The sequence below is a fragment of the Carcharodon carcharias genome, chromosome 20 (genome assembly GCF_017639515.1).
Source record: "Carcharodon carcharias isolate sCarCar2 chromosome 20, sCarCar2.pri, whole genome shotgun sequence".
In the NCBI taxonomy this organism is placed as follows: Eukaryota; Metazoa; Chordata; class Chondrichthyes; order Lamniformes; family Lamnidae; genus Carcharodon; species Carcharodon carcharias.
In genome coordinates, this window is record NC_054486.1 from 37,731,657 (window position 1) to 37,857,481 (window position 125,825).

The following is a 125,825-nucleotide window of genomic DNA, read 5'->3' on the forward strand; positions in this document are numbered from 1 at the left end:
TATCTAATTCCTTCTTGAAAACATGCAATGTTTTGGCCTCAACTACTTTATGTTAGCAAATTCCACAGGCTCACCACTCTCTGGGTGAAGAAATTTCTCCTCATCTCAGTCCTAAACGGTCTACCCCATAGCCTCAGGCTGTGACCCCTCGTTCTGGACTCCTCCTTCATCAGGAACATCTTTCCTGCATCTACCCAGTCTAGTCCTGTTAGAATTTTATAGGTTTCTATGAGATCCCCCCTCATTCTTCTGAACTCCAGTGAATATAATCCTAACCAACTCAATCTCTCATATGTCAGTCCCACCATCCCAGGAATCAGTCTGGTAAACCTTTGCTGCACTCTCTCTCTCGCAAGAACATCCTTCCTCAGATAAGGAGACCAAAACTGCACACAATATTCCAGGTGTGGTCTCACCAAGGCCCTGTATAACTGCAGCAAGACATCCCTGCTCCTGTACTCAAATCCTCTCGCTATGAAGGCCAACATACCATTTGCCTTCTTTACCGCCTGCTGCACCTGCATGCTTATCTTCAGCAGCTGGTGTACGAGGACACCCAGTCCTCATTGCAAATTCCCCTCTCTCAATTTATAGCCATTCAGATAATAATCTGTTTTTGCTACCAAAGTGGATAACCTCACATTTATCCACATTATACTGCATCTGCCGTGCCTTTTCCCACTCACTCAGCTTGTCCAAATCACACTGAAGCATCTCTGCATCCTCCTCACAGCTCACCCTCCCACCCAGCTTTGTGTCATCTGCAAATTTGGAGATATTACATTTGGTTCCCTCATCTAAATCATTAATATATATTGTGAATACCTGGGGTCCCAGCACCGATCCCTGCGGTACCCCACTAGTCACTGCCTGCAATTCAGAAAAAGACCCATTTATTCCTACTCTTTGTTTCCTGTCTGCCATCCAGTTTTCTATCTATCTCAATACACTACCCCCAATCCCATGTGCTTTAATTTTACACACTAATCTCTAGTGAGAGACTTTGTCGAAAGCCTTCTGAAAGTCCAAATAAACCACATCCACTGGCTTCCCCTCATCAACTCTACTAGCGACATCCTCAAAAAATTCCAGTACATTTGTCAAGCATGATTTCCCTTTCGTAAATCCATGCTGACTCTGTCCGATTCTGCCACTGTTTTTCAAGCGCTCAGCTTTTATAATGGACTCTAGAATTTTCCACACTACCAGGCTGACTGGTCTATAATTCCCCGTTTTCTCTCTACCTCCCTTCTTAAATAGCAGGGTTACATTAGCTACCCTCCAATCTGTAGAAACTGTTCCAGGGTCCATAGAATCTCGGAAGATGACCACCAATGCATCCACTATTTCTAGGGCCACTTCCTTAAATACTCTGGGATGTAGCTTATCAGGTCCTGGGGGTTTATTGGCCTTCAATCCCAGCAATTTCTCCAACATCTTTTCCCTACTAATGCCGATTTCTTTCTGCATATGTAAACCCTGTGTTCCCCAACATTTCTGGTATGTTCAGTGTAATTCTTAGCACACTCAGGATTATTTAGCAAATGTTATCCAATCGCAGGATCACATCTAATGTTGGACAGTGTGTTTTGAGTTTTACAAGCATGGGCTGGTTGGGTACAGTCTGTACCCTGCCCGTTGCAAACTGTGGCTGGAACATACTGTTTGATATGATCCATCATGGCCTACATACATAGCATCATACTGGCACTGAAATTCATATGCCACATTACTCATTTGTGTGATAGGCGGAGTGTCTTTTTGGCTTGATGGCAGCATCCTGTTAGTGGTGAATACATATGCAGACATAGTAAACCATGAGGACGAACCCTGTCACATATATCACGGGGTAGCTCATCGCTCTTACACAAGTCCAGCAAGTGTTTTTTTAGCTTACATCTGAGCAAGGCTGTCTGGTCATGTTGAGCAGCAGATCCAATGGATACAAATTTGGACCTGTCATTTGGAATGGCATGCCCAATGGGCTGCCCAAGACACAAAAGTGATGTCCCGCTATGCGCCATCTTATCTATGGTTCTGCACAACATGAATTGGCCAAATGTTTGGACAAATTGGCACAATCTGTTTTGACCAAGTTTTCCACATATATGGTGAAGGACTCCTTCACATTGGCGAAGGCCATACAGGACTTGCATATTGATAGCAATGCTGTGTCCATGTGCTCATTTGACATTGCGAGCCTATTCACCAATGTTCCACTTAAGGAAGCCATAGATAATGGAACTGCAGAATTATAGCATGGCAATCTAGACCTGCCACCATTTCGTGAATCAGTATCTATTGAGCTTGTGAACTCAGCAACTCACGCAATTCAGTTCAGCTTTAATGACACCATGTATGCCCAAATAGATGGTGTTGCCATGAGATTCCCTCTAGGCCCAGCTCTAGCAAACATCTTTGATGGGTTCCATGAGAAACGTGTCTTCAATGGAATGACACTGAACCCCCTACCTCTCACATATTTCCAATATTTGAATGATATGTTTGCTATACTTAAATCCACAACTGCATGCAACAGTTATAAAAACAAAAAACTGTAGATGCTGGAAACCCAAAACAAAAACAGAATTACCTGGAAAAACTCAGCTGGTCTGGCAGCATCGGCGGAGAAGAAAAGAGTTGACGTTTCGAGACCTCATGCCCTTCAACAGAACTGAGTGAATATTAGAAGAGGACATCATGGGGCTAGATACAGAGAATAGTCCCCTCTGCAGAGTGCCTTGAATCACATGCAGGAATGGAAAAGTATGTGAAAGATACAGATTAAAGTTCCCTTTACTCAGGGCGGTACCAGTTGAGGTACAGCACAGATTAAATACAGAGAAAATCTTCCAACACACTGTTCCATCAAATACTGTCAGGACAGCTATAGCAGGAGCTTGATAGAGAGTAAAGCTCTCCTGAATTGTCCAATCAAACACTCCCAAGGCAGATACTGCACAGGTTATTCACAGAGTAACGCTCAATCTATACTATTCCATCAAACACTCTCAGAGCAAGTACACTGCAGGTGAGATACAGGGACAGCACAGAGTGAAAAAGAGAGCGTTTATTCTGTCTACACTTCCCATGAAATACTCCCAGGGCAGGTACAGTTTGGTGTTAGATAACAAGTAAAGCTCACTGGAAGATGTCCCAAACCCTCCAGGGGTGGTACAGCACAGGTTATACAGACAATCTCTCTGTACACTGTACTGCATGAGGTTACATAAGTAATAAAGCTTCCTCTACAATGCTCCTTCAAATAATCCCAGGGCAGGTTAGATCAGAGGAAGGCTCCCTCTATATGATCCCATCAAACAATCCCAAATGGGTACAGCATAGGATTGGATACAAAGTAGCTCCTTCAAGTCTATTCCATCCAACAATCCCAGGATAGGTACAGCACAGGAGAGATAGGAAAAAAATCTCCTTTACACTGTAACATAAAACAAGCCCAGCACCGATACAACAAGGATTAGATACAGAGTAAATCTCGACATAGTCACATCGACCGTACCCACAGCATGGGGGTTAGACACAGTAAATCTCCTTTTTCACTGTCCCATCAAGCACATCCAGGGCAGTGCAGCAGTTTAAATGCAAAGAAAATCTTCCAACACACTATCCAATCAAACACTCGCAAGGCAGATACAGCGCTCTCTTCAAACGCTCTCAGAGCAGGTACAATATAAAGCTTTCACTACACATTCCCCATGCAGGTAGAGAATCGGGTTAGATATAGAGTAAATTGTCTTATGCGTTGTCCCTTCAAACAATCCTATGGAAAAACTACATACCATATCCATTAACCACTACACCACTGTATCCATTAACCACACAGTACCCAATAACCACCATACTATTAAAAACATCACTGTACCACCCTTTAATCAATACACCACCAAACCCATTAACTAGTACAGTACCCAATAACCACCATATCACATACCTATTAAAAACTAAATCACCATACCAACCATTAATTACTACACCCAATAACCAATACAGCTCAGTACAGATTAAGCAGAGTGAATGGATTGAAGAAAAGTCAAGCATTATTGGGGAGACACAGTAAAATCAATTCTCTGTGTTATGTTGTTAGCAGGGGTGCCGGCCACGGATCAAATGGCTATTTTCCCTGTGCTGTGAACTGTCAAACGAAAAACCTGCCCCTTCACTTCCTCTCTCCTCACCGTCCAAGGACCCAACAAAAGATGCAACACCTGCCCCTTCACTTCCTCTCTCCTCACCGTCCAAGGACCCAACAAAAGATGCAACACCTGCCCCTTCACTTCCTCTCTCCTCACCGTCCAAGGACCCAACAAAAGATGCAACACCTGCCCCTTCACTTCCTCTCTCCTCACCGTCCAAGGACCCAACAAAAGATGCAACACCTGCCCCTTCACTTCCTCTCTCCTCACCGTCCAAGGACCCAACAAAAGATGCAACACCTGCCCCTTCACTTCCTCTCTCCTCACCGTCCAAGGACCCAACAAAAGATGCAACACCTGCCCCTTCACTTCCTCTCTCCTCACCGTCCAAGGACCCAACAAAAGATGCAACACCTGCCCCTTCACTTCCTCTCTCCTCACCGTCCAAGGACCCAAACACTCTTTTCAAGTGAAGCAGCATTTCACTTGCATTTCCCCCAACTTAGTCTACTGCATTCGTTGCTCCCAATGTGGTCTCCTCTACATTGGAGAGACCAAACGTAAACTGGGCGACCGCTTTGCAGAACACCTGCGGTCTGTCCGCAAGAATGACCCAAACCTCCCTGTCGCTTGCCATTTTAACACTCCACCCTGCTCTCTTGCCCACATATCTGTCCTTGGCTTGCTGCATTGTTCCAGTGAAGCCCAACGCAAACTGGAGGAACAACACCTCATCTTCCGACTAGGGACTTTACAGCCTTCCGGACTGAATATTGAATTCAACAACTTTAGGTCGTGAGCTCCCTCCCCCATCCCCACCCCCTTTCTGTTTCCCCCTTCCTTTTTTTTCCAATAAATTATGAAGATTTTCCTTTTCCCACCTATTTCCATTATAAAAAAAACCCCACTAGAGCTATACCTTGAGTGCCCTACCATCCATTCTTAATTAGCACATTCGTTTAGATAATATCACCAACTTTAACACCTGTGTTCTATTGTACTATTGTCGTTGACATCTTTTGATGATCTGCTTCTATCACTGCTTGTTTGTCCCTACAACCACACCACCCCCCTCCACCTCTCTGTCTCTCCGCCCCCCACACACACACCTTAAACCAGCTTATATTCCGTTCTGTCGAAGGGTCATGAGGACTCGAAACGTCAACTCTTTTCTTCTCCGCCGATGCTGCCAGACCTGCTGAGTTTTTCCAGGTAATTCTGTTTTTGTTTTATATTTCAGCTCTTTCCTGGACTCGAACTCAAGTTCTGTCGAAGGGTCATGAGGACTCGAAACGTCAACTCTTTTTTTCTCCGCCGATGCTGCCAGACCTGCTGAGTTTTTCCAGGTAATTCTATTTTTGTAACGAAAAACCACGTCGTGCGCCGCAGGTCACATGGTCAGTCGCCTGGATGCTTGTGAGGGAAGTGACGTCGGGGGAGTGTGGATCATATCCTGTGGGAGGGGAGACGACCGTATGCGAGGTAGGGTCGGACTCTGGATCGAGTGCGAGTGGGTGCTGGTCTTGATACAGCATGGGGGTCGGTCAACTCCGGGTGAGTCCGCTTCGCCATCTCCTTCCTTCGGGGAGGGTGCACTTTCCCATTCCCGGGGTGGCTGGGGCCGGGGGTGGGGGGGAAGCTTTGTGTAAAGAGCTTCCGGACATCACCCTTAAAGGCCTGTCTTTAATGTGAATATTGTAATAATAACAACATAGAAGTCAACCATATGACATCTTAAGTCTGCTCCACCATTCAATGTTACCATGACTGATCTACCTATCCTTTCGTGACCATACCTCATATTCCCTGAGAGACCAAAAATCTGTCTTAGCCTTTATTATATTGGAGTATCCACAACCTCAAGGGTAGAGAATTCCAAAACAAAAACAGGAATACCTGGAAAAACTCAGCAGGTCTAGCAGCATCGGCAGAGAAGAGCAAAGTTGATGTTTCGAGTCCTCATGACCCTTCAACAGAACTGAATTCCAAAGATTTGCAACACATTGAAGAATTTTCTCGTCATCACAGTCTTAAATGTTTGACCCCTTATCCTGAGACTCTGTCCTTGTGTTCTGGATTCCCCAGCATAGGGAAAAAGCCTCTGTGTCTACCCTGTCAAACCTCTTCAGAATCTTCTTTGTTTTAATAAGATCACCTCTCATTCTTCTAAATTCCAAAGAGTTCTAGACCCAATTTTCTCAGCCGCTTGTAAGACAACCCTCTCATCCGAGGAACCCAGCGAACCTTTGCTATACCACCTACAAGGCAAGTATATTCTTCCTTTAGATTGGAAACAAAATTTGTGCTGTACTCCAGGTATGCTCTCACCAAAGCCCTATACAGTTGTAGCAAGACTTACTTATTGTATGCCAATGTCCTTGCAATAAAGCTGAACATGTCATTTGCTGCCTTAAATGCTTCCTGTACCTGCATGCAAACTTTATGTTCCTTCTGTGTTATGTTGTTCAATAATGGAATTGATCACTCCTTCCAAAGAAAAGGTTGCAAGTTTGTCACGCGCTACTTGAACTTAGTAAATCAGTATGAGCTCTCCAGCCTATCCCATATTTACTAATTGGGTATTGAATTATAGATTGTAAAGATTTGGCCACAACAAATTAGACAAGCTGCTGAAGAACAATGAGATATATTCTGAATCATAGAGGATAGAAGTGATAATCCAGTTTTTCTGCAGAACCCTAACAATTGGATGGATATTTAAAGCATAACACCTAATTAAACATATTATGATGATGTGTCTTGGAATTTAGCCATTATTTCAAGAAACTAACTTTAAGTCACTTGGCCTCAGCAATGTTGAGGTTACATGTCATTGGGCATATGAGAATGAGTTGCGAGTAGAGAATATCTTCACTTAATGCAACATCAATTCTTTTTTGTTGCAACCTCCTTAATATTCTGGGTTGATAAAAAGCAAGTTCCTTCACATTATCACTCACTTGTATTCCATACTCCTTAGTTTCTACCTTGCACTTCTAATGGGTTTCAAGAAGTCTTTAGAGAGGATAAACTGATGGCCAATTTCCCTTCCTGGCCCTGAAGTTATCTGACCTCATTAATGGTTCCCTCTCCTTGGGTGCTGAATATCCCCCCCCCTCCAATCTGTCATCATCATCCCTCTCTTTATAAACCCACCCTTGACTCCTTTGCCCTTACAAACTACTACCCCATCTCCAAACTTTCTTTTCCTCTCAATAGTCCTTGAATGTGTTGTCACTTCCCAGAACTGTGTCTACTTCCCCCGAAACTCTTTATTGGAATCCTTCCATTCAGGACTCCTCCCCTGCCACAGCACAGAAAGAGCCCTTATCAAAGTCACAGATGACATCCTTGTGATTGTGACCAAGATAAACTATCCATCCTCGTCCTCCTCAACTTGCCTATGACCTTTGACGCATTTGGCCACACTGTCCTCTTTCAATGCCTATCCATTGTCATCCAGCTGTGTGGGACTGCTTTCCATTCTTATCTAATCATAGCCAGAGTATCACTTACAATGATTTCTCTTCCTGTTCTCTCACTGTTGCCTCTGGTGTTGTCGAGCATATGTTTTTGGCTGCCTTCTATTTTTCACCTACATGCTGCACCTTGACACACCATTTAAAGTCCCAATGCCTGCCCCATGTATGTTGACACCCTACTGTAACTCACCACCACCTCTCTTGACCCTTGTCTTGTCTCTTGGCTTCACCCCTCCCTATTTTTGTAATCTTCTCCAGCCCTAGAAACATTCGATCTGTGGTTTTTCAATTCTAACCAATTTAGCATCTCTGATTTTAATTGCTCCACCATTGATGACTGTGACTTCAACTATCAAGGTCTTGGAAATACCTCCCTAAACATCTCTGCTTCTTTACCTTTCCCTCCTTCATATTGTCCATATTGGCTGCCTGGAAGATAGGATAATTCTTTTAACCAGAAATGTTTTTCTTCCCTTGTATGCTTTGCAGTGAGGGAGGAAGTGAAAGTGACGAGGGAGGAAGCGTGAGTGACGAGGGAGACCGTTTGATTTGCTCAGTGGGACCTCCCTGATGTCGGAATTACCTGCCCAGGTTGTGCCCGTCTTTCAGGGTGGGCAGCCGAGAGAGAGTGCATTAGAAAGCCACCAAACCAACTCGGTGAGACCTCATGCTCTTCGTTTTACATCTTATGATCTCTTGTTATTACAAATAACTTTGATCATCAGTAAAAACAATTTTTGCTAGCAGGAGGGTCAGTTACAAGGGGGCACATTTAAAATTATTGATGCAACAAACAATGGTGGGAGACAGAGTAATGAGGAGACCCTTTCTTTACATTGTGATTTATGATCTGGGATGCGCTGCCTGAAAGGGTAGTGGAAACTGATTCAGTGGTTACTTTGAAAAGGGAATTGGGTAATTACTTGAAAAATAAAAATTTGATTGGCTATGTACACAGCAAGGGGAGTGAGACTAAAGAGCTGTCAAGGTTCTGCAGTTGTTTTCCCAGTGGGAAGCTCGACATGAATGAAGTGGGTGGTGGCCTAAGATGTGGGGAGGAGGGATTAACCTTAAATGAGGACAGTTGATTTTCCCTATGGTGGTCTTTTTAGAGATGTTTGAGAGGGAGATTAGGACTGGAATGGGTTTTATTATTTCTGCTCTGCTAATGGTGTGAAGTGATTCATTTTGGAGGAAAAAACCCAATATAAAATAAAGGGTATATTTGTAAGTGGGTGCAGGTGTAGAGAGACCTGGGGTATATGTAAATAATTGAAGGCTGCAGGACAGGTTGAGAGAGTGGCAGAAAAAAAAAATTGTATAAAACATTGGTGTGGCCACAACTGGAGTATTGTGTGCAGCTCTGGTCACCACATTACAGGAAGGACGTAGTAGCTCTGGAGAGAGTGCAGAGGAGGTTTACAAGAATGTTGCCAGGGTTAGAAAAGTGTAGCTACGGGGAGAGATTGGATAGATTGGGGTTATTTTCCTTAGAACAAAGAAGGCTGAGAGGTGACTTGATTGAGGGGTACAAAATTATGAGGGAAATAGCAAGAGGGGACAGGATAAAATTGTTCCCTTGATAGAGAATTCTAGAACCAGGGGACATAGATTCAAGATAAGTGGCAGAAGGTGTAGCAGGGACATGAGGAAGAACTTTTTTACGCAGAGGGTAGTGGCTGTCTGGGATTCGCTGCCCAAGTTGGTGGTAGAGGCAGAAACTTTAAACTCTTTTAAAAAGTACCTGGATCTGCACCTAAAATGCTGTAAGCTGCAGGGCTTTGGGCCGAGTGCAGGAAGGTTGGATTAGAAAGGGCACCTGGGTGTCCTCGGGCTGGCATGGACAAGATGAGCTGAATGGCCTCCTTCTCTGGTGTAACTTTTCTATGGTTCTAAGGCACAATGGTCAGAATGGCTGCGTCCTGTGCTGTTTTATTCTATAAGGATTTGGTTTCTGAGGAAAAAGATCATCGCAATACTTCTGAACGATCAGGAACAATATCCTGCTGCTGATTAAAATAGGGCTTGAGTCATCAAAAGCATAAACGTGGTGTGCCCAGTTTCAGAAGTAACTCAACTTGATTTCAGTCAGTTTTTGACAACAGGTAGTAATTCCAATGGAGGCTGCACTTTCTTTTCAGTCACTTGTTTGTGCCAGAATTACTCTGTTTTGATAATATCAATAAATACTTTTGCTGCCTAGACCAAAGCCTATTCCCATGAATGAGAAAGTTAGGACAACCAAATCCAGAGCTTCCCAGATGACAAAAGAGACAGAGATAAAATGAGGAAGGGAAAGTGTATTATGACAGATGTTTGCTGTATAATACCACTGAGAATCAGGCTGAATGTAGAAGGTACAGAGGGGAAATGAAAATCAAATAAGAGAAGCAAAGAGAGAGTATGCAAAGAGACCAGGCACCTAATGTAACAGGGAACCAAGTCTTCTGTAAGCATATAAATAGTAAAAGGGTGATAAGAGGAGGAGTGGGTGGATTAGGGACCAAAAAGGATTTATGCATGGAGACAGGAGACATGGCTGAGGTATCAAATAAATATTTTGCATCTGCCTTTACCAAGGAAGATGCTGTGCAGGCCATTTTGAAAGAGGAGGTAGTTCAGACTCTTGAAGGCTTTAAAATTGATAAGGATGTGGTATTGGATGGGATGTTTGTACCTAAAAGTTGATAAGGCATAGGAACGAGCGAGATGCTTCCGTCGATACAGAAGAAAATAAGAATGTAAATTGTGGCGGCCCTGGCCATAATTTTCCAGTCTTCCTTAAACTCAGGGGTGGTGCCAGAGGACTGGAGAATTGCAAATATTACATCCTTGTTCAAAAAAGGTGTAAAGATAAGCCCAGCAACTACAGGCCAGTCAGTTTAACCTTGGTGGGGAAGCTTCTAGAAATGATAACTCATGAAAAAATTAAATTAATGTGGGAAAATGCAGATTAATTAGCACAGATTTATTGAGGGCAAACAGTGTTTAACTAACTTTCTTGAGTTTTTTGATGAGGTAACAGAAGATGGATGAGGGTAATGCTGTTGATGTGTATGTGGACTTAAGCATTTGAGAAAGTGCCATAAAAAAAGACTTGTGAGCAAAGTTCATGAGATAAATGTGACAGTGGGTATGGAGAGGAAATTGGCTGTGTGAAAGGAAACAATGTAGTGGTTAATGGATGTTTCTCAAACTGGAGGAAGATTTATAGCAGAGTTGCCCAGGAGCTGGTTTTGGGATCCCTGCTCTTCCTGACATATTATATAAATGACCTAGACCTTGGTGTACAGGGCACAATTTCAAAATTTGTGAATCACACAAAACTTGGAAGCATTGTGAACAGTGAGGAGGATAGTGCAGAACTTCAAAAGGATGTAGGTTGGTGGAATGGGTGGAAAAATGGCAGATGAGTTCAATGCAGAGGAGTATGAAGTGATTCATCTTGGTAGAAAGAATGCAGAGAGAGAAGATGTAATAAGAGGTACAATTCCAAAGGGTGTGAAGGAGCAGAGGGATCTGGGTGCATCTGCATAAATGGTTGAATTTGGCAGGACAGGTTACAAGAGGGGTTAATAAAGCATACAACATCCTAGGCTTTATTAATAATGTCAGAGTGCAAAAGAAAATTTAAATTAACACGTATAAAACAGGGCCTCAGCTAGAGTTTTGTGCCTAGTTCTGGGCACCACACTTTAGGAAGGATGTGAAGGTGTTAGAGAGGTTGCAGAAAAGATTCATGAAAATGGTTCCAGGGATGAGGAACTTTAGTTATGTAGATAGATTGGAGAAGTGGGACTGTTTTCCTTGGAGAAGAGAAGGTTTAGAAGAGATTTGATACTAGTATTCAAAATCATGAGGGGTCTGGACAAAGTAGATATGGAAAAACCGTTCCTATTGGTGCAAAGATCAAGAACGAGAGGCACGGATTCAAGGTTATTGGCAAAAGAAGCAATAGAGACATGAGGGAAAATCCTTTTCACGCAGCGGGTGGTTAGGTTCTGGAATGCACTGTCTGAGAGTGTGATGGAGGCAGGTTCAATCGAGGCATTCAAGAGGAAATTGGATTATTATCTGAAAAGAATTAATATGCAGGGCTTTGGGGAGAAGACTGGGGAATGGCATTATGTAAATTACTCCTTCAGAGAGCCATCACAGATATGACAGGCCAAATGGCCTCCCTCTGTGCTATAAGCATTCTTTAATTGTTTTTTGCTCAAGATGTGGCCTGTTGAATTTTGAAAATGCTTACCTGGAAGATGATCTTCTGCTTTTCTGCTTTTTGCTTCCAGTATAGGTTGCTTACTCCAAATGTATAATTCCTAATAATGTGCTAGGAATTTAGTCTTTAATATTCTGGGTGTCAATGCATTTCCTGAGTTGTTTCTTCTACATGCCCTGCCTTTATGTTTACACATCTTGAATCCTGAATCTGAGTATAACATTTACGCCATTGTGGTTAGTGCACAAGCTTAGGTATTTTAAGTTAGTGGATTAAAAATAGCATGTGATTCTTTCTAGTGACATTGTTAGTATGGCAAATGTATTGAAAATATTTTTCATATGTTTGTGCAAAAGTGTTGTGGAGGGCATATCTGAGATTGAGTATTTAGGACATTCATGTCACTTCTGTACAGTAGTTTGTATTGGGGCTTAATAGCACTCCAAGTGATTGCGCTTTGAATTTTTGGTTCGATGGAGCTTGAAGGTTAAATGGGTTTTATTCACAAACAGTATTTTTATCATCCGCTCTCCCAGCTGCCTTTTCTGATTTATTTTAAATTTCCTAATCTGGGTTGTTCTCTTTGGTTACCCATCATTCTGGGGTTTGGCCCTGTTCTCTGTCTGACCTTTTTTACCCCATCATAAGGAGCTGTCTTGCTTGAGGTGCCAGCAATCCTTGAATGACTTGGCATACATGAAGAGAGCCACAGACAAGACAATGAGCGTCCCCGAATAGTGACAGAGGTCGAGACCATTTTTCCCTTTGTTCTTATTTTTTTCCTCCTCTCACACATCCCCTCCCCAGCCCCATTGCATCTTGAGGGAGGCCAAAAGTAGAACCTTAATTATGGCTGCAGCTGATGTCAGGTGAACTCCAAGTTGAGACTAGAATCTGGGAGCTTCTAGTCATGATTTAGTCCTGTAGCAGACAGTGTGTCTATCTCCTAGACAATCGTGTAAACCGTGTGGTGTTGAATATGAGGAGGATTGAATTATTTATGTGGTTGAAACTTTTGTTCTAGTGCTTCTGTTCTGTTTAACCAAACGAGGCCAATTGTTGAGATATCATTCACCTTTAAATATATATCAGAAGCTCATTGCTGTGAAAGTTCTCCTTAAGGCTCTGTGAACTGAGAGACAAGTCCCTAATTATTCCAAGTGGGTGGCACAGCATCTAGTGTCCAGGAAGGTTGAAGTTAGAATTAATTTGACTCGGCTCAGCTGTGAATTTGCCACCTTTGGTGTTTGTGATGTTTATCTACCTTAACATCAACCAAGAACTTTCTTAGTTTGATTGTTGTGTCCTCAACACAGACTCATGTTTACACTTCATTTTAAGATGTTTCTCTTTGTTTATTGCAAAGTAAATAAGGAGTTGATTGCTCGCCATTACCTTGTCCCAAGTTGCTATTTTTCTTCTGAATGTAACCTTGGAATGTGAATGTTTGTCAGCCTTTCAGCAGGGTCTGTCACAATCTAATCCAATTGTGTTATCTTTCTCTTGCCTCAGGTTGCTATAATCCATTTTGTGCTGTAACTGCCAGTCTGACTGAATGCCAACTCTGCACTGACTGGGGGTTGAACCTCTGGTTGTCCTGTTTTGTGTGGTTCAGCTTGATGCTCATACTAACTGTGCTGGGGAGGTTATGATATTGGATGGGCTTGGGTGATTTAACTGCGGCTGATCGGAGATCAATCTATGGTGCAGGATTGAATTGATATATTTGTTTTATTCTGTTGATTTTGGGAGTTGGGAACTGATTTCACAGGCCTTGGAGGATTTATCTTTGATTGCTTTGCCTGATTGGGCAAATTGTCAATGATTTGCTGGAGAATGGGTTTGATGAGCTAAGTTGTTTTTTTAAATATTTGAATATAAATGTACAAAAAATGAAATTAAAATCTCTGTATCGTGACTCACCAAATCTTGTACGCCCATCACCTCAATGACTGACATTGGAAAACAATGCCTCAGTTTTAAAATTCTCATCCTTATTTTCAATTCCCTTCGTAACCTTGTTCCTCCCTATCTCTGTATTTGTCTCCAGCCCCACAATAAGAGTTCCTTGCGCTGCTCCAATTCTGGCCGTTTGCATATCCCCAACTTCCTTTGGCCCACTATTGGTGGCAATGCCTTCAGCTGTCTAGATTGAGCTCGAGTGCCCTCCCTAGACCACTCATTCTACCACCTCTCTGTCCTCTTTTGTCACTCAGTTTTTGTGTATATACAATACAGAGGTCAATAGATGTTTGGGTACTTAAATAATTAAGGGATGTGGAAATAGTGCAGGAAGGTGGAGTTTGAGGTAGAAGATCAGCCATGATTGTATTGAATGGCAAAGCAGGCTCAAAGGGTCAAGTGGCCTACTCCTGTTTATGTTCTCATAAAGCTCTGTTTTATTGATAAACAGTAAAGGGAAATGCCTGTAGCTTGATGCCTGTTGTCGCTTAATGTTTGACTGCTAAACAGCCCAACTGATTTGGCTACTAAACTCATTGCAAAACTGAGAGACAGACAAGAATGACCCAGATTTGATCCCTGGCTAAAGTTAGTCCAGTGAGATGCAAGCAAGGAGAATGGAAGAATTTGATAGCTGTTAAGTTTCCCTTTTGTCCATCTACCCAAAAGTAGACAGCACTGAAGACATTTGAGCTCCAGTGTCACAATGAACAATAACAGGGAATATATACGACATACAAAGGGACCATGATCCTCCTCAGAATTGCCTCCATGTAACTATTTCTCATAAACAGATGCAAAGTTTTTCTCTTAAAATTGCAACAATGTAGAATCATAGGATGGTTACAGCACAGGATCTGAGCTGGATCTCTATATAAATCTATTTAACTTTCTTCAGAGCAATTTATCAATGTTCAGATCAAACACCATAAATAGCTAAATTTTCTAGCAACATATTTGTTGAAAGATATTACCAGCTTCTTGGTGAGATCAGTCATATGCCTAGATTAATAAATCAATTGTACTGTTGTTTAATAGGAGACAAGTTTGTAGTTGTCAGAAACTAAAGTTGTTCCACTGGCAGAACAGGGACCATTCCTATTTTAACTAGTTTTGAAAATCCTGCACGTTCCATTATTGTACAGGTTCATTATTTTAAGGGCAGGTTCTCTGCTCATTTCTCCATGCCTTGTGGTCGTCTCCTTTCCTCTTCAGTTGCTCCTAAGTGCCCCCCATTTTTCAACTTCAGTAAGCAATATGACTAGAGAAAGGAATACAGGAGGTGGTTTCCCTTCATGTTTGCTTAGAGGAAACACAAGTCCTTTCCCCGAAGGATCCTCTGCCTATGAACAGCCATTGTCCCTCAAAGTCCCCCTTTCACCATCACAAAAATTCAGTGGTTGTGCCATTGACCATGGCTTGCAACCATGAGCATTTGACCCTTGCCTGTGCTTTGGACAATTCTCAAAAGGGCAGGGATGACCATCACCAATATCTTAAATGAACTTAGTACCCATTACTGCCAATTTCATTTCATTCTCTGCTGTTCATTGTTGATAATAGTGGAACAGCCCAGTTACTTGAAGAGGAAGTGAATTTTGTGCTTTCAGATACTGCTGTGTCACAAAGGAGATATTTTGTGTTCACTGGGGCTTGTTTAACTGATTTTTGGGTAACTGATAATGGGTCATTAAAGTAAGAGTTTAGTGAACTTCAGACACCCAGTTTCTGGTAAAGGACCAAGCTTTCCTTGGCAGCCTCTGTTTAACAATGGGATGTAATACTAACCACATACCACATTTTCTAAAGATAAGTATTTTAGTTCAAAACTCTTGTTCTGGGCCTTTCCATTATAATTCCTGTGATCTTGTTTCTGACAGAAGAATTTAAAGTACAAAAATCCAGTTGAAGTGACAAATAATACTCCCTGTTAGAGGGGAAAGGGTTAACTGCAATACTGTTCCCAGCGCTTTTCATTGTCATTCATTGCAAGATTGTATAATAGTTTTTAGTCTTGAGAAACTTCATGCTGGATTGCTGAGTATTGCAGAACCGGATTCTAGTAAAGAATAAGATGTCGGAGGTATAAGAGAAGTTTCTTATCTCTTACCCCTCCTCTGCAGTCCCACCCCTCCCTCTTGCATTTTTACCCCTCCTTTTCTGTCCCTCCCTCCCTCCCTTAACCCTTGCGTGTTCCTCCCCTTTCCCCACCCCTCCCAGCCACCCACCTCTCCGATGCTGCAAGCTTTACCATTGTGATTCAGAAATTGTCATGTTTTTTGTTGTTGAGTAGTTTCTTTTCATGGTTACTTTTTTTTCCAACCCCAACCCCCAAAAACCTTTTCACAGTCCGATCTTGCCTGCAGGAGGCAGAGTGTTGAAGAACCTTGTCAGGAGAGCAATGGCCAATCTCAGAGTGCCAGGAGGCAGATCCAGGAGGAGGAGGAAGGGGATGAGGAAGAACTGACTCTTAAATATGGGGCCAAGCACGTCATTATGCTCTTTGTGCCTGTCACCTTATGCATGGTAGTCGTGGTAGCAACTATCAAATCGGTCACCTTTTACACACGGAAGGATGGCCAGTTGTAAGTATTTCTTGAGAACTTTGAGATTTTTTCTTTTGCAAATCTTCTCCCCTCTTCCCTCCCTCTTTTGAGAGGACGATATGCATGTGTCAAAAGCAGAGTGGTTTTAATGTGGGATTTTGTTTTCATGTGAATTGAGATAAACATACCATCGCATGTCAGAAAGATAGTGAATCTCTTCTGTGCTCATGATAGTTTTCTGCATCAAGATGTCCTAGAACCAACAAAGGACAGACCATATTAAACTTAGTATTGCCTAATGAGCCAGATTTAGTTAACATCTTAACAGTGCATCAACATTTATCAATTAGCAATCAAGTTCAATGTGATGTTTAAAAAGGAGAGATGCGAAACAGCTTTAAGATTCTAGAAATAGCTAAAGTTGACTTCAATAGGATGAAACAGATAATGTCCACAGTAAACTGAACAAATCTGTTAATGGGTAGAATGACAGAAGGTCAGTGGGAGGTGTTCATAAAATAATTTAATGTGATACAGAACCAGTTTATATCCCTAAAGGACAAGAGCTTTACTTGCCAGAAAAGACACCATGGCCACACAAGAGGTAAGAGACAACAAAAAATTAAAGGAAGAAATAGCACAGGTCTTGACTAATGGAAAATATATTAAGAGCAACAAAGGATGACAAAACAGGCAGTGAGAGCTATAAAAAGGGAGAATGAAAAGTTCGTCAGGGATATCAAAATCAAAACACATGTATAAACAAGTATAACTTTAGGAAAAAGGGGGTGAACAGGTTCAGTATGGTTCCTTAAAAACTGATAATGTTGTCAGTGAAAATAAGGAACTGGTGGACATATTGAATGTTTACTTTCCATCAGTATTTACAGTAGAGAAAGAGCATGCTAAGTATTCCAAGGAAGCTGATATTGAATCAGGGTGAGGGACTCAACAAAATTAATGTAAGCCAGTCAACAGCAATGAATCATAGAATGGTTCCAGCACAGGAGGAGGCCACTTGGCCTGTCGTACCCATGCCGGCTGTCCAAGAGCAAGTCGCCTAGTGTCACTTCCCCACCTTTTTCCAGTAGCCCTGCAAATTTTTCTTCTCAGATAATGATCCAAGCCCCTTTCGAATGCCATGTTTGAATCTTGCTCCACTACACTCACAGGCAATACATTCCAGATCCTAGCCACTCGCTGTGTTTTTAAAAAAAAAACGTTTTCCTCATGGCCATAGCTTCTTTTGCCAGTTACCTTAAATCTGTGCTTCTGGTTCTCCATTCCAGAACCATCCACCAAATGAAACAGTTTCTCCCTATCTTCCTCATGATTTTGAATACTTCCATCAAATCTCGTCTTAACCTTGACTTCTCCAAGAACCATCTTAACTTCCCAAACTATCTACATAACTGCATTTCCTCATCCATGGAACCACTCTCTGAATTTTTTATATTACAGTTGAGACAAACCAGTGTTTTATACAGGTTTATCACAACTTAAACAAAAACAGAAAATGCTGGAAAAACTCAGCAGGTCTAACAGCTGTGGAGAGAAAAGCAGAGTTAGTGTTTTGAGTCCATATGACTTCTTCAGAGCTAAAGAGCAGTAAAAATATGATGAAATTTATACTGTTTAAGGGGGGGTGGTGGAGCAGGTGAAGCTGGATAGAAGGTGGGGGCAAAGGAGAGATTGACAGGTGTCATGGACAAAGGGGTGTTAATGGTAGTGGTACTGGCTAAAGGAGGTGCTGATGGCGATATTAAGGTTAGAAAGCAGAATGTGGTAATAGGACAAGGGTAAGCACTCTGGGAAGAGTAACATGAACAAGTGACAGATGGCTCTTTTGGGGGTGAGGGGGAAAAAGATAGAAAATAGGATAAACGGTGGGGATAAAACAGTGAATGAAAGTGAAAAAAAAAGTGGATAAAAAATAAGAAATTAAAATGAATATTGATAAAAAAGGGATGAGGATGAGTGTGTTCATGGTCTGAAGTTGTTGAACTCAATGTTAAGTCCGGAAGGCTGCGAAGTGCCTAGTCGGTAGATGAGGTGCTGTTCCTCCAGTTTGCATTGGGCTTCACTGGAACATTGCAGCAGGCCACGGATGGACATCTGGGCATGAGAGCAGGATGGTGTGTTGAAATAGTAAGCGACAGGAAGATCTGGGTCATGCTTGCGGATGGACTGAAGGTGTTCTGCAAAATGGTCACCCAATCTGCATTTGGTGTCTTCAATATAGAGGAGACTGCATTGAGAGCAGCAAATGCAATAGACCAAATTGAAGGAGGTGCAAGTGAAGCACTGCTTCACCTGAAAGGAGTGTTTGGGCCCTAGGATGGTGAGGAGGGAGGAGGTAAAGGGGCAGATGTTACATTTCTGCAGTTGCATGGGAAGGTGCCGTGGGAGGGGGATGAGGTGTTGGGGGTGATGGAGAAGTGGATCAGGGTGTCCTGGAGGGAACGGTCCCTCCAGAATGAATGGGGTGGGTGAGGTGAAGTGGGAGACTGTGTGTGTGAGTGGGAGGGGGAGAGTGGGAGGGGGCACGGGTGAGGAGGCGGGGAGAGTGGGAGAGGGTGCGTGTGAGGGGGTGGGGAGAGTGGGTGAGGACGCGTGGGAGGGGGCGCACGTGAGGGGGTGGGAGAGTGGGAGAGGGCGCGCGGGAGGGGGTGGGGAAGAGTGGGAGAGGGCACCCGGGAGAGTGGAAGAGGGCACGCGCGAGGGGGTGGGAGCGTGCGAGAGGGGCCGGGTGGGGAGAGGGCGCGTGCAAGTGGGTGGGGAGTGTGTGAGGGGGCCGGGTGGGACGAGGGCACGTGCAAGGGGTGGGGACAGGGTGTGCGGGAGGGGGGTTGAGATGGGGCATGGTGGGGGGGGGGGGGGGGGGCGTGTGCGACAGGGAGGGGGGTGCGGGGAGGGGGGGTGTGCGAGGGGCCGGCTCGGGTAGAGGGTGTGTGGGAGGGTGGGTGTGCGATGTGGGGGGGGGGGGGGCGAGCGACAGGGTGGGTGGGGGGAGCGTGTACGACGGAGAGGGTGGCGCGTCTGAGGGGGTGTGGGGGTCGTGGAGAGGTGCAGGACACATGCAAGTGGGTGAATGTGAGGGGGCGTCGGCGGGGAGAGGGGGCGAGGGGGCGCGTACGAGGGAGCGGGGACGTGGGCAAGGCGGGGAGAGGTGGCGCGTGCGAGGGGGCAGGGCGTGTGGGTGTGTATGTGTAACTTCAGTTGTTGCTCAGCATTCTCGGCTCCATCCTGCGCTCAAATTCACTTATGAAATGGGGTAGGCAGCTGAGCTCCCTTTCTTTGTCGTACTCATTGACAAATCTGCTAGGGGATTCTCTCCCACGGTGTACCACAAGCCTACCTTCACTGGTCAATATTTGCATTGGGATTCTGACACTGCACTGCACTATAAGATTGGTTTTATAGGCAACCGTGTAAGTAGTGCCCGAGCCATTTGCTCACTGTGTAAGCTTGATGATGAAATAAGACACGTCAAAGGCACCCTGAAGGAAAATGGCTACCCTGATCAGATCATTTTGCACTGTGTATCACACAAACTCATGAAAGGGCCTAAGACTGTCACTTTCAGTCCTGAAAAGTTCCGTCTATCTCAGATTACTCTGGAAGGGCAAGGTGTCTCAAACATTTGAGCAACAGGCAAAGCTAGCATTTTCATGCTGCTACTATGCAGTAGCAATGCACATGGTATTCACTGTTAACAGGATGCTACGTTCAAGCTAAAAAGACATTCTGCCTATCATGTAAATGAGTAATGTGGTAAATGAATTCCGTTGCCAGTGTGATGCTCGGTATGTAGGCCGTATGTCCCAAAGACTGGAGGACCGTATCAAACTGCATGTCCCAGTTGTTGTTCGCAACAGGCTGGGTACAAACTGAACCCAACTAGCATGTGCTTGCTAATGTCAAAACACAGTGTCCAACATTGGACGTGATTTGCCAGTTTAGGATTGTCAGTTAGGCTCGCAGCGCAGTGTGGTGCATTTGTGTTTACTGAATTAATATACAGGGCCCTGTTCTTTGTAGACAGACAGGACATGTACATATATTGTGCCTGTTTTAGCTAAACAGAATAAGTGACAGCCATTTGCTGACTCAGGGCAATGCCTTGACCAATCAGGGTCAAGCTGCCTGGTTTAAATTTCAAACAATGCTGGGCAGTTAACTGTCAGTCACCATCAGTGGTGCATTCTCCATGGCCATGCCACTTGCCAACCAATCAGCACTCTCTTGATATAAATTGTTGTTTTCCCTTTATATTGGTATTCTTGCAAAGTCCTGATCACAACTCCAAAAGCTTAGACATGTCTCTTTTCAGCAATACTCAAATTCTCTACTACCAAATGACTATTTCTATATACATAACTGAAGTCTCTCATCCTTGGAACCATTCTTATAAATCTTTACTGCACCCTTTCTAAAACCTTCATTCTTCCTGTTGAGGCTTTACAAGTGTTTTATGGAGGGTCATAACTTACTTGCCTTTGTACTCTGTGCCCCTATGTATAAAATGCAGGGTTCAGTATAATTTATTAACTGCTTTCTCAACTTGTCCCGCGACCTTCAATAATTTATGTGAGCATACACCCAGGACCCTCTGCCCTTGCATTTCTTTTAGAATTGTGCCATTTATTTTATATCACTTCTCCTCGTTCTTCTGAGCAAAATATATCACTTCACACTTCCCGACATAAATTTCATCTGCCACGTGTCTGCCATTCCACCAGCCTGTCTATGACAATCCTCTTCACAGTTCACATTACTTTTAAGTCTTGGCATATCTTCAAATTTTGAAATGGTGCTCTGTACACCCAAGATTTGGTTATAAATATAAAGCAAGAAAAGCAGTGACCCCACCATATACCATCCCCTAGTCAGAAGTAAAGTCTTCTGTAATTCATGTTTTTAATAGGATTGAATTAGTAAAACTGTTGCATGATGGAATTCTGGCTATGTTAAAGACTGATGTTCCAAAATACCACATGGTTCGAAATAAAATGCCTACTGGCACTTTTTCACTTAAGCATAGTTTTTGTGATAAAAACAAAAACTGCGGATGCTGGAAATCCAAAACAAAAACAGAATTACCTGGAAAAACTCAGCAGGTCTGGCAGCATCGGCGGAGAAGAAAAGAGTTGAAATTTCAAGTCCTCATGACCCTTCAACAGTTCTGTTGAAGGGTCATGAGGACTCGAAACATCAACTCTTTTCTTCTCCGCCGATGCTGCCAGACTTGCTGAGTTTTTCCAGGTAATTCTGTTTTTGTTTTAGTTTTTGTGATGTTTGGAGACTCAAATTATTAAAACGCAGGAAAACAATGATAGATTTAGAAATGATATGACCAACACATTTTCTTGGGGCTCCTGCACCTGAAAAATTCCCACTTCACCACTGCTCTGTATTTGCTTAAACTGTTAGTTTAAACATCTTACAGTTCCAATGAAAATGATCAAAATATTAATTCTCTTTCTCCCTTCACAGTTGTGGCCTAATTGAGTGAATGTTTCCATTATTTTCTGTTTTAACTTCGCATTTCCAGCGTCTGAAGTATCTTGCCATTGCTCTACCATCTGCAGCTCAGGGAAGAGAAGTAAATAAGTGGGAATTAAAATGCAGACATGTCCAAAATGCAATACAATGTCTCCCTGTAAACCGTAACTTCTCCCTCTTTGAATTTGGTAACTGTGCTTTGTTAGATGACATAATGGATGTATTGTAATCTCATTCTGATGCCCACCAGAAGATGGCATACTTGTTATATGTGTAAAATGAACTGAGCTTGCAGTTATAAAACTGTAGCACTAAACCCTCTTTTCCAAATAAATTTTCTATCAGTAACATAGTAAAGTTTACTGTAAGTTTTACTAATAAGGATTGCTATCTAACTGTCACCAAAAGATCTATTCTCAGCCCCCTCCCATTTCTCATCTACATACTGCCCCTCACAACATCATCCAAAAATGCATTAGTTTCCACCTGTACACTGATGACACTCAGCATTACCTCTCTTAACCCCTCCACTGTCTCTAAATTATCAGACTGAATATCCAGCATCTGGCACTGGAGGAGCAGGAATTTGCACCAGTTAAATATTGAGAAGACCGAAGCCATTGTCTTTGGTCCCCGCCACGAACCCTGCACCCTCATCGCTTATTCCATGTTCAGTATCATTCATGATTCCTCAATACGCAGCAAGACCTGGATAGCATTCAGGCTTGGGCTGATAAGTGGCAAGTAAAATTCGAACTGCACAAATACCAGACAATGACCATCTTCTCAACAGGACAGGAAGCTAACCACCTCTCCTTGACATTTATGGCATTAGCATTGCTGAATCCCCCACTATCAACATCTTGGGGTTAGCATTGACCAGAAGCTGAACTGAACCAGCCATATAAATACTGTAACTCCAAGAACAAGTCAGAGGCTGGCAATCCTGTGAGTAACTCGCCCCTTTCTCCCCCAAACCTGTTCACAAGGTACAAGTAAGGACTGTGATGAAACTCTCCACTTGCCTGGATGAGTACAGTTCCAATATTCAAGAAGCTCGACGACATCCAGGACATCAACCCATCCACCACCTTAAACATTCAATCAGTGCACCGTCAATGCACAATAGTAGCATTGTGCATCATATACAAGGTGCAATACAGCAACTTGTCAAGGGTCCTTTAACTGCACCTTCCAAACACATGATTTCTACCACCTAGAAGACCAAGGGCACCAGGTCCCTCGGAATATACAAACATAGGAATTAGGAACAGGAGTAGGCCACTTGGCCCCTCAAGTTACCTGAACTCCACATTTCTATCTACCCCCGATAACCTTTCACCCCCTTGTTAATCAAGAATCTATCTAGCTCTGTCTTAAAAAATATTCAAAGACTCTGCTGCCACCACTTTTTGAGGGAGAGAGTTCCAAAGACACTCTGCCCTCAGAGAAAAAAATTTCACCTCATCTGTCTTAAATGAGCGACCTCTTATTTTTAAACAGTGACCCCTAGTTCCAGATTCTCTCACAAGAGGAAACACCCTCTCCACATCCACACTGTCAAGATCCCTCAGGATCTTAAAAGGTTTCAATCAAGTCGCCTCTTGCTCTTCTAAATTCCAGTGGATACAAGCCTAACCTGTCCAGCCTTTCCTCATAAGACAACCTGCCCATTCCTGGTATTAGTCTAGTAAACCTTTGAACTGCTTCTAACACATTTACATCTTTCCTTAAATAAGGATACCAGTACTGTACACAGTACTCCAAATGTGGTTTCACCAGTGCCCTATACAAATAAAGCATAACCTCCCTACTTCTGTAATCGATTTCCCTCACAATAAATGCTAACGTTCTATTAGCTTTCCTAATTACTTCCTGTACCTGCAAAGTAGCCTTTTGTGATTCATGAACTAGGACACCCAGGTCCATCTGAATCTCAAGCTCTGCACACTCTCACCATTTAGATAATCTTTTATATTCTTCCTGCCAAAATGAGCGATTTCACATTTGCCTTCATTATACTTCATTTGCCAGATCCTCGCCCACTCATTTAACCTACCTATGTCACTTTGTAGCCGCCTTATGTCCTCTTCATAATTTATGTTTCTATCCATCTTTGTGTTATCAGCAAATATAACAACCATTCCTTCGGTCCCCTCATCCAAGGAATTTCTATAAATTGTAAAGAGTTGAGGCCCCAGCACTGATCCCTGTGGCACACCCTCGTCACATCCTGCCAACCAGAAAAAGACCCATTTATGCCAACTCTCTGCTTCCTGTTAGCTAGCCAATCTTCTATCCATGTCAATATGTTACCCCCTGTACCATGAGCTTTTCCACAATAACCTTTGCTGTGGCACTTTATCAAATCCCTTCTGGAAATCTAAATATAATACATCCACCAGTTCCCCTTTATCCACAGCACATGTGACTCCTTCAAAGAACTTCAATAAATTGGTTAAGCATGATTTCTCTTTCACAAAACCATGTTGACTCTGCCTAAATACCTTGATGTTTTTTCTAAGTGCCTTACTATAACATCTTTAATAGCTTCTAGCATTTTCCCCATGACAGAAGTTGGGCTAACTGGTCTGTAGTTTCCTGCTTTCTGTCTCCCTTTTTTTGAATACAGGAGTTGCATTTGCTATTTCCAATCTAATGGAACCTTCCCCAAATCTAGGGAATCTTGGAAAATTAAAGCCAATGCACCAACTATCTCACTAGCCACTTCTTTCAAGACCGTGGGATGATGTCCACCTGGACCTGGGGATTTGTCAGCCCACATTCCCAACAACTTGTTCTTCCATGGTGATTGTAAGTTTCCCAAGTTCCTCCTTCCCCTCCCTTCCATTTCCTGTTTTACAGCTATTTCTGGGTTGTTACTTGTCCGCTGGTGAAAACCGAAGCAAAATATCTGTTTATTTCATCCACCATTTCCCTACTTTCCATTATCAGTTCCCAAGATGCACTTTCGATAGCATCAATGCTCACTTTGTTAACTCTTCTTATTTAAATATCTATCAAAAGTCTTGCTATCTGTATTTATATTACAGGCCAGCTTTCTCTCATCCTCTAAATTTTCCCTCCTTATTAATACTCCTCTTGAACACACTTGTTTCTCCCTCAAAATGAATGTAAATTTCAGTCATATTGTGACTGCTGCTCCCTAGGTGTGTCTTCATGAGGAGGTTATCAATTAATCCTATCTCATTGCTCAATACCAGGTCTGATATAGCCCCTCTCTGGTTGGCTCCAGAATGTGCTGTTCTAAGGAACTATTCTGAAAACATTATATGAACTTCTCACCTACGTTACCTTTGCCCACCTGATTTTTCCAGTCTATATCTAGGTTAAAATCCCCCATGATGTACCTTTCTGATAAGCTCCCATTATTTCTTTTTTATACTCTATCCTACTGTGTAGTTACAATTATGAGGCCTGTACACCACTTGCCTTTATCGTTTCTCATTTCAGCCCAAACTGCTTCTATATCTTGGTTTCCTGAACTGAGGTCATCCCCCTCTCATGTGCTAATACCATCATTAATTAGCAGAGCCACCCCTGCACCTATTCCAGACTTCCTGTCCTTCCTAAATGACATGTAACCAGTTCCCAATCTATGTTATCCTGCAGCCATGTCCCTGTAATGGCTATCAGATTGTACTTATTTAATTCTATTTGTACTATCAGTTTATCTGTTTTGTTTAGGATGCTGCATACGTTTAGATACAGGGCCTTTAGTTTTCTCCTTTTATTATTTTTCTAGCTTCTAGTCTTATCTGCTGATTTACTCTTAGATTTGTACTTTGTCCGTCCCTTCCTGGCATAGCCTGCTTATCATTTCCCATTTTAATACATTTTTCTCTTGCCTTGTCTGTACTCTTGTTTACCACGTCTTCCTAAATTGTATCCTTGCCTTGCCCACTTTGACTGGTACAATAGAACAATATATTACTTAAATGGGGAGAAATTGCAGAATGAGGTACAGAGCGAACTGGGTGTCCTGATACATGAATCCCAAAAAGTCAGTATGCAGATACAGCAAGTGATTAGGAACGGAAATGGACGTCTGGAATATTGTGTACTGTTTTAGTCTCCTTATTTAAGAAAGGACATAAATGCGTTAAAAGCAGCTCAGAGAAGGTCCACTCAACTGATACCTGCGATAGGGAAGCGTTTATCTTGTGAGGAAAGATTGGACAGGCTGGGCCTCTATCCATTGGCATTTAGAAGAATGACAGGTGTTCTTCTTGAAACATATAAGACTGGGCTTGACAGAGTGGATGCTGAAAGAATGTTTCCCCTTGCAGGACAGACTAGAACTAGGAGAGAGAGTTTAAAAGTAAAGGTTTCCCATTTAAGATGGAGATCAGGAGAAATCTTTTCTGAGGGTCATGAGTCTTTGGAATTTTCTTCCCCGAAGAGCGGGGCGGAGGCAGGTTCATTGAATATTTTCAAGGCAGAGCTAGGTCCTTGACTAACAAGGGAGTGAAAGGTTTTTGGGAACAGGCGGAATGTGGAGTTGAGGCCATAACCAGATCAGCCATAATCTTATTGAATGGCAGAGCAGGCTTGAGGAACCAAATGGCCTACTCCTGCTCCTAATTCGTTGTTGATATGTATATCAAGAAATTGCTGAAAGCATTAGATACTACAAAGGCAATGGACCCTCAAAAGGTTACTAAAGGCTTGTGCTCCAGAACTGGAAGCACCCCCTAGCCAAGCTGTTCCAGCTACAACACTGGCATGTCACTGGCTATGTGGAAAATCATCCTATCCACAAGCAGGGTAAATCCAACCTGGCCAATTACCACACCATCTGTTGGCTCTTGATCATTAGCAAAGTGATGGAAGGGGTCATCAATAGTGCTATCAAGCAACACTTACTCAGTGATAACCTACTCACTGATGACCAGTTTGGGTTCCACCAGAGCCACTTAGCTCCTGATGTCACTATAGCCTTGGTCCAAAGATGGACAAAACAGCTGAACTTAAGAGATGAGGTGAGAGTGACTGCCCTTGACATCAAGGCAGCATTTGACAGAATGTGGCATCAAAGAGCCCTAACAAAACTGAAGTCAATAGGAATCTGGGATGGGGGAAACTCTCCCCTGGTTGGAGTTATACCCAGCACAAAGGAAGATGGTTGTGATTGTTGGAGGTCAGTCATCTCAGTCCTAGGACATCACTGCAGGAGTTCCTCAGGGCAGTGTCCATGGCTGAACCATTTTCAACTGCTTTATCAATGACCTGCCCTACATCATGTGGTCAGAAGTGGAGTTGTTTGATGATTGCACAATATTCAGCACCATTGATGACTCAGATACTGAAGCAGTCTGTGTCCATGTGTTGCGAGACCTGGACGCTATTCAGGTTTAGCTTGGTAAGTGGCAAGTAATCAGGCAATGACCATCTCCATCAAGAGAGCCTAACCCTCTCCTATTGATAATCAGTGACATTACTGTCACTGGATCTCTCACTATCAACATTCTGGAGGTTACCGCTGACCAAAAACTGAACTGGACCAGCTGTATAAATACTGTGGCTATGAGAGCAGGCCAGAGGCTGCGAATTCTGCAGCGAGTAACTCTCCTTCTGCCTCCCCAAAGCTTGGCCACCATCTACAAGGCACGAGGCAGAAGTGTGATGGAAGACCATCCACTTGCCTGGGTGAGTGCAGCTTCAGTAACACTCCAACTCAACACTACCCAGTTCAAAGTAGCCCATTTGATTGGCACCTCAGCCACCATCTTCAACATGCACTCCCTCTAATACTGACATACAGTGACAGCAATGAGCACCCTTCAGGCATTTTAAGAGAAGTGTGAGTCTAAGATTAGTGTTTTAAACCTGAATAGAGGTATTTATAAGGGTATGAAAGAGCTAACTAAAGTGAATTGGGAAATTAGGTTAAAAGGTAAGTCAGAGATGCAGTGGCAGATTTTTAAGGAAATATTAAATAACTCTCAGGAAAGATTTATCCCAATGAGAAGGAGGAATCATGGCTGAATAAGCAAGTTAAGGAGAGTAACAAATTGAAAGAAACACTGCAAATCTCCAAAGATCAGTGGTAGGTCAAAAGATTGGCATTCTTTGCTGGTTGATAAAATTTGACCAAAAAAGAGGGAGAAAGTTGAGTATGAGAGAAAGCTGGCTAGCAATATAAAAACAGATGGCAAGAGTTTCTACAAGTATTTGAATAAGAAAGGAGTACCTAAAGCTAGTGTTGGTCCTATAGAGAGAGAGCCTGGGGAATTGAAAATGGAAAACAAGGGAAATGACAGAGGTGTTGAATGGGTATTTTCTGTCTTCATTGTAGAAGACTTAAAAAAAGATACTTCCCTAAGATACCTGAAAATCAAGGGATGAATGGGAAGGAGGAACTTAAAACAATCACCATCAGGGAAAAGATGGTGGGAAAGCTATTGGACCTAAAGGCTGATAAGTCCCCAGGGCCAGGATTTTAAAAGAAATGACCATAGAGATAGTAGGGGCATTGGTTATAGCCTTCTAAACTTCCTTAGACTCTGGAAAGGTTCCAGTGGATTGGGAAATAAACCTTTATTCAAGAGAAGAGGGAGACAGAAAGCAGGAGACTGCAGGCCAGTTAGCCTAACATCTGTCTAGGAAAATTGCTAGAATCTATTATCTAACCTAGGTTATGGCAGGATACTTAGAAAATCATAATTTGAACAGGCAGAGACAAATTGGAAATGATGTCAACTGTGATGGGGATAGTCTTGAACTTCGAAAGGACATAGACACATTAGTGGATTTGGCAGACAAGTGGCAGATGAGGCTTAATGCAGAGAAATGTGAGGTGATTCATTTTGGCAAGAAAAATATGGTAAGACAGTATAAAGTAAAGGAGGTGCAGGAACAGTGGGATCTCAGTGTATACATACATAGGTCATTGAAGATGCCAGGGCATGTTGAGAGAGCAGTTAATAAAGCATATAGTATCTTAGGCTTTATTAATAGGGTCATTGAGTACAAGACTAAAGAGGTCATATTGAACTTGTACAAGACACTAGTTCGGCCTCATCTGGAGTACTGTGTCCAGTTCTGGATGCTATGCTTGAGGAAAGATGTGAAGGCATTAGAGAGGGTACAGAAGGTAAACTTAAAAAGTAAATAACTGTTTACTGAATAAATTGTCTTTAACTAGTGGCAAAAGAAAGAAACATGAACAGTTGAGTTCTAACTCAATAACTTAAACTCTTACCTCTTAAATCCCAATACACAAACACACACATACATAAGACACACAAAACATGGATTTTAAAGTTGAGATAAAACAGTTCAATAGCACCAACCTGGAGTACAGGATTAGATGGGTTGATTTTGATTGATGTCTTCCAAATTCCTTGCAGTTTGTTGTTAATGACATGAGGTGGTCTCCTAGTACTCTCAGTCTGTGGTTCACTGGTTGAAAAATGTGCTTTTCAGTGTCTCTCCTGGTGATTTTTCCCCTTTTCCTATTGACAGGGGTTTTCAGAGAAAGCAGGTTATAGAAATGTGAGGGATAGCCAGCTAGCTATTATGGCAGAATTGATGGAATCTTACAAATACAGGAGAGAAAGGTTTCAGGTCTTCCCTCTTTGCAGGCTAGGAACTGTTCTGCCTGCTCTGTTAGCACAAAACCCTGGTCACCTGTTCAGGAGCCAATGAAAATGCTTTTGTCAGGCAGTTCCCCCTAGTCCAGGACTCCTTTCCGGCACCATCCTGTTCTCTTATGGCACCCCATGTTCTAGGATAGCAACCTTGTAGATGTTCCTCATGCTGTTCCAGTGAACATGTTTTTCAACTGCAACCATGGTAGTTTTTAAAGACACAGACCAATTTTAAAACCACAGTCCAAGAAAAGAAAAAGATATGTTCTTTACGACAGTCCAACAGAAATAAAAAGAAATGTTCCTTACATCACCCAGAGGGTGCTTGAAGTCTGGAACAAACTCCCTGGAAGGGTGATGGCGGCAGGTTCGATCAAGGTATTCAAAACAGAATTGGATTGTTACCTGGGAAGAGAGAATATGTAAGGTAACAGGGATAAGGGTGGGCCGTGGGACGTAGGTGGAATGCTCTTTCAGAGAACCAGTGCAGACTCAATGGGCCAAATGGCCTCCTTCGGCACTGTAAAGATACTGTGAATATGGGTTTGTGAAAGGAAGATCATGTTTAACTAATTTATCAGTATTTCTTGAGGAAGTACCAAGCAAGGTGGATAAAGAGGAACCTGTAGGTGTGGTGTACTCAGATTTCCAAAAGGTATTTGGTAAGGTGCCACATCAAGATAAGGTTACATGGTGTAGGGGATGACATTAGAATGGATAAATGTTTGGATAGCTAACACAAAGCAGAGAGTAAATGTTTATTTTTCGAGCTGGCAAGCTGAGACGATTGGAGTGCCACAGGGATGAGTTCTGGGGCCTAAACTGTTTACAATCTACATAATTTGGATGAAGAGACGGAATGTCTGGGAGTTAAGTTTGCCGATGACACCAATATAGGTAAGAAAGTAAGTTGTCAAAAGGAGGTAGAGAGCCTGCAAAGGGATAATGATAGGTTAAGTGAGTGGAAAAAATTGGCAGATGGAATATAATATGTGAAAATGTGACCTTGTCAATTTTGGCAGGAAGAATGAAAAAGCAGTATACTATCTGAAAAGAGAGGGTTGCAGAACTTGGTGATACAGAGGGATGTCAGGAAGATATAATAATTTCCATAATATTATTTGGAATTTATTGTAAAGTAGAGTAATAGTGGGGCCTTGGTCTATGTCTGCGTGTGTGAGGTTTAATTGAATTAGAGACAGTTGGTCTGAAGGCTTTGATGTAAGAAGAGAAGCTAGGTTTGAAATGGTTAAATAGGCAATCATGGGTGAAGTTTTAGAATGTGAGGTGTAAAGGGAGCATTTGCATTTTTAAATAAATCAGAGTAGCTTGAATTCAAAAGTGAGGGCGAAATGTTTCACCTAGCCAGGAGAAGAAAAGAAACAGTATATTTATTTTGCTAGTAAAGTTGGTACTATGATAGATTTTTGTTATTAGAGAGGTAAAGTCCAAAGATATGGCGAAACAATTGGAATTTGGGTTCAAAGGGGAAAATATGCATAAAGGAGAGAATGCTGTATGCAAGGGAAGGCATTATAAGATCTAACAAGTGTGAAAAAGCCTCCAGCCTCTGTGCCCAAACTGCTGGCTGCAAGAACTGAAGTTAAGAAAATTCACCCTGAACAATCAAATTCAAAGTATCGTGTTACTTTGGGTCTTTTAAAATCCGTGGGTGTTAATCTCCGACCAGTGTCAGAAAGTGCTGACCTGCAGAAATTAGAAGAAATAGATGCACACTTACCTAGTCTTGAAAATTGCATTGCCACTTCCAATTGCCGGAGCTGCTTAGGGCCTGCATTGAAAGACTCTTCACAGGCCCCAGCAAAGCCCAGACGCAGCGTCTTCAAGGAGGCCATTTCACAGCACCTGCAGCCATAAAGCAGGTAAGTTTAAAGGGCCAGGGAAATTGACAGGCTAGCGGAAGGTAAATGTCTAAGGTTAGTATATAGGATTTGGGAGTTGAGTGTGTTTGGGGGGGAGGAGATGGGGGTTTGGCTGTATTGAGAGGCCAGGGGGGCCTGGGTGTGGCCGGGGGAGCTTGGAGGTGTCCAGGGAGGTCGGTTGGGGGGGGTGGGGTGCGGTGGTGTGTGTCTGGGGGGAGGGGATCAGCGGTGGGGAGGGGAATGGGGGGAGTTCTGTGGGGGGGAGTTGGGGTGTGTGGGCGGGAGTTTGAGGGAGTCCCTTAAGCTCAGTCTGGGTCTTTACAATTGTTACCCAGTTGCTGAGGAGGTTTTAATTCTTCTAACTTTTTCTGAGTAACTGTTGGTATAACCCCGGCAGAACCATTGAAATTTATGATTTAAGTCACATTTCCGGATGGTTCCCCGCACAATTGTCCAGAGGAAATTAGCACTTCTGGGTAATTGCTACACAAACCCTTGCCTGGAAACTTGCCAGAGGGATTCCCCAGCGCATCTTCGGGGTACCCCACTAATCCAACGCTGGGGAGCGCAGAAGTTATGGGCCTATGTATTTTCACTGTTGCCTTAACGGAGGTGTAGCTGTGAGTTAAATTAATTAGAGGAGCCAGGAGTTATCACAGTAGTAATTTGCAGACTTATATGTGTTTTTAAAATTATTTCTTTTTTTAATAAATGTTTAATTTGTGTAAAAACCCTCTAAGCCTCAGTGACCGTTTTACTGAATTCAAAACCCGCACCTTGAAATAAATACAAATTGCAAATAGTTGTGGTAGCTACTTCAAGTTTCCCTCTGGAATTTGAGCAGCTTGGCAGTTAGCATCCGCCTACCATAATAAACTTGGAGGCTCGTCTGGGATATATTTGAAATTCCTTGATTGGTTTGGAGTTGGTGAACAAGAAGCACTTTGAATTCAGGAGTTGGTGTGAGGGATTTTTAAAGTGGTGAGACTGCAAAAATGGCTGTATCCATGGCTCAAATTTTTTTGGAAGTAGAAGATATAACTCTCTGGGTTACAAAAAGTATCCAAGGATAAGTTAACAGAGTTGGTGGATAACTTGCAGTTGAGGTTACCTGAAGAGGCAAAGAAAGCAGATCTAGTTGAAGTGATAGAACAGCATTTAAAGTTGGAAGTGATATCTGGCACTAATGATTCACATCTGAAGGTAGTGAGACTTCAGTTAGAAATGAAGAGGCTTGAATTTGAACAAGCAAAGGAACTGAGAAAACTTGAACTGGAGGCAAAGGAAAAAGAATTGGAAAGGAAAAAAAACTGGAACTAGAGGCAGCAGAAAAAGAGAGGGAAAAAGAGAGATTATTTCATAGGAAATGGAAATGTGAAAACCTGATTTCCAAAGGGAAAAGTTAGCAATGGTAGAGAGAATGAAGGAAAGAGGCAGAGTGAACCAGCTTAAAAAACTGGATTTTAAAAAGAGACATCAGAAGCTGAGGAAAGTTCTGATGATGCAAAAACCTTTAACCTAAAGCCCAATTGGGAGACGTTTGAATTTGTACAAGCTCTTCCAAAGTTTTTAAGGAAAGAGATGTTGAAGCATTCTTTATTTTATTTGAGAAGATAGCTAAACAGATGATATGGCCACAGGAAAACTGGACATTGTTGTTACAATCCAGGTTGGTGGGATTTCTGCTTCACTGTCAGAAGAAATGTTGGTGAACTATGATATGGTAAAAAAGGCTATTGTGTGTGCAAATGAGTTGATTCTTGCGGCATACAGGCAGATGTTTAGAATTATGAGAGAACAACCTGGGAAAACCTAAACTGAGTTTGAGAGAGTAAAACAAAGTAATTTTGACTGGTGAATATGGGCATTAAAGATAGAGACAACAAATGCAGCTCTTAGAGAGGTAATTCTTTTGGAAGAACTTAAAGATTCAATTTCTTCGGTAGTGAGAACTCGTGGAAGAACAGGGTTGAAACGGTAAGACAAGCAACAGAGATAGCTGGTGATTATGAGCTAGTTCGTAGAGCTACACCTTTTCATGACCCTTTTAAATCAGAAAAGGATAGAAAGTGGGAAGGTGGGTAGTGAAGGAAGCAAGGTTTTTCTGAGAATAAAAAGGAAGATGTTGAGGGTAGAAGTGACAATCGAAAATTGAGGTGTTTCATTGTAATAAAGTTGGACACACTAAGTCAGTGTGTTAGAAATTGCAGGGAAAATCTATTGGGATTGTTGGGGTAGAGAAATGTTCTGGAAGTAAAAGTGCTGTGAGTTCTGAGTCTCAGGCACAGGAAAAACCAGTGGCTTGTGTGCAGGCAAAACAGGAAGAATCATTGATAGGTAAAGAAGTAGGGATGTGTTCACAATTCAGCCAAGAGAATTCTGAGGCGCAGGTTGTAAAAATGTTTAAAGATTTTGTGAGTGAAGGAAAAGTATACAAGGTGGAGTAGGTAAAAATGTTGAAATTTTAAGAGACACGGGCTGGTCAATCCTCAGTGTTGTGGGATAGTGACGTTTGTTGTTCAGGTGATAATAAAGTAGAGTTCATGGAGATGCTAAACTTTTTCCATTGTGGAAGGAAAATTTAAAGAGCAAGTGGAAAACAGGTGAGGTGACTGTTGGAGTAGTGGAAAAATTGCCCATTGCGGTGGTTCAATTTATTCTGGGTAGTGATATAGCTGGGTCCCAGATGTTGGTGCTGCCTATGGTAAATAAGCAGCCTGTAGAGGTGTTTTCAACAGAAGGGTTGCAGAGAGAGCATCCTGGATTGTTTCCAGATTGTGTGATAAAAAATCACAGGCTCATAGGTTGAAACAAGAAGAACAGGAAGTTCAAAGGCAGATTGTTCAGGAAGAAAGACTGGAAGACAATGCAACTTAGGTGTTTAGCTCAAGGTAATTAGTGGAGTTACAGAAAAATGATTTGCAAATAAAAGTTATATCAGATAATTACTCGGAAACAGAGGCAAAATGTATTCCAGAATGTTGGCACCTTAAAGGTAATGTTTTAATGAGAAAATAGAGGCCTTATCATGTTTTAGCAAATGAAAGCTGGAGGGAGGTACATCAGATTGTAATACCATTTGGATATAGAAATGAGATTCTGAGAATTGTTCATGAAATTCCAATAGAGGACATTTCGGAATTAGAAAGATACAGACGAAAATACAAAAACATTTTTATTAGCCTGGATTGCATAGGGATGTAGCCACATTCTGTAGAACATGTCACATATGTCAGGTGATAGTGAAACCACAGGCGGTGTTTAAGCCGGCACCTTTAATTCCAATTCCAATATTTGAAGAACATTTTACTAGGGTCATGATTGATGGTGTAGGGCCCCTCCCCAAGACTAAAAGTGGAAATCTGTACTTATCATAATGGATATGTCTACAAGGTTTCCTGAAACTATACCTTTCAGAAATATTGCAACAAAGAAGATTGTGGAAGAATCAATTAAATTTGTTACAAGATATGGTTTACCGAAAGAAATACAATCAGATCAGGGTTCAAATTTCATGTCACAGCTGTTTAAGGAAGTAATGAACAGTTTTGGGATAAAACAGTTTAAGTCTGTTGACTTAAGCTGTTGCTTACCATCCTGAGTCACAAGGGGCTTTGGAAAGATGGCATCAAACTCTAAAAACTATGATGAGGACATATAGTCAGGATTATCCACAGGATTAGGATAGGGGAATTCCATTCTTGTTATTTGCTATTAGAGATGCTCCTAACGTATCAACTGGTTTTAGCCTTTTTGAACTAGTTTATGGTCATGAGGTAAAGGGACCGCTGAAATTGATTTGTGAGAAATTGGTGGGTCAAAATTCAGAAACTATTCTCTGGATTATGTATCAAACTTCAGAGAGAGATTGGACAGAGCATGAGAGTTGGCAAGGGAACATTTAAAGATATCACAACAAGTGATGAAATTGAAGGCAGATAGGAAATCTACAGCTCATAGTTTTGTTGCTGGGGAGAAAATGTTAGTTCTGTTAACCAGTACTGGATGACTCGTTGAAGGCAAGATTTAGTGGGCCTTACAGGATTGAAAAGATAGAAGAAAGAAGCAGAGGGTGTGTCATGCTTAAAATGTACTTTGACAGAGAAGAGGACCAAAAGCAGGTGTAAGTGGCGGTAGAGGAAGAGAAAGAGGTAGAAATACAGGGTCCTGAAATTGATTTTTCTCTAATCAAATTGGATAATGAGAAGGCACTTGAAAATTTAAATGTAATATTGAGTTACCTTCCAGAGAAGTGTCAAAGTGATTTGGAGAAGCTATTGCAGTCACACAAGTCTATTTGTGGAAATAAGTTGGGGAGGAGAAATTTAACTATGCCTGATGTCTATAGAAATTTCTCCTTGGGTAAGGCAACATTCTTTTGATTAAATCCGGCAAAGTTATCACAAGTACAGAAAGAAATTGAATTCATGCTTCAAAATGATATTATTGAGTCTAGTTGCAGTAACTGGAGTTCGCCTGTTGTGCTGGTACCAAAACAGGATGGAACACGACTGTGTGGGGACTATCGAAAGGTGAATGCGGTGACAAAAGCGGATTCACATCCTGTACCAGGGTTGGAAGATTGCACAGAGAAAGTGGGACAATCAAAATTTATCACAAAGATTGACTTGTTAAAAGAGATATTGGTTTTGTGATACCAGGAGGACTATGTCATTTCAAAATTATGCCATTTGGTATGAAAAATGCACCTGCAACATTTCAAAGACTGACAAACAAGTAATTGCAGGTTTGAGCAATTGTGTGGTTTATATTGACAACTTGATATTTTTCAGTCAGATGTGGGAGGACCATTTAGAAGAATTGTTCTGGCAATTACAAGAAGCTAATTCGGTGATGAACTTGGCCAGAAGTGAATTTGCAAAAGTATAAGTTACATGTCTAGGCTGTACCATTGGACAAAGTAAGGTGGCTCCAAGAGATGTGAAAGTCAAGGCTATTATGGATTTCCCCATGCCGACAACAATACGAGAAGTTTTGAGATTTCTTGCATGAGTGGGTTTTACTGGAAATTTGTTCCAAATTTTAGCAGAGTTGTTGCTCCATTGACTGCAAAAGCTTTTCCAAATCACTTTGACACTTGCTTGGAAGGTAACTTAATATTTCATTTAAATTTTCAAGCACTCCCTCAATTTGTTTAGAGGCAAATCAATTTCAGAGTCTTCTGCCTCTTCACCATAAACTAGTTCAAAAGGGCTAAAACCAGTCGATGCGTCTCTCATAGCAAATAACAAAAATGGAATTCCTTTATGCCAAGCCTGTGTATTATCCTGACACTATGCTTTTATCATATTTTAAAAGTTTGATGCCATCTTTCCAAAGCTCTTTGTGACTCTGGATGTTAAGCTGTTGACTTAATCTGTTATATCCCCAAACTGTTCATTACTTCCTTAAATGGCTGTAACATGAAATTTGACTCCTGATCTGATTTTATTTCCTTAGGTAAGCCTTATCTTGTAAAAAAAAATGTAATTAACTCCTCTTAGTTGTAATGTTTCTTAAAGGCATTGTTTTAGGAAACCTGGTAGACACATCCATTATTGTCAATAAATACTTTTAGTCTTAAGGAGGGGGTCCTACACAATCAATCATGACCCTGGTAAAAGGTTCTTCAAATGCTGGTAATGGGATTAAAGGCGCCGGCTTAATTACTGCTTATGGTTTTCCTGTTACTTGACATGTATAACAGGTTCCACAGAATTTGACTACATCCCTATGCAATCCTGGCCAAAAAACCCTCTATCTTTTCCTGTGTTTTCCTAATTCCTAAATATCCCCCTATGGGATTTCATGAGCAATCCTAAGAATCTCATTACCCTAATGGGATAACAATCTGATGCACCTCCCTCCAGCTTTCATTTTCCTGAGACATGATCCGACCGCCACTTTCTCATTAAAATACCTTTCTGAAGATAACACACTGGAATACATTTTGCTTCTGTTTCTGAATAAGCTTTCTGATATAACTGTTGTAAATCACCTGCTCCTGCAATACTTCCTCAGAACAACAAATATCACTATCCCACAACATTAAGGATTAACTAGCCCCCATGTCTCTTAAAATTTTAACATATTTGCTTACTCCACCCTGTACACATGGAAAGACTTTCCCTTCACATACAAAATCTTTAAACATTCCTGCAACCTGCTCCTTGGAACTCACTTGAATAAACTGTAAAGATAGGTGGAGGAACCACAACTTTTCACTTTATATATTAATGATCTAGATGAAGGAACTGAGGGCATCCTGGCTAAGTTTGCAGATGATAGAAAGATAGGTGGAGGGACAGGTAGTATTGAGGTGGGGAGGCTGCAGAAAGATTTGGACAGGTTAAGAGAATGGGCAAAGAAGTGGCAGATGGAATACAACATGGGGAAGTGTGAGGTCATGCACTTTGGTAGGAAGAATAGAGGCATAGACTATTTTCTAAATGGGGAGAGAATTCAGAAATTTGGAGTGCAAAGGGACTTGGGAGTCCTAGTCCAAGATTCTCTTAAGGTTAACTTGCAGGTTGAGTCGGTCGGTAGGAAGGCAAATGCAATGTTGGCATTTATTTCGAGAGGACTAGATATGAAAGCAGGGATGTGCTGCTGAGGCTTTATAAGGCTCTGGTCAGACCACATTTAGAATATTGTGAGCAATTTTGGGCCCCGTATCTCAGGAAGGATGTTCTGGCCTTGGAGAGGGTCCAGAGGAGGTTCATGAGAATGATCCCAGGAATGAAAGGTTTAACATATGAGGAACGTTTGAGGACTCTGGGTCTATACTCGATGGAGTTGAGAAGGAAGAGGGGGGATCTGATTGAAACTTACAGAATACTGAAAGGCCTGGATAGAGTGGATGTGGGGAAGATGTTTCCATTAGTAGGACAGATTAGGACCCGAGGGCACAGCCTCAGACTAAAGGGAAGACCTTTCAGAACAGAGATGAGGAGCAACTTCTTTAGCCAGAGATTGGGGAATCTACGGAATTCATTGCCACAGAGGGCTGTGGAGGCAGGTCATTGAGTGTATTTAAGACCGAGATAGATAAGTTCTTGATTGGTAAGGGGATCAAAGGTTACGGGGAGAAGGCGGGAGAATGGGGTTGAGAAACTTATCAGCCATGATTGAATGGCGGAGCAGACTCGATGGGCCAAACGGCCTAATTTCTGCTCCTATGTCTTATGGTAAACACAATCCTTCACCTTTCATTGATTCTCCCTGTTTCACCTGTACACAAACCACTGGTTTCTCCTATACCTGAACCTCAGAACCCAAAGTACTTTTACTTCCAGAGCTTTCCTGTATCCCAAAATTCCCAACAGATTTTTCCTACAATCTCCAACACACTGACTTCGCGTGCCCCACTTTATTACAATGAAAACACCTCAATTTTCGAATGTCACCTCACCTTCAGCACCTTCCGTTTTATCCTGAGAAAAATCTTTCTGGGAACTCCCAGCTACTCCTTTGACCACCTACCTCCCTTTCACCTTCCCACTTTTTATCCTATTCCAGTTTGAAAGGGTGAAGAGCAAAAGGTTTAGCTCCATGAACTAACTGATAATCATCAGCTATCTCTGCTGCTTGTCTTACAGAATCAACCCCCTGTTCTTTCAATGAGTTCTCATTACTGAAGGGATTAAACCTTTAATTTGCTCCAAAAACATTACTTCCCTAAGAGCTGTGTAGGTTGCTTCTATTTTTAACAGCCGGATCCACCGGTCAAAATTACTTTGTTTTACCCTTTCAAACGCAATATAAGTTTCTCATGTTCGTAAATTTCTGCCTGTATGCTTCAGGAACCAACTCATATGCACTCAAAATAGCCCTTTTCACCACATCATAATTAACCAGCATTTCTTCTGATAGCAAAGGATATACCTCATGCGCCCTACCTAACAACCTAGACTGTAATAATAAAGTCCAGTTTGCCTGTGGCCATTTCATCTGTTTAGCCAGCTTCTCAAATGAAATAAAGAATGCTTCAATATCTTTTTCCTCAAACTTTGGAAGAGCTTGTACAAATTTAAATATATCCCCAGTGGGTTCTACTGTAGAGATAAATCCTTCCTCACCTACTGGCATCTCTTTTTTAACTGCCAACATGTTCAGTTGGAATTCTCTTTCTCTCTTTTTCTCTTTCCTTCTCCATCTTCACAATTTCTAATTCCCTTTTAAAAGCCATTTCTCTGTCCTTTGGTTCTAATTCAAGCTTTTTCATTTGCAACTGAAGTCTCACTTCCCCCAGCTGTCACTCACTGGTGTCAGGTTTCACTTCTAACAGTAGATGCTGTGCTTATACTTTTAATCATATCTGATTTCCTAGCACCCTCAATCAACCCCAATTTTAACTTATCTGCCAACTCTGTTAACTTACTTTTGGTTATTTTCTTCAATCCAACCAGTGTTATCTCTTCTACTCCCGGACAAGTCTTAGCAATTGCCAAAGCCATCTGAAAATACCTCATCAACTTCTGAATTCAAAGTTCTTCTCGTACTTATAACCTTAAGACATGCCAATTCTAAACCAATCAAGGAATTATAAATATTTTTATCCCAGCAAGAGTCCCCAATTGTTACGAGACAGCCTTTTGGTAAAGCTGAATTATTTAAAAATCCCAGAGGGAAACTTTAAACAACTGCCATAGTCTATATTTTTAAATGGTATGTTTCAGATGCAACTCTAAATTCAGGAATCGGATCACCAGTTCTCAAGAGGTTTTATATTAAACTAAATGGAACATTTTATTAATTTACACAAATTAAATATATACACGTGGCCACAAATTACTACTATTATAACTTTTAATAAATTCCCAAACTAATCTTCATTAAGGCAACAGTAACCCATAGACTCAACCAGATACCAAACAGAGCATTTTCACCTTATGAATTCAAAGTGAGGTTCCTTTCATTTTGGTTCCTGTGGAGACATTTGTGGGCTTACAGCTACTTTGATCTTACATTGTCTCTGCCCTGCACACACACAACTGCTGAAGTTATCCCTAGCATTGAATGTAAATTCTCATTGTATCACCAGCCTCTTTTAACAATAGAACCCCTTTCATAGTAACAATTTTATTAGTAATATAAGCATATTGCTTGGTCTCTGCTAGCTAGGTGCCAGATTTCACTCGCCTTCTTGAATGCTCTATTCAAAAAAAAATGCAGATGCACTCTAACTCTCTTACATCTCAAAGCTAGTGCACATCAAATCACCCAGACCAGCTGGCTTTAATCCAATTAAGACAAACACACAGGCTAAACCTCTATTTCAAAACTATTAACTACACCCAATTATGCCCAGCAATTTAAGTTGGCTGTTGAAACAAGCTATAAAGGCATTGGGGCTATATTGTTACAAGAAGATTACACTGGATTTGAGAAACCGATAGGGTATTTTTCACAAAAGTTGAATGTATAACAGACAAAATATTCAATGATTGAAAAAGAGACTTTGGGTCTAGTGCTAGTTTGCAGCATTTTGAAAATTGCATGGCAAACAATTCGTCAGAAACAATTGTTTATACTGACCACAATCCTTTAAAGCTTCTGGACAAATTTCGAGGCAGAAGTGCAAGGCTATTCAGATGGAGTTTATTACTGCAACCATTTAATCTGCAGATTATACATGTAACTGGATGAGAATATATATATAATGCATGCATCTGGTAATGTAATAGTGTACGGATATAGATAAGTATAAGAGGTAGTGTAAGATGGGTTAATAAAATGAAGCTTTTTTAAAAATTATGACAGTTTGTTTTTCAATTAGGAGGGAGATGTCAGGAAGATATAATTATTTTCATAACGTTAGTTGGAATTTATTGTAAAGTAGAGTAATAGGGTCTGTGCCTATATATGTGTGTGTGTCTGTGTGTGGGACATAATTGAATTAGAGACAGGTAGTCTGAAGGCTTTGATGTAAGAAGAGAAGCTAGATTTGAAATGCCTGGGTGAAGTTTTAGAATGTGAGGTGTGAAGGGAATATTTGCATTTTCAGATAAACCAGAGTAGCTTGAATTCAAAAGAGGGGGTGAAATGTTTCACGTAGCCAGGAGAAGTTAAAAAACAGTGTGTTCAATTTTCCCCAAAGATAACTGGTAAAACTGGTACTATGATAGATTATTATTTTTGGAAGAGGTAAAGCCCGAAGACATAGTGAAACAATGGGAATTTGCATTCAAAGGGGAAAATATGTATAAAGAAGAGAAGGTTGTGTGTAAGGGCAGGAATTCTAATATCTAACAAATGTGAAAAAGCCTCTGGCCCCTGTGCCCAAACTGCTGTCTACAAGAACTGAAGTTAAGAAACTCACTTTTGAATTTGACTGTTCAGGGTATCATGTTACTTTGCCTGAGCCTTTTAAATTCTGTTGCCTTAACGGAGGTATAACTGGGAGTTAGATTAATTGGGGAGCAAGGAGTTATCATAGTAGTAACTTGTAGGCCTATATCTATGTTTTAAAATTATTTATTTCATTCATAAATGTTTAATTTAGTTTTGTAAAAACTCCCTAAGCCTCAGTGACCTTTTTACTGAATTCAAAGCCCTCGTCTTGAAATAAATACAAATTGCAAATAGTTGAGGCAGCTTCAGGTTTTCCACTGGGATTTGAGCAGCTTGGCATTTCCCATCCGCTTGCCTTAACAGGTCCTGGTACACTAATCACAAAAAGTTAATATGCAGGTATAGCCAGTGATTAAGGCGGCAAATAGAATGTTGGCATTTATTGCAAGGGGAATGGAATATAAAAGTATAAAAGTTTTACTGCAGCTGGTGGGATCACATCTGGAGTACTTTTTGGTCTCCTTATTTGAAAAAGATGTAATTGCATTACAATTAGAGACTAGAATCAGGGAACGCAGTTTAAGGATAGGAGGGCTACCATTTAAGATGGTAGTTTTTCTGTCATAAGGGTCATTAGTATGTGGAGTTTTCTTCCCCAGAAAAAAGTGAGAGGCTGGGTCGTTCAATATAAGGTAGGGTTAGACAGATTTTTGATAGACAAGGGAGTCAAGAGTTATGGGAGGGTAGGGGGGCGGGGGGTGAGGGCAGATGCCAAAGTGGAGTTGAGACTACACCAGATGAGCCGTGATCATATTGAATGTTGAAGCAGTCCTGTAATCCTCGCACATTCTAAACCCACACCCTCTACCACCTAGAAAGACAAAGGCAGCAGGTGCATGGGAACACCACCTGGAAGTTCCCCTCCAAGCTGCACACCATCCTGACTTGGAACTTTATCACCATTCCTTCGTTGTCACTCGGTCAAAATCCTGGAACTCCCTAAGAGCACTGTAGGTATAACTGCGCCACATGTCTGCAGCAGTTCAAGAACGTGGCTCACCACCACCTTTTCCAGGGAAGTTAGGGATGGGCAATAAATTCTGGCCTAGCCAGCGAAGCCCACATCCCATGAAAGAATTAATTTTTTTTAAACTTTCCATCCTAGGGCTTTAAGCTATAAATCCACATAAAAGAGGCATGTTTTTGGAAGCACAATTTGAAGAAAAACCAAGAAGTAACTAGAAGAGCCTATATTTCCCTGAATATTCATTTAGAAATATTTGTTTAAAATCTAGAAACTTGTACAGTGTTGTTTAAGTGTCTAAGACAAGAAATTGTCATGCAATTAATCAGATTACTCCAACTGAATAAACATGCAGATTGGGAAACTGGAAATTTGCAAGTTTGTTTAAAATAGATACTGTGAAGCAATAGCTCTGGAAACATTTACGAGTTGAGTGTGCAGCACCTGAGTGAATCATGATGATGTAGGATGATTTGAGCAATAAAATACGACAGATGTTGGAAATCTGAAATAAAAGCAGAAAAAGTTTGAAGCACTCAGGTCAGGCAACATCTGTGGAGAGGGAAAATTAGGCAGAGAACGTTGGGGTACAGAGGAGAGCAAGGAGAGATTTTGGGTGCTGCTGGACCAGGGCAAGTTCCCTGTTTGCTTATGGTGAACCTTCCTGTTTGGCGCATAGTTCAGCACTGTGTCAGCCCAAGTGTTAGGGAATTACTTCAAATATTTTGAGTTGGGATACTGCACACACTGTAATTGCATTCACCACACAAATGACTAATGTAACTTATTAAGGAAAACTCGCATAGATTTTAAAAATGGTAGGAGAGCTTGTCAGATCCTTTAAAACATGCAGAATGGTCAGAAATTGGGGATATTGGCCTAAGTGTTTCTGTTGTAGAATGACTGGGACTTAACCTTTATCTGTTGCATTGCATATTGAGAACTCTTGAATAGTTAATTGATTGCTAAGAAAACTGGTACTGGGTCAGTTCATTGTTCTAATGAGAATGGTCTGACGTTGAATGTTTGCTTTCAGGTTGTACACTCCATTTACAGAAGACACAGACACCGTTGGAGAGCGAGCTGTAAACTCCATATTGAACGCCCTCATTATGATCAGTGTTATTGTAGTGATGACCCTGATTCTTGTACTTCTCTATAAATACAGGTGCTACAAGGTATGTGTTCACAGGTTCAAAGCGTGTTCTTTTTGGTCAGTTTTGTTCATGTAAATTTGACTTCCCTTTCCCAGTGAACACCTTTGATTGATTCACAGAATGACCAAAAATAAGATTAAAGCACCTTTGGGGGGAAATGGGCAAAATGGTTATGTTCTACACAACTGAGTTCTAACTTCATATTTGCCAAGTTTGTGACACTCCACATATCGCAGGAAAAGGTGTGTTGTGTAATCTGAAAGATGCATGTTCCTTTTCGGTGATCGAGAGTGAAAGGGGTTGATCACGTTAAGACTGAGATGAGGAATTTCTTCACCCAAAGGGTTGTGAATCTTTGGAATTGTCTACCCCAGAGTGTTATGGATGCTCCATTGTTGGGTATATTCAAGGCCGAGATAAACAGATCTTTGACCTGTCAGAGAATCATTGGATATGGGGAATGGTCTGGAAAATGGAGTTGAGGCAGAAGATTGTATTGAATGGTGGAGCAGGCTCAACAGATCCACTCTTGTTCCTATTCCTTTTGTCCTTAAGGTGGGCAGGCTGCAAATCAACAGGGCTGGGACCAATGTACTTGTGGAAACATTAACTGGGGTAAGGGATTAAAGAAATCTGGCAAGGGGTGGGCACCAGGTTAGAACAAAAAAGGGGAGATGGTGCCTCATTTTAAAGTCATCCTAAAGAAAAGTACCTCTAACAGTGCAGCTCTCCCTCAATATTGCAATTAAGTGCACCAGTTCCTGGAGTGGGACTTGAACCCTTCTGACTAAGAGGTGAGTGTGCTACCAACCTGGCCACACTAAATCACTAAGTATCTGGAGGACATGAGCTGTCTGAAGAGGATCTCTGCCCCTTCCCTGACACCGTAGAGATCAAAACCAAACAGTATTTCTATCAATTAATGTAGCCCTCATGTGGAGGGTGGGTGGGTGGTGGTGGGGTGGGGGGGGAAGGGTTGGGGGGATGGTGGTGGGGGGGGAGGGGGGGGGCGGTTGTTGGTGGGGGGGTGGTGGAAATCAGTCAAGCTTTTTATTGCCTGAAGCCTTATCTTGTACTCTTTTGAACAGGTCATTCACGGGTGGCTGATAATCTCTTCACTCTTGCTGCTTTTCTTTTTCTCATTCATCTATTTAGGGTAAGTTTAACCTTTTTAAAAAGATGTAACTGCACTAGTGTTTTATTTAATAGTCTATGTCTGCCATAAAAATCCTGATGCCCTTTCCCTAATTGGTGGCAACCTGGTTCTTGGAGCTGTTGGATGTTCATTGAGTACCACAATTCCAATTTTGATTTTGACTGGATGGGCTGGTGGGTCTAGCACTCTGGATCCAATTTAGATACTGATTTTGGGTGTGACAATACCATTAACCTTAAACTCTCCACCAACTGAGAAAAGAGAACATGAGTGCCTGGGCCTGCAGGAAAAGAATACTTTGTTTTATTTCTGGATGCTGCACTTTAGGAAAGATGTGAAGGCATTGGGGAGAGTGCAGAAAGGTTCACGTGAACTATTCCAGGGATGGGAAACTTCCCTGATAGACTGGAGAAGCTGGGACTGTTTTCTTTGGAGAAGAGAAGGCTGAGAGGAGATTTGATAGAGATATTCAAAATCATGAGGGACCTGGACAAAATTTCCCATTTCTGAAAGGATCGAGAACGAGAGGGCACAGATTTTAAGTAATTGACAAAGCAAAAGCGATATGAGGAAAAACTTTTTCACGCAGTGAGTGGTTGGGGTCTAGATTGCACTGCCTGAGGGTGTGGTGGAAGCAGGTTCATTTGAGGCATTCAAAAGGGAATTTGATTGTTATCTGAAAAGGAAGAATGTGCAGATTTATGAGGAGAAGGCCAGGGAATGGCACTAGATGTGTTGCTCAGGTGGAGAGCAGGTACAGACATGACAAGCCAAATGGCAGCCTCCTGCGCTGTAACAATTGAAATTCTGTGATCCATTCAGTAAACCAGGGTTGTGTTGTTACTCTTCAACAGGGAAGTCTTCAAAACCTACAATGTTGCCATGGATTACTTCACGTTGGCTTTGGTGATCTGGAACTTTGGAGTGGTTGGGATGGTATGTATCCACTGGAAGGGGCCACTTCGACTCCAGCAGGCCTACTTGATTATGATTAGTGCTTTGATGGCCCTGGTTTTCATCAAATACCTCCCAGAATGGACTGCCTGGCTAATCCTGGCTGTGATTTCAATATACGGTAAGATCCAATCATGGGAGTTCATGCTTGAATTCTGTCATCTGCTGATCAGAAGGAGTTTACTTTGATTTGGAGAGGGATGGATTGTGAAAGAGTGATTGAGTGTGATGTATTTGTAACTGCAGATTGATTATTCTGATATTGGTGACCCAAACATTAAAGCTTTAAGTTTTTCAAAAGATTTTCTTGGGACCTAGTGGTTCTGATAGCTTGTGGCAAGGGAGGAAAAGATATTTCACCCCTCTCCTATTTTTACTTAGTTCTGTTGAAGGGTCATGAGGACTCGAAACGTCAACTTTGTTCTTCTCTGCCAATGCTGCCAGACCTGCTGAATTTTTCCAGGTATTTCTGTTTTTGTTGAGGAAAAGAGTAACTTGTCCTTCCATGGGCCAGTTATTAAATAATCACCTATACAAATTAAATTCTGCTGATTGTGCATCAACATAAATCAGCTTGTTCACTTCTCAACCTTCAATCAAGTTAGCTTCTGCCCGAAAGGTGGGTTGGGTGTCAATCTGCAAGTCTTTACCAGTACGTATTGGCACAGTTGTCTGTGGTGAGCCAGTTTAAATGCACTGACATGTTTAGTCTAGTAATCCAGGTCCAATCGCAGCATTTTCTAGCATTTCAAGTTGTAGCAACTTAAGTCCCAAAGTTTAAACTTGGTATAACTACACAAGTTATTGGGAAAAACAGATTTGGACCAAATTCTAAGTCCCTTTTCACTATAGACTTGATACTGTTCATTCTTTTTTTCTGTTTTAAGACTGTTCCTTTTTTTAGACAGAGGAAAAAAGATCTGCTTATATTCTTCCTATTAACAGACTAAGTGATCATTATCACATTGCTATTTGTGAGACCTTGTGGGCAATTTGGCTGCTGCGTTTCCTGCAACAGTGAAAGTAATTTGGCATTTTGGGATGTCCTGAGATGAAATCTGTCTTATAAATGCAAGATTATTGTTCTTCCTTCATATAATGAGGCCAGGTTAGTGATGTATGGATTTGTCCCAAAGACTACCTTTTTGTTTTAGCTCTTTTCCTCCCTCTCTTTTCGTGCACATTCAAAATAGATAGAGAAAGGCTCCTGGCAAACTTTAAAATGAAATAAATAATTTTTTCTCAATACCTTGTTTGCATATGTAAGAATCATTCCTGCTGAAATGAAAGCAGAAAGCTACAGGTCTGACAGTGGTTCCTGTTGGTTCTTGAAGACACTTTCAAAGTATTAATTTCTTCTGTTAGTTTTTTAAATCCCAGCTAGGTGGCGAATTTTGAAGGTGTGAATTCTATGATTCCTCTGCTGTCCCTGATTCAGGGCCCTTAGTAATACAGGGATACTTCCCAGCATTTTAATGTGGAATTTCTAGCAGATCAGTGAAGTGCCAGTGTGCATATCCTGATTCGGGTCAGGTGCGCTTGAGTGTCGGAATAACAATTCCTACACACAAGTAAATCATTTTTATTGCATTTAATATGTTTATGGCTTAGTTTGGTCCTTTAGGAATGGGATCAAAGTTAGGGTTGTATATTTAAGTGTACTTAGGTACACTTAGGCACTTAGCTGCTGTTGGGAAAATAAACCAAACTACTGGGAATTGTCCTGTCTAATAACTGGTTTTTAACCACCACAAGTAAAGTCACTTAATTCCTCCTTAAGTTACTAAAATATTTGTCTTTTCTTCAATATTTCAAATATTTGTCTTCATTTTGTCTCAAATTGGCCAAAATAAATCATAAAAGCACTGTGGGCTCTTCCTATGTTAAAGGTGCTATATGAATGTCAGTTGTAATTAACTCGATCCTAGAGCAGCTTCTTATCCAGTGAAAATGTGGCCTGTTGCTTCTGACAAAAATCATTTTATTGGAGTTTTGTTTCAAGAGAACAGGATTGAACAAAGAAATTTATATCTTTCAGCAGCAGGGCTGTGATTTTTAGAGCAAAATGCATTTCAAATTGCCCAAGGCAAGCAAAAGTGTTGTTTAAATCCCTTTTTTTGGAAAAATGTACTTTATTCATAAAATATCTGAAAGAACATTACAAAACGTTTCAAAATGGCCATTACAAAAAGTGCAATCATATTCAACTTTTCCACATAGATCATGAGGTGCTTCAATACAGTCAATGAACATTATGAATAATGTGGAATGTAGGCAACTGTCTAGCACTGTTCACTTTTATTATTGGACTTTGCGTATAGCCCCTCCACATTATAGCAGGTGTGCTTGGGCTAATGCAATTTGAATATTATACATAATGGATGCCAAATTCATTCAGCGCAAAGTGCTTAAGGTTCTGAAGAAGTTAGGATTCCTAACCTAGTTAATTGTTGAGAACTGATCTAAAATGGGGTAATTTATTTAATTGGAATCCAACAGTTGATATGTATTTAGCAAAGAGCTGATTGGAGCTGCCTAAAGCCTCATTTTTCAAATTGTTAGCTATAGGAGTTGAATGATGGCCAGATTCAGTAGGCTGTAAAAACAGATTAAAGATGGGCAATGCTAACAGGCACTCTGGAGGCTCAGCATGGATGATGGAAGTGTGAGGACTAAGTTACTCTGATTTTATTTTGCACCTTTAAGGAAGCATTCTATGTGGTGTCTGCACATTAAAACATGTCACCTCTTTCTGATCTTAAAGGACCTGTAGCCCTAAATTGGTATTTGGAGTAAATTAATTAATATGATCAACATTTTGCCAAGTAAAAATATATATAAAATATATTACATATATATAATACATATGTATGGATGTAATTCTTGAAGAGATATTGGACTGTGAGGACAAGGAGGATATTATAGTCCGAGCTTGATTCTTCCCTCAATTACCTACATGTGCAGGTAAGGATGTGATCTAGAGCAAGGAGGGCAGGTTTTATTTCTGGATTCTCCCTTCCTGCAGCATGGCCATGTTTGAGACAACATTACCCGCATTTCATACCGACTAACTGGCATTAATTTGAGTTATAGAAAATAATTGACAATCAAGTTGATTTTCATACTTGTATAATACTATCATATGGCACTGTGCTCTCATTGACTGTCAGGATATGGGAGGCATGGAGGGTACATGAAGCCTCTTTGCTGTTTTGTACCCCAAGTGATGCCCACTTGGAACCTGGCTCTTGGGTGGTTTCTGGCAAGGCAGGGCAGGTGTCTGGTAAGCTCAGTGTGGTGCCTATTGCTCTTGTGACATGGAGAGTGAGCTGAAATGAGGTGGAGCCGTGCACAGCTATTGTTAAAGGGGAGTGATGCACGTGCATGATCCCTCTCATTTGATCTTGGAATATGAACAACACTCAGGCAATATTTATTGTCAATGCCTAAATGCTCTGAGGGCATCAAGAGTTAACTACACTATGTAGGACTGGGTGGACCAACATGGATGGGGATGGCAGTTCTCTCCTTGAAAGACATTAGTGATCCAGTTAGATTTTTACAACAATCTGGCAGATTTCATGACTTTTTATCTACTGCCAGTCCACAAATGTCCAGTTACCAAATTTAGCTTCACAACTTGTCCTGATGGAATTTATGCCCACAACCTTGCAGTTTATTAAGGTTGTAGGTTCAGTTTTATGCAAAGTCCATTGCAGTCATTGCACTGAATAAAACAAGCCCAATCTAATGTCTCAACTACTTTTCCTTCATTAAAATCAGTATAGTCCTGCGTTTCTCTGAACTGTGGAAAATATGCTGTGGTGAATTATTTAGCTCGAGATTCAGCTTTTGATTTACACAACATCAAAGACTCTGTGAATCAAAACAGTGCTCAGAAAAAGGTGTGGCGATGACGCTGGCTGCCAAACCAATTTCAACTATTAATCCAGTTCTTCACGTGCTGGGTTTACTGTCTGCTGAGTCCTCTGTCTGATCAGTGTCTTTTTTTTCCAAAAATATACTTTATTCATACAATATCAGAAAGAACATTACAAAACATTTCTAACTGGCCATCACAAAAAGTACAATCATTTTCAACTTTTACACATGGATCACGAGGTGCTTTAGTACAATCAATGAATATTACAGTCAATTCAATATGGTCATTACAGACAGTCAGATAGTGCAGTGGTATTGGAGTTATCAACATACATCATGTTGCACTCTGCGGTGCTTCAATGCAATTATGATGTAGTTAGTATTCATACATTTATTGTGAGTCGTAAAGCCTGAGGGGTCTATACCTTTCCCAGCCCCTCAGTGCATTATAGCAGCACGGTCTTAGACAGCGACCATTCTCCTTTGCGGCAGCTGCCCCAAGCTTTAGTGCGTCCCTCAGCATGTAGTCCTGGACCTTGGAATGTGCCAGTTTGCAGCACTCAGTCGGGGACAATTCTTTGTACTGTAAGACCAACAAGTTTTGGGCAGACCAAAGAGCGTTTTTTACCCGAGTTGATGATCCTCCAGCTGCAGTTGATGTTTGTCTCAGTGTGTGTCCCTGGGAACAGCCCGTAGAGCACAGAGTCTTGTGTCACAGCACTGCTTGGGATGAACCTCAACAAAAACCACTGTGTCTTTCTCCAGACCTACTTTGCAAAGGCACATTCCACAAGATCGTGAACAACGGTCTCTTCCCCACCACAACCCCCTCGAGGGCAATGTGCAGAGGGGGTGAGACTCCTGGCGTGCAGGAAGGATCTGATGGGGAGGGCCTTTCTCACCACCAGCCAAGCTATATCTTGGTGCTTGTTGGAAAGTTCTGGTGATGAGGCATTCTGCCAAATGACATTGACAGTCTGCTTGATGAACCATCCGACAGGATCCACCATCTCCTTTTCCCTCAGGGCCTCTAGGACGTTACGTACCGACCGCTGCTTGATGGACTTGTGGTCAAAAGTGTTTCTCTGCATAAATTTTTACATGAGGGACGGGTGGTACAGCACGGTCCAACTACTTGGAGTGTTCCGCGGCAGCGTGGCTGGATCCATCCTTCGCAACACCGGGGACAGGTAGAACCTCAGCACATAGTGACCCTTGGTGTTTGCATACTGAGGGTCTATGCAGTTTGATGCAGCTGCACACAAAGGTGGCCATCAGGATGCCAGTGTCTGGTAGAGCCTCCCTGCAGAGTGCTCTCTGACTAATCAGTGTGACCTGGAGCCCTCCCTCTTTAGGGACCAACTAATGGCAATATAATTGCTTTGGGAAAAGGTTAGTTTCCTAAATGGGTCACATGGCATAAAGTAGATGGATGGTGCACAGACACGATTGTGTTATACTTTTGTGCTGTTCCTCAAAGGGGCCAAAGCAAATCTTGTGTGGGTCAAACAAAATTCATTGCTCCCACCCTGATCAATCAGAGCATAGCTATCTGCAGCTCAATTCATTTTGTTCCATTACCCTTGATATCCATACCTAATTAAACTGTGTTGATCTAAATTGAAATATTTTAACTGACCCCAACAATCACAGCCTTTTGGAAGGGAGAGTTCCAGATTTCCAGATTTACAGAGTGGGTGGTAATGTTAAGTAAGTGACCTAACTTCCATCCTTTCTCCATTGCCCACTACCTCCAAATTAGAATGTTCCATTCACTACTAAAGCTGTGGTAATGTGACACATTAAAATAATTTAATGTTTTCAGTTTATATTGATCTATTTTGCAGAGATCCTCAGAACAGCTGAAATTAAATGAACTCCATCTCAAGTCAATTGTTAAACATTCTCTTCGCTATTAGGCCCTACTGATGAATGCAAATTTCCCATTCCACTTTGTTTAAAGTGATATTCAAGACTTGCCTTTTGTTGCCTATTAATGGAGGAGGATGTCTCCAGACTTCCCAAAGGGCTTGTCTTTTCAAAAGCAAACACCAAAGCCACACACAGCTATCTGTTTAATATAATTAAAAGTAGCAGACACAAAATGTCTTCCCCAAGTGTGCATTTTTCCCCCAGGTTATATATTATTTATTGCATCAACATGTTCAGGTACATTCATACTGGGATGTTCTTCTGAGGTAGATTAAAACTCGTCTTTGAACATCAAACATAGTAGTCCTTTTATTGTGGTGTTTTTTCTTTGCAAGCCTCCATCTGCCACCATCAATACAGGAGGCACTGGGTGGGGGAAGGATTCAGAGAATGGAGACTTTGGAGGAATACAGAGCTAATTTGGTTGTAGTATTGAAAAGCCCAGGTGCACAGTTCAGGAAGCTACAAGTGTAGGGAAAAGGATACGTTGAAATGTAGTGGTTCAGTGATATTAAGCTTGGGTTTCAAAACCTAATTCTTTTCCAGCCTGGAAGCTTTCTGAAGCTTATGGTGAAGTAAATGGTTTTAGAGTTTAGTAACACCTCATGTTAACTGGCCCACATTTAATTCTCTGGCAGTGCCATTCAGTGTGGCAATTTGTAATACAGTATACTGGTACTGACTACTGCTACTATAAAACACATCAGCATGGCTGATATATGTCTTTAATTTCTTTAAAAAAAAACCTTTGTCTGGCAGTCTAAGTTGTGTGGAGGAAAAGTCCTATGATGAATACCTTTTAAGGGTTGAGTAGGAGCTGAACAGGCAAAGACTAGTTGTTCCCAGCATTTTAATAAACATGTAGAATAACATAGAGTGGGGCTTGTGAATGGAGAAAACAGGAAGCAACGTACTACACAAGAGAAAGGAAAGGAATTGCCTTTATAAAAAGCCTTCCATGATCTCAGCATCACAAAGCACTTTGCAGCTAAGTATTAACAAAGTATCTGTGTGGTGTGAGGAAATGCAGCAACCAATTTGCACAAGATAAGTTCCCACAATAGCAGTGAGAAATTACCAAATTATCTACTTTTAGTTATGTTGAGAGAGGGGATACAGAAGGAGTTTTACAGTTGAGTTCCTGGAAATTAATGAATTGGAATCAGACGGTGCAATGAGAAGCTATGAAGAGTACAAGAAGAACTTGTGTTTATCTATTCCTTTAACAGTGAAAGATCCATAGCACTTCACAGGAATGTAAATCGGGAAAAAGGTGACAATGTAGAAGCTGTATTTGCTGTGCAACAACTCTGGTCACAGTAGAGTAAAACAGAGATAGGCAAAGTTTGTGACAGAGTGAGAGCTTGGAGACTGAAGAAGCCCATCTCCTGTCCATGATAATTGGTACTGACTGAGTGTTCCATCTGTTGGACACTTGCTGCCAGTATCAGCCACTTTTGCTGATTAGTGATATAGAAGTTGGCCCTTGCATTGCTCAGCAAGGCTGGAAGTTTACAGTGGAGAGATGCAAACAGTGATCACCATCCTTCCCCCTGTGTAGTGATTCCACCATGTAATCATTCCTAGGCACCAAGCTCTGTCTTCTCAGGTGGGTGTAACAGATCCCATGCTATTATTCTTAGAAGAGCAGTTTTCTCCTATTTTCTTAGCCAATATTAAACCTTCAGCAACATCACTAAAGTTGCGACCTCCACCACCTTAGAAGGACAAGGGCAGCAGGTTGAGAGTCAAGCTTAGGAGGGCCAAGATTCCACACTTCCAGCCAATAATGAGTGAAGCAGATGATATCAAGGTTAGCATGTAAATGCTGGCAGGAGCAAAATGCAACAGCTTAATTTCTCCCATTGCTGCAGGAAGGTCTGGATGATGAACATCTGTTCAGACCACTTCCATCCTGTAACATCTGTCACCTGCACCTTTACCGCTCTATCCCCATCCCCCTGACAAAATTGCTGTGCTGTCAAATTTGCTGCTTTATCTCACATTTACTTTTGAGAGGTTTTGGAAGGAGAATGTTAACAAAAGGTGTGATTCAAAAGTTTTCTAGGGATGTCCAGTCAGAGCTTCTTCCACCTTTTAGCGAGAGAGCACATATTCAGTTGTTTGATTCTGTCAGAGCTTTAGTATACACTGTTTGGTAAACCCAGCATTCCAAACAGGCATATTCAACAATGGGTGTTACATAACTATTAAACACAGTGAATAGGTCAATTTAAGATGCATTGTGATGCTTGTGAAGACATAGCATATGAAGTTTTCCATTTGTTCCCTTAAGCATTTCACACACTTGGTAATCCCATTTGAGGTCACTTTGAATGTAGATTCCTAATGGTTTAATGCACATTTGTTGGGTAATGTCAACATAGTCTAAATTGATGGGGGGGATTGAGGGATTACGCATGAAACACAATTCCACAGCATTGCACTTTTGGGGGTTCAGTCTCATGTGATTCCTATTCATTCAACAAAGTGATTGCCCCTTCTTGCATATGCGATGCATCACCTTGATAATGACAATCCAAGCGGGTCAGGTCATCCAAATACTTAGTGATGAATAGGCATGGTAATATTAATATAGACATTGTTTATGATAGCTAAAAATGTATTGGGGCCTAATTGGACTGCTGTGGGACCCCAGTGTGTAGCGTTATCCAACTGGAAATATTCGATTTGTATTGAACACGTCCACGGTTGAATCTCAGATCCATTGTACACACGATCGGCTCATTCCTAATTCAAGGCAATTATTGATTGCGATGTTATGATCTACACGGTCAAATGCTTTGCTAAAATCAGTTAGCATTACTGTTTTTTTCTCCATTTGTCAACACAAGATACAGCTGATTGAGGAGATACACAAGACAATGAACTGTAGACAATCCTTTTATTACCAAACTGCTGATGGCCTAAATGTTTCATCATCCACTTCACGATGAAGCTTTTGGCTAATTTGGCAAAATGACAGAAATGGGGCGCTCGTTCTCATCAATAGCCAGGTTTGATCTTGGCACAGGTGACGATCGCTCGTTTCCACTGGCGGGGGACTTGGCCAATGTGATATAATTTGCTGAGAATACGTGTTAGCGATATGCTTAAATTCGATTGTGAATTCTCTTGAGTGCATAGGAATGCCATTAGGCCCTCCTCATGATGTTTATGGCTTTTAATTTGTTGTAAATCTACCACAGTTGCACTATTGGGCAAGGTTTTAGGATGGCATGTAAGCTGGTATGATCTCCATAGAGAGAGAGAGGATGTCATGAGGAAAAGATGCAAAATGACCGTTAATACGATTTGCGATGCCCACATAATTATCGCTGTCAACACCAGGTACACTAGTCTGGAGTCTGAGGGATGCCAGGTGTCATGAAATGTATTCCACTGTACCATCCCAATGGATCACTCTGCTTCAAGTGCTCAGCAAATATTAGCCCCAGCGAATACCCTCAGCTCATGTGAACGGCAACTTATTCTGTGTTTAGTACTCACTCTATTCCAGTATTGGTGACACAAATTCAACCACTACACTCAGGTTCTCGAAACCTCCTTCCCTAGTCCACCACCTCAAAAACCTACCCTAGCCCATTCTGACCTTCACAGCATCATCTGTGGCTTATTGGTAACACACTTGCCACTGAGCCATAAGGTTTAAATCCCACTCCAGACACTTGAGCGCAAAGTCCAGTCTGACACTCCTGGTTCAGTACCTGAGATGTTAAACTAAAGCCCTGCCTGCCCTCAGGTGGATGCAGCACTATTTGGAAGAATAGTGGATGTCTCACTGAAACCAATGTTAGTCCTCAGCAAATACCTAAACAGATAATCTGGTCAGTTTCTTATTTGCTGTTAATGGAAGTTTGCTGTGTGCAAGTTGGCTGCTGCATTTCCTACATCACAACAATAACTACACTTCAAAAGTACCCATTCCCATATGTTACATCGAGTAAGGAGATATATAACCTAAAGATGTCCTGAATGCCTAATCTAAATCTTCAGTTAGAGTTCCAAATATTCATTGAAGAACATGCTTCAAATGGATTCCATCACTATATCCAAAAATAGGAAGGACCCAATCTCCAGTGACAAAATACACATTATGTTCACTCAATCTAGTAATATTTCAGTTCTGATTTTTTCCCCAAATCTGTGTGGTATCTTGTCCCATTTGAAAGAGCGCCAGACCTATGAATTAAAACATAAGGGGAGGTATGGATGCAGGGTTACTATCCCAGTAATGGCTTTGTTGAATGTTGTAGGAAAACAAAGTCCATAAAATATACATTTTGAAACCAGAACCAAAAATCTGGCTTTTCTTTCCTAACTGGTTTGTGGATGCTTGTATCTGTAGACTCCTATACATGATGTTGTCAGTTAAAGTATCAGTCCAAGGCAAGTGAGTTATGGCATAAACAAGCAGAAATTTCAATTTTAGCGTAATATTCTGGTTCACGCTAATCAAGCAAGTTAAAAATTGTGTCATACCTAGAAATGAGTAAGAAAATAAAAACTAGGTAGCATGTCATCCAGGGAATGATTTGAATGACTGCCAAAGATTTTATGATACTGGCTATTTGTTTAAACAATGAATGTTTTCCCCTGACATCTTTCGGTAACACAGTTGCAAGGCTTCCTTACCTGCAAAAGTCAGTGGTACCAAATATTTTTGTAAAGTTCAGGTGCTTGGCATACCTGTGTTCATTTCCAGACCAATAGAATTGAAAAGCAGTCATGTTATATTAAAATCATATAAAACCTTCACTAGACCACACTTGGAATACTGTGCACAGTTCTGGTCTCCATATTATAAAAACATAGGGGCACTGGAGAAGGTATAAAAAAGATTTACATTGATTATACCAAAACTGAGAAGCTCTACCTGTCAGGAAAGGATTGACACAACCAATGGATCAGATCTAAGCTCTGCAGTCCTCCCACATCTAGTTCTGAATGATGGTGGACACTTAAACAACCCACTGGAGGTGGAGGCTCCACAAATATTCCCATCCTCAATGATGGAGGAGCCCAGCACATTAGTGCAAAAGATAAGGCTGATGCATTCGCAACAATCTTCAGTCAGAAGAGCCGAGTGGATGATTCACCTCGGCCTCTTGCAGAGTTCCCCAGCATTACAGATGCCAGTGTCCAGCCAATTCAATTCACTCCACGTGATATCAAGAAACATCTGAAGGCACCGAATGCTGCAAAATCTGAGCCCTGACAATATTCTGGCAATAGCGCTGATGATTTGAGCTCCAGAACTTGCTGCGTCCCTAGCCAAGCTGTTCCAGTACAGCTACAACACTGGCATCTACCTGGCAATGTAGATAATTGCCTAGGTATGTCCTGTACACACAAAGCAGGACAAACCCAACCTGGCCCCATCAGTCTACTCACAATTATCAGTTAAGTGATGGAAGGGATCATCAACAGTGCTATAAATGGCACTTGCTCAGCAATAACCTGCTCACTGATACTCAGTTTGGGTTCCACCAGGGTCATTGAGCTTCTGACCTCATTACAACCTTGGTTCAAACATGGACAAAAGAGCTGAATTCCCGAGGTGAGGTGAGAGTAACTGCTCTTGACATCAAGGCAGCATTTAACAAAGAGTCAAATCAAGGAGCCCTAGCAAAACTGGAGTCAATAGGAATCGAAGGGAAATCCCTCTGCTGGTTGGTGTCATACCTAGCACAAAGGAAGATGATTGTGGTTGTTGATGGTCAATCATCTCAGTTCTAGGACATCACTGCAGGAGTTCCTCAAGGTAGTGTCCTAGGCCCAACCATCTTCAGCGGCTTCATCAATGATCTCCCTTCCATTGTAAGGTCAGAAACGGGGATGTTCGCAGATGATTGCACAATGTTCAGCATCATTCGTGACTCCTCAGATACTGAAGCAGCCCATGTCCAAATGCAGCAAGACCTGGACGATATCTCGGCTTGAGCTGACAAGTGGCGAATAACATTTGCGCCACAGAAGTGCCAGGCAACAATCATCTCCAATAAGAAAGAAGCTAACCATCAGCCCATGACATTCAGTGGCATTACCATCGCTGAATGCCCACTATCAACATCCTGGGGGTAACCATTGACCAGAAACTGAACTGGACTAGCCAAATAAATACTGTGGCTACAAGAGCAGGTCAGAGATGAGGAATCCTGGGGCGAGTAACTCACCTCCTGACTCCCCATCTACAAAGCAGAAGTCAGGAGTGTGATGGAATACTCTCCACTTGCCTGGATGCGTGCAGCTCTAACAACTCTTGAGAACCTTGACACCATCCAGGACAAAGCAGCCGGCTTGATTTTCACCCCTTCCACAAACGTTCACTCTCTCTACTGCTGACAAACAGTGGCAGCAATGTGTACCATCTACCAGGTGCATTGCAGAAACTCACCAAGGCTCTGTAGGCAGCACCTTCCAAACTCCCAACTGCTACCATCTAGAAGGACAAGGACAGCAAATACATGGGAACACCACCACTTGGAAGTTCTCCTCCAAGCCACTCACCACCATTTCCAATGACTTGGAAATATATCATTGTTCCTTCACAGTCGCTGGGTCAAAATCCTGGAACTCCCTCCCTAACAGCACTATGGTATACCTACACCATCTGGACTGCAGCAGTTTAAGGAGGCAGCTCTCAAGGGCAATTGGGAATGGGCAATAAATGTTGGCTTAGCCAGTGACGTCCACAGCCCAAAATGAATAAACAAAAAACATGTTGAGGCTGTTTTCGTTTCTGTAGAAAAGACTCAGAGGTAATTTCATAGATGCCTTGGAAGACTGAAAGGGTTTGATAGGCTAGAGGTAAAGAAATGGTTCCATTTGTGGAGAGTACAAAACTATGGGCCATCAATATAAGATTGTCACTAATAAATCCAATAAAGAATTCAGGGGAAACTACTTTACTCAGAGAAAGTTTAGAATGTGGAACTCACTACCATATGAAGTGATTGAGGTAGATGTGTTTAAAAGAAAGCTGGATAAGCACTTGAAGGAGGAAAGAATAGGACATGCTGGCAGGATTGGATGAAGGGTGGAAGGAGTCTTGTGTGAAGCATAAACCAGTTGAACTGAATGGCCAGTTGTGTTGTACATTCCATGTAATATGCAATGTAGTCCTATCTGTGTCTGGTTGTGTTATACTTTGCAAAATTAAGATTGCGTGGGAATGTCCGCTAATGATTGCAGAGTGTTCAGTATCATTTGCAACTCTTCAGAATAAAGCAATCTGTAGCAAGACCTGGACAACATTCAGCCTTGGACTGATAAATGGCAAGTAACATTCACGACACAAGTGCTAGGTAATGGCCATCTCCAATAAGAGAGAATTTAATCATGGCGACGTGAAATTCAACGGCTTTACAATTTCTGGATTCCCCCACCATCAACATCCTGGGAGTTACTATTGACGAGAAATTTAACTGGACCAGCATAAATCTGTGGCTATAGGAGTGGGTCCAGGGCTGGGAATTCTGCAGAGTAGTCTACCTCTTGTCTCCCAAAAGCCTATCCACCATCTACAAGGCACAAGTCAGGCGTGCGATGGAATACCCTACACTTGTCTGGATGAGTGCAGCTCCCACAACACTCAAGGAGCTCGATACACCACAATAAAAAGCACCCCACTTGATTGATGCCCTATCCACCACCTTAAACATTCACTCCCTCCATCACTGGCACATAGTGGCAGCAGTGTGTACCATTTACAAGATGCATTGCAGTAACTTACCAAGATCGCCTTTCCAAACCCATAACCTTACCACCCAGAAAGGCAAGGTTTAGAGTGTGTGAATTGTATTGATTCAGTTTTACATTTCCTTGTTACTTTCCTAACAAATGATACAAAATTTGTATTGAGCAAATGTTGTTTTTCAGATCTGGTAGCGGTGCTATGCCCCAAGGGTCCCTTGCGCATTCTGGTTGAGACTGCCCAAGAGAGAAATGAACCAATATTTCCAGCTCTAATCTATTCCTGTAAGTTAAGATTTGTTTTTTTTTTCTCCTTTTGATTCTTTAATTGAAAGTCTCCATTCACTGGGTTAACTCTCCTGTTTGCTCTTGCATAGCGACAATGGTATGGTTGGTTAACATGGCAGATATTGATCCAGAAGCCAGGCCAAGTGCTCCGAATGATTCTGGTTTGCCACCACCCGGTGAGTTCAACAGTTTATTTTTGCTAAGCTTTATTGAATACAAGTAAAATCAACAAATTCACTCTGTAAGTTATGTAATAAAATTGTGCACATCAGAGGCAGTGTTTCACCATATGTAAAACTTCTCTAATTTTGTGCTTGTTAGTGTTACATTTAATTTCTGAACAATATTTATAAAGCGTTGATTCTTTCAGTTACAACATGCAATAATACCAGCCCAAGTAGCAGAGGAAGGTTTTACTTAATTTTTTTTTTTGCAATTAACTGTAATCTAAGGTTTTTTTAAGTTGCTCAGGTTTAGAAAACAGATAATTGAAAAGAAACGTTTAGGGTAAACAGAATTTATGCTTTTCCCCCACCATCAGCCTTTGTCATTGCCTTTCATGTTTAAAAGTGCATATGTGTCTTTTACTCTGGTCAGAAGATAGTTACAGCCTCAGAATGTCATTCAGTCTGCCTTAGCTCTTTCAATAATTGCATCCAACTGCTTCTTAAATAGCTTGAGCTTCATTTCCACTATTCTACCAAGAAATTCTTGATGCTTTCTTCCATGGGCAAGAATCTCCTGTATTAAATTTGCTGTTCACCAGTTTAAACCTGTGTTTGCGCAACTGTTGTAGTTTCGTAGGAAATAATAAGAGTTTGTTAGAATATTTCAAAGTGGTTTAAGTGGTCAACATGTCTCAGCATGCTTTACTTGAATCTGTTTAGTCAAAGCACGTATGCGAGGAAAGGGAAAATTGAAGCTTATCTCTGTACATGAACAAAGACAGTTTGGAAACTTAAAACACAGAATGATGAACAGCCGGCACAGGAGATAGTCCATACTCATTTGCCACAGTAAAAGATAAAGGTTGGCCAATGCATCGCAATACAATGAACAAAGCTTCTACAACAAGAGTTGGCAGCTGAATGGATTGTGGGGTAAACTAGGTATACTGTTAATGCATAGGTGCAACCCATGGTACAGCTCCCTTTTCCCCAGTACTGGTGCCAGTGCCCTATGAATCAAAACCCATTTCTTCCACACTAATCTTTGAGCCATGCTTTCAACACTCTGATCTTATCCTGTGCCAATTTCCTTGTGGTTCAGGTAGTAATCCAGAGATGATTACCTTTTGTGGTTCTGCTTTTTAATTTAGCCCCGAGCTGCTTATACTCGCTAAGCAGAATTTCTTAGTTCTTCCTATGTCATTGATACCTGCGTGGACCACAACAACTGGAGCCCTCCCCTCCCGTTTCCAAGTTCCTCTCAAACCTCAAGGAGATGTCCTTAACCCTGGCAGGCAATGCAGCCTTTGTCACTCATGCTTTCAGGTGCTGAGAGCAGTATCTTATCTCCATAATTATACTATCCCCTACTACAACCACATTCTGTTTTACTACCCCTGGAATCACGGTGCTCTGGTCAGATTGCTCATCATCTTTGCAGTCACTGTCCTTATCCACACAGGCTGCAAGATCCTTGAGCCTGTTGGACAAGTGCAAGGGCTGAGGTTCCTCCAGTGCTATTCTGAATTCCAATACCTGCCTCACCCCTGTCCCTGGCCACGGACTAAATCAGATATAGCTAATTTAAGAGATGTAACTGACTCCTGGAACAAAGCGTCCAACTAACTTTCTTCCTTCCTGATGCATCGCGTTGTCCGAAGCTTGGACTCCAGTTCATCAACTCTGAGCCAAAGTTCTTCAAGTTGCAGACACGTACTGTGGATGTGGTTGTTGTGGATCATACCCAGGTGCAATAGCTGGAAAACATCACCTGTACTGTCACCTTTATTTTACTTTATGTAACTAATTAGGGTTTTAAGTTTAGAAATACCACTCAGTGATAATTTGTGGTTATATTAAATAGCTTAACTGGTTAACCAAAAATTGAATACAGTACTGGTTTAAACAACTGCTGCAGTTTAGAGAAGAAAGGAACTTAATGCTTACCAACCAATCACTTACCCGCTTACCTAATTCATGTCATTGGACTTTCAGGTCTCCCTGTCTCTTACTCCCTCTCTCGGACTGTAAGATCTGGGGTCCATGTTAACTTAATTGTAAGATTTAAGTCAATTACAATTGTTAGATTGAGTTAGGAGAGCTGATTTAAAAAGGACTTCCAATTCCGACTAGCTACAGACCATGGTGGCTATGAATATATTGTCACAAGTTTCACAGAATTTATTAAGTTAATTACAATTAGTACAAAAATGTAGTACTTAGTAAAGGCAGTGGAAGCAATCAGTTCACTTTGAAACACTGGCTCGCGACTTCCAGTTGACTGCATTGCTGTCTCTTATTCTGTTCTGTTGACCGAAGTCTATTTTTTTTCTTCATGCTGTACGCCTGGTTGCTAAATGCTGGTGCTTATTAACCCTTTCTAGATGCTACTTCTGTGCATGACCAGTGGTATCCCTAGCTCTGGTCCAGACAATGTGTGATCAGTCCCTGATTGGTTAGATTCTGCATGATTCATGTCTGATCTCTTAAGGGTGATGGTTGCCTTACTGATATCACTTCCTGTTAAACCCTGACTGGTGATTCTCTAAGATGCCAGTCACTTGTGGGAGCACCCTTCCCATTACAGCCATTCCCTGTGTTTTAATTAAATTTATAGCTTTCCACTAAGATAACGAGGCACCACAAGGTAATTTGTTTGTCTGCTTATTTGAGATAAGCGGATGTGTGGTGTCACTTCCGAATGATTGAAGCTTCGAGCTCATCATCCTAAAATACCTAATTGATATATCTTAGGTGTTCCAGAGAGTTCAAATGCCTATTTGTGACTTCCTCATGAAGCAAGTTACTTAAAAATAACAAAATTGTACAAGGGGGACACAATCTTAAACTAATACTGAAATTACAAAGTACTCTAACATCAGTGCATAAAGATAACCAGTGTGTTAAAACTGAGGTACCAAGATACAGCATAATACATTCAAATAATATATGTTCATAGGGAATAAAAGTCACGAGAACTACATTACAAAACTGATCACAGAACTTAATTCTCAAAGTTACAGAACCAAAGTAATGCATAGGTCTGTTGTATGTTTTGAAGGAAAGTTAACTAGTTCTCGTAAGACACTACAAGTTAAAAGGCTAAACTAATTTAAGACTAATTTAAGAGAGTTTGAAAACTCTCAACTGTTTTCTTCAAACAATAGGGCCTTCTAACACAAAGTGTTGATGACTTGGGAATATAATGGTTTCAGGCCTTGGTTCATCCAGCTTTGACAAACTTTGCAGCATGTGTTCTGTATTTAAACCATAAAAGTGTACTTTACGCAGGACTAGAGCCATGTGCTGCATTGCACTTGTCAAGTAAGGATGTAGCTACAGACAAAGACTCGCATGGTGTGATGCAAGTGTCTTACATTGACTAAAATTAAGCAGAATATCATATTAGAAACATAGAAACTAGGAGCAGGAGTAGGCCATTCGGCCCTTCGAGCCTGCTCCAGCATTCATTATGATCATGGCTGATCATACGACTCAATAGCCTGCTCCTGCTTTCCCCCCATACCCTTTGATCTCTTTCACCCCAAGAGCTATATCTAACTCCTTCTTGAAAGCATACGATGTTTTGGTCTCAACTACTTTCTGTGGTAACAAATTCTACAGGCTCACCACTCTCTGGGTGAAGAAATTTCTCCTCATCTCAGTCCTAAATGGTCTACGCCATGTCCTCAGACTGTGACCCCTAGTTCTGGACTCCCCCACCATCAGGAACATCCTTGCTGCATCTACCCTGTCTAGTCCTGTTAGAATTTTATAGGTTTCTATGAGATCCCCCCTCCTTCTTCTGAACTCCAGCAAATATAATCCTAATCAACTCATATGTCAGTCCCGCCATCCCAGGAATCAGTCGGGTAAACTTTCACTGCACTCCCTCTATAGCAAGTACACCCTTCCTCAGAAGATGAGACCAAAACTGCACACAATATTCCAGGCGTGGTCTCACCAAGGCCCTGTACAATTGCAGCAATACATCCCTGTTCCTGTACTCGAATCCTCTGGCTATGAAGGCCAACAATCCATTTGCCTTCTTTACCGTCTGCTGCACCTGCATGCTTACCTTCAGCGACTGGTGTACAAGGACACCCAGGTCTCGTTGCACATTCCCCTCTCTCAATTTATAGCCATTCAGATAATCTGCCTTCCTGTTTTTGCTACCAAAATGGATAACCTCACACTTATCCACATTATACTGCATCTGCCATGCATTTGCCCACTCACTCAGCTTGTCCAAAGCACACTGAAGCATCTCTGCATCTTCCTCACAGCTCACCCTCTCACCCAGCTTTGTGTCATCTGCAAATTTGGAGATATTACATTTAATTCCCTCATCTAAATCAATCATATATATTGTGAATAACTGGGGTCCCAGCACCGATCCCTGCGGTACCCCAGTAGTCACTGCCTGCCATTCGGAAAAAGACCCGTTTATTCCTACTCTTTGTTTCCTGTCTGCCAACCAGTTTTCTGTCCATCTCAATACACTATCCCCAATCCCATGCGTTTTAATTTTACACGCCAATCTCTCATGTGGGACTTTGTCAAAAGCCTTCTGAAAGTCCAAATAAACTGGACATCTACTGGATCCCCTTCATCAACTCTACTAGTTACATCCTCGAAAAATTCCAGTAGATTTGTCAAGCATGATTTCCCTTTCATAAATCCATGCTGACTCTGTCTGATTCTGCCACTGTTTTCCACGTGCTCAGCTATTAAATCTTTTATAATGGACTCTAGAATTTTCCCACTACTGACATCAGGCTGACTGGTCTATAATTCCCTGTTTTCTCTCTGCCTCCCTTTTTAAATAGTGGGGTTACATTAGCTACCCTCCAATGTAGGAACTGTTCCAGAGTCTATAGAATCTCGGAAGATGACCACCAGTGCATCCACTATTTCTAGGGCCACTTCCTTCTTAAGTACTCTGGGATGTAGATTATCAAGCCCTGAGGATTCATCAGCCTTCAATCCCATCAATTTCCCCAACACCATTTCCCTACTAGTACTAATTCCTTTCAGTTCCTCCCTCTCACTAAACCCTGTGTTCCCCAACATTTCTGGTATGTCACTGGTGTCCTCCTTTGTGAAGACAGAACCAAAGTGTATATTTAGTTGGTCAGCCATTTCTTTGTTCCCCATTATAAATTCCCCTGTTTCTGACTGTAAGGGATCTACATTTGTCTTTACCAATCTTCTCTACACATACCTATAGAAACTTTTACAGTCAGTTTTTATGTTCCCTACAAGCTTACTCTCATACTCTATTTTCCCTTTCTTAATCAATCCCTTGGTCCTCCTTTGCTGAATTCTAAACTGCTCCCAATCCTCAGGTCTGTTGTTTTTTTCTGGCCAATTTGTATGCCTCTTCCTTGCATCTAATACTATCTCTAATTTCCCTTGTAAGCCATGGTTTGGTGAACGTTCCTGTTTTAATTTTGCACCAGACAGGAATAAACAATTGTTGCAGTTCACCCATGTGGTCTTTGAATGTTTGCCATTGCCTATCCACCATCATCCCTTTAAGTAACGTTTCCCAATCCATCATAGCCAACTCGCGCCGCATACCATCGTAGTTTCCTTTATTAAGATTCAGGACCCAAGTCTCAGAATCAACTACGTCACTCTCCATCTTAATGAAGAATTCTATTATATTATGGTCGCTCATCCTCAAGGGGCCTTACAGTTAGATTACCCATTATTCCTTTCTCATTACACAATACCCAGTCGAGGATGGCCTGTTCTCTCGTTGGTTCCTCAATGTATTGATCCAGAAAAACATCCCGTATACACTCCAGGAATTCCTCCTCTACGGTATTGTTATAAATTTGATTTGCCCAATCCATATGCATATTAAAGTCACCCATAATAACAGATGTTCCTTTATTCATGTGTCTCTAATTTCTTGTTTAATGCCATTCCCAACATCACCACTACAGATTGGGGAACTATATACAACCCCCTTTAATGTTTTTTGCCCCTTAGTGTTTCTCAGCTCTTATCATACAGATTCCACATCATCGGGGCTAATATCTTTCTTCACTATTGCGTTAATTTCCTCTTTAACCAGCAATGCCTTTTTCTTTTTGTCTGTCCTTCCAAAATACTGAATACCCCTGGATCTTCAGTTCTGTAATCCCGACTATATCATACCTGTTTACATCTATTTGTGTGGTTAATTCATCTACTTTATTGCGAATGATCCTCGCGTTAAGGCACAAAGCCTTAAGTCTTGTCTTTTTAACATTACTTGTCCCGTTCCCACTATTTTTCATGGAGGCCCTGTTTGATTCTTGCCCTTGATTTCTCTGACTATCACTTTTCTTATTCCGCTTTCTGTCTTTTGTTCTTGTCTTCGATTCCCCTTCCTCTGACTCCTTGCATAGGTTCCCAGCCCCCTGACATTTTAGTTTAAACCCTCCCCAACCACTCTCGCAAATCTAGGATATCAGTCCCGGTCCTGCCCATGTGTAACCCGTCTAGTTTGTACTGGTCCTACCTCCCCCAGAACCGGTCCCAATGTCCCAGGAATCTGAAACCTTCCCCTTCACACCATCTCTTTAGCCACGTATTCATCTGATATGTCCTGCTGGCACCTGGCACTGGTAGTAATCCTGAGATCACTACCTTTTGAGGCCCTCCTTTTCAACTTACTTCCTAACTCCCTGTATTCTGCTTTTAGGACCTCATCCCTTTTTTAACCTATGTCGTTTGTACCAATGTGTACCATGACCACAGGCTGTTCACCCTCCCCCTTCAGAATGTCCTCTAGCCACTCTGAAACATCCTTGACCCTAGCACTAAGGGAGGCAGCGTACTATCCTGGAGTCTCGTCTGCAGCCACAGAAACGCCTATCTATTCCCCTTACAATTGAATCCCTTATAACTATTGCATTCCCGCACTTTTTACTTTTCCCCTGTGCAGCAGAGCCAACCGCGGGGCAACAAATTTGGCTGTTGCTGCTTTCTCTTGAGAGGCCATTCCACCCCCAGCAGTATCCAAAGTGGTATATATGTTTTGCAGGGGAATAGCCACAGGAGATTGCTGCACTGCCTACCTAGTCCTCTTGCTTTGCCTGGTTGTCACCCATTCCCTTCCTGCCTGTGGACTCTTAGCCTGTAGTGTGACCGCCTCTCTATCCGTGCTGTCCACAATACTCTCCGCCTCACGGATGCTCCAAAATGTCCCCAGCCGTCGCTCCAGCTCCAAAACCCGGGCTTCCAGGAGCTGCAGCTGGAGACACTTCCCGCACACATGATGGCCCCGGGCACTGGAAACGTGCCGGGCTTCCCACATAGAACAGGAGGCGCACACCATGGCTTTGAGCTCTCCTGCCATGACTTAACCCTTTAAATTAAATTAAACCTTTTGGAAGATACTTGATATCAATTATTCTTGGGTCCTTCTTCCATGCTTTTCGTGTTACAGAATATAGCCCCTACAAACGATGAACAAAATAAGACCTTAAAAGTAAATGCTTACCCAGCTGTACTCACGGTACTCAAAGGATCACCTTGTTCCCTCCTCACCGAACTCCCTCAGTCACCCCTGCTCTCCCAGCTCCTCTTCAACTCCCGACTCCTCTCGCGCTCCTCTTCAACTCCCGACTCCTCTCGGCGCTGCTGACTGCCTGTCCCAGAGTCGTCCTCTCACTGTCTCTCCTCTAGATGCTGCTGACTGCCTGTCCCAGATTCCTCCTCTCGCACTCTCCTCTGGGTGCTGCTGACTGTCTGTCCCAGGGTCCTCCTCTCTCACTCTCCTCTCAGGTTAATTGATATGCTTCAATTACTTGATCATGATACATAACTAAACTAAAACTAATTATCAAGCATGACCTTTCTACAGGACCATTGCTTGTTCTGTAAAAGACCAGAACAGCACCTCTTCCTTTCCTCCTTTTGGTTTCCCCCATTTTACTTGGGTTTGCCACAATGGTAATTGATAACCTTTCTCCATCTCCTCCTTTCAGTCACCCATTCTTCATGCTGCATTTAAATCTCTTGCATCTTTCCATCTAGTCTTAGGCCTTCCTCCTCCTCTTCTAGCAGCCCCATCTCCATCACTTGTCTCACCTCATTTCCTCACTGTAACAGATGACTATACCATTTCAGTCTCTTGGCTACTTTCTTCAATGCCTCCACAATCTTCACTGACTTTCTGATGTGCTGGTTCCTGATTTTGTCTTTTCTTGTCACTCCACACATTCATCTCAGCATCTGCATCTGTTTTGAGGAGGTGCCAGAGGACTGGAGAACGGCTAATGTCGTTCCACTATTTAAAAAGGGTTGTAGAGATAAGCCAGGGAACTACAGGCCAGTGAGTCTCACATCAGTGACAGGGAAATTATTGGAGAAAGTTCTGAAGGAGAGTATCTATCTGCACTTGGAGAGGCAAGGTTTGATCAGGGATAGTCAGCATGGCTTTGTCAGAGGGAGGTCATACCTAACAAATTTGATTGAATTTTTTGAGGAGGTGACCAGGTGTGTAGATGAGAGTAGTGTGGTTGATGTAGTTGAGTAGTGTAGATGACTATGTGGGGGGTAAGATCAGTAAGTTTGCGGATGACAAAAGATTGGCCGGGTGGTTAACAGTGAGGTTGAGTGTCTTGGGCTACAGGAAGATATAGACGGGATGATCAAATGGGCAGATAAGTGGCAGATGGAATTTAACCCTGAAAAGTGTGAGGTGATACACTTTGGAATGAGTAATTTGACAAGGAAGTATTCAATGAACAGCATGGCACTGGGAAGTTCTGAGGAACAATGGGACCTTGGCGTGTGTGCCCACAGATCTCTGATGGCAGAGGGGCATGTTAGTGGGGTGGTGAAAAAGGCATATGGGACACTTGCCTTTATCAATTGAGGCATAGATTACAAAAGTAGGGAGGTCATGTTGGAGTTGTATAGAACCTTAGTGAGGCCACAGCTGGAGTACTGTGTGCAGTTCTGGTCACCACATTATAGGAAGGATGTGATTGCACTGGAGGGGGTGCAGAGGAGATTCACCAGGATGTTGCCTGGGGTGAAACATTTAAGTTATGAAGAGAGGTTGGATAGACTTGGGTTGTTTTCATTGGAGCAGAGAAGACTGAGGAGCGACCTGATCAAGGTTGAGGGGCATGGACAGGGTGGATAGGGAGCAGCTGTTCCCCTTAGTTGAAGGGTCAGTCACAAGGGAGCATAAGTTCAAGGTGAGGGGCAGGAGGTTTAGAGGGGATGTGAGGATAAACTTTTTTACCCAGAGGGTGGTGATGGTCTGGAATGCAGTGCTTGGGAGGGTGGTGGAGGCGGGTTGCCTCACATCCTTTAAAAAGTACCTGGATGAGCACTTGGCACGTCATAACATTCAAGGCTATGGGCCAAGTGCTGGTAAATGGGATTAGGTAGGTCGGTCAGGTGTTTCTCATGTGTCGGTGTAGACTCGATGGGCCGAAGGGCCTCTTCTGCACTGTGATTCTGTGATCTCATAAGTATCCAGTTGTTGTTCCCCTCTCTTCCTGATGTTGCCCAAGTTTCTGTACAATATTACAAGGATTGTCGCAACTGTCCTGTAGATTCTTCCTTTCAGTTTCAGTGGTGTGTTTCTATTGCAGAAGTCCACTGCACTTCTTCCAGTTAGTCCAACCAGAGCTCATCCGATGCTTAATTTCAATTTTCATACTTCCATCTTCTGCCATCGCTAAGTCAAGGTACTTGAAGCTACTCATTTTCTCCAAGATTTCACCGATAATCTTTACATCTTCACTCTGATCCTTTTCCATTGTTCAGATTGACAGTCCATTTATTGGGTCTTTGGTCTACTGAACCTCATTTCCTCTCTTTCAGTGCTGTTCTCCAAATAATTGATCATGTTCTCATCATCCCCACTGCATAGTTCAATGCAAACATCACTGACCATGGCACTCCTGTCTCACTTTCTCAGTTAGAACATTCATGACAATTATGAAGAGGAAGGAGCTCAGTGTCGACATTTGGTGCGAAATAACTTTGGCTTTGAAACTCTCACTCTCCCCCACACTGCTGCCTACTCTTGCCTGGCACTCCTGTGCACATCCTTTAATAGTTGTATGTTCTTCTCAGAGACTCCACGAGTTTTAGCACATCTCCAGACTTCCTCCCCTAGCCACTTGATCAGAAGCCTTCTCTAGATCGATGAATACAATTTTCATGTTGCACTGGCATCTTTTTCCTCTCAGTGTCAAATTCCTTCACTCAAATTCCCAAGTTCAGTGGAATTGGCCTTTGTGCTAATTACTCCGTTTGTCATTTAATGTTATTTCTTCAAAAGTAGTATATGAATAACACCATCAGTAGTCAATGGACATTAAAGCTTGTTTAAGACCACCTGGACCTGAATCTTGTGAAACTATTGTTGCAGGACTAACGACCCTTTGTTGCAACTGTAACCACAGAAAGCCTCATCGTTACTACTAGTAATCTTGTACACCCTTGAAACATCATCAGTTGCCTTGCATCAAGGCCTCAGGAAGCCTTTTTCGGCGTTCTGACCTCATGAATCCTGTGACGCTAAGGAAAAGTCTCATGACTCTCTTTTGCACCAGCTCCGGAGCATTGGAAAGAGTCTGACCAGAGTACAATACAGTTTAAACACCAAATCCAGCTCATTTTCTCTGCTCCTCCAATTGTGGTCTCTTGTGTAGCCCAATTTTCATCATTGCATAATTGACGGCCAGCTTTGGCTGTCTAATCCCTAAGCTCTAGAATGCCTTCATTAAACCTGTCTGCTCTCCCTCTTTCTTTAAGACACTCCTCAAAACCTATTGCTTTGGCTAAGCTTTGGGTCAGCTGAACTAATATCTGCTTATGGAGCTTAGTGAAGAATTTGGTCCAGTTATGCTGCTGTGAAGTGCCTTGGATCATGTTACATTAGACACCTCTATGTAAATGCAGTCTGTTTTGACTACGCATTTGTGTATTTATTATGTAGATATTGGACATGTATTCAAAAGCAGAGATGTTCGTCGAGAGTTATGCCACAATTGTCTGTGAAGACAAGTATTCTAAGTGGAAGAGATGCACTGCAAAAAAAAAATTGACTTGTAAATTAGACACCAGGCTCCCTCCAGTATGCTGCAAGTTGCAGGAATATATGAAGAAAAAGCAGAAGGATTCCTATGTTCATCCCTACTCCACTTGCTCCAACTGATTGCTTCCTACCATGTATTTAACTTTCAAAAAAAAAGCCAGCTATTATAAAGCAATATTTTCAAGTGTCCCAGCTGAACTTTGCTTAGGCACTAACAAATATGGTTGGTTGAAGCATGTATTTTGTACTTGAAATGGCAAGGTCACTGTGGTTACCTGTCTCCGTTTCCTTGAGAAGGTTATCTTGGACTGCTTTTGATCTGCAGTCTTTTGGTGATGATCATAAGCCAGCAGTTCAGAAACTGAACTGGACAAGCCATATGAATACTGTGACTACAAGAGCAGGTAAGAGGCAAGGAATCCTGTGACGAGTAACTCACTTCCTGGCTCCCCAAAGCCTGTCCAGCATCTATAAGGCACAAGTCAGGAGTGTGATGGAATGTTGCCCACTTGCCTGGATGAGTGCTGTTCTCAAAACACTCAAGAAGCTTGACACCATCCAAGACAAAGCAGCCCACTTGATTGGCACCACATCCACAAACATTCACTCCCTCCACCACCGAAGCACAATAGCAACAGTGTGTACCATCTACAAGATGCACTGCAGGAATTCACCAAAGCTCCTTCAACAGCATCTTCCAAACCCAAGACCACTACCAAATAGAAGGACAAGGGTAGCAGATAGAAGAGAATACCACCAACTGGAAGTTCCCCTCTAAGTCACTCACCATCCTGACTTGGAAATATATCGTTCCTTCACTGTCGTTGGGTCAAAACCCTGGACTCCCTTCCTAACAGCACTGTGGGTATACCTACACCACATGGACTGAAGTGGTTCAAGAAGGCAGCTCACCACCACCTTCTCAAGGGCAACTAGGGATGGGCAATAAATGCTGGCCCAGCCAGCGAAGCCCACATCCCATGAATTGCAATCTGTGCGCAAGTGACAGTGAGATGTAGTTGGAGGTGAACTTGGGGGTGATCTTGCTGCACTTGTCGTTTTCAGTGGTGGAGCTTGCGGCCGACGGTAGAGCTGTCAACAGATTCTATTTATAAAACACCTTTAAAGTAGTAAAACATCCCAGTGGGCTTTTCAGAAGTGTTGTCAGACAAATTGAGATGTCCATGTAAGATATTAGGACAAAAGCTTGGTCAAAGAGGTACGGTTTGACAAGCATATTAAAGGAAAGTGAGAGGCAATGAAGTTGAGGGAGGGAATTCCATTGCTGTTAAGGCCACAACAACTTGCGGCACGACTACCAATATCGAGGTGAAGGCAATACAAGAGGCTAGAATTGGAGGAGCACAGATGTCTTGAAGGATTGGATGGCTGGGGAAGGTTATACAGATGGGGAGGGGCAAGATCTCAGAGGGTTTTGCAAGTGATGAGGCATTTAAATCTGAGGTTTTGCTGGACTAGGAGCCTCAATGAGTACAGGAGTTGGGTGAATTGTCAACATCAGCTACGCTCCATATTGCATTGAATTTTGATTCAGTAGATTTAGGTTGTTTTCAAGTTTTTTGGTCTTGAACCTAATGACAAAGATTAAGGCTCAGAATAGTACCAAATCCAGAGCTCTTAGCTATTATTTCAGGGGTCAAGAGTTACTTCTATTTTCAATGGAGTAGTGCATGATTGGTAGTGGTATAATTGAAGTTCCTTTGTAGTTGCGATTATGTTGAGGTATATGGAGCCATTTCTGAGCTCCAGGGTGTTGAATTGGTGGTGTTCACCAAAGATGTGCTGGGAAATCCCCTTTGGAGGCTCACAGGCAAGATTTGTATGGCAAATGCCCAGAAGTGCAAACATCCCCTGGTTAATTGCCCTGCACTGGGGACCATTTGAAAACTTGATTTTAAATTGCAAACTTTGGGTGGTTCTGATTGGATTACACCAATAGTTACCCAGAAAATGTTAGAAGAATTGAAACTCTTCTAACTTCTAACTTCTGGGTAACTATTGTTCAGGCCCATGGGACTCCCCCACCCCAAAAGGCTACACCCCCGGACACGAACTCCCAGTCCACAGGATTCCCACATTCCCCCATCTCCTCGGGGACCGTTCCACGACTCCCTGCCAGGCCCGACTCTGACTTCCCCACCCCCTCCGCTCCCCTGCCCCCTCCGCCACTACGGCCCAACACCCTCCTCCACATACTACCCCTTCTCCTCCGAGGCCCGAATCTCACCCCCCCCCCCCCCCGCAAAATAATTTTTATCTCCCAGGGTATTATATGGTACCATAATGGGCGAACAGTATGACAGCTAGAATGCCACAATCATGGAATGATACAGTCATTCAGTTCTTATGGCTGTACTGACTCTTTGAAAGAGCTATTCAATTAGTTACATTCCCTTGTTCTTTCTTAATAGCCCTGTGAACTTTTTCTTTCTAAGTATTTATTTATTTTAAAAGTTACTATTGAATCTGCTTCCACCAGTGTTGGCAGTGCTTTCCAGAGTGCACCAAGTTACATCATTGACTGGATGAAGTTGGCCTGTGCTCTTTTTTCACACCATTTTGCAATATATTGTTAACCTTTGACTATTGAGATAGTAGCTAGGTACAATCAGACCATATAATTTGTCTCAGTGTAAACAGTAACTGTCTGTGTTAGTAATGTGGCTTCTCTCTTAATTTCTGTAGACCTTGCCCTTAATCAGACATGTGCAGGCGACGGTGAGACCCAGATAGATGATGGGGCGACCCATGCAGATGATGGAGGGTTCACCCAAGAGTGGACAAACAGCAGAGATGCCAGGTTGGGTCCTATGGAATCGACCCAGGAGAGTCGGTCAGCTGTACAGTCTCTGCCAAGCCCTCCAGTGGCAATTGAAGATCCAGAGGAAAGTAAGTAACTGTACCATTGGTAGGAATAGATTGTTAGGGTCGCACCCAGTCCCTTTCACCCATCAACCTTGTGCTACCTTTCCATCCTTAACCCTTCCACCAATGGGAACAGTCTCCTTATCTACCCCATCTAGACCCCTCATGATTTTGAATACCTCTATCAAATCTCCCCTCAACCTTCTCCAAGGAAAACAGACTCAGTTTCTCCAACCCAGCTATGTAACTGAAGTTTCTTATCTCTGGGACCATTCTTGTGAATCTTTGCTATGTTCTCCCTGATGCTTTCACATCTTTCCTGAAGTGTGACACTCAGGACTGGACACAATACTCCAGTTGAAGTTGATCCAGTGTTTTAAACAGGTTTAACATAACTTCCTTGCTTTTGTACTCTATGTTCCTTTATTGATAAAGCCCAGGATTCTCTATGCTTTATTAATCACTCTCAACCTCTCCTGCCAACTTCAATGACTTCCTTTACTGTGCTCTTCATGTAATTCTTTTTCCCCCTTTTCCCTCATCTCTCCCCTTTCCCTTGTAACCCCTTTCAGTGGGACTCATTCTTTTATTCATTACTATCAGATTCTCTTTTGCTTTACTTTTAGGGGGTGTGAAACTTGGTTTAGGTGACTTCATATTCTACAGTGTTCTTGTTGGAAAAGCATCTGCGGCAGCAAGTGGAGACTGGAATACAACTCTAGCCTGCTTCGTAGCAATATTAATTGTGAGTATACGCCATAAGAGTTTCCTAGTACAGTCTAAGGAAAACATACACAACCGATTGTTGTTGTGAAATAAAAGTGTCCAAGAATCTCAACAAATAATGAGAAGTAAATGGTGTAAATTTGTAGAATATTAAAGGCACTGACCCTTGTTGGGGTACAAGTCTCTGGTACCTTGTCTAAGACTGGTGAGCTTACTGAGAGTTGGTCAGCAATTTTACCTCAGAAGACAGCACAGCTGAATCTGGTTCAGTCCTTCCTTGACATACACTGTAGTAAGAATCACTGGAGTAGATATCCTGGCTAATAAATACCTACTTTTCTTCAGGCTCCTCTTCTTTACTATCCACCCCTCCCCCCTCCGCCCCCCCGCCCCAACACCACTACTACCACCCTGCTCTTTCTGTGAGGTGCAGTGCTGAAATATCAGTAGGCTTTATACTTTCATGTTAATAAGCTAAATTGAAACCCCTAATTAATCAGACTTTGGAGAATGGGTGAGCCAGATTAGCTTGGTGATTGCAGTTTGCTTGCTGCTGTGTAGTGCCGTTTAGTGACCGCCATTATACAACCTTTGTTTAAGAAGCTTACCCTGTGGAATTAGTGCAGCAAATAGCAGACGTACTTAAGTATATATGTTCTAACTAAGCTGTGATGGGCTATGCTCTTTAACTAAGTAGGTAGATCTATGGGCCTCCTGGTGAGGCAGTTTATATGGAAAGTTGAAAGATCCCAAAGCCTGAGAACAGAATGTCACTTTGGACATGAGAGTAGAAATTTCAGAGGCACTAGTGATATTCTTCCATACTTCCTTAGACGCAGAGGAGATGCCAGAGGACTGGAGAATTATGAATGTTACACCCTTGTTCAAGAAGGGGTGCAAGGATAAAGCTGGCAACTAAAGGCTAGTCACTTTGACCTCAGTAGTAGGGAAACTTCTGGAAACTAGTACAGGATAAAATCAGTAGTCACTTGGACAAGTGCAGGATAATTAAGGAAAGCCAGCATGAATTCATTAAGGAAAAATCACGTTTAACTGACTTGCTGGAGTTTTTTGAGGAGGTAACAGAGGAGGTTGATAAGGGAAATATTGTTGATGTAGTGTATATGGATTTTTATAAGACATTTGATATGGTGCTACACAACAGACTTGTGAGCAAAGTTCTAGGTCATGGAATAAAAGGGAAACTAGGCATTTGGATAAGAAATTGGCTGAGTGACGGGAAGCAGAGGAGTGATAAATGGTTGTTTTTCAGATTGGAGGAAGGTTTGTAGTTCAGTTCCTCAGGGGTCAGTGTTGGGACCCTTGTTTTTCCTTGCATATATTAATGACCTACACTGTGGTGTGCAGGGCATGATTTCAATATTTACAGATGATATAAAGATTGGAAATGTTGTCAACTATGATAGGGATAGTCTTGAACTTTGAAAGGACATAGCCATGTTGATGGATTCGGCAGACAAGTGGCAGATGAGGTTCAATGCAGAGAAGTGGTTCATTTTGGCAGGAAAAATATGGTAAGACAGTCTAAAATAAAAGGAGAGCCTCTAAACGAGGTGCAGGAACAGAGGGACCTTGGTGTATGCATACATAGGTCATTGAAGATGGCAGGGCATGTTGAGAGAGCAGTTAATAAAGCATATAGTATCTTAGGCTTTTATTAATAGGGGCATTAAATACAAGACTAAGGGAGGTCATGTTGAACTTGTATAAGACACCAGTTAGGCCTCATCTGGAATACTGCGTCTAGTTCTGGGTGCCATACTTGAGGAAGGATGTGAAGGCATTAGAGAGAGTACAGAGGAACAAGAATGATTCCAGGAATAAACAACTGCAGTTATGAGGATAGATTGGAGAGGTCGGGACTGTTTTCCTTTGAGAAAAGGAGACTTGATAGAGATATTCAAGATCCTGAGGGGTATGGACAGGGTAAGTAGTGAGAAACTGTTCCCACTCGAGAACATCAAGAACTAGGGGGCACAGATTCAAACTAATTGGCAAAAGGAGCAAATGTGATGAGGAAAAATTTTTCACCCAGAGTGTGGTTGCAGTCTGGAATGAACTTTCTGAACGGGTGGTGGAGGCAGGTTCGATCGAGGTATTCAAAACTGAATTGGATTGTTACCTTAAGAGAGAGAATGTGCAAGGTTACAGGGATAAGGCAGGGAAGTTGGACTAGGTGGAATGCTCCCTCAGAGAGCCAGTGCAGACTCAGTGGGCCGAATGGCCCCCTTCCGCATGTAGCGATACTGTGATACTTAATGATATAATATGGAGTGAAGGGGGGCATGTTAGAGATCTTTAAGATTATAAATTTTATTAAATTAGGGTAGATATAGAGGTGAGTTCATTTTTCAGTGGGACCAAAACAAGGGACCATAAATATAAGATAATCACTAATAAATCCAATGAGAAACTCAGGAGAAACGTATTTACCCAGAGTGGTGAGAATGTTGAAGAAAATAATCCCTGTCCCAATCTCACATTTGTTACAGTGTACAAGGAATAGTTGAGGCCAGTAGCATAAATGCATTTCAATGAAAACGAGAGGAATACATAAAGGAGAAAGAAATAGAATATGTTGACAGGGTTAAATGAAGGGTGGAGCATCAACACCATGGACCTGCTGTGCCACATGGCCTATTTGATTGATGTAGGACTCTGTAAGGTGCAGAATAAATACATTGTTTTTTGCTGACCTTGCAGACAGTACAGTGCAGATTCACCAGAATGATATAAGGGCTTAGAGGATTAAGTTATAAAGACTGGTTGCAAAAATTTGCCTTGTATTTTCTTGAGTTTAGATAATTGCGGAGTGATTTAATCAAGTTTTTTAAAATGATCAGAATATTTGTTACCATAGATATGGAGAAATTATTTTCTCTGGCTGGAGATTCCGGAGCAAGGGGGCATAACCTTAAAATTAAAGCTAGGCTATTCATGAGTGAAATCAGGAAGCAGTTTTTTCCAAAGTGTAGTGGAAATCTGGAGCTCTCTTTTCCCAAAGTGGATTCTGGGGGACAAATTGAAGCTTTCAAGAGTGACATTGATTTTTTGTCGGATAAGGGTATTAAAGGTTATGGAACAAAGGCAGGAATTGAGATGCAGATCAGCCATGGTTTTAATTGAATGGTGGAGCAGGCCCAAGGGGCTCATTGACCTCTTCATGTCTCTATAATTTCCTGTGTTCCTGACCTTTTTCTTTCTCATCGCCCTAATTTCCTTCAATACTTTTAAAAGTTCTTACCAAGAATGAGTAGGTAGCATGAATCTGGATCTCCCTCTGAACATACCCATGTTCACCTTATTCTAACTATTGTACTGATGGGTGCACCAGCACTTTATACAATTGCTATTTGTGAAATTCTCTTCAGAATTCCTTTCGTATAGAGTCAGCCACTTATGGCCCAGAAGGCAGTCCAGCAAGTCCATGCTGGCCCTCGACGGATCAATCCAGTCAGTCCCATTCATTCCTTAGCTCTGTAAGTTTATTTCCTTCAAGTGCCCGCCCAATTTCTTTTTGAAATCATTGATCACCTAGCTTCTAACACCCTCATGGGCAGCAAGTTCCAGATCATTAGCACTTGCTGTGCATATAAAACAAAATTTCTTCCTCGCATTCCCCTTGCATCTCTTGCCCAAAACTTTAAATCCATGCCTCCTAGTCCATGTGTTGCATCAGCTAATGGGAACAGCTATTTTTTGTATACCTTATCCAAATCTGTCATAATCTTGTACATCTCTATTAGATCTCCACTTAATCTCCTTTGCTGCAAGGAGAACAACCCCAGCCTCTCCAACCTAACCTTGCAGCTGAAATCCCCCATTCCTGGAACCATTCTGGTAAATCTCCCCTGCAACTGCTCAGGGGCTCTCATATCCTTCCTAAAGAACTGAATACAATGCCCTAGTTGTGGTCTGACCAGAGCTTTTTAAAGGTTTAGCATACATTCCCTGCTTTAGTACTTAATGCCTCAATTTATAAAGCCAAAGAACTGGTCCCAATGCCCTAAGAATCTGAAAACTTCCCTCCTGTACTCCATGCCTCAATGCAAGCATTGATCCTTATCTTCCTATTCCTTTGAGGTCCTACTTTTTAACCTCCTCCCTAGCTTCTAAAATTCTGATGGTAGGATCTCAATACCTGCCCTCTTAGTGTCATTGCTCCCAATGCATACCACAACTTCTGACTCTCTTCCCCATGCAAAATACTCTCCATCCTCTCAGTGATGTCCTTTACCCTGCCACCAGGGAGGTAACACATTATGCTGATGATTGCAGAAATGCCTGTCAGGCCCCCAAGTATGGAATCTCCTATAAAGATTGCATTTCTAAGCTTTGCTGTTCCCTCCTGTACGATCCCTTGCCCATTGGTGTCATGGTCTGGGCTGCGCTCCTTCAAGCTGTCATCACTTCCAGAATCTCCAATGCTGAGTACCTGATAGTGGCACACACCCTGAAGACTCCTGAACTTCTTGCCTGCTCCTACTTGATCCTACTTGACCACTCATCTACTATCCTGACCCCTCTCTGCCTCTGGGTGACCATCTCCTGGAAGGTAAGATCCAGGAAACAAACCTTCCTGATGCTCCGCAATGACTCCAGCTGCCCCTGGAGCTCGGAAATCTTGATCTGAAGCAGTTGGAGACATTTACTCCAAAAGTGATACCCCAAGACACATAAAGCTTCTGAAGTTCCCGCATGGAGTAGGAATTGCAAGCATCAGAACTCAGATCCCCATCTGTGATTTAAAACAAACCCTCTCTTTGCTCTTTAACAATCTAGTTAATGTCATGTTTAAACTATTAATTTTAATAAATGCATCTAGACCTGCTCTGTGCTCATACTTTTGTTAATTCATTGTTATCCTTAACCCATCCCAGTTCAAATTTTTAATTTGCCAACTCCTATTTTGATCAAATGCTCAAGTTTAGAGATAAAAGTATTCGCAAATGTGTCATTTAACGGCTAACTTGTGATGTCACTATTTTTCTTCTAACGTGGTCAGTCTGCTCTTTTATCCTCCTGCTGGTCTCACTGTGCTCTAACTCACAGTCCTGATGTTGCTGCTTAGAGTCATAGAGGTCCACATAGAGGTCCCCTCGAGTCTGCGCCGGTCAAACAAGTACCTAACTATTCTAATCCCATTTTCCAGCACTAGGCCCATAGCCTTGTATGCCATGGCATCGCAAGTGTGCATCCAAATACTTCTAAATGTTATCAGGGTTTCTGCTCCTACCACCCTTTCAGGTAGTGAGTTCCAGATTCCCAGCACCCTTGGCAAAAAAATTCTTCCTAACATCCCCTCTTAACCTCCTGCCCCTTACCTTAAATCTATGCTCCCTGGTTATTGATCCCTCCATCAAGAGGAAAAGTTCCTCCCTGTCTACTCTATCGATGCCCCTCATAATTTTTAACACCTCAAATCATGTCCCCCTCAATCTCCTCAGCTCCAGGGAAAATAACCCCAGTCTATCCAATCTCCCCTCATAATTAAAACTCCCCAGCCCAGGCAACATCCTGGTAAATTTCCTCTGTGCACTCTCTAGTGCAATCACATCCTTTCTGTAATGCGGTTTCCAGAACTGCACGCATACTGTAGCTGTGGCCTAACCAGCATTTTATACAGTTCCAGCATAACCTCCCTGCTCTTATATTCTATGCCTCCGCTAATAAAGGCAAGTATCCCATATGCCTTCTTAACCACCTTATTTACCTTTTCCGCTAACTTAAGGGACCGGTGGACATGCACACCAAGGTCCCTTTAATCCTCGGTACTTCCCAGGATCCTACCATTCATCATGTATTCCCATGCCTTGTTTGTCCTACCCAAGTGCATTACCTCACATTTATCTGGATTAAATTCTGATAGCCCATCTGACCAGCCCATCTATATCCTCCTGTTAATCTAAGGCTATCCTCCTCAGTATTTACCACCCCACCAATTTTCCTGTCATCCGCGAACTTACTGATCAACCCTCCTACATTCAAGTCTAAATCGTTGATATATACCACAAATAACAAGGGACACAACACCGATCCTTGTGCAACACCACTGGACACAGGCATCCAGTCATAAAAATACCCCTCGACCATCACTCTCTGCTTCCTGCCACTCAGCCAATTCTGGATCCAAGTTGCCTTGGATCCCACGGACTCTTAACTTCGTTATCAGTCTCCCATGCGGGACCATATCAAAAGACTTGTTGGAGTCCAAGTAGACTATGTCAAATGCATTGCCCTCATCTACACACCTGGTCACCTCTTCGAAATATTCAATCAAATTGGTCAGACATAACCTCCCCTTAACAAAACCGTGCTGACTGTCCTTGATTAATCCCTGCCTCTCCAAGTGTAGATTAATTCTGTCCCTCAGAATTGCTTCCAATAGTTTCCCCACCACTGACGTTAGACTGACTGGCCTGCAGTTCCCTGATTTCTCCATTCTTGAATAATGGTACCACATTGGCTGTCCTCCAGTCCTCTGGACCTCTCTTGTGGCCGGAGAGGTATTGAAAATTATTGGCAGCGCCCCTGCAATCTCCTCCCTTGCCTCACCCAACAGTCTGGGATACATTTCACCTGTCCTGGAGATTTATCTACTTTTAAGCCTGCCAAACCACTTAGAACCTCGTCCCTTTCTGTGCTAATTTCTTTAATTATATCACAGTCTTTCTGTTTGTTTTCCATACCCACGCTGTCCCTCTTACTTGTGAATGATGACACAAAGTATCATTTAGAATCCTACCTATGTCTTCCGGCTCCACACACAAATTGCCACTATGGTCCTTAATGGGCCCTACTCTATCCCTAGTTATCCTCTTACACTTAATGTACTTGTAAAATAACTTTGGATTTTCCCTTATTTTACCTGCCAATGTTTTTTCTTGCTTCCTTTTTGTTCTTCTAACTTCCCTTTTAAGTTGCCCTCTAAACATTCTATATTCTGCTGTTCTGAGTCCTCGGTCTCTGCCATAAGCCTCCCCTTTTCTCTTTATCCAATCCCGTATATCCCTCAACATCCAGGGTTTCCTGGATTTGTTGGTCCCACCCTTTGTCTTTACTAGAATATGTTGGCCCTGTACTATCCCTATTTCCTTCTTGAATGAGTCCCACTGCTCTGACGCAGATTTACCTAAAAGTAACTGCTCCCATTCCACTCTGGCCAAATCATATCTGAGCTTATTAAAATCGGCCTTCCCCCGATTTAGAACTCTTGATTTCTGGCCCATCCTTGTCCTTTTCCATAACAACCTTGAATCTAACTGAGTTATGAACACTCTCTGCAAAATGCTCCCCCCGATACCTCTACCACTTGTCCGGCTTCATTCCCTAAAATTAAGTCCAGGACTGCCCAATCTCTTGTAGGACCTTCTATGTACTGGCTTAAAGAGCTCACCTGGATGCATTTTAAGAATTCCGCTCCCTCTAAACCTATCACACTATGACTAACCCAGTTAATGTTGGGGAAGTTGAAATCCCCTACTATTTTTACGATTCTCTGAAATTTGCCTACATATCTTCTCTTCTATTTCTCCCTGACTGTTGGGGGCCTATACTACTCTCCCAGCAATGTGATTGCTCCTTTTTTGTTTTTAAGTTCTATGGCTTCATTTAAGGAGCCTTCTAAGATTTCATCCCTCCTCACTGCTGTAATTGATTCCTTAATCAATATTGCAATAGCCCCTCCTCTTTCACCTCCTTGTCTCACCTGAAGACATTGTATCCTGGAATATTGAGCTGTCAATCCTGCCCCTCTCTCAACTATGCCTCTGTGACAGTAATAACATCATACTTCCATGTGTTAATTTGTGCCCTCAACTCATCTGCCTTGTTCGTCAGACTCCTTGCATTAAAATAAATACCATCCAACCTTGCCAAACTCCCTTGTGCCTTAACTGACCTATAATTTCTATACCTTCCAGACTCACTTGCTCTCTCTTCTAACTTTGGATGTGCATCTATCCCTGCTGAACCTCCTCTCAGGATCCCATCCCCCTGCCAAGCTAGTTTAAACCCTCCCCAACAGCACTAGCAAACCTCCCCACAAGGATGCTGGTCACATCCTGGTTCAGGTGCAACCAATCCGCCTTGTACAGGTCTCACCGCCCCCAGAAATGGTCCCAATGTCACAGAAATCTAAAGCCTTCCCTCCTGCACCATCTCTCCAGCCACACATTCATCTGGACTAACCTCCTATTTCTATACTCATTAGTGCATGGCACCAAAAGTAATCCAGGGATTACTACCTTTGAGGTCCTGTTTTTTAATCTGCTTCCTAGCTCCCTAAATTCTGCTTGCAGGATCTCATCCCTCCTACCTATGTCGTTGGTACCAATATGTGCCACGATCTCTGTCTGTTTGCCCTCCCCCTTTAGAATGCCCTGCAGCCGTTCAGTGACATCCTTGACCCTGGCACCAGGGAGGCAACATACCATCCGGGAGTCACGTCTACGGCCGTAGAAACGCCTGTCTGTTCCCCTTACTATTGAGCCTCCTATCACTATTGCTGTTCCCCTCTTTTTCCACCCCCACCCCCAGTGCCATGAGCGTGGCTGCACCACCCTCCCAGAGGAACCGTCACTCTCACCATTTTCCAACACACAAAAACGGCTCTCGAGCGAGATGCACTCTGGGGATTCCCTGACTAGCTGCCTGACATCCTTCTTCTGAATGGTCACCGATTCCTTCTCTGTCTGCACTTCCATAAGCTGTGGGGTGACCACATCTAAAAGCGTGCTATCCACGAAACTCTCAGCCTCGCGGATGCACCTCACTGCCTCCAGCTGCCGCTCAAGCTCCGAAACCCAGAGCTCAAGTAGCTGGAGCCGGTGGCACTTCCTGCACATGTGGTTGGTCTTCCCACATGTTGCAGGCAGTACATAACACGGGACTGAGCTGCCCCGCCATACCTCTAGTTGAAAAATAACCCTTTAAGTTAAATACAGTTTTAAAAAAAAAAGTTAAATTATTTATGTACTTTAAATAAAATCTAGAACTCTTACCTTAGTTTAATCTATTTTAAATTGGAGAAAAACACCTACTACTCACCAATCAGCTCTCACCTTTGTGCTGACGTCACTTTTTGAAGCTTCCCCAAATTTGCGTTGGCTCAGATTTCTCCACTGCTCTCTCCCGCTGTCTTGTGATGTCACTCTTGTTATATTTAACAAGAACTGACTGCAGGATGCTCTTACCAGACTGCTTCACCGTGATGCTGACTGCAGGACACAGTTCCCAGACTGCTTCACTGCGATGCTGACGACAGGACACTCTTCCCAGACTGTTTCACTGCGATGCTGACTGCAGGACACTCTTCCCAGACTGCTTTACCATGATGCTGACTGCAGGAAATTCTTCCCAGCCTTCCCTGATTCTCAGTCCTGATGCTGCCACTTGTTCATCCTCCCGCTGGTCTCACTGTGCACTCGCTCTCAGTCCTGATGCTGCTGCTTGTTTATCCACCTGCTGGTCTCTCTGTGCTCTGACTCTCAATCCTGACGCTGCTGCTTGTTTATTCGCCTGCTGGTCTCTGCTCTCACACTCAGTCCATATACTGCCGCTCATTTATTCTGCCACTGGTCTCAGTGCTCTCACTCTGTCCTAATGCTGCCACTTGTTTATCCTACCCCTGCTTTCACTGTGATCTCACTCTCAGCCCTTATTCCTCCGCTTTTTTACCTTTCTGCTGATCTTGCTATGTCACAGAATCACAGTGCAGAAGAGGCCCTTCAGCTCATCAAGTCTGCACAGACACGTGAGAAACACCTCACCTACCTACCTAATCCCATGTACCAACACTTGGCCCATAGCTTTAAATGTTATGACATACCAAGTGCTCATCCAGGTACTTTTTAAAGGATGTGAGGCAACCCGCCTTCACCACCCTCCCAGGCACTGCGTTCCAGACCGTCACCACCCTCTGGATAAAAAAGATTTTCCTCTCATCCCTCCCTAAACCTCCTGCCCCTCACCTTGAACTTATGTCCCCTTGTGACTGACCCTTCAACTAAGGGGAACAGCTGCTCCCTATCCACCCTGTCCATGCCCTTCATAATCTTGTACACCTCGATCAGGTCACCCCTCAGTCTTCTCTGCTCCAACGAAAACAGTCCAAGTCTACCAACCTCTCTTCATAACTTAAATGTTTCACCCCAGGCAACATCCTGGTGAATCTCCTCTGCACCCCCTCCAGTGCAATCACATCCTTCCTATAATGTGGTGACCAGAACTGCGTACAGCACTCCAGCTGTGGCCTCGCCAAAGTTCTATACAACTCCAACATGACCTCTCTACTTTTGTAATCTATGCCTCGATTGATAAAGGCAAGTGTCACCACCCCACTAACGTGCCCCTCTGCCTTCAGAGATCTGTGGACACACACACCAAGGCCCCTTTGTTCCTCAGAACTTCCTAGTGCCATGCAGTTCATTGAATACTTGCTTGTCAAATTACTCCTTCCAAAGTGTATCACCTCACACTTTTCAGGGTTAAATTCCATCTGCCACTTATCTGCCCATTTGACCATCCCGTCTATATCTTCCTGTAGCCCAAGACATTCAACCTCACTGTTAACCACCCAGCCAATCTTTGTGTCATCTGCAAACTTACTAATCCTACCCTTCACATAGTCATCCATGTTGTTTATATAAATGACAAATAATAGGGGACCCAGCACAGATCCCTGTGGTATGCCACTGGACACTGGCTTCCAGTCACTAAAGCATCCTTCTGTCATCACCCTCTGTCTCCTACAACTAAGCCAATTTTGAATCCACCTTATCATTACCCTGTATCCCATGTGCATTTGCCTTCTTTATAAATCTCCCATGTGGGACCTTGTCAAAGACTTTGCTGAAATTAATATAAACTACATCAACTGCACTACTCTCATCTACACACCTGGTCACCTCAAAAAATTCAATCAAATTTGTTAGGCATGACCTCCTTCTGACAAAGCCATGCTGACTATCCCTGATCAAACCTTGCCCCTCCAAGTGGAGATAGATACTCTCCTTCAGAACATTCTCCGATGTGGTTGGCTGGGATTCGGGTTGAAAGTATCTTGTTGCCCCCCCCGCCACTTCACCATCAAGCACACCACTTCAGCTAACCAAAATGTGGAATTTAATGCTTTTAATCTGAATAAACTAAGACGGCTTGTTCTCCTTTTTCTGTGTTTTATTTTTGGGGAGGGGCTTGGGAGGAAATATCCAAAATTAATAATCTGCCTCCTCTTTGTGTTCCAGGGTTTGTGCCTTACGCTCCTGCTGCTTGCCATCTTTAAGAAGGCTTTACCAGCACTTCCAATCTCTATCACATTTGGGCTAGTTTTCTACTTTGCTACAGATAACCTGGTCCGTCCATTCATGGACCAACTTGCTTTATATCAGTTTTATATATAGTTTTTTTTGGAATGTGTTTCCAAGATGTACTGTAAGTATTCATGCTGAGCACTGGAAAAGAGACTTTTTTGTAATTGGTATAATCTATCTGAAGTAGAGAACAATAAAGCTCTGTGGAACCTGTGTGGATTATAATTACCTGCTGAATTTGTTGTGTTTCTAATCCGATTAATGCCAGTGCACAATTCTGAAGTCAGCCAGCCTTGTCTCTGCGGGACTGGTTGCGGTTTTAACACCACAAATGCATTTCTACTGAGATGTAAGAGGGCCAAAGCAAAGAATTGCAAGCTGCTTTGGTGAAAAGTTCAGCACAGCCTTTCTCTGGATGTGACATTTCTGTAAATAATGTTACAATGCAATGAAAACAAACTGTTTCCATTCAGTTTCCAGAATGTTTTTTAGTTTGCAAAGTTATTATGTAAAAGATTTTTGTATTATCAAGAAAGTTTTCCATACTGGTGGTGGCCCCCTTAAGTAAACACCTCTTGAATAAACACACCATGAACTTTACTTCACCCTGAATTGAACTTTTCTTCCCCAAATTAATGGTTAAAGGAACACCAGCATACTTTTGAAATAAAAATAGGAAATGCTGGAAACATTCAGCAGGTCAGTTAGTGGAGAGAGCAAGGAAGGGTTAAAATTCCAGGTCGATGACTGGGTGTCCTGAATGTTTCCTAGCATTTTGTATTTATTGCAGATTTCCAGCAACTGTGATGTTTTGCTTTTTGTACTTTTTTTTAAAGAAGTTGATGTGAATCAGAAACTGTGAGTTTTGTGATGTTTTGAGAAATGCACACAAATATATTGAATCTTTTAAAAAAACATTTGGGTTCTTTAGGAAAATCACTTGGATTTCCTTCTGGGTTCCTGACCAGCAATTAAAAGTTAGTGATATACTGTAAGTTTGCCTCTTGCTGCCTTCTTTCTGTGACCAAGGCCTATTGTATAATTGGGAGGGGGGGTGAAATGGGAGTCAGCATGAAATCACCCATGGCACATCTTACATTTTCCACAAGACTTGAGGGTGACATGAAATCTAATCGGTGTGTTTAAAATGGTTAGAGCATTCAGTAGGATAAACAGAACTGTTTCCTCCCATGTGGGGATCCAGAACAGGTCAGCATAACCTTAAAATTAGAGCCAGGCCATTCAGGATCGATATCAGACACAGTCAAACCTAACAAATCATTTTACAGCTAATGTCCCAGATTCCACCATCACCATTTCCGGATATATCCTGTCCCATTGGCAGGATAGAGCCACCAGAGGCGTTAGCACAGTGGAATTAAGTCAGGATGGTGGATCCCAGAGGGTCATTGATGTTGACTCAGGACACTATGAAGTCTTGTGGCATCAGGTCAAACATGGGCAAGGAAACCCCTTGCTGATTACTACCGAAGTTTTATCCTCGGTTGATGAATTCATATTCTTCCATATTGAACACCACTTAGAAGAAGCACTGAGACAAGTAAGGACACAGAATGTGCCCTTGATGTGGGACTTCAATGTCAATCACCAAAAGCACCTCAGTAGCACCACTGACTGAGCTGGCCAATTCTTGAAGGACATGTCAGCTGGACTGGGCCTGGGGAAAGTGGAGAGAGAACCAAAAAGAATAAACAATTTAACCTTGCCCTCACCAACCTACCTGTTGTAGATGCATCTGTCCACGACACTATTGGTAGGATGACTGTGGGCCTTTTGGGGACGAAGCCCTGCCTTAACACAACGAAGGCTGTCCTTTGTGGTGTGGCATTATCACTGTGCTAAATGGATAGCTTCAGAACAGATCCAGCAGCTCAAAAGTGGGTATCCATGTGGCACTGTGAGCCATCAGCAGCAACTTGTCAGATTTTGAAGCAGCCTGTGCCTGCATGTAACAAGATAAGAGCAAAGTTCAGGCTTGACCATCTGCCCTTGACATTCAATTACATTACCGTCGCTGAATCCCCCACAGTCAATGTACTGGGATTACCTTTGACCTGAAACTTAACTGGACTGGCCATATAAACGCTGAGGTAACAAGAGTAAAAGATGTATGTGTGTTGGAAGCAGTTCAGAGAAGGTTTACTAGACTAATACCAGGAATGGATGGGTTGTCTTGAGGAAAGGTTGGACAGGTTAGACTAGTATCAACTGGAATTTAGAAGAGTAAGAGGTGACTTGATTGAAACCTTTTCAGTTCCAGAGGGGTCTTGACAGTGTGGATGTGGAGAGGATGTTTCCTCTTGTGGGAGAATCTAGAACTAGGGGTCACTATTTAAAGATAAGGGGTTGCTCATTTTAGACAGACTAGGAGAATTTTTTTCTAAGGTTAGTGAGTCTTTGGAACTCTCTTCCTCAAAAGGTGGTGGAAGCAGAGTCTTTCAATATCTTTTAAAGCAGAGCCGGATAGATTCTTGATTAACAAGGGGTGAACGGTTATCGGGGGTAGGCAGGAATGTGGTGTTGATGCTACAATCAGATCAGCTGTGATCTTATTGAATTGTGGGGCAGCTTCGAGGGGCTGAGTGGCCTACTCCTAATTTGTATGTTCACATGTATGAGTAGGTCAGAGGCTAGGAATTGTATATTCCAGGTGTTTAAGATACTGTAGAGTGAGTTGTTTTACTATCCAAGGGGTGGGTAATGATCTAATCATAGGACAAAACATTGTATAGCCTGAAGCGGGTTGGGGAATGTTCTGCAATTATTCACCAGACCCCACCACCTCAAGCCAAGAAGCTCCAGGGCACAAGGAACCTGCTAATCAAGCAATGGTAAGTTTAGGGCTCAAACTTCACAATGTCCTCCTTTCATAAAGTTTAAGATCATTTCAAAGTATTTTGGGCTCATTCTCAACATTATTATCCCTTTTGCTGAAAATTTCAAGCTTAATCCAACTCTGTGCTGCTGTTAAATTTGCTTTAAAATATTGATTTTGCCACCTCCTGTTCCACCTTCCGTTAGAGAAAGGAAGAGAATTAAGAACTTTGTAGAGCAGACTCTTCTTTCACCTTTCCCCGTGGGTATTACCTGGCTGGTCTGAATTCTTTCTGATTCTGTAACCCCTACAAAATACACCTCCTGCATCATTAGTACAAATGTTTTTTTGTAGTGTAAATGAATCCTTGGAGAAGCAGCGATGGCCCATGACAACATGGTCCTGTTGAAAACAGCAAGAAGTCAGTATGTATGGTGGATGTACAGAATTTAAACTGTTAAGTTTTGCTTAGAGCCTAAATGTTAAATTCCAGTTTTTGAATGGGGTACTATGTACTTATCGGGTTATTGATGGACACTGTCAAAAACACACACAGCACATTTTCACATATGATTGTTGGGTTCTCAATGTGTAAAATACAGGTGCAAGACTGCTTTATCCAGACTGCTTAGTATGCCTGTTCTAAGAAGCCAGATATCCACTGTCCTCTTCCTTTGTGACTTGGAGGAGATTATAGTTTATAGTAACAGTGGCTTATAACAACCCATATTTTAGCAAAGAGCTACATCAATCAGCTGTGTCTTTTGGGCATCAGACCAGAAGATAGATCATAATCTTGGTCACAGTCACTGAGAGGATGGATTTTACAAGTTGAGTCTGAGAGGCTCTAACAACATGTGTAAATAATTGGGTTCACCATCCAAATAAAGAATACACTAGATTTAGAAAGGCTGTGGGTGACTCCAATTGTTTATTGGTAATTTTCATTTTACCTACTTTTTTGCTTGTCTTCTATCTCTGTTCTTTCCTTTAACAAGGGGCAATCAGGTTTTATGGGAAATTCCTCCCCAGTATTCATGGGATTAAAAGGGAAGTAGCAGTCTGGATATAAAATTGGTCAAGAGACTGAAAACTGTTCGGGGGTAGGCAGGAATGTGGTGTAGATGCTACAATCAGATCAGCTGTGATCTTATTGAATTGTGGGGCAGCTTCGAGGGGCTGAGTGGCCTACTCCTAATTTGTATGTTCATATGTATGAGTAGGTCAGAGGCTAGGAACAGTTTTTAGTCTCTTGACCAACTTTATATCCAGACTGCTACTTCCCTTTTAATCCCATGAATACTGGGGAGGAATTTCCCATAAAACCTGATTGCCCCTTGTTAAAGGAAAGAACGGAAATAGAAGACATGCAAAAAAGTAGGTAAAATTAAAATTACCAATAAACAATTAGAGTCACCCACAGCCTTTCTAAATCTAGTGTATTCTTTATTTGGATGGTGAACAGTTGTTTTTCAAATTGGAGGGTGGCATACAATGATCTCACCCAAGGACTTGTATTAGGACCACTGCTGTTTTGTACATATTAATGATCTACACTTGTATACATAGGTCATAATTTTAAAGTTTACAGAACCTTGAAATGTAAATGGTGAGTAGGATAGTACTTTAGGAGGACATAGACTGGTGAAACTGGCAGACACGTGGTGAATACAATTTTACAAGGCAAAATGATGCTTTTCAGTGGGAAGAGTAAAGAAAGGCAATATAAAACTAAATGGTCAAATTTGAAAGGGGTGCAGGAACAGAGGGACTTGGGTGTTTATGGACACAAATCTTTGAAGGTGGCAAGGCAGATTAAGGAGACTTTTTTAAAAATAGCCTTTGGGATCCTTCGCTTAAGGTGAGTACAAAAGCACAAAGGTTATGATGAACCTTTATAAACCACTGGTTAGGAATCTAGCTGAAATATTTTGTCCAACTTTTGACACTACAAGTTAGGAAGGATGTCAAGGCCTTGGAATAGGTGCACAGGAGATTTTACTAGAGTGAGAAAGTGCCAAAGTGCTGTAATATACCTTTAAGGAGGAAAAAACAGGTGAACTGAGGCTATAGTTGGGACACATGGGCAGAATTTTCTGCCCTGTGGGTGGCCGCGCACCTGACCCGAACGGGCGTAAAATAGCGCACAACGATGTCATCGTGCACTTGCATATTTCGGCTAGCAGGGGCACACGAGTTGGCAGCACGCCCGCTGACAATTAAAGACATTAATTTAATAATTGAAAGATTTATCGCTGCCCGTCCAACCCTACTTTCTGAGAGAATTTTTTTTGAGTAAAAGAATTATATTAGCTATTTTCCAACCTAATGGAACCTTCCCCAAATCTAGTGAATTTTGGAAAATTAAAACCAATGCACCAACTATCTCACCAGCTACTTCTTTTAAGACCCTAAGGTGAAATCCATCAGGACCCAGGGACTTGTCAACCCATAATTCCAACAATTTGCTCTGTACCACTTTCCTGGTGATTGTAATTTTCAGTTCCTCCCTTCCAATTCCTGATTTATGGCTATTTCTGGGATGATACTTAGAGTCATTGAGGTCCACAGCATAGAAAAAGGCCCTTCGGCCCATCAAGTCTGCACCAGTCAAACAAGTAGCTGACTATTCAAATCCCATTTTCCAGCACCAGGCCCATAGCTTGTATGCCATGGCATCGCAAGTGCACATCTAAATACTTCTTAAATGTTATGAGGGTTTCTGCCTCTACTACCCTTTCAAGCAGTGAGTTCCAGATTCCCACCACCCTCTGGGTGAAAAAATTCTTCCTCACGTCCTCTCCAAACCTCCTGCCCCTTACCTTAAATCTATGTCCCCTGGTTATTGATCCTCCACAAAGGGGATAAGTTCCTTCCTGTCTACCCTATCTATGCCCCTCATAATTTTAGACACCTCAATCATGTCCCCCACTCAATTTCTTCTGCTCCAGGGAAAATAACCCCAGTCTATCAAATCTTTCATTTTAAAAAAAACTGTCCGACCCAGACAACATCCTGGTAAATCTCCTCTGCGCACTCTGTGCAATCACATCCTTCCTATAATGTGGATTCTAGAACTGCATGCAATACTCTAGCTGTGGCCTAACCAACGTTTTATGCAGTTCCAGCATAACCTCCCTGCTCTTATATTCTATGCCTCAGCTAATAAAGGCAAGTATCCCATATGCAATCTTAACCACCATATTAACCTGTCCCACTATCTAAAGGGACTGGTGGACATGCACACCAAGGTCCCTCTGATCGGTACTTCCCAGGGTCCTAGCATACATCGTGTATTCCTGCCCAAGTACATCACCTCACACTTATCTGGATTAAATTCCATTTGCCACTGATCAACCCATCTGACTAGCCCGTCTATATCCCCCTGTAATTTAAAGCTATCCTCCTCACTATTTACCGCCCCACCAATTTTCATGGCATCCGCGAACTTACTGATCAACCCTCCTGCATTCAAGTCTAAATTGTTGATATATACCACAAACAGCAAGAGACCCAACATCGATCCCTGTGGAACTTCACTAGACACAGGCATCCAGTCACAAAAACACCCCTCTGCTTCCTACCACTGAGCCAATTCTGGATCCAATTTGCCAAATTGCCTTGGATCCCATGGGCTCTTACCTTCGTTATCTGTCTCCCATGCAGGACCATATCAAAAACCTTGTTGAAGTCCAAGTAGAGACTATGTCAAATGCATTGCCCTCATCTAACACCTGGTCACCTCTTCGAAAAATTCAGTCAAATTGGTCAGACATGACCTCCCCTTAACAAATTCATGCTGACTGTTCTTGATTAATCCCTGCCCCTCCAAGTGTAGATTAATTCTGTCGCTCAGAATTGCTTCCAATAGTTTCCCCACCACTGAGGTTAGACTGACTGGTCTGTATTTCCCTGGTTTATCCCTTCCTCCATTATTGAATAATGGTACCACACTGGCTGTCCTCCAGTCCTCTGGACCTCTCCTGTGGCCAGAGAGGTATTGAAAATTATTGGCAGCGCTCCTGCTATCTCCTCCCTTAACTCATTCAACAGGCTGGGATACATTTCATCCAGGCCTGGAGATTTATCTACTTTTAAGCCTGCAAGACCACTTAGAACCTCCCTGCTTTCTTTGCTAATTTCTTTGATTATACCACAGTCCTTGTGCCTAATTTCCATACCCACGTCGTACCTCTCACTTGTGAACACTGACACAAAGTATTCATTTAGAACCCTACCTATGTCTTCCAGCACCACACACAAATTACCATTCTGGTCCTAAATGAGCCCTACTCTTTCCCTAGTTACCCTCTTACTCTTAATGTGCTTGTAAAATAACTTTGAATGTTCCTTTATTTTACCTGCTAATGTTTTCTCATGCCCCTTTTTTGCTCTCTTAATTTCCTTTTTAAGTTCCTCCCTAAACATTCTATACTCCTCTAGGGCTTCTGCTGTTTTGAGCCCTCAATATCTGCCAAAAGCCTCCCATTTTCTCTTTATCCAATCCTGTATATCCCAGGGTTCCCTGGATTTGTTGGTCCCACCCTTTATCTTTATTGGAATACGTTGGTCCTGTATTCTCCATATTTCCTTCTTGAATAAGCCCCACTCTGATGCAGATTTAGCTAAAAGTAGCTGCACTCTGGCCAAATCATATCTGATCTTATTAAAATCGGCCTTCCCTCAATTTAGAACTCTAATTTCTGGCCCAATCTTGTCCTATTCCATAACAACCTTGAATCTAATGGAGTTATGATCACTATCTACAAAATGCTCCCCCACTGATACCTCTACCGCTTACCTGGCTTCATTCCTAAAATTAAACCCAGGACCTTCTACGTACTGGCTTAAAAACCTCTCTTGGATGCATTTTAAGAATTCCGCTCCCTCTAAACCCATCACACTATGACTAACCCAATTAATGATGGGGAAGTTGAAATCCCCCACAATTACTACCCTATTATTTTTACACTTCACTGAAATTTGCCTACATATCTGCTCTTTTATTTCTCTCTGACTGTTTGGGGGCCTGTAGTACACTCCCAGCAATGTGATTGCTCCTTTTTTGTTTTTAAGTTCTACCCACATGGCTTCATTTGAGGAGTCTTCTAAGATGTCATCCCTCCTTACTGCTGTAATTGATTCCTTGATCAATATTGCGATACCCCCTCTTTTACCTCCTTCCCTATCTTGCCTGAAGACCCTATATCCTTGAATATTGAACTGCCAATCCTGTCCCTCTCTCAACCATGTTTCTGTGACAGCAATGACATCATACTTCCATGTGTTAATTTGTGCCCTCAAATCATCTGCCTTGTTCATCAGACTCCTTGCTTAATGCAAAGGATAATAATAAATACTGTTCAACCTTGCCAACCTCCCTTATGCCTTAACTGACCTATAATTTCTCTGCCTTCCAGACTCACTTGCTCTCTCTTCTAATTCTGGCTGTGCATCTATCCCTGCTGAACGTCCTCTCAGGATCCCACCCCCTGTCAAGTTAATTTAAACTCTCCCCAACAGCAGTAGCAAACCTCCCCGCAAGGATGTTGTTCGCATTCTGGTTCAGGTGCAACCAGTCTACCTTGTACAGGTCTCACCACCCCCATTATTGGTCCCAATGGCACAGAAATCTAAAGCCCCCCCCCCCCCCCCCCCCCCCCCCTCCGTCCTGCACCATCTCTCCAGCCACACATTCATCTGGACTAACCTCTATACTCACTAGCACGAGGCACCGGAAGTAATCCAGAGATTACTACCTTTGAGGTCCTTTGTTTTAATCTGTTTCTTAGCTCCCTAAATTCTATTTGCAGGACCTCATCCCTCTCTCTACCTATGTCATTGGTACCAATATGTGCCACGATCTCTGTCTGTTTGCCCTCCCCCTTTAGAATGCCCTGCAGCCGTTCAGTGATATCCTTGACCCTGGCACCAGGGAGGCAACATACCATATTGGAGTCATGTGTACGGCCACAGAAACGCCTGTCTGTTCCCCTTATTATCGAGTCTCCTACTACTATTGCTCTTTCCCTATTTTTCCTCTCCCCACCATGCAGCTGAGCCACTCACAGTGCCATGACCGTGGCTGCACTCCCCAGAGGAACCGTCACTCTCATCGTTTTCCAACACGGAAACATGATTCTCGAGCAAAATGCACCCTGGGGATTTCCTGACTACCTGCCTGACATCCTTCTTCTGACTGATGGTCACCCATTCCCTCTCTGTCTGCACTTCTGTAAGCTGTGGGGTGACCACATCTAAAAGTGTGCTATCCACAAAACTCCCAGCCTCGTGATGCACTTCAGCGCCCCCAGCTGCTGCTCAAGCTCCAAAACTTAGAGCTCAAGTAGCTGCAGCTGGTGGCACTTCCTGCACACATGGTTGGCCAGAGCGCAAGGAGCATCTAGGACTTCCCACATGTTGCACGCAGCACATAACACAGGACTGAGCTGCCCTGTTATGCCTCTAGTTGAAAAAAAACCCTTACTTTAAGTTAAATATAGTAAAAAAGCCTTAAATTATTTATGTACTTTAAATAAAAACTAGAACTCTTAACTTTCCTTAGCTTAATCTATTTTAAATTGGAGAAACACTTACCCACTACTCACCAATCAGCTCTCACCTTTGTGCTGACGTCACTTTTTGAAGCTTCCTCGCGTTGGTTCTGATCTCTCCACTGCTCTCTCAAGCTGTTATTTTCAACAAGAACTGACTACTGGACACACTTCCCAGACTGCTTCACCGCAATGCTGACTGGAGGACGCTCTTCCCAGATTGCTTCACAGCGACGCTGACTGCAGGACACTTTTCCCAGCAGGAAGTGAACACTTATGCAAAATACCTATTTAATTCATCTGTCATCTCCTTATTTTTCATTATTAATTCCCCAGACTTACTTTCTATAGGACCAAAGCTCGCTTTGTTAATTCTTTTCTTTTTAAAATACCTATAGATGTTATACCAATCTAAGTGCCAGGGAATGAACATGAGGGAAACTAACCATTTCCCATTGACATTCAATTGCATTCCCACCACTGAATCCCCCACTATCAACATCCCGGGGGTTACCTTTTGCCAGAAACTGAACTGGACCAGCCATGTGGCTACAAGAGCAGGTCAGAGGTTGGGAATTCTGTGATGAGTAACTGATCTCTTGACTCACCAAAGCTAGTCCACCATCTACAAGGCACAAGTTAGGAATGTGATGGAATACTCTTCACTTGCCTGGATGAGTGCAGCTCCAACAACACTAAATATGCTCTAAACCATCCAGAACAAAGCACTTCACTTGATGAGCACTGTCTGATACCAAGTCTAGGTTTGTTCCAGCTGGATATCTTTCATCGAGACCTATTTGATGTGCTGCAGAAGAGCAATCAAACTTGCCTTCCCATTTTTCTAATTGTGCTTCCCACTAAAGTTAATTGATCATGGTGGTAGGGTGAAAACTTGACTGAAACAGTTTGAACAGGGTGTGACAAGAGGAGGTAATGACAAGAAGTTCAGGGACCTTGCAAAGGAAATGTGGATTAGACATAAGGTGCTAGTCAGAAAAATTGACTATTTTGAGAACTGAGATGATGTTAGCAGTTTTAAATGGAGCAGGAACAAAGCCTATTTGGTTGGGTGAGCATTGGATAAACAATGTTAGTTATATGGTTAGGATAGAGTTGCAGGCACAGGAGATTGGTCTCATGGAGGAGATGAGTTTGATTCGGGAAAAGGGTTGAGATGCTACAGTTATTTGAATTCATGGGTCATCAACAAGCAAAGGGGCATCTTTAATTTTCAGGATGAAAAGTCCGTGCTCTCCTTACCATAAGACATAGAAACAAAAGTAGGCCATTCGGCCCATCATGTCTGCTCTGCCATTCAATGAGATCATGGCTGATCTGATAATCCTGAACTCCACTTTCCTGCCTTTTCTCCATTACCCTTGATTCCCTTACTGATTAAGATAACACCAGATATTGGAAGGAAAGAGCACAAGAAGAGGGTCAAAGTTGATGATTTGCTACTAAGAAAGCTGTTCAGAAGGAGTCAGCTATGGCATTCTTGCCTGTGAGTCTGAAGGTTGTGGGTTCACGTCCCGCTACAGGACTTGAGCGCAAAATCAGAGCTGACACTAAAGTGCAGTGCTGAGGGAGTGCTGGGCTATTGGAAGGGCTGCTTTTTGGATGGGATACTAAACAGCCTGCCCTCTCAGGTGGACATAAACTATTCCATGGAACCGTTTTAACGAACTTGGAGTTTACCCTGCAAAGGCAAAATATTGTAAATGCTGGAAATCTGAAATAAAAACAAAACATGCTAAAAAAAAACTCAGTAGGTCAGCCAGTGTCTGTGCAGAGAAACAGTTAACATTTCGAGACAATGACCCTTCATCAGAACTTCTGTTTTTTTTAGTTCTCCTCAATGTCCTGGCCAATATTTGTCCTTCAGCCCACATCACAAAAACAGATTATCCAGTCATTATCACATTGTTTGTATGAGTTTGCTGTGTACAAATTGGCTGCCGTGCTTCCTGCATCAAAACAATGGCTATACGTCAAAAGTACTTCATTGGCTGTAAGACACTTTGAGACATCCATTGGTCATGAAAGGTGTTATATAAATGCAAGTCATTCTTTCTTTAAACCTTCTCTCCCTCCACCACTGGTGCGCAGTGGTGGTGTGGCTATCTATAAGATGCACTGCAGCTACTCACCAAAGCTCCCCCAATAATATCATTCAAACCCAAGACCTCTATTAACTAGAAGGACAAAGGTAGCATATGTGGGAAAATATGAAGTTGTTCACTTTGGCAGAAAAAATAAAAAAGCAGAGTATTATTTAAACAGTGAATAACTTCAGAATTCCAAGGTGCAGAGGGATCCAGGTGTTCTAGTGCATGAGTCACAAAAAGTTAATATGCAGGTACAGCAAGTAATTAAGAAGGCTAATGGAATACTATCCTTTATTACGTGAGGAATTGAACATAAAAGTAAGAATGTTATTTTTCAGTTATACAGGGCATTGGTGAGACCACATCTCGAATACTGTGTGCAGTTTTGGTCTCTCTATTTAAGGAAGGATGTAAATGCATTGGAGGTGGTTCAGAGGGGGTTTACTCAATTGATCGCTGCTCCCAATGTGGTCTCCTCTACATTGGAGAGACCAAATGCAGACTGGCTGACCGCTTTGCAGAACACCTTCGGTCTGTCCACAAGCATGACCCAGACCTCCCTGTCGCTTGCCATTTCAACACACCACCCTGCTCTCATGCCCACATGTCTGTCCTTGGCCTGCTGCAATGTTCCAGTGAAGCTCAACGCAAAGTAGAGGAACAGCACTTCATCTTCCGACTAGGTACTCTACAGCCTTCTGGACTTAATATTGAGCTCAACAACTTCGAATCATGAACTCTCTCCTCCATCCCCACCCCCTTTCCGATTCCCCTTTTTCCAATCATTTATAATTTTTAAAAAATATATTTTTCTTTTCCTACCTATTTTTAAATTTATTCCGATCTTTTGTTTTATTTCCACCTTTTAGCCCATTTCGATCCCTTCCCCCACCCCACCCCAACTAGGGCCATCTGCCACTTGTTTGCCCTGCTTGCTACCCTTAATGTCCCCATTAGCACATTCCTTAGATAATATCACCACCATCAACACCCCTTTGTCCTTTTGTCTATGACATTTTTGGTAATCTCTTCTTTGCCTCCATCTATCACTGGCCCTCTATCCAGCTCTACCTGTCTCTTGGAAATCCTTCACTTAACCAATCCCTGCCTCCTTTAAAAATCTTCTCATAACCCACTTTTTAGCCAAACTTTACATTACGTCTACCTCTCACACATTGGCTTGGCATTCATTGCTAAATTAGTTCTTTCTCTCTATCCTCATACACCTTATAAAGCACTTTTGAGACAGTTTCAAAGTTGAGTGCTAGATATATGTGGGTTGTGATTATAGATGCCAATGATCCTTGTACTGTGAGCTTCACTGTTTATACCGGTTTGACAGTTTAGTATTAGCAAAAAGTAATCTATCTTTTGCCAGTGAAAAATCTGAAATGGGCATTCAAGATTTCACACTGTTGTGGGAACTTTTTACTTTAACCCTCTGGAACTCATGCACTGCCCCCCCCCCACCCCCCTCCACCCCCCCCGCCCCCCCTCCCCCACACCCCCCCCACACACCCCCGCCCCCCTCCCCCACCCCTGGACCCACAAACCTCTCCACCTCTTTCTCTCCTTTCAGACCTTCCTTAGATCTACCACTTTAAGAAAGCTTTTTGTCACCTGTTTCAATATCTCTTTATATGGCTTGATGTCAAAATTTGTCTGATAACACTCCTCTGAAACAGCCTGGGACATTTTACTATGTTAAAGTTGCCATATAAACATTTAGGTTGCAGGAATAATGTATTTTAAAACTTGGTATTACCGGGATTACGGAGAAAGCCTTTGTCTCAGTGGCAGATATCCCTACTCTGGATCAGAAGGTCTAGGATTCAAACACCACTCCAAGTGAGTGGAGATTAGAGGTCCAGAGCTGAATTGTATGTTGGTATCCAGTGGGATACTCACACTTAGTGGGTACCCCCCACCCACCTGCCTCATTGTGTGGATTGTGGGAGTTCATAAAACCATCTCGTACATCCCACTGTATGGAACTACGGGCTGGTATAAAGATGGCTACAGCCAAGGAAGGAGCGTTAGATTGTTTGGGTAAACAGACTAAAAGGTACAGTGGCGAACAAGAAGGGTGAAATTTTTAAAGAACCAACTCAGAATGTTCAACACCCCCTTAAAAATACAAAATCTCAGTGAGAAAGATTCATCCCTGGGTTAGTGGGGAAATTAAGGATTGTATTAGGTTAAAATAAGCTTTTTTTTGCAAAGAATAGAAGTAAGACTGAGGATTGGGAGTGCTTTAGAAAGCACCAAAGGGCAATCAAAAGGTTGAGAAAAAAGGGGGAAAATTGAATATAAGAATTAACTAGTCAGAAATATAAGAACAGGGTGTTTTTACAAGTAGACCAAAAGGAGAGTAACCATCTTCCATGTTGGTCCCCTAGATGTAGAGATCAGAGAAATTATCACAGAGAAAGAAGAAATAACAGGAATTTTGAACAAAAAATTTGTGTCCATCTTCACAGCAGAAGATACAAATTACATATTCTGTGTGTGTGAATTACTTAGAGTGTGACCAAGGGGCTAAAAAGAGTGAGGAACTTAAGATATTTAATATCAGCAGAGAAAACGTTTTGGAGAAAATTAGGGATCTCATTGAAACTTACAAGATTCTGAAGGGACATGACAGGGTCAACCTTGAGGGGTTGTTTCCCCAGCTGGGGAATCAAGAATGTGAGGCAAAAGTCTCAGGATAAAGGACCAAGCATTTAGGAGTGAGGAGAAATTAGCATTGAGGGGAAATTTTTTTATTCAAAGGGTCCTGAGTCTTTGGAATCCTCTGTCCCAGAGAGTTGTGGATGCTCCATTCTTGAATATATTCAAAGCTAAGATAGACAAATTTTTGATATCTCAGGGGATATAGGGAGTGGGCAGGAAAGTATCCACTAGATCCCTAGGGTAGAAAATCAGACATAGATTCAAGATAAGTGGCAGAAGGTGCAGGGGAGACATCAGGAAGAACTTTTTACGCAGAGGGTAGTGGGTGTCTGGAATTCACTGCCCAAGTTGGTGGCAGAGGCAGAAATTCTAAACTCTTTTAAAAAGTACCTGGATGTGCATCTTAAGTGCTTTAAGCTGCAGGGCTATGAGCCAGGTGCAGGAAGGTGGGATTAGAAAGGGCACCTGGGTGTCCTCGGGCTGGCTTGGACAAGATGGGCCGAATGGCCTCCTTCTGTACTGTAACTTTTCTATGGTTCTATAGTTCTATGATAGTACTGAATGATGGAGCAGGCTAAAGGGACCATATTTTAATCTACTACTGCTCCTATTTCTTATGTTCTTATGTAGTAGTCTGTCTGTTAATCAGCCCTGCGAATCCTCTCGCTACTGAACACTAATTGTGAGTGCAAAGATGTGAAAACAGTCTTGGTTATATTCTGTTTACGTTCTTAGAAAGCTTGGTAAAGAAACAAGGATGACAGCATTACAATCTGGGGCAGTTCCTACAACAAGATGTCAACATGGCACAGAATTATTCAAATAAACTCATGCCTCTGACCAGAAGTGTTCAAGCTGTGATTTGACCAGAGCACTGTACAATTCACAGGAGTGTAACCAACCAAAAATTGACACTGAGCCACAGAAGGGGACAATAGGAGATATTGGGTGTCAAAAAAGTTTGGTCAGAGAGATAGGTTTTAAGCTGCATTTTAAAGGACGAGAGAGAGGCAGAGAGGCTGAGAGGTTTAGGAAGGGAATTCCAGAGCTTTTGGACCTTGGCAACTGAAGGCACAGCCACCAAAGGTGATGTGATAAAATCAAGGATGCTTAAGAGACCAGAATTGTAAGACTTTAGAGATTCTGAGGGTTGTGGGGCTGAGGAGATTACAGAGATAGGGAGTGTTGAGGCCATGGAGGGATTTAGAAACAAGGATGAGAATTTTAAAATCTAGGCATTGCTAAACAGGGAGTCTATGTAGATCAGCAAACACAGGGATTATGGGTAAATGAGATTTGGTGCGATTTCATTTGTTACTCCACTGTTTTAGGTTGATTTAACATTTTGGTAATTTGTGAGCTCTAGGGCAGTGTAATGCTGGGGGGGAGGGGGGGACCCCAAAGATGTGTTGGGGAATCCCTCCCCACCCTAGAAGTCACTGGGTAAGGGTTGCACAGCAATTGCCTGGGAAATTCAAACTTCCATCGATCAATTGCCCTGCATTAGGAACCCCATCTGAAAATGTGACTTAAATTGCAAACTTCGGATGGTCCTGACTGTCTTAAAGTAATAGTTACCCAGAAAAAGTTAGAAGAAAAATTAGAAGGCTATCCAACTCAATTGCCACTCCACTGGAAGTTATGGCCCTTCATTTGCTTTGTTGATTTATTTTCTAAGCATCCAACATCCACTGACTGTTGGCAGGACTGGATGATCCTGTCAGTGGGTGGGGCCAGAAAATCCCACCCTATGAGTCAACCAATCTCGCTGAAACTCTCTCTTTCTCTCACAAGGGATTCCAATCTTCGCCCTTGAAGATCTTACCTTGGAACTCTCTCCAAAAGTCACTCCAACTCAGACAGCATCAACAAAGGCCCACCTCGCATGGTTTCAAAATCATCTCCCAAGACTCCATTCCCCTAGATTCCTCAGTCTGCACTCCAGCACCAACTCACAAGCATAAATTCAGCTCTTCAGCCATGTCAGGCATAACACTACTGCTCCAAAGTGCCTGCAGCACAGAGCCACCAACTTCTGTTGCCTTCTTAGATCTTCAGGGCTTCTGCCAACTGCAGCCTTTTTTCTGCATGGACCCTCTTTCTCTGCTTCTCTCTTTTTCTTCCCTGTCCCCAATAAATATAAAAATAAGTAAGTCCCAATAATAGCTATAAAAGCAAAATACTCCAGATGTTGGCAATCTGAAACAAAACAGAAGGTTCTGGAAATACTCAGCAGATCTGGCAGCATCTGTGAACCAGAGTTAACATTTCAGCTCGTGACCTTTCATCAGAAAAATAGTTTCTCTGAGTTTGTAGCAGCAGTGTCTACTGGGTAGAGACTCCATGTCCTGCCATACTATATGAGTGACCTGTCTTGTTATAACCTGGTGTCTCTTGCACCTCCCATGCCTGATAATGTCATGGTACTTGTAACACTATGTCTCCTGCCAACGCAATATGGCCACGCACATGTACAGAAATCCAACGATGTCATTGCTGGAGCCTGCAACTTGGAACTCAGAGTGGCAGAAGGGGGAGGGAAGAATTTGCAGATGGAAAACTAAAATCTTTTCTTTGTGGGATATTTTATTGTGGTCATGTTGGTGAGTGTTTCTAAACTCTGTCACTCTATCCCAGCAATGTAAGTGGATTGTAGGTTGCTGCGAGTGTTAGACAAGGCAATACTTACATTCCTGGGATAGTGAGACAGAGTTTAGAAACACTGACCAAGTTTGCAGTAAATCATCCTACAAGGAAAAGATTTTAACTTCCCGTCTGCAAATCTTTCCCTTCTAAGCCATGTAAAAGGAATTTCCAAAATCCATCATTGTCAGTCCAGCCTAGAAATTCACAACATTGTCTCTTCCTGCTGCCAGTGATGAGCAGATGTCCTGTTGCACATTGCCCCCTATAAATATGGCAGCCGTTCACCTAGGCCTGTCATCAGAATACAACTCCGCGTGCATGGTTTTGGCAGCAAATGCAACCTATTTGTAATGATATAGTATCACACTATGTATGAAGGTATTAAAAGAGCACCCAGTACCATCATCACCAAAGTTGCTCCCTTGAAAACCACTGATGGCAAACTACTCACTGACAAGGCTAAGCAAATGGCCTGTTGGGTAGAGCACTTCTCCAAGCTATAACCACATGAGACAGATACCTCTCTGCCTGTGCTTGATGATGCTCTGCAGCTACCTGTCATGTATAAGCTCAATGCAGAACCCTCATTCCCTGAGCTCAAAAAGGCCATTGACTTCCTAGAAGCAAGGAAAAAACCTGGAAAGGAGGAAATACCAGCTGAGCTATATTCAAGTATGGAAAGCCCCACTTGCTGACGTATCTGCACGACCTGTTAAACCAATTAATTAAACCAAAAAATTAATCACTTAATTAATAAGTAGAGGGTATCTAGACCAGAATCAGGGGATTACTGTTCTTAGAATTTAGCATTTATAGTAGAAATCTAGCCCTAGGGAATGTATAGTTAATAAGGAGTCAATAAGCAGTTATTAGATTTAAATTAATTTATTAAATAGTTCTAGAAATGGCAGTTGCTGGGGTGAGGTGCTTCACCTTTGGGATGTGGGAAATCTGTGATGCTTCAAGTGTCCCGGACAACTACATCTGCAGGAAATGTATCCAATTGCAACTCCTCACAGACCGCATGGATCGGATGGAGCAGCAGTTGGATGTACTTAGGAGCATTCAGGTGGCGGAAAGCGTCATTGACAGGAGTTTTGGAGTCACACCCAAGGTACAGACAGATACATGGGTGACTGCTAGAAGGAACAGGCAGTTAGTGCAGAAATCCCCTGTGGCTGTCCCCCTCTCTAACAGGAATACCATTTTGGATACTGTTGGGGGGGATGGCCTTTCAGGGAAAACAACAGCAGTAGCCAGAGCAGTGGCACCACGGCTGTCTCTGTTGTTCAGCGGTGGGGGTGGGGGGGGGGCGCCAAAGCACAGAAGAGCAATTATCATAGGGGACTGTATAGTCAGGGGCTCAGATAGGCGCTTCTGTGGTCGTGAAAGAGGCACCAGGATGGTAGGTTGCCTCCCTGGTGTCAGGGTCCAGGATGTCTCTGATTGGGTACGGGACATTTTGAAGGGGGAGGAAGAACAGGCAGAGGTCGTGGTACACATTGGTACTAACGACATAGGCAGGAAGAGTGACGAGGTCCTGCAGCGGGAGTTCAGGGAGTTAGGCAGAAAGTTAAAAAAACAGGATCTCTAGGGTTGTAATCTCAGGATTACTCCCTGTGCCACATGCCAGTGAGGCTAGAAATAGGAAGGTAGTGCAGCTGAACACGTGGCTGAACAGATGGTGTAGGAGGGAGGGTTTCCGATATCTGGATCAGTGGGATCTCTTCCGGGGCAGATGGGACCTGTTACAAGAATGACGGGTTGCATCTAAACTGGAGGGCACCAATATCCTGGCTGCGAGGTTTGCTAGTGTCACTCGGGAGGGTTTAAACTAGTATGGCAGAGGGGTGGGAACCAGGTCAGCAGGTGAAATAAATGACTGGGAACCAATGAATATGGCCAGTAGGACTAAGAGGAAGGGCAGGCAGGGAGAAATTACTGAACACAGTGGGACTGGGGGTCTGAAATACATTTGTTTCAATGCAAGAAGTATAACAGGCAAGGCAGATGAGCTTAGAGCTTGGATTAGTATTTGGGAATATGATGTTATTGCTATTACAGAGACTTGGTTGAAGGATAGACAGGATTGGCAGATAAAAGTTCCAGGATTTAGACGTTTCAGGCAGGATAGAGAGGGATGTAGAAGGGGTGGGGGAGTTGCACTGCTGGTTAAGGGGCATATCACAGCTTTTCGACAGGAGCCTCAGTGGGCTGATGCAGTGAGGCAATATGGGTAGGATTCTGGAATAGGAAGGGTGCAGTCACAATGTTGGGGGTTTACTATAGGCCTCCCAATTGCCAGCGGGAGATTGAGGAACAGTTATGTAGGCAGATTTTGGAAAGATGTAAAAGCAATAGGGTTGTTGTGGTGGGTGATTTTAACTTTCCCTATATTGACTGGGAATCACTTAGTGCTAGGGGTTTGGATGATGCAGAATTTGTAGGGTGCATCCAGGAGGGCTTCCTGAGACAATATGTAGATAGTCCAACTAGGGAAGGGGCAATACTGGACCTGATATTAGGGAATGAACCTGGCCAGGTGGTCGAAGTTTCAGTAGGGGAGCATTTCGGGAAAAGTGACCATAATTCAGTAAGTTTCAAGGTGCTGGTGGATAAGGATAACAGGAGTCCTCGGGTTAAGGTGCTTAATTGGGGGAAGGCTAATTATAACAATATTAGGCAGGAACTGAGAAATCTAGACTGGAGGCGGATGTCCGAGGGCAAATCAACAACTGACATGTGGGGGGCTTTCAAATGTCAGTTGATAAGAATTCAGGACCGGCATATTCCTGCTAGGATGAAGGATAAGCATGGCAAGTTTCAGGAACCTTGAATAACAAAGGATATTGTGAGATTAGTCAAAAAGAAAAGGGAAACATTCATAAGGGCTAGAAGGCTAGGAACAGATGAAGCCCATGGAGAATATAAAGAAAGTAGGAAGAAACTTAAGCAAGGAGTCAGGAGGGCTAAAAGGGGTCATGAAAAGTCACTGGCAACCAGGATTAAGGAAAATCCCAAGGCCTTTTATACATATGTAAAAAGCAAGAGGGTAGCCAGGGAAAGGGTAGGCCCACTCAGGGACAGAGGTGAGAATCTGTGTGTGGAGCCAGAAGAAATGGGAGAGGTACTAAATGAATACTTCTCATTAGTATTCACCAAAGAGAAGGACTTAGTGGTCAATTTGTCCAGGGAAGTGTGTGTAGATAGCCTGGATCATGTTGAGATCAAAAAAGAGATGTTAGGCGTCTTGAAGAATATCAAGGTGGATAAGTCCCCTGGGCCAGATGGGATCTACCCCAGAGTACTGAGGGGGGCAAGGGAGGATATTGCTGGGGCCTTGACAGAAATCTTTGTATCCTCAGTGGCTACGGGTGAGGTCCCAGAGGACTGGAGAGTGGCCAATGTTGTTCCATTGTTTAAGAAGGGTAGCAGGGATAATCCAGGAAATCACAGGCTGGTGAGCCTTACGTCAGTGGTAGGGAAATTATTGGAGAAGATTCTTTGTGACAGGATTTACTACTATTTGCAAGCAAATGGGCGTATTAGTGAGACACAGCATGGTTTTGTGAAGGGGAGGTCGAGTCTCACTTATTTGATCGAGTTTTTCAAGGAAGTGACAAAGATGATTGACGATGGAAGGGCACTGGATGTTATATACATGGATTTCAGTAAGGCCTTTGACAAGGTCCCTCATGGCAGACTGGTACAGAAGGTAAAGTCGCACAGGATCAGAGGTGAGCTGGCAAGATGGATATAGAATTGGCTTGGTCATAGAAGACAGAGGGTAGCAGTGGAAGGGTGCTTTTCTGAATGGAGAGCTGTGATGAGTGGAGTTCCGCAGGGATCAGTGCTGGGACCTTTGCTGTTTGTAGTATACATAAATGATTTGGAGGAAAATGTAACTGGGCTAATTAGTAAGTTTGCAGATGACACTAAGGGTGGAGGAGTTGCAGATAGTGAAGAGGATTGTCAAAGGATACAATGGGATATAGATCGGTTGGAGACTTGGGTGAAGATATGGCAGATGGAGTTTAATCCGGACAAATGCGGAGTAATGCATTTTGGAAGGTCTAATACAGGCAGGAATTATACAGTAAATGGCAGAACCCTTAAGTGCATTGACAGGTAGAGGGATCTGGGTGTACAGGTCCACTGGTCACTGAAAGTGGCAACGCAGGTGGATAAGGTAGTCAGGAAGGCATATGGCATGCTTACCTTCATTGGTAGGGGTATTGAGTATAAAAGCTGGGAAGTCATGCTGCAGCTGTATAGAACCTTGGCTAGGCCACGCTTGGAATATTGTGTGCAATTCTGGTTGCCACATTACCAGAAGGGAATGGAGACATTGGAGAGAGTGCAGAGGAGGTTTACCAGGATGCTGCCTGGTCTGGAGGTTATCAGCTATGAGGAGAGGTTGGAGAAACTCAGATTGTTCTCACTAGAAGGACGGAGATTGAGGGGCGACTTGATAGATGTTTATAAAATTATGAGTGGCATGTACAGAGTAGATAGAAGCTTTTTCCTAGGGTGGAAGAGTCAATTACTAGGGGACATAGATTTAAGGTGAGAAGAGAAAACTATAGAGGAGATGTGCGGGGCAAGTTTTTTATGCAGAGGGTAGTGAGTGTCTGGAATTTGCCAGAGGAGGTGGTGGAAGCAAGTACGATAGTGGTGTTTAAGAGGCAGCTTGACAAATAGGATGGGAATAGGGGGATACGGACCCCGGAAGTGCAAAATGTTTTCATTGACAGGCAATATGATCGGCACAGGCTTGGAGGGCTGAAGGGCCTGTTCCTGTGCTGTACTTTTCTTTGTTCTTTCTTTGTTCTTGACCTCCTCCTCCTCTGTCTCACTGAATATGCATGACATAGACATCATCAGGATAAACAAGAAAGGCAATCGGCGGGGTGTGGGGGATGATTTCAACAAAAGAAGTGCAGAGAGCAGCAAACACTACTCTCCCTTGTTTTTGTGGATCCCACAAAAGCATTTGACCCCACGAGCAAGGCAGCCCTCTGCCAGATACTAAAGATTATTGGCTCTGCTCCTAAGACTTGCAGTCTTGTATGGTTCTTCCATTAAAACATGAATGACACCATTCAATTTGACAACTCCACCTCTGACAGTTTTGAGAGCAAGTACGGTGTGAAACATGGCTGCTTCTTAGCCCCTACTCTGGTATCTTTTCCTCTGTCCTCCTGACCTATGTTTTCCTTCCAGCATAGAACATCTACTTCCATACAAGATCAAATGGAGAACTTCTCAACATATCAAGACTAAAAGCCATGACAAAAGCACAGCATATCTTGATCTGAGAACTTCTGTATGCTGATATTGCCGCACTAGTTGTCCAGCCAGAAGACCAGCTCCAAAGGCTTGTGAATCATCTGTCCCATACTTGTGTCATGTTTTTCCTCAACCAAGAAAACTGTAGCTTCGTGGAGTCATAACAGCAGAGTGTTGTGTCTCTGCCTGTGATCAGGCTCAATAACACAACACTGGGAGTAGTCAGCGATTTATGCTACCTTAGATCTATGGTGACAGACAACCTGCTTCTTGACGAAGAGCTCAGCACACATGCTGGAAAGACAGCACCAACTTTGGCTGACTAACAAAATGGGCATGGAAAAGCATCAAAGTGACCTGCAGGACCAAGATGCTTATCTCCGAGGCCTGTATCCTCAGCGCGTTGCTACATGGCAGCAAAGCCTGAACAATTTACATCTACCAAGAACAAAGGCTCAATCACTTCCATCTCCAGTGTCTATGATGCATTCTTGGCATCGCAAGGAAAGAAAAAGTCACCAATGAAACAGTTCTTTTTAGGGAAATATGCCAAGCATGCTAGCATTAATCATGCAAAGAGGACTTTACTGACTTGGACAGGATGGAGCATGGCCTCATTGCCAAGGATATGCTGTATGGGGAGCTAGCCCATGCCAAGAGACCAGCAGGGTGCCCAGGGCTCTGACTCAAAGATGCTGTCAAAGAGACAGGAAAGTCCTCAACATCAGTCACAACAATTGGAAAACTCTAGCTGATGATCAACGCCAATGGTGAAACCAGCTGTGGGCATGAGTTCACCACCATGACAAACATGTGGTTTCAGAATCTCCAAAGCAGCCTGCAAACAAGGCGTCAAAAAGGGGCAACTTCATGTATGACACTTGTGACAGATTTTGCCTTTCCAGAACCGGCTTGTCCAGCCATCAGAGAAGTGAAGCAGGTAATCTCACCTGACCTCACCAAAGTTCTGACGTTGCATTCACATCACCTCTCAGAGAGGGAAGGATGCTATTGACACTAATGAATCCGGAAGTTGGAAGTACATTGATACTATGGACCATTCTGGGAGGTGTAGTGCATTCTGAGAGTTGTAGTTTCAAATAATATTTTGGTGATTCCATTGGTAGCCCCTCATCTTCTTGCAAGTTCTTTTTCTTGGGTAACTGATTTCTGACTGATTTCTCTATATGTTCAGTTGTGCCTTGTTCCTGTTTTATGATTTGACCCCCAACAGCATACAGATGTTATACTTATTTTGCATATATTACAAAGTGGGACATCTGAAGCTTGAGGGACATGTTTTTTTATAAAATGTATTTGCTCTGTTCTGTAATAAACATATTACTCACTAATCCATACCCCAAGAGCAAACAGATAGGGCTGCATTCCTCAGGGTATCATCACTCCTAGTGGTGAGTACCTGTTTGATAGGCACACACCCTGAACACTCCTGTACTACCTATCTCTTCCTACTCTCCCGGATGGCCACTTATCTACGATCCTGAAATGTCACTGCTTGTTGGGTGACCAACCCCTGGAACATACGATCCAGGAAACATTCATCCTCCCTGATGCTCTGGAGTGATTCCAGCTGCATCTCAAACTCAGAAATCCTGAGCTTGAGCTGAAGCAGTTGGAGACACTTCCCACACGCATGAAGCATCCTGAAGTTCCCATGTGGACCAGGAATTGCAAGCAACAGGACTCAGATCCCATCTATGATCTAAAAAAAAACCCTCTGTTCTCTCTTTAAGAATCTAGTTAGTACCTTTTTTAAATTTGATTTTAATGAATGCATCTAGACCTGTGCTGTGCTAACATTCTTATTAATTCACTCACTGTTATCCTTAATGCAATTGAATTTTTAAATTTTCCAGGTCCTAATTTGAACAAATGCTCAAGTTTGGAGAGAAAAATACTCACCTGCTAATCACTTATTTGCTTCCCTGTGATGTCACACTTTGATTTTCGTTTGAATGTGGTCAGTCTGCTCTTTTATCCTCCCTTTGATCTCACTATGATCTCAAAGTTACAAATGACATCCTATGTGACTTTGACCAAGGTAAACTTTCCCTTCTTGGGGAAACTTTCTACTTGGCCTGTCTGCACCCTTTCAAACGATTGGCCACACCATCCTCCTCCAACACCTCTCCACTATCATCCAACTGGGTGAGAAAGCTCCCACCTTGTTCTATTTTATCTATCTAAGCTTGGCCAGGGAATCACTTGCAATGGCTTCTCTTCCTGCTCCCATATCATTACCTCTGGTGTCCCTCGAGGAATTTTCCTTGGCCTTCCTATTGAACATCTATATGCTGCCCTTCTGCAACATTATCCGAAAGCAGAGTGTTAGTTTTCACATGTATACTAACAACACCCATGTATACTACTTCACCACCATGACTTGTTCACTGTCTCTAAATTATCAGACTACTTACCCGATATCCAGTCCTGGATGAGCAGAGATTTCCTCTAATTAAATATTGGGAAGGCTGAAGCCATTTTCCTTTGTACGTATCTGTATCAGGGATTATTGTTTGCTGAATGAAAAACTGAGTGTGCTGAGAGCAGCAGCCAGCTGAATCTGGGTGGGACTGGAGTCTTGAAAGGGCCTACACCCAGTTTAATAGCTGCTGTGAGAGATAATAATCATAAAACAGAAAACGCAAAAAAGGGCAGGAGTTTTTCAAGAAAGAACATGCTGGAAAGGTTGTGAAATGTATATATTTTTATAAACAATTTGACTGAAGGACTGGCCCACTTTCTTCCCTCTCATTCTCCTCTACTCTCTCCATGATATTAATTCTTGCTGAGTTATGGCCAATGCCCAGGTGAGTCCCTTACAGTAGATGTAAGCAAGTCATTTGACAATGAAGGGCATCACGGTCAAAATTAGCTATTCAACTGAGGGAAGTACTGCAGTAATGGTAGTGATTATGTTACTGGGCTAGTAATCCAGAGGCCTGGATTAGTGATCTGGGTATCAATTCAATCCCGCAACAGCAGCTGGGGGAATTGAGATTGAAATAATGAAATGAATCTGGAATAAAAAGCTCATATCAGTTAAGGTGATTATGAAACTACTAGATCATTGTTTTAAAAAACCCCCTGGGCATAATTTTTAGGTCGGCATGCGGGCACACACCCGACCCAATCAGATGTGAAATCATGCGTGATGACGTCAGGCGAGCATCCTAATGTTATTCCGCACTCACGTAGTATTTTGGTCAGCAGGCACGTGTGAGTGTTGGAAGTGTACCCACTGACAATTAAGAAGACAATTAAAGTTGTTAAAGTTCCAATTATCCCTGATTTTTCGTGGTCTGTCCAACCTTATGGTTAGTGGACGGGCGAATCTGCCAGGCAGACTTTGCATTTTTGATGAAACCTCATCCAAGGGCAGGATGAAGTTTCCATTATTAAATGTTAAAAAATGGCCAGAATTTTCATCATGTATATGTTCAGTTGACTGATTGTGATGCATGGACATTTTTTTCCTGATTCTAAAAACTTAATTCTTCAGCTCCCTGAGGCAGCTCTCTTCCTTCAGGGAGCTTTCATTCAGCGCTCGCCCTCGCCTGCGCCCACGCTTACATCAGTGCATGATCTCTTCCCACCCCCACCTTGGCAACGCTGAGCATTTTGGCACATGCTTCACGTAACGGCCAGCCAGTGTGAAATCATGATCAGCGGCCAACTGCAGACCCCAGTCCATTCCTCGGCCACTCCCAGGCCTGCTGATCGTGCCTGGACACTGACTGAAAAATTCTGCCCCCTCTGATTCACTATTGTCCCTTATGGAAGGAAATCTGCCATCCTTACCTGGTTCAGCCTAAATGTGACTCCAGACTCACAACAATGTAGTTGATTCTTAACTACCCTCTGGAATGATCAAGGTAGACATTCTGTTGCATTCAAGAAGGCGACTTACCACCACCACCTCAAAAACAATTAAGGATGAGTAATAAATAATGGCCTTGCCAGCAACACCTACAACCTCTGAATGAATTTTTAAAAATGTGTAATCTAATCCTAATCCCAGCCTGCCTATTTCCACAACTGTCAATAAGGGTCATTGAAATGTGGCCCCTCATATCCTCCATACCAGCCCATGGCCATCTACCCACTCCAATGGCCCCTGATACCCTCCATGCCAACTCATAGCACTTGCACGGCCATTCACCCATTATACATTCTGTACAAAACCAATGAACCCTATAGTAACAATGGCATCTCTGGAAATGTTTTTAAAAAGTCATCATTTTTTTAAAAAACTGCTGTTACTACAACCTTGCCAATCAAGTAATGTTTTCCCTTGTGTGCATCTGTTTCAACAAAGTAATGAAAGTCTGAGCTCTCAGTTAAGAATGCATAATGAGACTTGGCTGAGAACCTAAACTTCCATTCATTTGTTGAAAGAGGTTCCCTCAAGGGAAAACAGCTGTTTTCTTAATCTATTTTGCCAATGGCTCAATGTTTATTTACACAAGATAAGAAGTGTCAAGTGCTTATCGTTTCTGCTATTGATACTTTTAAGGTTGATAGCGTTATAGGGTTTAAAATTGATAAGGGGTATTAGAGATTAGATAGGCATGGCTGTATTTAAAGTTAAGTCGGGGAAGTGATGGCATAGTGGTATTGCCGCTTGACTACATAGAAACATAAAAACTAGGAGCAGGAGTTGGCCAATCAGCCCTTCGGGCCTGCTCCACCATTCAAAATGATCATGGCTGATCCTCTATCACAACGTTATATTCCCACTTTCTCTCCATACCCCTTGATGCCCATAATATCCAAAAATGTATCAATTTCTTTCACGAATATACTCAGTGAGCCAGCCTCCACAGCCTACTGTGGTAGAGAATTCCATAGATTAACCACCCTCTGAGTGAAGAAATTTTTCCTCATCTCATGTCATAATGTTCAAGGCTATGGGATCCCATTTACCAGCACTTGGCCCATAGCCTTGAATGTTATAACGTGCCAAGTGCTCATATAGGTATTTTTTAAGGAATGTGAGGCAACCCGCCTCCACCACCCTCCCAGGCAGAGCATTCCAGACCGTCACCACCCTCTTGGGTAAAAAAGTTTTTCCTCACATCCCCCCTAAACCTTGAACTTGTGTCCCCTCGTGACTGACCCTTCAACTAATGGGAACAGCTGCTCCCTATCCACCCTGTCCATGCCCCTCATAATCTTGTACACCTCGATCAGGTCGCCTCTCAGTCTTCTCTGCTCCAACGAAAACAACCCAAGTCTATCCAACCTCTCTTCATAACTTAAATGTTTCATCCCAAGCAACATCCTGGTGAATCTCCTTTGCACCCCCTCCAGCGCAATCACATCCTTCCTATAATGTGGCGACCAGAACTGCACACAGTACTCCAGCTGTGGCCTCACCAAGGTTCTGTACAACTCCAACATGACCTCCCTACCTTTGTAATCTATGCTTCGATTGATAAAGGTAAGTGTCCCATATGCCTTTTTCATCACCCCACTGACATGCCCCTCTGCGTTGAGATCTATGGACACACACGCCAAAGTTCATTTGTTCCCCAGAACTTCCTAGTGTCATGCCATTCATTGAATATTTCCTTGTCAAATTACTCTTCCAAAGTGTATCACCTCACACTCAGGGTTACATTCCATCTGCCACTTTTATGCCCATTTGATCATCCCATCTATATCTTCCTGTAGTCCAAGACACTCAATCTCACTGTTAACCACCCGGCCAATCTTTGTGTCATCCACAAACTTACTAATCCTACCCCCCCACATAGTCATCTATGTCGTTTATTGAAATGACGAATAATAGGGGACCCAGCACAGATTTTTGTGGTATGCCACTGGACACTGGCTTCCAGTCATTAAAGCAGCCTTCTGTCATCACCCTCTGTCTCCAAAGCCAATTTTGAATTTGCCTTATCAAATTACCCTGTATCCCATGTGCATTTGCCTTCTTTATAAGTCTCCCATGTGGGACCTTGTCAAAGGCTTTGCTGAAATCCATATAAACTACATCAACTGCATTACCCTCTCTGCACACCTTGTCACCTCCTCAAAAAATTCAATCAAATTTGTTAGGCATGACCTCCCTCTGACAAAGCCATGCTGACTATCCCTGATCAAACCTTGCCTCACCAAGTGGAGATAGATTCTCCCCTTCAGAATTTTCTTCAATAGTTTCCCAACCACTGATGTGAGACTCATTGGTCTGTAGTTCCCTGGCTTATCTCTACAACGCTTCTTAAACAGCGGAACCACATTAGCTGTTCTCCAGTCCTCTGGCGCCTCCCCCATGGCCAGAGAGGAATTAAAAATTTGGGTCAGAGCCCCTGCGATCTCCTCCCTTGCCTCCCTCAGCAGCCTGGGACACAAATCATTCTGACCTGGAGATTTGTCCACTTTTAAGCCTGCCAACACCTCCAATACCTTGTCACTCCCTATATCAGTTTGCTCAAGAACCTCGCAGTCTCTTTCCCCGAGTTCGATACCTTCATCCTCATTCTCTTCGGTGAAGACGGATGTGAAGTATTCGTTCAACACCCTACCGATGTCCACTGGCTCCACCCATAGATTGCCCCCCTGGTCCCTAATGGGCCCTACTCTCCCTGGTTATCCTCTTCCCATTGAAATACTTATAAAATATCTTGGGATTTTCCCTACTTTTACCAGCCAGAGCTTTCTCATATCGCCTCTTTTCTCTCCTAATTGCTTTCTTAAGCTCCACTCTGCACTTTCTGTACTCCAGTAATGCCTCCGCTGATTTGCTCCCCTTGTGCCTTTCTTTTCCTTTTCATCGTATCCTGAATATCTCTGGTCATCCATGGTTTTCTGGGCTTGTTACTCCTTCCTATCACCCTAGAGGGAACGTGTTGAGCCTGTACGCTCCCCATTTCCTTTTTGAACTGTTCTTCTGTAGATTTCCCCACAAGTAGCTGTTCCCAGTCTACCTTGGCCAGATCATGCCTTATTTTACTAAAATCCACTCTCCACCAATCCAAAACATTTTTTTGCAAAATGTTCTTCCTACTGGAATACTATTTTTAAACTCCCCCATTAACAACAACTCCCTCACATTTTCAAAATTCTGTTCAATTTTCATTGAACGAGACCAACATACAAAAATCATTTCCTTTTCCCTAAATTCTACAAACATTTGATTCTGTCTTTCCTTCAGACATTTTTAATCTATAGCTTTTGGGATCAGCTCATTTGCGTTAAGTACCACAGTCTTAACGGTATCATAATTTGCAGATTGTTCATCCGAAAGGCTTAAATAAACATCCAATGTGTTTTCTACCAAAATGCTTTGTAACAGAATGGTCCATGCCTCTTGTAGCCAAGCTAGCTTTAGCAATTTTATCAAAGGAGGCAAAATACCTTTCAATACCTACCTCACTGAATTTAGGTGAATCTTACTGACAAAATCAAAATTAGGAGCTAAATTCAAATCATCGTCCAATCTGCCTGTGTTTTTTTTTCATTTTTTTCACAGGCTGGGCCAGCATTTATTGCCCATCCCTAATTGCACTTGAGAAGGTGGTGGTGAGATGCCTTCTTGAACCACTGCAGTCCATGTGGTGTAGGTACACCCACATTGCTGTTAGGGAGTTCCAGGATCTTTATCCAGCAACAGTGAAGGAACAGCGATATAGTTCCAAATCAGGATGATGTGTGACTTGGAAGGAAACTTGCAGGTGATGGTCTTCCCATGCATCTATATCTATTTTAGTGGTAGAGGTCATAGGTTTGGAAGGTTCTGTCAAAGGAACCTTGGTGAATTGTTGCAGTGAATCTTGTATATGGTACACATTGCTGCCACTGTGCATCCATGGTGGAGTGAGTGAGTGTTGAACGTGTGCATGGGGTGCCAATCAAATGGTTTGCTTTTACCTGTTTTGGATTGGGGGGAGTAGTGAGACAGGATTAGGGAGAGAGGGAGGAAATAGTGAGGTGGGAGGAGAGAGATGTGGGGAGTAGCAAGAGGGGAGTAGGGGGAGTTATCTGTCCTGTCTGACTTTTCTCTGACCTGCTAGTGCGTGACTCTTGCCAATGAGCAGTGAAAGTTGGGTCATTTTCCATCTCCATCACACTGACTTTCCACTGATTGCCCTCCAGTGAAATTTATTCCTCATCATATAACATTAGTGAATTGTGCTGGTTTGGTGTTTCAACAGGACTGCCCCGAGGGTTCAAGAGATTTCAGAGAAGAGCAGTGTTCTGTGTTTGATGGAACTGATTTCTAGGGGAAGAAATACAAATGGTTGCCTTATTATGGAGGTAAACAGATCTCAAGAAATTGTTCTCAAGGCACTGCCTCTACTGACCAATGACTGTGGTTTTTCTGCAACCCTTCCCTTAACAAGCAAACTTTCTTAGACTGTTGCCTTCATATATCTCCAGTTTATTGTTGACATTCTTGTTCAGACAAGGATAACGTTGGGGACAAAACTTGGAACTTGTCCACTCAGTGACGTGCTTTCTTGCATGGAAGTTTAAACTGATTCTTTGTCTTCCCTCCAAGTTGATGTAAAAGACCTCATGGCACTATTTGCAGAGCAGAGGATTCTCCCTGTTGGGAAAGTTGAAATCACCTAATATAATTACCCTATTGTTATTGTCTTTACACATCTCCACAAATTGTACACATATTTGCTCCTCAATTTCCCGTTGACTATCTGGGGGTATATAATAAACACCAAACAATGTGGCTGCCCCTTTTTTATTCCTAAACTCTACCCACATAGCTTCACTCAATGCTCCCTCCAAGATATCATCTCTCCTTACTGCAGTAACTGACTCCTTAACTAGCAATGCAATGCCTCCTCCTCTTTTACCCCCGTCTCGCCTGAAGATTCTATATCCCGGAATGTTGAGCTGTCAATCCTGCCCCTCCCTCAACCATGTCTCTGTGATGGCTACTATCTCCCAATTCCATGTGTCAATCCTCACCCTTAACTCATCTGTTTTATCTGTAATACTCCTGGCATTAAAGTAGAGGCCATCCAACCTTGCCTTACTCCCTTGAAACTTAATGCAGCTGTACTCCCTCTGACTTGATGGTTTTACTGTATTATGATGTGTCCCTATTCTGCTAACATTCTGTGTCTCCTCCCCCTGCCGAATTAGTTTAAACTCCTCCCAACAACACTAGCAAACCTGCCTGCCAGGATGTTAATCCCGCTCTGGTTCAGATGCAGACCGTCCCACTTACACAGGTCCCACCTTCCCCTGAAACAGTCCCAGTGATCCAGGAGTCTAAAACCCGCTCTCCTGCACCAACTCTTAAGCCACGTATTCATCTGCACTATTCTCCTGTTTCTGAGCTTGCTACCACGTGGCACCGGGATTAATCCAGAGATTACAACCCGAGCGGTCCTGCTTTTCAGTCTACTGCCTAACTCCCTGAATTCTTGATGCAAGACTTCCTCCCTCTTTCTACCTATGTCATTGGTACCAACATGTATCATGACCTCTGCCTTATTGCCCTCCCCCTTCAGGATGCCCTGTAGCCATTCAGTGACTTCCCAGACCCTGGCACCAGGGTGGCAACACACCATCCTGGAGTCACGTTGATGGCCACAGTAGAGCCTATGTGTTCCCCTGACTACAAAATCCCCTATTACTATTGCTCTTCCTCCCCTCCTGTACAGACAGGCTGCTTGTGGTGCCAGAAGCTTGGCTCTGTCTGCACTCCCTGGAGGAACCAGCACCTTCATCAGCCTCTAAAATGGAATACTGATTTGCGAGCGGGACCCCAGGGGATTCCTGAACTACCTGCCTGTTTCTCTAGGACTGCCTGGTGGTCATCCTTTCCCTTCCTTCCTCAAGTCCCTATATCTGCGGTGTGACCACCTCTCTAAATGTGCTATCCACGATGCTCTCAGACTCGCAAATCCTCCACAGTGTCCCCAGCTGCCGTTCCAGCTCTGAAACCCGAGCTTCCAGGACACACTTCCTGCACACATGCTGGTCCCGGGCTCTCGAAATGTTCCCGGCTTCCCACATGGAACACGAGGAGCACACCATGGCTTTGAGCTCTCCTGCCATGACCTATCCCTTTAAATTAAACCTTTTAAATCAATTACTCTAGGGTCCTTCTTTCCTGATCCTTGTTACTACAGAATATACAAACTATAATCCGCAAAAATACCTGAAACTATAAGTGATAAAAGTAGTAAATACTTAGCCGACCTTACCCACTACTTACCAGTCATTTCTCTCCCTTGTGGCCTCTACTGCTGCAGCAGGGCAAGACTGCTCTCTGAAGATTTAAGAAGTTGGATAGCAAAGAAAAAATGCAAAGAGCACCTCTTGCCCTCTGCATCGAATTCACACTATGCACCAAATTGCCAATACCCACACTCACTCTGGTTGTGTCTCACTCAGGATGAGGTCTCTCCCCTGCTCGTGTGCAAACTCACAAGTGTGCAACTTGCTTACCGCAGATGCATCTGTCCGTGACAGTATCAATAGGAGTGATCACTTCACAGTCATTGTGGAGACGAAGTCCCTCCTTCACATTGAGGATATCCTCCATCATGTTGTTTGGAATTACCACCGTGCTAAATGGGATAGATTTTGGGCAGATCTAGCAACTCAACTCATGGCCCATTGCGCCAACCATGAGGCCATCAGTAGCTGCAGAATTGTACTCGAACACAATCTGTAACCTCATGGCTTGGCATATCCCCCACTTTAACATTACCATCAAGCCAGAGGATCAACCCTGGTTCAATGAAAAGTGCAGGTGGGCATGCCAGGAGCACCACCAGGCATACCTAAAAAGGTAAAAACAAAAAAACTGCGGATGCTGGAAATCCAAAACAAAAACAGAATTACCTGGAAAAACTCAGCAGGTCTGGCAGCATCGGCGGAGAAGAAAAGAGTTGACGTTTCGAGTCCTCATGACCCTTCGACAGAACTAAAAAGGTGTCAACCTGCTGAAGCTACAACACGGGACTACTTGCGTGTTAAACAGCACAAGCGGCAAATGATAGACAGAGCTAAGTGATCCCACAACCAACAGATCAGATCTAAGCTCTGCAGTCCTTTCACTTCCAGTTGTGAATGGTGGTGGACAATTAAACAACTCACTAGAGGAGGGGGCCCCACAACTATCACCATCCTCAATGATACAGGAGCCCAGCACAGCAGTGCAAAAGATAAGGCTGAAGCATTCACTACAATCTTCAGCCATAAGTGCCAAGTGGATGATCCATCTCGGACTCCTCCAGGGATCCCCAGCATCACAGATGCTAGTCTTCAGATATTTCAATTCATTCCACGTGATATCAAGAAGTGACTGAAGGCACTGGATACTGCAAAAGCCATGGGCCCTGACAATATTCTGGCAATAGTACTGAAGACTTGTGCTCCAGAACTTGCCGTGCCCCTAGTCAAGCTGTTCCAGCACAGCTACAACACTGACATCTATCTGGCTATGTGGAAAATTGCCCAAGTATGTCTGTCCAACAAAAAGCAGGACAAATCCAACCTAGCCAATTATCGCTCCATTGGTCTACTCTCTTACTAAGTTAATAAGGTAATGGAAAGGGTCACCAACAGTGCTATCAATCGACACTTGCTTAGCAATAACCTGCTCACTGATGTTCAGTTTGGGTTCTGGCAGAGTCACTCAGCTTCTGACCCCAGTACAGCCTTGGCTCAAATATGGACAAAAGAGCTAAATTCCCAAGGTGAGGTGAGAGTGACTGCCCTTGATACCAAGGCTGCATTTGACCGAGTGTGGCATCAAGGAGCCCTAGCAAAACTGGAGTCAATGGGAATCAGGGGGAAAACTCTCCACTGGTTAGAGTCATACTTAGCACAAAGGAAGATGGTTGTGGTTGTTAGAGGTCAGTCAACTCAGTTCCAAGCCATCACTGCAGAAGTTCCTCAGGGTGTCCTCAGCCCAACCATCTTCAGCAATAACCTTCCTTCCATCATAAGGTCAGAAGTGGGGATGTTCTCTGTTGCTTGTACAATGTTCAGCATCACTTGCAACTCTCATAGGCTCATAGATGTTTACAGCACAGAAGGAGGCCATTTGGCCCATCATGTCCCTGCCGGTCAACAAAGATCTGACTATGCTAATCCTATTTTCCAGCACTTGGCCCACAGCCCTGGATGCTATGGCAATGCAAGCAAATATCTAAATACTTCTTAAATGTTACAAGAATTTCTGACTCAACCACCCTTTCAGTCACCCTCTGGGTGAAAAAATTTCTCCTCAACTCCCCTCTTAGCCTTCTACCTCTTAGTCCTCAGATACTGAAGCAGTCCATGTCCAAATGACAATATCTAGGTGGGGGCTGACAGTGGCAAGTAATATTCACGCCACACAAGTGCCAGGCAATGATCATCGCCAATAAGAGAGAATCTAACCATCGCCCCTTCATGTTCAATGGCATTACCATCACTGAATCCTCCACTATCAATATCCTGGGGGTTACCATTGACCAGAAACTGAACTGGACCAGCCATATAAATACTGTGGCTACAAGAGCAGGTCAGAGGCTAGGAATCCTACAACGAGTAACTCACCTCCTGATTCCCCAAAGCCTGTCCACCATCTACAAGGCACAAGTCAGGAGTGTAATGGAATACTCCCCACTTGCCTGGATGAGTGCAGCACTCAAGAAGCTTGATCCCATCCAGGACAAAACAGCCCCGCTTGATTGGCACCACATCCACGACATTCACTCCCTCCACCACCAACGCACAGTAGTAGCAGTGTGTACCATCTACAAGATGCACTGCAGGAATTCACCAAGGCTCCTTAGGCAGCACCTTCCAAACCCATGAACAATGCCATCTAGAAGGACAAAGCCAGCAGACACATGGGAACACCAACACCTGGAAATTCCGCTCCAAGCCACTCACCATCCTGACTCGGAAATATACAATTCTAAAGGGATGCAGGAGCAGAAGGACCTACTGGTACATGTGCACAAATTATTGAAGGCGGCTGGACAGGTTACGGGAGCACAGTTAATAAAGCATACAAGATCCTGGACTTTATAAATAGGGGGCATAGAATACAAAGCAAGGAAGTTATGATAAACCTGTAGAGTACATTGGTTCAGCCTCAACTGCTGGTTGTGGGCACCACACTTTAGGAAGGATGTGAAGGCATTAGAAAGGGCGCAGAAAATATTCACAAGAATGTTTCTAGGGATGAGGAACTTCAGTTACATAAATGGATTGGAGAAGTTAGGAATGTTTTCCTTGGAGAAGGGAAGGCTGAGAGGAGATTTGATAGAGGTATTCAAAATAGTGAGGGGTCTGGGTAGTGTACTTAGGGAGACCGTTCTATTGGTGGAAGGATCGAGAACCAGGGTTGGCTGGTTTAAGCTGATTGGCAACAGAAGCAATGGAGACATGAGGAAAAACATTTTTATCCAAGAAGTATTTAGGATTTGGACTGCCTGAGAGTGTGGTTGAGGCAGGTTTAATCGAGGCTTTCAAAAAAGAATTGGATAATCCGAAGAAGAAAAATTTATATGGTTACATGGAAAAGGTGGGTGAATGGCACTAGATGAATTGCTCTTGCAGAGATCCAGCACAGACATGATGGGCCAAATGGCTTCCTTCTTTGCTGTAAGATTCTAACTATGGGTTGAGTGGATTTGCCCCAATGGGGCATCGGTTTGAACCCCGCCCAGACTGATGGGTTAAAGCTCTTCTCTTGAGCAACTGGACAATTTCTTGGCTGACGTTAATTTGGGAAGTCACCAACAACCAGAGCACATGGTTACTAAACAAAACGACTCACAAATTGCCAAGGATGACTGGGCAAGACAAGTGAAAAAATAAGTCAAAATGGCTGAACATCATCAACTAATCACTCCTTCCCAATTCAGCCCATTTCTCGCCAGCTCAATAATGAAAGAATGAAGAGGTTTGGGTTAAGGCCCTTTGTTGGGCTAGAGTTGGGTAAGTGTCATTCTAGTTTGCACTCTGCCCAATGTCTGGGTGCTAACATTGAGTTGTACTTTGTTGTGAATGTAAGGATTTATAAAATGATTATGTTTTAATTCCAGGTAAAGAGTAGTGAAGAGAGTCATGTAGCTTGGTTACCAAGGGGACAGAGAGGTGCAGTGTGAGACTTAATGGGAGCAAAATGTAAAATATTAACACCTGAAAACAAAGGCAAGAGCAGCTGTACTGACTGTGGGCAGACTTTCTGTGTCTGAGATTTTGGACAGGAGAGAGAGGGAAAGCAGCTAGTGTGATCAGAGAGGAGAGTGTGTCCCATCTGCAAGCTACCAAGCAGAAATGTGAGAGGAAAGGCTTTCTTTGGTTAAAGAGACACACCCTGTGGCAATATATGGAAACTCAGGATCATCCTGGTGTGGCCAGGAAGGGGGTAAAGAATCGCCGGAGTAAGCCTTACTGCTGAGACTTCTCCAGAAAACTGAGAGGTGTCTTTTGATGGTCAGTCAACATTGCGACTTGGTGAAACGGGGAGAAACAAACCTGTTGGAAGTTGGGAGTGATGTTGGACTGGTCAGAACTGGACAGAAGACTGTTATTCTATGGATAGTGGGCAATGAAGTAGAATTGTGGCCTGGGGTTTTTGGTTGAGTTAATAAGTTCAAGGTGGAGATATCTTTTCTGTCATTTAGGGTGTTAAACTAAATAATAAATAGTGTTTAGTCAATGTTGCTTTTAGTTTGCTTATTACAGTAACAGTCTTAAAATTTGAAATCTTGTTGTGTGATCCTTTGTCAGTCAGTCACTGGGAATTCAAATCTTCTTTTATAAGTTATCAGTCTCTACAGAGATCATAACAATTGTCCTCAGTCAGACAATCATTAGCTCAATGAGAACAAACATTAGCAGACAAAAAAAGTGCAAAAGTACCTCACCAGATATTTTCACAACTCTGAAAAGGCTTGAGTGGATAAGCAATGAAAGGAATGATGCTGTTATTGAGAAAGAAAGAGTTCTTATAGCCCTTTTATGACCTCAGGATCTGCCAATGAAATACATTTGAAGTGTAATGACTGTTGTAATATAGGAAATGTGGCAGACCAATTTTTGCACATCAAGCTCCATGAACAGTAATGTGACTAGATAATCTGTTCTTGTGACGACGGTTCGTCAGGACACCAGGGAGAACTCCCCTGCTCTTCAAAATAGTGCCATGGGATCTTTTAGACCCACCAAAGAGGGCAGGTGAGGCCTCAGTTTAATGTCACATTCAAAAGACAGCATCTCCAACAGTTTTGTAATATGCCTTTTAAGCGATATCAGCATGCCATCAAGAGGGGAGAGGTGTGTTATGTGATCGAGCCTCAGTTTCACTTTGGCCTGTGAACAGAACACAGCACACACAGTTTTGCTGTTGATGTCTTCAAGCTCTCTACCTATGTATATATGTCCTCATGTGTCTAGTTTAAATAAATGAACCCACAACATGTTTGCCCAACCCCTGTGAATGCATCATTCCCTCAGTACGGGCACTGGGAATGCTAGCTTAGATTATGCGCTAAAGCTTCTGTAGCGGGTCTTGAACCTACAACGACCTAACTCAGGGGCATGAGTGATACTTACTGAGCCACTGCTTACACTTATTAAGACAGACCGTATCATTGAAAATAGAATTAGTTAAGTATCTGAAAATAAAGAATTTGAAAAGAAACAAGGAATTAGAGTTGCAGTAGATTGCTGCATATCAAGCCTTCCCACAACCTCCCCCTCCATCCGCAGTAGGATGGGCTGAAAGGCATCTCTATGAAATTTTGCAAGATCAGATCACTTGACACACGATCACAGGACAAAATGTGTGCTTCCATCTTCTCTTTTTAGCCAAGTCCTGACAGTATCTCTGCAATTCCTCACCCTGTGACCAATCTTTGACTTTAGACATGAAACATTGCCGAGGTGAGCATCAGCCCACCTCTGAAATGTGACAGCAAGGGTCATCAGAGGCAAGCACCATGATACATTTTTAACCCTCCCTCATATAGTTAACAATTTGGGTCCTTTCTGCTGTCTAACAAATGAATGATTGAATTGAAAACTTACCTGGGCTGCATCTCTCAGTATTACTCTTGATACAAATGCACATTGAATCTAGCAAACGAGAAAATGCAATTAAAACAGTCCAGGTATGTTGTTTAATGGTCTCTTAAAGGGCAAAACAAACACCAATCTCCTCCTGATGGTAGGGCTGCCAACCCCCCAGGATTGTCCTGGAGTCTTAGAATTTGAATGTAAATCTCCTGGATACTCCTGCGAGAAAGCCAAGAGGAAAATTCTAGGGGCATTAAAAAAATTGTGTTTTCCACATATCAGATTATTTTTATTAGCTATAAAATATTAAAGGTTGGGAAAAGGCTTTGATTAACAACCAAAAATCATCCAATTGGATCATGAAGAATCTATTCAGTTTCCAATGAGCATGTCGGGCAACCAATGATAGAGCATGGGGTGGGAAGTCACGTGATTATATCTGCAAGAATACATTAACCTGAGTTGGCAATCCTATCTGCTGGTCTAGTGAGTAAAGGCCGAATCTGACAGGGTATGAAGACATAAAAAATGGGATTAATCCCTGGCCTCAACCAAGTTAGCATTTAGACACTGAAATTAGCCTCAATTCCCTGGTTGACAGAGTGGATATTCCAGAAATAATCTGACCGGTATTCAGGAACCTCAGTAATCACCAGAGACTGTAGTTTACACAAACCTGACCCACCAGTCTTAGCTAAGGATTTGGCATTGGTTTTGAGGGTGCTGAGAATATACAAACAAAAGATAGCCAAATGTATTAGAAATTTGTGAGTTTGTATTTGCGACACAGTTGGGACACAAATTGGACCCAGGCGATCCCTCACCCCATTCCTTTTCACAAACGCCAACAATCCAAAATATTTTACAAAGTACTTTACAGTGAATAAAATACTTTTGAAATGTGGTCACTGTTGAAATGTAAGAAGCGTGACAGCCAAAACAGCAATATGACGACGACCAAATCATCTGTTGTGATGTTGGTTGAGGGATAAATATTGGCTGGGATATTGGGGATTACTCTCCTTTGAAATAGTGCCTTGGGCTCTTATACACTCGAGCAGGTAGATGGGGCCTCAGTTTAACATCTCACCTGAAAGCACTCCCTCAGTACTGCACTGGAATGTCCACCTCGATTTTGTGCTCAATTCCTGGAGTAGGACTTGAACCCAATACTTTGTGACTCAGAGGTGAGAGTGCTATCCACTGTGTCACTGTTGACACCTACAAAGAAGTGAAATGGTGCATGATTGCCAACTCTCGCGGAATTTAGAGAATAACTGGAAATTATACTTTGTCGACACAATTCAGTGATAAGGTAGCAGACACATAATAGCCATTTCATCTTTGCAATCATGATTCACAACATGCTTGCCATCATCTAAATCATCAGTCTGAAGTCATCCACAGGCGTATGGTAGACAATCTTGGAATGCAAACTCCCAAGAATCCACGGCCCAAGCACACAGACGTAACTCCGGGCTTTTTACCTGGTAGGGTTGCCAGTTTTGGATCAAACCGTCGAGGCAATTCTGAACAAAGAAACTAAATGACAAAAGATCTTCTTCCATTAAGTCTGCCTTGGGTATGAGAAGCAGAGTTCTCAGCAACTTTCAGAAAGGAAGTTTGAAGATAATTGGCCAAAAAAGCAGAGAGGAGACGAGAAAGGTTTTTACTACGCGAGTTGTTGGATAAATAGTTGGCAGGAAAATATTTACAGGGCTACAGGGAAGGAGCAGGATGGTACCAA

At 42.7% G+C, this 125,825-nt stretch overlaps 1 protein-coding gene across 2 annotated transcripts; it reads left to right on the forward strand.

The window, feature by feature from the left end:
- The first annotated feature begins 5,561 nt into the window (after window positions 1-5,561).
- Window positions 5,562-86,938, forward strand: psen1 (presenilin 1). Of its 2 annotated transcripts, none has more exons than XM_041214989.1 (11): window positions 5,562-5,708; window positions 8,126-8,293; window positions 16,170-16,405; window positions 43,721-43,862; window positions 44,930-44,997; window positions 45,852-46,072; window positions 59,668-59,766; window positions 59,859-59,945; window positions 73,705-73,908; window positions 74,511-74,629; window positions 85,878-86,938. In XM_041214989.1, the coding sequence occupies exons 2-11, from the start codon at window positions 8,207-8,209 to the stop codon at window positions 86,031-86,033; spliced, it is 1,419 nt and encodes a 472-aa protein (XP_041070923.1). In that variant the 5' UTR covers window positions 5,562-5,708; window positions 8,126-8,206; the 3' UTR covers window positions 86,034-86,938. The 2 variants fall into 2 exon arrangements, with proteins under 2 accessions (XP_041070923.1, XP_041070924.1); XM_041214990.1 differs by lacking the exon at window positions 5,562-5,708 and adding an exon at window positions 6,334-6,419.
- The last annotated feature ends 38,887 nt before the right edge of the window (window positions 86,939-125,825 follow it).

Excerpts from the sequence above, each read along its gene's own strand:
- psen1 (XM_041214989.1), top strand. The coding sequence starts at position 8,207 with ATGTCGGAATTACCTGCCCAGGTTGTGCCCGTCTTTCAGGGTGGGCAG. Across the intron at positions 59,767-59,858 it reads TCCAGCTCTAATCTATTCCT|CGACAATGGTATGGTTGGTT; the intron begins GTAAGTTAAGAT and ends GCTCTTGCATAG. Across the intron at positions 73,909-74,510 it reads AATTGAAGATCCAGAGGAAA|GGGGTGTGAAACTTGGTTTA; the intron begins GTAAGTAACTGT and ends CTTTACTTTTAG.